The 144179-nt window shown below is 33.5% G+C and overlaps 9 protein-coding genes, 2 long non-coding RNA genes, 1 other non-coding gene and 1 pseudogene across 12 annotated transcripts; 8 read left to right on the top strand and 5 right to left on the bottom strand.

Moving 5' to 3' along the window:
- Window positions 1-1470: 1470 nt before the first annotated feature.
- LOC131627114 (adrenodoxin-like protein 2, mitochondrial) lies at window positions 1471-5870 on the top strand. Its single transcript, XM_058897944.1, has 7 exons — window positions 1471-1744; window positions 1853-1920; window positions 2850-2965; window positions 4241-4347; window positions 5112-5161; window positions 5245-5327; window positions 5422-5870. Exons 1-7 carry the CDS (start codon window positions 1681-1683, stop codon window positions 5534-5536), a joined length of 603 nt encoding a protein of 200 aa, XP_058753927.1. The 5' UTR covers window positions 1471-1680; the 3' UTR covers window positions 5537-5870.
- Window positions 5871-30641: 24771 nt separating this feature from the next.
- LOC131600088 (uncharacterized) lies at window positions 30642-31754 on the bottom strand. Its single transcript, XR_009283001.1, has 3 exons — window positions 31450-31754; window positions 31123-31181; window positions 30642-30879 (listed from the first exon to the last, which is right to left on the bottom strand). It is a non-coding gene; the product is annotated as an uncharacterized LOC131600088 (long non-coding RNA).
- Window positions 31755-31948: 194 nt separating this feature from the next.
- LOC131600081 (uncharacterized) lies at window positions 31949-33588 on the bottom strand. Its single transcript, XR_009283000.1, has 4 exons — window positions 33009-33588; window positions 32671-32843; window positions 32505-32589; window positions 31949-32345 (listed from the first exon to the last, which is right to left on the bottom strand). It is a non-coding gene; the product is annotated as an uncharacterized LOC131600081 (long non-coding RNA).
- Window positions 33589-53721: 20133 nt separating this feature from the next.
- LOC131600072 (cytochrome P450 77A1) lies at window positions 53722-55618 on the top strand. Its single transcript, XM_058872307.1, has 2 exons — window positions 53722-54663; window positions 54774-55618. The coding sequence occupies exons 1-2, from the start codon at window positions 53746-53748 to the stop codon at window positions 55485-55487; spliced, it is 1632 nt and encodes a 543-aa protein (XP_058728290.1). The 5' UTR covers window positions 53722-53745; the 3' UTR covers window positions 55488-55618.
- Window positions 55619-70053: 14435 nt separating this feature from the next.
- LOC131600063 (N6-mAMP deaminase) lies at window positions 70054-73959 on the top strand. Its single transcript, XM_058872296.1, has 11 exons — window positions 70054-70358; window positions 70447-70517; window positions 71524-71615; window positions 71707-71766; window positions 71850-72095; window positions 72364-72440; window positions 72535-72604; window positions 72686-72799; window positions 73025-73091; window positions 73200-73304; window positions 73392-73959. The coding sequence occupies exons 1-11, from the start codon at window positions 70282-70284 to the stop codon at window positions 73514-73516; spliced, it is 1104 nt and encodes a 367-aa protein (XP_058728279.1). The 5' UTR covers window positions 70054-70281; the 3' UTR covers window positions 73517-73959.
- A 5109-nt stretch (window positions 73960-79068) lies between these two features.
- Window positions 79069-88346, top strand: LOC131627104 (phospholipase A I). The gene is made up of 18 exons (XM_058897935.1): window positions 79069-79908; window positions 80476-80623; window positions 80991-81069; window positions 81149-81302; window positions 81390-81599; window positions 81688-81933; window positions 82409-82571; window positions 82657-82917; window positions 83024-83145; window positions 84600-84761; window positions 84891-85080; window positions 85191-85327; window positions 85525-85663; window positions 85863-86066; window positions 86156-86624; window positions 86717-86933; window positions 87024-87113; window positions 87797-88346. Exons 1-18 carry the CDS (start codon window positions 79348-79350, stop codon window positions 88235-88237), a joined length of 3993 nt encoding a protein of 1330 aa, XP_058753918.1. The 5' UTR covers window positions 79069-79347; the 3' UTR covers window positions 88238-88346.
- Window positions 88347-89696: 1350 nt separating this feature from the next.
- Window positions 89697-90017, top strand: LOC131653705 (uncharacterized). The gene has a single exon (XM_058924335.1). It carries the CDS (start codon window positions 89697-89699, stop codon window positions 90015-90017), a length of 321 nt encoding a protein of 106 aa, XP_058780318.1.
- Window positions 90018-90254: 237 nt separating this feature from the next.
- On the bottom strand, window positions 90255-90326 carry TRNAW-CCA (transfer RNA tryptophan (anticodon CCA)). Its single transcript has one exon. It is a non-coding gene; the product is annotated as a tRNA-Trp (tRNA).
- A 6157-nt stretch (window positions 90327-96483) lies between these two features.
- Window positions 96484-99046, bottom strand: LOC131600053 (cullin-1-like). Its single transcript, XM_058872287.1, has 6 exons — window positions 98390-99046; window positions 98110-98209; window positions 97818-97994; window positions 97653-97700; window positions 97400-97504; window positions 96484-97128 (listed from the first exon to the last, which is right to left on the bottom strand). Exons 1-6 carry the CDS (start codon window positions 98503-98505, stop codon window positions 96697-96699), a joined length of 978 nt encoding a protein of 325 aa, XP_058728270.1. The 5' UTR covers window positions 98506-99046; the 3' UTR covers window positions 96484-96696.
- A 16849-nt stretch (window positions 99047-115895) lies between these two features.
- Window positions 115896-117560, bottom strand: LOC131652944 (cullin-1-like; annotated as a pseudogene).
- Window positions 117561-117979: 419 nt separating this feature from the next.
- LOC131652154 (uncharacterized) lies at window positions 117980-119748 on the top strand. Its single transcript, XM_058922270.1, has 6 exons — window positions 117980-118020; window positions 118109-118214; window positions 118385-118567; window positions 118687-118734; window positions 118900-119004; window positions 119170-119748. Exons 1-6 carry the CDS (start codon window positions 117980-117982, stop codon window positions 119641-119643), a joined length of 957 nt encoding a protein of 318 aa, XP_058778253.1. The 3' UTR covers window positions 119644-119748.
- Window positions 119749-123269: 3521 nt separating this feature from the next.
- Window positions 123270-126285, top strand: LOC131600041 (cullin-1-like). The gene is made up of 6 exons (XM_058872277.1): window positions 123270-123542; window positions 124045-124144; window positions 124607-124792; window positions 124906-124953; window positions 125260-125364; window positions 125622-126285. Exons 1-6 carry the CDS (start codon window positions 123409-123411, stop codon window positions 126084-126086), a joined length of 1038 nt encoding a protein of 345 aa, XP_058728260.1. The 5' UTR covers window positions 123270-123408; the 3' UTR covers window positions 126087-126285.
- Window positions 126286-141056: 14771 nt separating this feature from the next.
- On the top strand, window positions 141057-143078 carry LOC131600032 (sucrose transport protein SUC8-like). The gene is made up of 4 exons (XM_058872265.1): window positions 141057-142317; window positions 142599-142662; window positions 142757-142800; window positions 142896-143078. The coding sequence occupies exons 1-4, from the start codon at window positions 141091-141093 to the stop codon at window positions 143076-143078; spliced, it is 1518 nt and encodes a 505-aa protein (XP_058728248.1). The 5' UTR covers window positions 141057-141090.
- Window positions 143079-144179: the final 1101 nt, after the last annotated feature.

The following is a 144179-nucleotide window of genomic DNA, read 5'->3' as shown; positions in this document are numbered from 1 at the left end:
AGAACAGGATCTGCAGACATACCGGAAATTTCAAGCAATTTCAAAATTTTCGGTAATATCAGAAATTTCAAAATTTTCGGTAATATCGGAAATTTCAAAATTTTCGGTAGATTTTGTGGCAAACCGAAAATTTCATATATTCTAGTAAGTTACTCTGATTTTCTTTTTCGGCACTAGAAATTTTGAAATTTCTAGTAATTCGCTACCAAAAATTTGTCAAATACAAATAATTTCCGGTACAAAAACAATATCGTGTACCGAAAATTTCAACAAAGTCCATCAAATGGAAGTCCCGAACTATCCTCGCCACCTACTCAAACATCGGTCTCTCGGGGAAGTTCTTCAACTCCGACCCGTGAGAAGTGACCTTCAGCACTGGACGATCCTGTAACAAAATAATATAATTAAAACACACTGTGTAATAAAAATTAAGCACTTAAGCAATGTTACATACCTCGCCCTGCCATATCCTATAAGCGACATGGTCAGCATATCCTGTCAAAACAGACCTTCAAAAGGTCCTCCTAGAAAACCTCCATCAATGTGTATTAATGGTTCCGTAGATGCACCTGTGGTGGTGTCCGTATCATGCACCACCCGCTACTCAGCAACCCCCTCCTCAACCACAACCACCCGCTCCTCAACTCTCGACACCTCCTCATCAACAACAGGTACCTGCTCCTCAGCAACAGCCACCGGCTCCTCAACAACAACCACCGACTCCCGAACAACAGCCTCCGCCTCAACAGCAACCTCATCCTAATGCACCTGCTCGTCCACAACAGTGAATGCTCTACCACCCCGACGACGAGGTGCATGAAACCCCATACCCGCCTGCTCATCCCTCCCTTTCCGGTTAGAACCGGTCAGAAAAACGCGTCCAGCACGTAAGACTGAGGTACCAGCCTCATCATCAGCCGCCCGAGCACGAGTATCAGCTCTATCAATGACCCGACCCGCAATAGTACCATCTCTGCCTTTAGTCATTAGTGAAAAAAATTAAAAATAGAAGAAAAATAGCATTTAAAAAAATACCGGAATTTTCAAAATTTCCGGAATGGAAAAAATACAGAAATTTCAAAATTTTCGGTATTTTTATAATTTTATAAAAATACCGGAAATTGTAAAATTTCTGGTATTTTGTACCGTAAATTTTACATTTTTTGGTAAAAAATACCAGAAATTTCATAAATCTACCGGAAACTTACTTATTTTTGTCAAATTTTTGGTATCGCCCAAAAATTTAAAAAATCCGGTGTTTCACACAAATTTCAGAAAACATGGTAATGAATTTTTGTTAAACATTTAGGTCATTTCATTTCTTTTGGGGAGTGTCACGTGTAATTTTGGGGTGACAAGTTAATTTGTCATAAAATCAATCATCTAACTGTTCCGTTTTTGGGCCCATGATATTTTTATGGGCTTTTCAATCTAGTACAATCTTGAAAGGAAAGAAAAGTTTATGACAAAAAAAAAAAAAGGAAAGAAAAAGAAAACAGCACTGAACGTAAACGCAGTGTTCTTCTTCCTCGCCTCAACTTGACGGCTTCTCACAGCAACCAGAGAACAAACATCTCATCCATTTTTTTTTGCATCTCAAACTCAATTCATCAACTTCGCATTTTCCTTTTGATCCCTTCTTTCAACCAAATTAGGGTTTATCTAGTACCTCAAACCACTATGCTAAACCTAAATTCACGACTAACTAAAGCAGCAATTTCAATTGCTAAAAGCCTCTCCACAAGTAAGTACTCTGTTCTTCCATTACTCATTTTTCTACTTAATTTTCACGCTCTCACACGGTAATTAACGAGCTTAAACTTAATTTTTCATGGTTCGTTTTGTTTGATAGGGGATTATACATCCATATGTAGAGCAGGTTATACTCGTAGCACCCGAAATTGTTGCCTCCAACCTTCGGTTAGTGCTTTATTTTTCTATTTGTCGATTAAACAGTGTTCATAATTTGGATTTTTCCTTTTGCTATATAGTATTATCGTGTTTATTTTTAATTTTACCTAAGATTCAATGGCTGTTAGGTTTAACTGTTTGAAAGAGAAAAATTCATTTTGATTCTGTTGCGGTTAGCTCAGGAATGGGAAAAATGGATCCTACTATTGAAATGTATTCGTGTTTTTTTTTCTCTCTTTGAAAATGTTTTTATCTAATATTACATGCTAACACGATACTAACACGTCGACACCGGTAATGATTTGAAAAAAAAATGAATAAATTAAACATAGTCACAACTCACAAGTGTTACGGACACACTTTTTTTCAGAAATGTCGGTGCTACAGAGGCATTGCACATGGGTTTATTGGTTTCTTATGTTGGTCTTAATGTACTAGGAGGGTTTAGTTGCCTTTGATCATTTGTTGCTAGAGATTGAATCCGCCGTGGTAAATTTAACATTTGGTAAGCTGGGGCTGTCAAATAGTAGATATTAGCATTTTAGGAATTGAGCAAATCATCATTGTGCAGTGATATGCTATTTAGTATAAAGAAGTATTGGCAAATAACGGCTGTTGTGGCGCTATAGCATAGTAGAATTTGAACAAACCAATATTTTCTACGATCCTCGATTGACAATAATGGCAAGCAAAATAATCCAGAAAATTTAAGCCTACTATTGATTTGGGTATGAATTTTATGATGGCAGAATGAAGTTACTGGGGAGAAGAGAGGAGAAATTAGAGACCTGAATATTGCAATTTTATGATGGCAGAATGTGCTTTTGGATTACTAGAGAAATAGTTTTATTAAGTTTTACTTATGATATTCATTTATGCTTATCTGTGATTCACTTGTGTATTTTTTTTTTTTTTTGTTTATGGTTCTGTTTTCACAGTTTCAACAAAATTTATTGACCAATTTATACAAGGGAGCCATGTTTGAAAAGTATAAGTTTCTGTCAACAACGGCATCTAACAACACCGCTGAGGGTGGGAGTGAAGAAAAGGAAACGTAAGTTTTCTTTTTGTTTGAAATGACAGATTATTTGGGAGTATCTTATGCTTTTGTGAATATGTCGGCATTCAAAAACACAGTATTGGTTGGGTGCATATTTTACAACTTAGAGCTTTGGATGTAGAAGTAATGTTGATCTTCTAGATCAATCACTTTTCCATTAGTTTTTTTAGGCTTCCGGCACATTGGCAAACAAGCTGTTGCATAGGTTTACAACATGGTAATTTGTTTGTTATATTTTGACACACCACTTGTGTACTTTGCCTACTTATAAACTGGCGATTTCTTATTTCTAGCTAGGCATATTTGATCATTGAACAAGAGATCGCCAATGTTACAAAGGGTACCTTTTTCTTACTGTCAACTTTTAACTTAGATAAGTGGGTTGTTGGGATTTGACAGTAGCAATGTATTATCAGCTACTACATGAGTTCTTGATCATAAGCATATTCAATAGCGAGTCTCGTAAACACGAAAGACTTAATAGCGGTGTTATGTACTTCAAATTTGATACGATTACTTTTCAAATAAATTTGAGAGCATTTAAATGCAAGGAATGTTTAGTCACACAAGTATCGGGGTCTGGCACTCTGATTTTTCATTACATGTATGTTGGCATTCTGATTTTCTAGATTTCAGGCTCTCAACCATGGGGTGATGATATCTGAGTAGGAATTAGGTTGATGCTAGCAATATAGTCAAGCACGAGATCTTAAGTAGGACCTGTCGGCTTGTGAAAGATCGTAAAACTCAGGTTGTTAGCACGTCACGTAAGATCCTACTGAGGGGAAAAATGGTGATTTCATACATATATACATACACACACATACACAAAAACATGAAAATTATAATACAAGCCCCAAAAAAAGCCCAACACGTTTTTTTTTACGATCTTGCTTCAGAAAGCTCAATCATGACCACGCCGGCGACGAAAACGGTCTTTCTCTTATCGTAGTACTCTCAACATCCTTCATGTAAGATCTTACGATCCAACACTCGATCTTGACTACACTGGATGCTAGAGTCCTCTTAACCAAAATGGCAACAATAGCAATCTTTGAACATAAGTTATTGCAGCTGTCACTTATATCAGAAATTATTTCCATTCCATTTCTCATGTCCAATGGCGAGAATCGTCATAATCAGCAAATGCTCAACTGGTTTTTACTTTTTCAATGTTTGTGACTAGTTAACGTTAACCCGGCTTACGATAAATTATGCACTTGTTGTCCCTTGCCATATACTTCTCACTCTTCAAGCAACTTTATGCAGGATATCTGTGACTTTTGTGGATAAAGATGGTGAGGAACATCTTATAAAAGTTCCTATTGGAATGTCTATGCTAGAAGCTGCTCATGAAAACGACATTGAACTTGAAGGTATGGACTTTTGATATCACCATTAAACTCTTTCGTCCCTAAGCTGATGGTCTTATTGATATGCTCTGTTTCTTTATGTATGGTTTTTGTGTTTGATAGATCATACAAAATCTTCTGTTGTTTCCCCTTGGTCTATGCTTAAGAGAAGCCTAACAAAGATTTTTTTTTCCTAGTATTTTCATTACATTTATCATTTATGGCTGAGTCTGAGGGTTTGAATGATTCTTAAGCTCCTCGCTGTGAGGAATAAAACACACATCAACTGAACTCACAGCTCTTAGACCTTCCAGAACAGCTTCAATATAAGAGTGTTTGCTCATTCGTTTGAACTCATTTTTCTGCATGAAATTATTAACGAAATGCTTTCTTCATCAAATCCATGGAAACAAGAAAATGCAAACTTACCAACCGAGATCCTTTAGTTACCTTTGGTATAGTTCTCAACTCCACAAACACAACATTTTCTGACACAAAATCTTCAACAACCTGCTTTTAGAATTTGCTAGTGTAACTGCAAAGGCAAAGAAATTCAGATTAATAAAATACTGACAGTAAGCGCTAAGCAAGCAAACATACTTCTTTGGTAATTCTTGTAACTGTGGCAGTTGTAAGAATGTGGATTACGTCAAACAGCTTGAATACAACGGGGTCATCTTTTTTGGTTAAATCTTTCATTCTTGCTACATGTTCTGTGTTACCTTTGTCATGAATCATGATAGATACATTGGTCCTCACATTAAATTTCTTACTTGATGTTATTGCAGGAGCATGTGAGGGCTCACTTGCGTGTTCAACTTGCCATGTTATAGTCATGGTACAACATGAATGATATATGGAGTGAAGTACCGTTTGAGATTAATTTAATTATTTTCCTGAAGTGCTGTTCTCAACTTGCAGGATGTAGAATATTATAATAAATTAGAAGATCCTACTGACGAGGAAAATGACATGTTGGATCTAGCTTTTGGGCTTTGTGAAACGTGGGTTTTCTTATGCATTGAACTTGAAGTTTAATTTTGATATTCTATTTATGTTCCTGCCAAATTCTTCAGACTAATTTTGACAGTTATGCAGATCTCGTCTCGGTTGCCAAGTGATTGCAACACCTGAACTTGATGGAGTTCGTTTAGCTCTTCCTGCTGCCACTCGGAATTTCGCCGTTGATGGTTACGTGCCAAAACCACACTAGTTGTCACATGAATTTTTTGGGTCCAATGCAAAGAATGCAATTATCTCAGTTTTGTAGCTTCACACCGAGTTAGATAAATGGTCATTTATTTATCTTAGGCATTTTTTGTTACTGAGTTTAGTCGTGATCAACGAGCTCCTCTGTATGCCAGACCAAAGAGACCGTGCTGGAATTTCATCAGGCTACGATTGCTTGCCAATAAAATGCTTGTACTGTATTATTTTATTGTAGTACCAGTGAATTCTGTCTTAACACTTAATATAGCTCTAAATAAATTACAAAAACACCAACCAACCCTATCCCATTAAGTGGATATGCTACTTGGATTAAATTACGCCATCGAATGCGTTAATCTTGAGATCTTTCTTAACATTTTTTTCTTAATAGGTTTTTTTAATTCTTTTTCTACTTTTAGTTGATTTTGCTTCATATATTATCTACTTACAAACAACTGATAGTTATACTTTATTATACTCATCACGTTGCAACGTGATTTTGGAGTTGAAATTCATCCAAGAAATAAGCTTCAGGAAGCTACTGTTAGCTGGATGGCATTTTTTGGGTGCTACATTTGATTTATGCCAGTCATCAGAGTTTAATTTGTCTACTGTTTATTCCATTGAACATTTGATAGAATGACCTCTAATCTATGATTGTATCCGTTTTCTACAAGTGGATGGTGTTTTTGAAGTAATAAACGGTTTTAACTTTGATGATTTGGGATAGTTAATTCATCTTCTAAAAGTCTGAAGCAGAGTAAATTGAAAGCAAAAGAAAATGCCTTCTTGGCCAAGAGTGACTAACAACAACATGATTCCATTGTAAGTAACAGCAAATAGGAGTAAACCAAGGAGGTTTTAAAACCTGTACATCAGTTTCAATGTAAAGCCTGCTAATGGGAAAATAATAAATACATCATTATTTGAGAGAATAATCAAGATTTGGGTACTATGATAAAAACTTGGAGTAAATGGTCTAATTGATTCATGTCCATGACTCTAGTAATATTTCAAATTAGTTTTTATCTATATCAAACATTTTTCAGTTAGGTTATGAAATTTGATAAATGTCAATAGTGTTGCCACGAACTTTAATGTGCATGACAAAGACTTATTTGATAATTAGTGGTTAAATATAAGGGACAAAGACTTATTTGATAATTAGTGGTTAAATATAAGGGCAACGACTTATTTGATAATTAGTGGTTAAATATAAGAACAACAACTTATTTGATAAGTTAAATATAAGGACTAATTTTTTCTGTTAATTTATGTGATTTGACATGTATTAATAATGTTGGCGTGACACGTTAACTGTCACGGGCATGACATAGATTTTTTTCACAATTAGTGATCAAATATAAAGACTAAATCGATAACTGCATTTTTTGTGGTGTTCATATTTTGGAGACTTATTCAATATGATCTGGATAAAGATATAGACTAACTTGATAGTTAGTGTGTTCAAAAACATGGAATATTTTTAATTGTTTATGTGTAGGACTATAAAAATAAGGATTAATTTGACAAGTGATAAAATACAAAGATGGAATTGACAAATTATTTAGAATTAATATTTAATTCACTTCTGTCATATAAGGCGAATATGAAAAATTCACCATCATAAAACGTAAATTTACCCCATATCGATTCTTCTATTTTAAACCTTATTTAGAATTACTCATAGTTTTTGTGATATGACATTGTCACATTAATTTTTTTAATTAATTTTCATTTATTTTTTAATGACCATGGCTCCCACTTCTTAAGTTTGTTTTTATTTTAATTAATTAAATGTAATAGTTAGAACTAAATGAAATAAAACAATTTCAAAAGTTTTAAATTGTTCCAAAAAGCACCCCCAGAATCTGAAAAAAACAATTCTTTTTTAAGTTTGTCTAAAACCCAAATCACATTATTCATTGTTGCCTAAAAACACCACAGTTACTTTTTTTTTTTTTGACGGAACCACAGTTACTTCTTCATCCACTCAAAGGTTGCAATTCGTCGTCTACAGATCAATCACATCATTCATTTCTAGATTATAGAAAATCAAGTATCCAGAATCCACATTGTTTTTGGTTCATCCTTGTTAGGTATTTTGCGTTTATTGTACCCTTTCTCTTGCATGATAGTTATTCTTCGTTTGTCACTCAAATAAAGCAGTGTTTGATTGAACATTTTCTGTTAACTATTAGATATGAGCATGTTAATGTTATTATTTACCATTGGAGAAACTTTGTCCAAGAAAGCTTCATTTTTTTAAAGAGGGATTGAAACAATCATGGAAGGGTGAGATTCCTACGTATGGTTATATATTTTGAGGCACTAGAAAAATGGAGACATGATATTACTGGATTTAGGATGTGGGAGAAGATTGAATGAGTTGATGAAGGTTTTTTTTTTCCTATATGGTTGATGATTCTCATGCTAAAGAAGTTGCAAATCACTGCAATTGAATCAAGGTTGATGGACATATCTTGGTTAACCATAATTTTAAAGACAATTTAAGGAAGGTGCTTAAATCAAATTTTGTTGATCTTAGGAAAGATAGTGTTGAAAGCAATGATGATTAAGTTAGATGTATGAAGTTAGACGATAATAAATAAGATGGCGCAAACAAAATGAATAAAGGGTTTATGATGTGTTAGACACAATGCAAGTGTCGTAGAAATTGTGCCAACAAAACCCAAAATGTAATAAGTGTAATTATCGTATCCATGAGGATTGTGTTTATCCTCACACAAGGACAAGGTGAGTGCACCTATGATGATATCACATGAATGAATACCCTCATATTAAGAAATATGAACCATCCCATAGAAGCAAGAAAAATGGGAGTAGTAAATATGACAGATGGCTAAATAGGAGGGCATGGGCCCGTAAGACCACTGTGCTTAAGGTTGAAGAACCATCTTTGGAGGAACTACCATGAGTGCAAGCACTCATGGACCGTTGACATAAACGATGTTAAACAAAGCACTTTGTGGGAGAAAACTCGTGCTTTTAGTTGCTATTGTATTTTGTAATGTTTCATTTTGCAAGTTTCTTACGTCTTAATAAGGAAGGAAAACTCAAGAGAAGAAGGCAAAAATAGGATTTATCCAATTATCTGATGTGCTTCTTTTTCCAGCTCCTCCAGGAGGTATTATGTGAGTTTTCTCTTCACCCTCTCTTCTCTAATTCTGGAACAGTGGGGACAATATTCGGTTTAACTTTGGGGGTATTTCACTTATGTTTACTTATTTGTTTGTTTGTGTTTTTAGTAGTTTTTTTTCTAATTGTATATACACTGCATTGAATATTCTTCCAAATTTTGACTCCTTATGTGCCATAGTCTCCAAATTCTAAGAAGTATTTTCCACTTAATTATATAAAAACAGTATGACATACTATAGATTCACAAGTTATACTTAGTTAGTTAAAGTAAAATGACAGTAAAAGGAAACTACACCTATTAAGTTAGGTAACCCTCATCCGGTTATTAAACTCAACGGTGGTCGAACCCCAGTGTCGAGTTCAAAAGGGCAATAACAAATAAAAACATATTTGTGTGTAAAATCATATGCAAATAATGAAACCAGTTTGCTCATGTGTTGTAAACAATAATTAAATTTTCAATTAGTTTTGTCTAGTTTATAACGATCATTCATATTTCCTTGTCTTAATTTAATTATTAAAGGAACGAAAAAGATAAGAAAATCAATAAGTGAGACTTAGGTACAAAACTATTGTCGGAACGATATCTAATGAGGGAAAAATTTTGGTCCCTGTTTACATGATTTATGTCCTTACAATGCATATGGTGTTGATTTAGTACAAGGGGATTTGATTGAAATCCAATCAAAATTCGTTTCACGTATGAGTACTATTCATTTCAATTTCATAAACTTTGCATGCTTCATTACCTTGTCCACTTTTTTCTATTTGCGAGCTGAGTTGCTTGAGGACAAGCAACGATTCAAGTTTAGGAGATTTTGATAAACGGTATTTATATTGTTTGTTGTGTGTCTTTATCAGTATTTCTTATGCTTTCATTTTTATGCATCTTTTACTACTTTTTGCTATGGTTTTATGTTTTCAGCTACTAAGGAGCGTCAAAAGTCGAAGCGGAATAAAAAGGACCGAAAATAAAAAGGAAAGGAGTCCCTTAGTACATAAAGCCCGTGGGAAACACGGTTGGGCCGTGTCAAGTGACACGAACTGTGTTGGCACCAAATCTCCCTCCCCAATGAAGAAGTCGAGCACAACACGGTCAGACTGTGTTCCATGACACGGGCCATGTTGTGCCCAGAATCATCCCCTATATTTCATCAAAGGATAACATGGGCATACCATGTTTCCTGACACTATCCGTGTTGAGCCCAACGTCAGTTACGAACTCCTGAAGGTTTGGATTTTTTATGACTTTTTTAGCCTCCAAACTGTTCCATTTTGAATACTTAATGGTCTTAAGTTTCCTTTACACGAATTCAGGGTCTTGATTGTAATTATTGGCTATAAATAAACCTAAGATCCTTGGTAGCAATCACTATGCTTTACCTTTTCACGACTCTAAGTTTATTTTTCAGCTTTGAGCTTTTGCCTTAAGTTCTTGTGAGTTTACTTTGCTGCCATTTCGATTATCTTGTCAAAGTACTCAAGTTTCTTTGAAGCTTTTTTAATTCAAGTTATTTTGTCTTCAATCAGGTTCTATTTATTTTATTACAATCATTATCATTTTTACCGTTATTTATGATTTCTTGCTTGATGTATATTTTATTTGTGATGCTTCTCACCCTTTGTGAATAATCCATTAGGAACAGCGGGTTGTGATATCTATCTCATAACGAACCTGAATTGAGTTATCCATATGAGAATAATGAGAAAAATAAGAGCAATTGTTATTTTTAGAGTCTGAATGCTTAAATATATATATATATATATATATATATATATATATATATATATATATATATATATATATATATATATATATATATATATATATATATATATATGAGGAGGGATATTCTTACTCCAGGAGTAAGTTATTAACACTTACTCCAAATCTGGATCATTGATTCTTCTCAATCTAATGGTTAAAAGTAATAAGTAATGATTTTCTCTCTCCACATTTAATTACTTAATATTTTTAACCATTAGATTGAGAAGAATCAATGATCCAGATTTGGAGTAAGTGTAAATAACTTACTCCTGGAGTAAGAATATCCCTCCTCTCTCTCTCTCTCTCTCTCTCTCTATATATATATATATATATATATATATATATATATATATATATATATATATATATATATATATATATATATGTATGTGTGTGTGTGTGTGTGTCAGTTGCAAAAGTAGAGGCAACCCAGATACCGATCGTGTATTGAAAGGTAATGATTTGGTATCTGAAAGCATATTTCAAAATAACCGAGTTCGGGGCAACGACGAAAGGGTGTCTCGCTCTCGGTTGAGAAAGCTCCATAAATGCGGTAAATAAATGTTCTCAAATGACTAATTCGGGCTAGCGAAAGCAGACAAATTATCCATATGAGAGAGTACACACATGCGAAAGTAGATGTTGTACAATTTTGACTATTTTCTATAACTTGCTATGTTTTTATCATATTCAATCTGGAGAGTCAATTGGGTATGTTACGATAGTAGTCATGTACCCCATGTCTTGCCTTTTAACTTTGATAATTTTATTCATCAGCACTAAAATCTCGATTCGACCACCTTAGCTTTACATTGCTAGAGTAAAAATCTACAATCAAACAATATCTCCCTGTGGTTTGATATCTTTTGTACTACATTGTATTGTCGTGCACTTGCAGATTCATCAAGAACTAGAGTTGCTATGTTATCGATGTATATAAAAAAAATAGAGGATTTGTGGTTCAATATCGGGAAATCCTATTTGTTAGGTTGAGAAGCTTCGATTTTGTGAGTCAAAAGATTAGTATTCAAACTTGAAAAGGGCATGAATCAAATTTTAATTCCTACAAAATGTCACTGTTTTGTTGAGGAACCAGAATTGATCGGAGATTGAAGGTTACAGTGGAGTTAAGCTTTCAATGTAGTGACAGAGGAGCTAAACTGCAATGCCTGAGTTAATATGTGACTAAGCGAATCAAATTTCGATTCCTACAAAATGTCACTGTTCTGTTGAGGAACCAAAATTGATCGGAGATTGAAGGTTACAGTGGACTTAAGCTTTCAATGTAGTGACAGAGGAGCTGAACTGCAATGCCTAAGTTAATATGTGACTAAACGAGCGAATGAAGTGTTAATTTGAATCGTACATGAAAAATAGCTATAACTGCTCGTGGATCAACAAAAGTAGGATGCAGGAGACCAATGAACATGACTTTGGATTAAATAAAGCTTCTACCCTATAAATGACTTTGAATCATGGCTTTAGACTATGGTAATCGAGTCTTTTGGCCGACCTAAAACATTTCTAATAAAAAATAAAATTGTAGCGGGCAAGTGTCACACAAAAATTATTTATGTCACAAAATTTATGAATTATGAATAATTCATAAATTTTGAATTTTTCTTTACCCACCTCCCTATGGGGGAAACCCCCAGCGAAATCCCAAAACTGCCCCTGCTTCGGAGATGCATCTCCGAAGTTATTTTTTTTAGTTCGGAAATGAACCTCCGAAAACATCAAAAATTTGATGTTTTCGGAGATTCATTTCCGAACTAAAAAAAATTCAAAATCCGTGCATATTTTCGGAAGTTCATTTCCGAAACTGTTGCTGCATATACAAATTTCCCTCCTTCACTTTTTCATCATTTTTCTCCAAAAACTTATCAAAACCCTCTCTAAACCCTATCAATCTCCATCAATTTTTTGCCCTAAAAGCAAGTTTCAAACCGTTGATCACGTTAAAGGGGGCATAGAAAGCTACAATTTCAGGTAAACATCTCTCATTTCATCCCCTATTTCACTACATTGATTCAACAAATTTATGCTGAAAACTGATATGGTTCGGAAGTTCATTTCCGAAATATATTACCTAACAAATTTCGGAAATGAACTTCCGAAATATGCCCTGGCAGTTTAAAAAAAACAGTTTTGGCCAATTTTGCTAATTTTTGCATTTGCTAGGTATGGTGCATCCGGACAACATTGTGCAAGACGATGGAGTATTAAATCCGGAAATTGTCAACGTTAATAACGATCCGGTTATTGACGCTACTCCTATGATCAATGCGGTCGATGTTAGGCAACATTTTACAAATGATCGGAGCTTCGTTAGTCGAGAACAATTGATTGATTGGGTTCGAAACGAAGCTAGTAAACTTGGATTTGGAATTGTCCTTTTAAGGTCGGACAACGGAAATAATAGGCGGAAAGCTTTCGTTGTTTTGAATTGCGAACGTGGTGGTAGTTATGTGCAATCAAACCGTGTGCTAAAACACGAGGACACGGGATCGAGAAAGTGCGGGTGTCCTTTTAAGTTGCGTGCTAATCGGAGGGTTGATGATTTGTGGCGGTTAACCGTAATTTGTGGAATGCATAATCATGCCTTGGATGTCAAGTTACACGGGCATCCAATGGCGTGTCGTTTGTCCCGCGAAGAGAGGAATGTGATATCGGACCTAACGATAGTCAAAGTGGCGCCTCGCAACATACTTGCCGATTTGAAGTGTAAGAAACCGGATAGCGTTTCAAATATCAAGCAAGTTTACAATGAACGGCACAATCTCAAGGTTTTGAATATGGGCCCTCGGTCGGAAATGCAACAACTTTTGAAACTTCTAGGCGATAACAATTACGTTTCAAGCTTCCGAACCTCCGAGGACAAAGTTACCGTGCGTGATATTTTTTGGACTCATCCCGAAAGTATCAAATTGTTCAACACATTTCCAACCGTTCTAGTCATGGATTCGACGTACAAGACAAACAAGTATAGGCTTCCTCTTCTAGAGATCGTCGGTGTGACCTCGACGGACAAGACTTATTCGGTGGGGTTTGCTTTTTTGGAGTGTGAAAAAGAAGAAAACTTTACGTGGGCCTTGGAAATTTGCAAGTCTTTGTTAGTTGATTAAGAGGTTATGCCAAACGTCGTTGTCACCGATCGGGACAATGCTTTGATGAATGCGGTCGATACCGTCTTCCCGGCATCTACCGCTTTACTTTGCCGGTATCACATAACTTGCAACGTGAGAAGCAAGTTGAAACCCGCGGTTGGGACAAAAGATAGGTTGGATGAAAATGGTAAATTTGTCAAAGCCGGTGTTGTGGTTGATAGGATAATGGCGGCATGGAGGGGAATTTTGGATGCATACTCCGAAGAGGATTATACCGAGAAATTGGTACACTTTAGGTCTTTGTGTGGTTCCATTAGGACATTTTGTCATTACGTCGAATCTACCATTCTTGACAAAGTTAGAGAAAAAGTCGCGTGCGCTTGGACAAATCGGGTTAGACATCTTGTTTGCACCACGACTAACCGAGTTGAATCCGCACATGCGGTCTTCAAGAGGTGGTTGGGTGATAGTAAGGGAGATTTGTGTCGCGGGTGGGACACCGTGAATCAAATGCTTGAAAATCAACACAATGAAATTCAAACATCGTTCGGTCGGAGCAAGACGGTCATGGAACACCTCTATAAGGGCCAAATTCTATTCTCCCAATTGATTTACAACATATCTCGAACGGGTTTGAATTTTTTGTTTCATGAAGCTAAGCGGTCGGAGACCACGGGGGCGGATAGTTCTTTATGTGGGTGCACCATTAGAACTACATACGGCCTTCCGTGTGCTTGTATAATTTCAAAAAAGAAGGAGTTGAATTCACCAATACGCATGGATGAGGTAGCCGACCATTGGAAGAAACTTCGTTTTGATGATTTTGACCCGCCGAAGGAAAATGACTCCAAAATCACCATCTCCGACGAGTTGGAAGTGATAATGGAGAAGTTTGCTAAGGCGGACGACACAACAAAATTGCACATAAAAGAACAATTGCGAAAGATCGCGTTTCCGGAGACCACCGATTTGAAACCGCCATCTCAACCGGTTAAGACGAAAGGTGCACCGAAAAAGTCAAAAATTACACAAGATGACAATTCAACAAAACGATCTCCTTCCTACTTTGAACATGTTGATTCATCGTTGCCGGAAATTCAAGAGACACCGAAGTCCACGTGTAGTGGTAACAAAGGAGCCCGTATTTCGAAGCCACCTCGCACACCGCCGATCAAAAAATCACCGATTGTCTACATTGATGAGATGCCACTTTTCATGCACAAATATATCGATAACATCGTTGATGTTGGAGGCGACGGTAATTGTGGATATCGGGCCGTTGCGGGTTTGCTCGGTAAAGGGGAAAATAATCACACTTTAGTCCGACGGGAGCTCATTGCGGAGTTGACTTCGTATCGGGATATCTACGGCCGACTATATGAAAATCAAGAAAAGTTTGCAAAAATTCATGATGCACTTGTTCCATCACTTACCGGTATCGCTCCGGTTTCGAAGTGGATGTCATTCCCCGAGATGGGTCATCTAATAGCAAGTGCATATGATATGGTGTGCGTCGATTTGACGAGGTTCGGATTATGTGAGACTTTCTTTCCACTTCATAGTCGACCGCCGTTGGACGCGTCGGGCCGCGTCATATGCATCGGGTATCTACGATCGCGGCACTTCGTTCAAGTGTTTTTGAAACCGGGTTGTCCTATACCGGCTACTTCTTGTCAATGGACGGCACATCGTTCAAATGAGGCGGAGACTTGGCCGGATCCGTTCGTTGCGAGGATGGCAGAGTTTGAAGAAATGATGAGCAAGGAGCGCGAGCAAAATAGAGAGCGTTCGAAGAACGTGCCTATTTTCGACTTAGGATCCACCGATTGGTTCGGTGAATTTTAGTTCGTTCCGGATCGTTTTTTGTTTGTAACGATCATTTTTTGTATGTATTATTGTTTATCATGTAAAATCGGACCGATTCAATACATATATAATATAAGTATGTTTTATGTCATCAATGTCTAATTTATGTCTATTTTGAATTCCTTTGGTATTGTTTACACAAAACACTAAGCAATCAACAAAATGCAAAATTTAAGTCTGTTTTCTGCATAATTCGGAAATGAACTTCCGAAATATACATGTCTGGAGCCTATTTTCGGAAGTTCATTTCCGAAATGTCCCCTGAGGTAGGATAAGGTTTGTTGGGCCATCAATGCTCCAATAAGTCTATAAATACCACACACTCTTCTTCATCCTCTTCACACCACAAAACACAAATGACACAAACCTACCCTCACCTAGCATTCGTCTACTTTGAAACCGGCTACCCGATGCCGTTCCAATTTCGCTTCTCGCGCGACACGTCGTTTGCGGAATTGATACCGTCGCTCAACACGCTTTTGCGCTATCCCGAGAATCGAAAGGTTGTCAAGCTCGAGTACCGCTCTCCATCGCTTAACGACGAGGGAGACATTAAGTTCACACCTTTTGAGATCAAGAACGACGAAGACTTAGCGGTTATGTGGACAACGTTCGACCGATTTTCTTCGAAAGGCCCGATCGAGTTGGACGCCAAACTTCAAAGATCGGCGGACGACGTTATGAAAATGTTGACTCATCCCCACCTACCCGTGTTCAACAATATGTAACTTTGATTTTCAGTAATATTATCGTTGTAATCTTCACTCGATTAAATAAAGCGAATCGTTGTTATTTTTCATTTTGCTTCTGTCCAGACATAACTTCGGAAGTGCATTTCCGAATTCCATCATGGGGGGTGCGCTCGGAGATGAACTTCCGAAACACCACATTTTCTGAAAATTTAACTTTATTTCGGAGATGCATCTCCGAAATCAATTTTTTATATTAAAAAAAACACTTTTTCGGAAATTCATTTCCGAAAACACCTTTTTTGCAAAAAAAAGTACCGTTTCGGAAATGAACTTCCGAAACAAGGGGTAGTGTGGTAAATTCACTAAGGGTGGGCAAGAAGGTTAGGAGGTGGCTAAAGAAATTCTCTAAATTTTCTATTGCTATGATTCTATCACAAATACAACATTTGCCGCAAAACCTATGAACATGAACAAACATGGATTTTTTGTTGCTTTAATACTATCACAAATATATCATACGCATTTCGTTAGTTATATATTTAATATAAATGGTGCAACATAAAATAAAATTAAATAATATGCACAATCTATTTTAGAATCACTCAAGTTTGTTTCAATCAAAAATTAAAGAACAAGCATGATCAAGTTTTTTGTGTGAAATTTTTTCTTTTTGTTATATATATTTTTTAATGATTTTAAACATACTAAAAAAACTACTCTTATATCAATATATAATTTATTATTTTTAAAAAACCCTTTGTACAATTTTTAGCTAATAAAAATAGTTATACTAATCTAAATAAAAAGTTAATTTAGGCAACGTTGTTATTATAACTAGTTATTTGAAATTGAGGATCTATAATTCTCAAAAAAATTATCTAGAGCTATCAAAATTGAATTGCTGGCTTTTTGAACGAGCTAAAAGAATTATTTTTTCTTTGGATTATAGGTCTTATAGGTTAGTCCACTTTTATATTTTATAATATATTATTATAATAATAATAATAATAATAATAATAATAATAATAATAATAATAATAATAATAATAATAATAATAATTTTTTCTTCATTCATAATAAAAAACTATTATCTTTAAATTTGTTTGTTAATAAAGTTATATCAAAACAAAAATAAATTTGTAGCAGAGACATTTTAGTTCACAACCTCACATATAAAATTTGCAATTTTGTTATTATTTTTTTAATAAATAAAAATGACAAATATTTTTATTAATAGAAAAAGGTGATAAATAATATATTCTGTTATGAACGTGATTTTGAGGCTAAGAGAAATAGAGACAAACTACACTAAAAATGCTAACAACTATAAAATTAACTTCTTCATTTATTTCATTGATTGATCATTACATTCACCAACCATCTATTTATAACATAAGCATAACCTAATTCTATTATCTAGATTATGACTCACTACTATTAATTATAATGAGTTTATAGAACTTGGGTCTAATTCATTACATATTCACATCTAAATGCCTTTCATGTTGCCAACCAAAATAACTTTTAGGACAAACTCATCATTTCATTTATTTATTTCTGTGTTTCTACAATTTTTTATTATTATTATTATTATTATTATTATTATTATTATTATTATTATTATTATTATCATTATTATTAATTAATTAATTTTGGTAGGTTTTGTTTGATTAGATTAAAATTATTTTAATTTTAAAATAATTATCAAAGTTTAAAATAATCAATATTATATTATTTAAATTAAGTAACTAGATTAACTCTCGCGGATTCAATCTATTAGTAAAAAAAATAAGTAATTGTTTTAATAGGACCGTTGAAAATTGTCCAACCTAATGGATTTATGTTTTGTCAATTAGCTTGATCCACTATTTTCTTGACAAATTATTGATTTATCAAGGAAACAATCATTATCATCACATTTAGATGACTGCAAGCTCATTTATGCAGAAGTAACGTGGTCAATTTTTATGATAATATGAAGTTGTAAGTAAATAAGTTGTCCAATGGTTAAATTTCTAGTGTTTAATTATTTAAAGTTCGGGGAAGTTTTCTATTTAACTCTTTTCTTTTTTTATTAATCTTGCCGCTATTTTATTTATTTATGTAGTATCGACATTTTAAAAAATGTGTGTTTACGTCTTTTTCCATATGTGAACATATATATTATATTTGATTTATTATTTTTTAAAATTATTATTGAATGGTGTCAGTGTCAATATCGATATTGTGTTAGAGATGTCCGTAATTAATAGATTTATATTATTGTATTTTATGCACATGTACATATACAGTTGTTTCTCCAACTTTCTAGTCTTCAATTCCTATTAAACCGAGTGGTTATAACTGAAATGAATTACTCTCTCAAAACATAAATTTTGTTGTTTGTCCAAAACTGTTGAGTAGAAAAACAAAACAATAACTATGAGCAGAAAATGAATTGAGGAACAAGAACCTTATCTCTTGTTTAGTCAACAAGTAGAAGGTGAAAGAATTTATGATACACGTCTCACCCATGTCCTTCCATACATGAATTTTGCTATTCATTATCTCTGCAATCCCAACAAATATCTCAACGCTTACCTGTCCCACATGCCAAACAACCATTACTCCTAAAAGTTAAGAAACTTAACTATTTTCATGTCAACTCTTGTTTTTTTTATTTATTATGATCTTTATGTCATCTGTTTCCATGAACAAGACAACTAGTACATGCCTATTTATTTTATGAAGTTTAATACTTCTCACAAAATTCATTTGAATTTCCACTTATAAAATAAAACACTTATTTTAAATATTGTGTTGGTGTAATTGTAATTTTGTTTTTCATTTTAGTATATGTATTTGCTTTTATGTTAGTATAAAAATCTATAATATTTATATCAACTTTTTATAATAATATTTTTTAGTTTTTAAATTATATATATATATATATATATATATATATATATATATATATATATATATATATATATATATATATATATATATATATATATATATATATATATATATATATATATATCTTGAAAATCTTGGTATTCGGCCTTGCGACCGACTAATCCAAGAGGGACCAATACCACCGTCCACGAGCGGTGGCCCCGTTTTTAAATTATATTTGGAGGAGTCAAACTAAACTAACTTCTTCGTTAGTTTAATTTCTTTTAGATTGTGAAAAAAATATTGTAAAAATGGAAACAAACCAACTATTTCTTATTGTCTTCGTTTTTTTTAAAGTTAATTGATATGTACTAATCATGTAAAATACTCATAAAATGAATGTTGGTGTATAATAATTTTAAACTATCGGTACATTTTTATTAGCCAAGATGAATCCTTATACCTCTAAATTTATGAACAATGATTAAAATAATGTCTAAATTGTACAAAATGGATAAATATATTTTTAAATTTAATGTGCAAATCAAAACGATTTATTCATTTATTTTATTGTTAGACAGTATTAGAGGATGAAAATAGGTCAGACCGACTTACCATGGCCTACCATCTATCCTATTTAGGTCAGGGTCATATCAAGTTTTTTTTTTTAAATAGAGAATGTCAAATTTTTAAATATATTTTCTGTTTATATCGGAAGTGCATTTATAATTTATATCGGAAGTATATTTTCGATTTTACATAAGTGCAACTTAAAAAGTTGCATACTGAAAATATATTTCTGATTTTTCAGGAGTATTTTTGGAAATGCATAGGATATTTATTTACAAAAATTGTCAAAACTTATGGATTGAAGAGAAATAGCAAGTATACGGGCCTTAAGACCAAAAGTATTCTTATAAAAAAATTTGTATCAAATAATTTTTAAATACATACTTTAAAAGAATTTGTATAGTTATTAAAAATAAATTTTATATTCTAGTCATTACTGCCACGTATATAAAATTGTGAGAGGACCAACAAAATTTCAAATGAAATAAAATTCAGAGACAAAAAACTGAATTTTAAAATAAAAAGACTAAAAATTTAAAAACGTATAAATAGGCAAACCAAAAATATATTTAAGCCGATCTAATTTTAACAACCTAGACACATGCTGTTATAATTCGAATCCATATTCAAACCCATCGATTAATAAATAAGAGGAATACTAATTAAACTCTTTTTCTTTCATTACACAAAACAATATATACTACTTGTTTTTCGGACATACATTAATATAATAAAATATTTAATTGTAATTTTGGTCCTTTTATTTTTGAAAAATTCTTTTCCCACCTCCCAACCTTCTAGGTCACCTCTGGTGAAAAACCACATATACCCCTGACTTCGAAAATGCATTTCCGAAATGCAAGAAAAAGGTGTTTTCGGAGATGCATCTCCGAAAGCGCCTTTTTTTTTCAAAATTTGTCTTATTTCGGAAATGCATTTCGGAAGTTCATTTCCGAAATACTGCGCGTTTTGCAGATTAAGCAAAACAGCCCCCTCCCCATTCATTTTACCCTAATCTTCTTCCAAACTCGGCCTCTCTTCAAAATTTATGCAAAAAGCAAGTGTGGAGTATCAGAGATTGCCAAAATCTTCTTCCAATCTCAACCTAAATCATCTCAAACACTAATTGGTAAGGTTATCAATTTTTTTCAATTTTTAGATCCATTATTCATATCTCTATTAGGGTGTTTAGAAATTGCAAAAACCACATTAAGATAGGTTGGTACTGATATTTAGATTGTTTAGAATGAATAAAAGTAGTTTTGATTTAGGATTTTGGGGTCTGCCATGGAAGTTGCAGAAAACTTCTTCGCAGGGGTGTTTCGGAAGTTCATTTCCGAAAACACCTTCATTCCCAGTTTCGGAAATGAACTTCCGAAGTGTATCAGAAATGCAATTTTTTTTAGTTTTTTCTGTTGTCTCGCATATTAATCGATTTCAATTGTTTTCAGGAACATGTCAGGCAACCAAGCACGCGTCAGACAGGGTAGAGAGACCCAGACTGCGTCGGCTAAACGCGAGCGGGCGGCGGCGCAGTTGGCGTCGACGCAGGGACGGGGGCAGGGCCGGGGACGACATGTGCGAGTTCCCGTGGAGATGGACGAGGGTACCTCTACATCTGGATCGATGAGTCGTCTGGATCGGGTATCTTCTTCCCGCCAGCGAGAGGAGGAGGAGGAGGCAGTGCCATACCACGAGGCGGAGGAGGTACCGGATGTTGACCCTCCACACGGGGAGGAGGATGAGCAAGAGGAGGGCTACCCGGGAGGGCCCAGTGACACTTCTCTGCTGCTTACCTACCACGAGCACGTCGCTCGGCGTATCTGGGAGGGAGAGGTATTTTTTATAATTTGCCCGACTATATTATTTAACCGTTTATAATTTAGCCGTTTATTCAATATTTTCTTAACAGTCTATTTAACATAATTTTTTATTTGTTTTTTTGTAACAGGAGAGAGAACCTTTGAAAATGGTGAACCACTCCCGGAAGGTTTTCAGTCTGTTTAAACCAACTGCTGAGTGGTTTAACGACGCGGTGAGAGCTTCAGGGCTTAGTGGGCTCTGCATGACGGGGTATACCACTGTAATACGGTGAACTGACTTTATTTGAATTGTGCGGATAGCAAGAGTCGCCACCGACTTTTATTTTATCCAATTGGAAAGGCAAAAAGAACAGGAAAGACCTTTGAAAAGAGATTGAGTTCGGGGGGTAGGTTATACAAAGGGAAGGTGTGAGGCACCCTTTGCATCCATGGTTATCCATGGGCTCTTAATTGCTTAGCTCACTTGTTTGAATGTTTGAAAAGTTTGAAGTGTCGTGTGTGATTTTAATTCGTAGGCAACAAGCTAAGGTATCCCTACGCTCAAAGGGACTTGACTATTTGATCGAAATCGAAGGCAACAGGCAACAAGAGGAGTACCCCAAAGGTGAGTGCGTGCACCAATCACGTGAGTTGGATTCGAGTATTTATCTTGCATTAGGTGAATTAAGTCCAGTTATTAGTCTTGTCACTCCCTAATTTACTAACCACGCAGTTAATATTGTGCGAAAATTAAAATGCAAAAAAAACATAAAGTCCTACGCTATTACAATAAACACCTGCGGGCGGAAAAAATAAAGGCAAGAAATAAAACCTATAACTATTACAAAAAACTTTGCATGCCTATACACATCTTCTAGAATTTAAATAGATTAAAATAAAGACAGAAAAGTAAATAAATAATTAAAATTAAAGGCAGAAATTTAAATAAATGCAAAAATTAAATAAATAATTTAAAACATGCGACAATGGAGTATGGGATGAGGAGAGAAATTCGCGGTAATGAAGAAATTTGATTAAAAAGGTATAAACCTTTGAAGGTTAAAAACCTAATGGGCAAACCTAAAGGTTAACCTAAGAGTTAAAAAAACCTACAGTGAATAGACAACTCTTACATTACTGATAATCACATGGTTTTGATTAAAGACTAAGCCTAAAATTACTAATTAATCAAACCTAAAATTATTAATTAAATCAATTAAATCATCATCTAATTATAAAAATTAATCTTAATTATTTAAATCTAAATTCTAAATTATGAGTTGATTAACCTAATTTCCCTAAACCTAACTAAAATTATTAAAAAAAACTAAGTTAAAGTTATTATAAAAACCTAAATTAAAGTTTATATATAAAAAAAGTTTTTTAAAGGTTATAATTAAAAGTAATAAAACAAGTGAATAAATGTAAAATAAAAAATAAAATAGAAAACCTGGATTTTGATTGTGTGAGGCGTGACCTATGAGGGTACACGGTGGGGGCTCATCTTCAACGCCATGGGATCTTCAACGCCATGGGATTGAGCCTTTTGAAGATCCAACGTCAGCAGAAAGAGGGCACATGACAAGGAACGGATGGCAGAGAGCACTGGATCATGGTTCAAACGCCATGGGATCTTCAACGCCATGGGATTGAGCCTTTTGAAGATCCAACGTCAGCAGAAAGAGGGCACATGACAAGGAACGGATGGCAGAGAGCACTGGATCATGGTTCAAACGAGTTGAAAAATAAATTTGTATATCCTGGGAATCGAACCCAGGTTCTTCAATTAAGGTAGATGTCTTCGCTGCCAACTCAGCCCTGTTACCAATCTGTAAATTAAACCACATGCCAGAATTAAATATACAACAAAGTATTGAATGAATAATTAAAAGAATGAGTCAAATGTGGGGTCCCTGGTTTCGCGCGTGGTCCAATGAGAGTGGGAGAGAGGTTGAGTTGACGATTTGACCAGCCATTCACGTTGAGAGAGAAAGGGGCCGCATTGACTGGCCAATGGAACTACACAAAGCTGCGTGGCCTTTCTTCTTCGTCTTCTACATGCAGATTACCTGCGGAATTCTCCATGGAACTAGCTGCGGATATACATGCAGCTTTTCCTTTGAAACCTGCAACAACTCCAAAAACCTAACAAGCGACGTTAGAACAATAGCATGAACGTCCAGTCTTACCAATTAGAGTCTTCTGAACTCATTGGTGTGGTTATTTTCCTTTGAAACCCGTCGTAACCCTGAAAACGAAAGGGAAGCTTCTCTTTGCCCTAGTAATGGCAACTCTTGTTCCACGCGTTAGATCCTTGTGCTAATGGTCCAGACCTTACTAAAATCATTCCATGGACTAAAAGGAATGGTGAGATTACATGAAAACACATTGATATGCATGAAACGAAAATTACCTATGAATGAACATGGAGAACGTGATGTGCGTGCCTGGGGTAGTATGGGACTGGGTTAGTGATGTTTTCTTACTCTTTAATACCTAAGGAGAAGATTGGAACGTTTATCTGCTCTTGAAAGAAGCTGCAACAAGGAGAACGAATTCCACACTATTCTTTGTTTTTTCTTTTTTGCGCTTGGAATCCTTCTCTTTCTCCCCCCTTGATGCTGAGTAGTCTAGGGTTTATATAGAAGAGATATTAGGTCAAGAGACTTAGGAAAGAATCAAGTGATTGGTTAGGAAATTTGATTTGCAAATTTACACATAATCTTTCTTCTTTGGTTCAATCTACATTTTCAATCTCCTTTTCACGTGTTACTATCCTTGTGAATCAATATGGATCTGATTGGATATTGGTAGAATGATTCATACAATCTTTTCACTAATTATATATGATTTATTTTAATTTAATTTGATTTTAATTGAATAAAATCAAAACAAATAAAATAAAAATCATAAAATAGTTAGAATTTGACTCATGGGCTCCTTATGGACTTAAAATCACGTGGATAGCTTAAACTTTAAGGCCCATTTGGAAAAAGAATCCTAAATTGCCCCATATTGACTTCATTCATTTTCTAAAAATCGCTCAACTTCAACGATGCGTATCTTTCTCAATTTTAACCCTATGAAGGTGTTCTTGATCATTTTAGAAAGCTTAGAGTGTCCTTTAAATGACTCTTTTGGTTTCATCTCAATTGAGTTTTCCATTCGCGAGTTATGAGCTTTGACCCAAAAGGTGTTTTTGTTGACTTTTGAAAAGGACCTATAATGTTTTGGTCCATATCTCCCAAATGAAGCATTTTTAGCCTTGGCTTGTGAGACACAAAATTGTAGAGAATAAAATTTCCTTCAAACTAAGCTTTGGATGGAAAATTTTGGATGTTCCATGTGAAAGTTATGGCTGGTCAAAGTTCAGTTGACTTTTCCTATAAAAACCCTAATTTGGAAACCTTTTGATTTGTTGATTTTTGATCTTTCCTTGATAACCCATGATCAATTCTTGATCAAATGGTGAATGATACTTCAATATGAGGATTTTTGAAAAAAATCAGGAACTTTGACTGTAATTTGACCATAGTTTGACTTTTAGGTTAACTAGTCGATTGTTGACTTTCTGAGCAATTGAGTGACCAATCCTTTGAATCGAGGCTTGAAACTTGGCAGGAGGGTACTTTGAATCATGTGAGAGACCATGGAATCCACTTGAGGTATCAGAAGTTCAGATTCCTTGATTAAATCAGAAACCCTAATTTAGAGGCTATTGTTTAAGAGAGAGATCTTTGAGCTTTGCACCTTGATATGAGTTTGAATAAGAGAAGTGGGATGGGCAAATTTTGGGGTATGACAACCACCATCAGCCACGGCATGCAGGGGGCCTTTGTGGAGCGGTGGCACAGGGAGACGTCTTATTTCCACTTACCGGTTGGGGAGATGACGATCACCTTGCATGATGTGCAGTGTCTTATCCACCTGCCGATCAGGGGGGCGCTGTTGCACCTCCCGGATCCAGAGGATCGAAGCCAGTGAGTGGATGGCGCTCTATTTGGGTATGGAGCCCGAAGTTTCTGACTATGAGGCATCACGACATCTGGGCCTCATAGCCGGTTCACCACACTGGGCACTTATTTCGAGCACCACCTGGTGGCGGCGGCCGAGGCCGAGGATGCGGGTGACGACCTATTTACACATTATCACCGTGGCTGCGCTCTCCGGTGCTGGTACATGTTCGTGGTAGGCGTTGCAATCTTTGTGGACAAGAGTGCAAGGTACGTCGACGTGACCTACCTCCGCTACTTCATGGACTTGACTACCGTTCACCAGTTGAACTGGGGGGCAGCTACTCTGGCATACCTATACCAGAAGCTGAATGAGGCCTCCAACTGGAGGACGAGGCAGTTGACCGGATCCTGCACACTACTAACGGTACGTTTCATTTTAATTGTTTCGTATTTACTTTTTATTCATTATCGTGTTTGTGTTTCAGAGCTGGATCATCTCTTACTTCTCCCGCATCCACGGCTTCCACATTGATCATGAGTACGATGACGCCATGCCCAGGGCCGCCAGATACGTTCTCCAGAGGGGGAACAATGCAATGGGACCATACCGTGGGTACCTCGACCGCACGATGCACGATAACATCACTTGGAGGCCATTCAGCGACTACACTCATGTTGTCCCCTTTGACGGCATATCTTTGTATTCTGGCTGGTTGGCATGCGGGACCAGCACCATGGTGCGGTATCTCCCTGAGCGGTGCATGCGACAGTTTGGGTATGTGCAGATGATACCCAGGTCACCTTTTGAGGCTGCTCCCGACACGGTGACCCGAGTGCAGCTCACTGGCATATTTGAGGATTGGGAGCGTCATGTGGTACCAGAGGAGTATCGTCGCATTCGGGTCACCCAGGACTGGCACAATGTGGAGGGGTATGTCACTTGGTTCTATCGGGTGTCACATCTTCTGCTGAGACCCGACGCTCCCGGCGCTCCTAGGCCAGCACACGAGGAGATCCTGGAGAACCAGCAGGCCGAGGATGACCACGCCATTTATCTCCTCCCGATCTGCCAGCGGATAGAGATGCTTGGGCGGGACGCGTTGGATCGAGGTGTCGTTCATCAAGGCGGTCTAGAGGCAGTCGCCGTGATGGAGATGATCGTCACTGATGCGGGTCGTGCGGCGGCATACAGGCGGCAGAGGAGGTCCTAGGGAGAGAGGGTTAGGCATACCCAGTAGGGGTCCGGGTTTATTTTTTTTCCGGATTGTATCTCTCGCACACTATTACTATTTGGATCGGCTTGTATATATTATTTGGATTTGATTTATCATATTAGTATTTTCTGTTTATATGTCGCTTATTTTATTTGGCGTTTTCCTTCAATTAAAAATACGAGACTGTTTCGAAAAACATAAAAAAAAACACAGTTTCTGCATAATTCGGAAGTTCATTTTCGAAACCCCCCAAAATATGAAAAAAGGTGTTTTTGGAAATGCATCTCCGAAAACACCCCCATTTGGTGTTTTCGGAGATGCACTTCCGAAGTCTGAGAAAATTTAAAAAAAAAATAACTTCGGAAATGCATTTCCGATGCAGGGATAAAGTGGGGTTTTCGCTGGGGGTGACCCCCATAGGGAGGTGGGTAAAGAAATTTTCTTATTTTTTATATTTTTAATTTTGATTATTCTATTTAAAATTTGGATTTTTAATTTCTAAAATTTATTTTTTAGGACTTAAAAATTTAATTGTCCATATAACAGATTAGATGTTTATTATTTCTGGGAACTGAGTATAGTTCAATTACAATCAAAATAGCTCAAATAACACTGCAAGTCACAAATTAAATCAATTAATCAATAATGGAACCAAATCTACTATCTACTATTCTACTATCTATCTATTATATCTACAATTAATAATAGATTGATCAATGTGACTAATATGCCCTTTGCTAAAAAACTTTTTATACATAAAAAAGGATAATTCTGTAACTAACAAAGTAACATATCACTTTTTCAACTTTTCAATAATCAAGCGTCAATTGTTGGTTTTTCATTGGTCTAACTTTTTAACTTTTCAATAACTAACTTTTTCTTCCAAACACACTTCTTCTCTCTCTTACTTAAAATTTCAAATTTCTTTCACATTTCTTTTTCGCACACTTTCATACTTTCATTTTAATTATTTTCTATTTATTCACAAAAATTATTAATAATCTATTTTTTTAATTTTAATAAAATTAAATATTTATTTATCTCACGGATCACTATCAATACAATATTTAATTATTTTAATCGATCATTACACACTTTCTCTATCTTAATTAAAATTTCAAATTTCTCTCAAATTTTCTTCCCACACTTTCTTACTTTCATTTTAATTTTTTCCCTCTATTTATTTATCATCTCTAAAAAATAATTTATTTTCCCACTATCAACACAATACTTATTTTATTTTATTCAATCATTGTTTTTATTAGAGAGATAATATCCTTATTTTTATTTTTTTTCTTTCTTCATTTCACGATTTTTTTTTATGATTATTTAATACAATTAAATTCATATGATTATTGTTCATTTTACATTCGTATTTAAATATATTTTATATTGCATCAAATAAATTTTTTTTTTCACGAGTCATTATCAACGAAGTATTTATTTTATTTTAATCAACAATTACTATAAATTGAGAGATGATTTTTATTTTTAAATGTTAAAATTTCATTTTTTTTATCTTCATCTTACAAATTCTTTTTTTATATAATTATTTAATATAATTAAATTTATATGATATTTTTCATTTATAATTAAATCATTTATTTTAAATTTTTACATATAATTTCATACAATATTAAATAAATTTACATTCGCACGGGTATCTTACTAGTTGTATACGACCGTTCAATTGTTGTGCTTTTATAGGATTCCGTGTTTCCTTTTTATTGCATCATTTTATTTAAGAAACCATGTGAATGCTAAGTTTCTTTCTTGCTATAAATTGATATGTTCATAGTTCCTTGAATTGAATTAAATTTGTGGTCCATTTGTTATGCAATATTAAAGTATAGATGTATTTCAGCATCACAATTTTTGTGTGTGGCTGTATTATTCACGTTTGTCACTTTTCTTTACCTTCAAAAAGTATCATATTGGAATAAATACAGCTTAAATCAAATAAAGAAAAACAAAACTTTATATTATATTATGGACTTATCCTCCAAGGTATAATTTTTCAGCAAGAATGAAAGTGCCCATAGAAATTAGCCTTTTATTTTGCATCACAATTCCTTGAACATAATAGGTAAGACTGGATCACCGGATGTAGGGCCAGTCCTAACTTTTTAGAGGCCCAAGACAAATAAAAAAATAGATTTCTAATAAAAAACTGAACAAGTAATCTTAAATTTTAATTATCTTTTTTTATCCTATTTTTAAATTAAAATTTAATAACTATATGTAAATATAAAAACGTGTACGAATTTGATTAGCTACCAATCGTTAGTTGTTCAGTGGTGATTGGCGCTGAACTTGGTAGGGAGGATCACGGTTCGATCTTCCGCAACTACGATCAGGAGGGGGCTGGAATCACTTATGCCAGAACTTAAGGATTAGATCAAGTTTCTGACTCTAATTCTTAACTTTTAGATATTTGTCCGACACAAAAGTTCTAACAATATCTTAAAATATTACATGATTTTATGAGATTTATTTTTTTAATATTAGAAATTATTTTAATTATTTTTTATAAATTAAAAATAATAATTTTGACATCTAATTATATAAATCTTTATATTAAAGATTATAATATAACTAAAATCAAATAGTTTTCTAAAACGATATGTCTAAACATTAATTTTTAAAAAAATACTTTTATATTTAAGTGATGTTTTAAAATTTTAAAAATAATACTATAAGTTCAATTTTAATAAATAAATAATTTTAAGTGTTTTATAAAAATCCATAGGTTAAATAGTTGTAGTTTTAAAATGAAATTAAGTTTGAAATTAAAGGCCAAATTTGTTGTGAAATTTTAAGGTTAAAATAATTGGATTGCCAAAATGTCAAAGGCAAGGATTGACCCCACGACTGAGTATTCCAAAATGCATGAACCTTAATGACAACTAGTGTGAAACCCGTGCCTCTGCACGGGTTCTGGTGTGGACCGATTTTATGTTACCTGTTAGAATATAGAATTAAAAAATAATAGAAAAAATTAAAATAAATTATAAAAAAAGGATAAAAAAGAAGTCTAAGATTAATATATAAGTTAAAATTTAAAATATTAAATGTGTTCCAATATAATATAGGAGTTTTTTATAAACCACTAATATTTAGGTTTTTGTCGGCCACCTTGAGACATTTTTATTTGAACAATAATTATTATTTTTCTGTATATAAAAATATGTTTTCCTGTATTTATTTCTCGTATGTAAATATTATTTTTGTTTTGACATTCTTTATAAAATTATTGGAATCAATAGTAAATTTATTCTCGTATATAAAAAGGGTTTGCCAAACAGAACCTTATATATTACAAAGAAATGGAAAAAAAAATATGTTCAATAAATTTATTACAATTATTTTATTTATTGATAGATTAAAAATATAATTAGTTTGATGAATGATAATATCTGATAAAGTATTTGAAATATTTATTTTACTCATAAAGTCTAATAAATAAATAAATAAATAGCAAATAATAATAAAATAAATAAAATATAACCCTAAAATAAATATGATATTCATCCATATCTAAAATAACAAAAGAAACCAAACAAAAACATGATATCATTATGTCTATTGGTATATTTGATAGTCACGAAAACAATTGGTCAAGAGAAAATCAACATTTAAATAATATTTTTTATTTAAGAAAATTCAAATCTTCTTTAAATTCAAATTTAAATTGTCCTAAGAGGCTACAGTAAGATGCATATGCATAGTAATAAATCTTATTACAAATATGGTTTATAGTTGAAAATTCTTATACTTGAACTGGTTTAATGAACTGCAACATTACTCTTAAACCCAAGAATTAATTTTTTTAAACTTTTTTATAATATTCATGTGAGAAGATTGAGGCATTCAAGTCCTTACTAAATCAGAATCGTATTCATGTGAGAAGATTGAGGCATTCAAGTCCTTCCTAAATCAGTAGCACAATTATTATCCAAAACTGAAAGAAAAAACTCATAATAATCTCTCAAATCTTCACAATTCAATTCTATCCTAAATTAACACCAAATTTAACACCAAATTAGATCCAATTTTTCCCTATTTTTGAATTACACAGAAACAAATATGCTTGAATTCTTCCCAATATAAAAACATAATCACACAGAATAAAAAAAAAAGGCACACAACAAAACCAGTACCAGCATCAATTCTCATCTTAAAAAAAACCTCCATCAATCTCTTCAGTCTTCTCCATAAGACCATCATAAACCAATTCCATATCACATTTTTCAAATTTCAAGAAATCAAAACAGCATCATTTCTAAACCAGTAGCAACTCCTCTAATTTCACCATGCACCATTTTATATAACTCTGCAGTAATGGTGACAGTACATTATTTAATATAATGCATGAATGTTTGTCTTGAATTGTGGTTATAAGAAATGTTAAATACAGTTTGTTAGGATTTATAAACCACAACATTAGAATGTAAACAGAATTTAGAAATATAGAGATGTTAATCAAATTTTTATCAATATAGGCAATGCAACAGTTTATAAAGACCGTAGTTACCCAGTACATACGGTATGGATAAGCGACACAAAAGTGTAATACCTGATTGGACTTTCATTGCTCATACCATATTGCATTGTGTTTGAAACTGGGATAGAAACCTACATGACAAAAGCATTAGATGGATTAATATTGAATTATACTTAAAACCCCTAGATGACAAATGCGGGTTACATCACGAGAACTATCGATATTTTGACACTTGATAATTTGAGGCTGATACAGAGTTAATCCATGAGGCTGATACAGAGTAAAAGATCAAAAACATGAATTTGAACCTGATAATTTGAGAATAATGTTTCAGCCTCATATCAACCATTTCAATAATCTGGTATGATAATTCAGACATCAGTAAATTAAAAAACAAACCTTAAACGCTTATCCTAAACTCCATAGTTCATCATACAACAGGTATCAGAAGCATTGATATGGTTTCTTGCCACACTGCGATTCATAAAACTTTGGCTTCATGTCGCAAAGGCCGGAGATCTTGAATTCATCACAGCTGCAGCCATAGCAAAATATGTCAAGTAGTATCAACTAAGGCTCGTGTGTTTCAATTGTCAAACATTCTAATTTACTAAATGACATTTACAAATCCACAAGTAGAATTAACCTTAATAAACCATGGACATATTTAACTAAGAGCAACTATGGATCTGGTTCAGACCTATAATTATATTTTCATAAAATAAAATGGACGAAAGACCAAGGAAAACAAACCTGCAGACAAACACTTGGACCATATTAACGACATCAGCAATATGTAAGTTCACAAAACATATATAATCTCTTGTTAATAAACCATTAACTCTTCCACAAGAACTATATTACATGAAGTCTCCTTACAACGGATTCTGTTATCGCACCACAGTTGCCACCGATTTGTCTCAAAAGCTCCACCACAACAGTCAGATCCGCTTAAATAATACTTAATCATATTTGTCTTTTCTCAAAAAGGAGTCGACATTTTACGCATATTTAAAACTTAAAAAATGTTATGGCTTTTACAATGGAAATAGCTTACAAATCTGCACAACCTTTGACACTTTGATAATCATCGCTGCCTGGTACGTTGGGATTTCTTGGATGACGGATTCGTCGACACCGTGGTTCCATGTCCTTGGAGGGAACGCTATTATTTTCCATGTCCGCAGATTCGTCGATGTCGCGCTAATCCAATAATTCAAAGAGCCAAGTGAGAAACCATGCTACCGAGAGTTGTTTTCAGACTATAACTAAGACTTCACCATGCTTTCAACAAACTGCAGCCAAAGAGTAAAATAAATAAACATCACATAATTGTTTCTTTATAAAGAGGAGTCGACATTTTAAGCATATTTACAACTTCAAAAATGTTATCTCTTGAGCTTACTTCACCTGCATTTTGGGTAATGATGTGAAGCACAAAGTTTAACTGTTACCTTATTTAATGGTGCCTGCTCTAAAATATCTTTCACAGCAGAAACCATACCATGTACAATAAGCTTTGGAATAGCCAACCTAAACCTGTAACTCATTAACAACCACATAAATTGAAAAAACTTCCAAACCAAACAGAGACGATGTTACGAAGATTACATGTTTTACCTTCAAGATCTAAAACCATTGCTTTTAGCATGTACTAAGCGACATCTTTTAGGGTTTCATTACGGATGTCGTAGTTTTGGAGAAGTTGTTGCATCTTGATACCATATAGAGGGACCCAATTTCTTCACTTTCAAACCACCAATTTCTTCCTCGAACATCCTCTCTGCAAAAACCTACGAATAACCCAGGATTCAAAATCCAAAAAGATTACATTTTTCCTAATGAATATAACAAAACAAAGAAATCCCATGATTCAAAATCTAAAAAATATTGAATTTTTCAAACAAAGATACTAAAAGAAACAAAATCCTAAAATTTTAATTTCATAACTATCAAACCTGTCATTGAATCAGCAAGTATGATTATTCAGAACTCAAATGGTGGATGTCGGTTCACAAATGCGATGAGAGCTTAAGAACTCAGAACTCAGAGTTTAACAACATCACGAACACAGAAATCAGTCACAATCCAAGAATGTTAGCACAAAATCAAAATATAATCTCAAATAATCGTTTTTCAGGAAATAACAAACTCACGTTCTTGTCGAATACCACCAGTTTAAAATGCTCCTTGGAACATACCTTCAGATGGTGGCGTATGTGAAGATGAAACAACGACGAAGAAGAACAGGAAGATTGAGCAGACGTTGTAGTTGGGAGAAGAAGTTATCGTCGTAGATCTGGAGAGATTTTGAAAAGATAACATAGTAGAAAGAGACTTGTGGAGTGTAGAGCAAGAGGGATGGGACATATCTTCTTTGGTACAGTGGAGCAGGTAATGAGCCAGACATAAGGGGAGCAAAAAGTATGGTTGTGTTGTAAATGAAAATGTGTTTGTTCGATTGCAAAGGAAATAGATGTTAGGGTTTCAAGAGCAAATGAGGAAAACAAAAACAATAACTTTTAGAAATCATTAGTTACAATTGGACCATGTCAGAATTTAGTCACAAAAAGTAATATTTGGACACAATTTAACCCTCATTCCAATAGGTGGCAAATTTAGAACAAAGGGCAAAATTGAGTTTTCGAGGTACATCTGTTTTCTTATTTTATAGATATCACCCGCTAAGACAACTTACGTTCTTTACAATTTTATTTAAATATAATATATTTAATATATCATGTTTAAATTTTCAAAGCCCATTAATTAAAATTTTGAGGCCCTATTTTTTGTGAGGCCCTGGGCTATGGGCCTGCTTGCCCTGGCCCAGGGCCGGCCCTGACCAGATGATATTATAACCTTTTTTTTATCAATGTTTAAATCCATTAAGAGAAAAAAAATCTAAATAACCATGTTTAAAAAAAATTTTACACCAAAAATCAGGTTTTCAGGAAAATTACTTGTATGACCAGGTTTAGGAGGTGGTCTCCATGTAGGAGCCACCTCCCGTGGCGCCAACTCAAAAACTCCTTTTCATATACGCCACCTGGGGTGGCGCCAACATGCATTTTCATCCTTCAAGCCACCTGGCGTGGCGCATACATGCATTCTCTTTTCTTTTTTTCTTGTTTTAACATATTTATTTTATTTGGTTTTTGATTTTTCTTAAATTATTTTAACATAATTAAAAAAACTATTAAATAAATAATTAGACAGGTAGTGTTTAATGATATAAATAGGGAAGAAACGTTACAAATACGAGAAATACAAAAAAAACATTACAAATACGGGAAGTACGGGACAAACATTACAAATACGAAAAAAAGAGAATATTTTTAAAACATAGATATTATGCTATTCATGACCCCTCGGACCACGACCCCTCGGACCATGACCCCTCTGACCGCCAGTTCCGCAATCTGGAATTGTTCGAATCCGGTTGGAAGGTTCTCGACGACCCACTTCTCCACGACCCCCCTATTCCTTGGTTGTTCTTGTTGTGTCTGGGTAGGTGGGCCTCAGATTAGCCCCTCCATGCGCTCGTTGGACATGTAGTCTTGGATCCTACTGTCAAACAGTCGGGTCCCCATGCCCTCAAAGATTGGTCTTGGCGGTGGAGTTGCGTCATATGGTCGGTAAAACCCAGCGCTTGATTGGCCTTGGAAAAAAGGCATTGTTTGTTGGGGTGTGGTGTAGCCATATTGTTGGTGTTGTGATTGTTGGGGTGTGGTGTAGCCATACTGTTGGTATTGTGACGATTGAGTGATCATTTACTCGTTTGGGTCGTATTCGTCATCTAGACCCATGTCGGGGCTGGGTTGCCTATTGGAGTTGGAGGGTCCGGCGTCGTCGTGTTGTTGGGTGAAGCCCCATGATAGTTGTTGGATGGGTTGCCTAGTGGAGGTGGAGGGGCCGGCGTCGTAGTGTTGTTAGGTGAATCCCCATGATTGTTGTTGGATGGGTAGCCTAGTGGAGGGGTCGGCGTCATGGAGTTGTTGGGTGAAGCCCCATGATTGTTGTTGGATGGGTTGACTTTGGTAGGGCGTTGGTGTTGTTTGATATTTTTCATGGTAAGGTTGTTCGGAGGTTTGGCGTTGTTGGCGTTGTTGACGTTGTTGGGGTGGTTGTTGGTTGTATTGCTGTTGGCGGGGGTCGTGTAGGTAGTAGGGGTCGGACACATACATATCGGGGGTTGTGACTGTTCTATACCAAGCAACGTAGTCCGCGGTTGGATACATGGGGAGTTGGGCAACAGGGAATTGTAGTAGACGGTGGTGACGCTGCTTCCACGTCTCACAAAGTTCAGGTGCGAATGAATGATAATCTACGTGATCCCATTGGTGATTGACTCTTCTAAGATGCCAACGACCCAGATCAGTGGGGGGATCCGGGATTGGTTGATGCATGCCAAACTGGAGTCTCACACGGTCAGATTGGTGCATCTCCACGATGTTGAACCTTTTTATAGGTGTCACTGCAGTCCAAACTTCTTGGTCACTCTCGTTGGGCTCATGGTCTAGCATCAAGTATGGTCTCCAATTAAACTGCGTAGGAGAAAAGAATAATATATTATTAAAAAAGATGATGGATTGTAATACATCTATATGATCATATAAAAGTTTAGTGGTAATACATCTTCAGCTCGGAGGTGATCCAATAGTTGTCGATACAAAACAACACTCCCCCTCGGATTCTTACTGTAATCCAATTTAGGACCACAGAACCTAAAAAAAAGAGCAAACATGTCATTTCAGATTTTTATGTAAAAGAGAGTTAGCAGTCAAGGGATAGCGTTGAAAAAGACGTACCTTGTTGCATAAGGGAACGTGTAATTGTTCCTGCCTGCAGGGGATAGCGTAGGCAGTCTCCACCAACCTCATACTTGTAGGAGGAACGCACATCCATAGAAGGTGCACTTGTCGGCAACCGCGTTCTTACAAAGCGATTGGTATAACATCGCCAAAACGACAGACCCCCAACTATATTTCATAATCTTGCTAATACTATCAAATTTACTTAAATAAAAAAAGTTGACAGTGTTACCTGTCGACTCTGGGAATAAAAGGTTACCAAACATCAGCATGATATAGACCTTAGTCATTAACCAAACATAGTCCTCGGTAGAGTTGTCGCTCAATATGAGTTCATCATAATAAGATCTAAGGGAGGTCGGACTGATACCCTGGCCTCTTGAACCTTGAGTAGGCACAACTAGATCTCTTCCCAACACTCTCTCACATAGTGAATTAGCATGTTGAACAGATCCATTAACAGCCTTGCCATCAATGGGCAGACCAAGCAACATATATACATCCTCTAGAGTAATCGTACACTCACCTATTGGAAGATGAAACGTGTGGGTTTTAGGCCTTCATCGCTCTTGTAAGGCAAGGATGAATTTTCTGTCTATGGTGTTGTTGTGCATTTTTATGACATGTCCGAAGCCACATGCTTGTAGATTCGGAATAATCCTCTCGTCAGGTTCAACATAGGCGTGAGAACGTGTACAGAATCAGTCAACAACCTAAGAACCACAAATAAATAGATTAAACTGGATATCATATAAGTATAGATGTTTAGAAATAAATAAGTATGAACTTACAAATGTCGCCAAGTTTGCTCTAGTTCCTCTGTGGGTTTCACCCATGGTAAGAAGTTGCTGAGCCATTTTCAAGAACTCTGAAACTTTTCTGCGGATTTGAACATGATAAGTGTTTGTGAAGATAACAGATGAAATGTTGATGAAAAGAGAGTATTCTATGAGAGTATTTATAGAGGGGATGCATGAGATACAGATCTCAAAGTGTTTGTGAAGATGACAACCAAGTGGGGAGCATGCAGGTGATACAGTTCTCAAAGTAATAAAGATGGGTTCACATGCATTCTGTGTTTTGGGCAGAATAGACTAGGCGTGCATGCATTGTGTTCTGTACATAATAGACTAGACGTGCCGGCATCTTGTGTTATGTGCCGAATTGACTAAGCATGCATGCATACAGTGTTATGTTGCAGGTAGATCACATGCACGCATAATAGTGGGCCAAATTAGGGTTTTGCGTGTGGGGACCAACTAAGAAAATTAGGGCAAAAAAAATAAAAAATAAAAAATACTTTACACTAATGCGCCACCTGGGGTGGCGCCATCCTGTTGAATTTTACACTAATGCGCCACCTGGGGTGGCGCCAACATGTACCTTTATTTATTTATTTATTTTTTAATATTAGGGTTTAGGGTTTATTGTTGCTGTTTCATCGCAAATAATTTGTGCACAGTATGCGCAACTCGACTGTGCACGTCTGTGACGATACATGCATTTATTTTCCATCAACTTTATTTGCATGTGATTGTACAGTATGCACAACTCAGTATGGCTGTGTCTGGTCAAGTCGACTGTGCAGCAGTGTCATGCATACCTCAAATCAACTCAGTACGTTTGTGACGATACAGGCATTCATTTTCCATCAACTTTATTCGCATGTGATTGTACAGTACGCACAACTCAATATGGCTGTGTCTGGTCAAGTCGACTGGGCAGCAGTGTCATGCATACCTCAAATCAACTCAGTACGTCTGTGACGATACAAGCATTCATTTTCCATCAACTTTATTTGCATGTGATTGTACAGTATGCACAACTCAGTATTCGCATTCATAAACCCTAATTGACTTCACCCAATGTTCGTCTACATAAAGGAAGCCTCTAATGTGAAAAATAACACAACTCATTACACATCTGACTACACACTCAATAATGGCCCCTCCACAATACATTATCAACGCTCATGTTTTTGGCGAGACAAATGACAACGAAGAAGTTGGTTTTCTGTTTAGAAACACTGAGGTTACACGATTTTGTTTAAGCAGAAAAGTAAATTTCAGTTACTTCAAAGAGAGATTAGAGACGAAGCTTGCACTGGGTGGTGTATTCCAAATTTTTTACCAATATCGATTTCTTCGTGGGGACAACCCGGTCAAGTTTATCCAAGTTGAGATCAAAGATGATGAAGACGTGCAGAATATGTTCGCCAATCATGAGTATTCTGGTTACGACTACATAGAACTGTATGTTACTCTACCAGAAGTTCAACCCACACAATTGGTTGAGTCACAAGTCATTGATGCACTTGAAGACGAGCAATAAGAGGTCGACGTTGTAGATGAAAAAGAAGAAGCACCGGAAATAGAAGTTGATAACTTGGTCAACGAGGAAAGTGAAGACGAACCGGACGTTGTTGTGCCACCAGATCAAGTGCATATGCCTCCAGCGCACATGAGGAACTTGAACTTTGATGGGGATGAACCATCGACAGATATTTTCTATGATCCATACACTCAAACAGATGCATGGCTAAAAGAAGGAGACATATTTCGTTCAAAGGAGGCATGTATCATGGCCATAAAAAGATTTCATATGGCAGACAATGTTGATTTTAAAGTTGATCGCGCCAACATTGAGAGGTACAAAATTAAGTGTAGAAACACTGATTGTGGATTCAGGTTGCATGCATCATAAAGAAAGAGAAGTGATTCATGGGTGATAGGATATATTTCCCAAGATCACACGTGTGTTAACACAAATGTTTCACAAGATCACCGTAAGCTAAGTTATGACATTATATGTCAAGAAATCTTGCCTCTAGTTGACAAAGATCCATCGTTAAAGGTGAAAACGATAATCTCTCATATCGTTGCAACTTACAATTACACTCCGTCTTATAGAAAGGCATGGCTGGCGAAGACCAAAGCGATCGAACTTGTGTATGGAAATTGGGAGGTTTTCGTACAAACGACTCCCACGTTTCTTATATGCGCTTCAAACTTATGCTCCTGGAACCGTTACTATTTTAGAGACCCTTCCGGCGCAATCTCCAGACGGAACGTGCCTTCAAGGAAATGTGATATTTCACAGGCTTTTCTGGGCTTTCCGCCCATGTGTTCAAGGATTTGCGTATTGCAAACCAATTCTTCAAATAGATGGCACTTGGTTGTACGGAAAATATAAAGGGACCTTGTTGATGGCTGTGGCACAAGACGGAAATAGTAACATTTTTCCTGTTGCGTTCGCTCTTGTGGAAGGAGAAACTGCTGGAGGTTGGGGTTTCTTTCTCAGAAATCTTCAGACACACGTTGCCCCCAACCTGGACTCTGTTTGATTTCAGACAGACATGCTTCCATCGAGAGTGCGTACAACAATCCAGCAAACGGGTGGCAAAACCCACCTTTAACGCATGTTTATTGTATTCGACACATTGCACAAAATTTCATGCGAGAGATAAAGGACAGGGCTCTTCGGAAGACTCTTGTCAATGCTGGATATGCATTGACTCAACCGACGTTCCAATATTATCGAAATGAAATTGTAGCGGCAAATCCAGATGCAGGCCGATGGGTAGACAATCTTGCTAGAGAGAAATGGACCAGATCATACGAGAACGGGAAGCGATGGGGGCACATGACTAAAAATCTCGTGGAGTCTATGAACGGAGTGTTTAAGGGCATCAGACACCTTCCGATTATTGCCTTGGTCCAAGCAACATACTATAGGATGGCTTCTCTTTTCGCACGAAGAGGTGAGCGTTGGAGTGCAGTTCTAGAATCCGGGCAAGTATTCAGCGAAACCTGCGTCAAATTCATGAAAGAGCAATTTGCCAAAGCCAACAGCCACATTGTGACGTCTTTCGACCGATTCAATCGGACCTTTAGTGTTAAAGAAACAATTGACCATAACGAGGGCCTTCCGAGACAACAATACATGGTTCTTACAGACGAATGGTGGTGCGATGGCGGAAAATTTCAAGCCTTTCGCATGCCATGCTCTCATGTAATTGCAGCATGTTCGTATGCGCATCAAGATCCGTTAGCACTTTTATCTCCCATTTACAAGGTGGATACCTTGCTCGGAGTGTACAACAATGCATTTCAAGTGATGGCAAAGGAGGATTATTGGCCTGCGTATGAAGGGGACGTGGTTTGGCATAATGACAACATGCGGAGAAAGAAAAGAGGTCGACCAAACAGCACCCAGATCAGAACCGAGATGGATCATGAGAAAATGGTACGAAAGTGTGGCATATGTCGTGAAGTCGGGCACAATAAAAATACCTGCCCTGACCGTGGATCAACCTCCACCAACAATTAGTTGTATGTCATTTGTATTTTGTATTTGCATTTGTACTTCTTAAGTATTTGTATTTGTATTTTTATTTGTATTTGTATGTGTATTTGTATTTGTATTTGTACCGCTTATGTATTTGTATTATCTCTTATTAAATCAACTAGTTATGTATTTGTCTTGTAGTGAAATTGTCTTCATGACCCATACTTTCAGCCTGTATTTTGGACAGTCAAATACACATGCTTTCGTCTAGTCCCATCAAGCCATGCATTGATCATTGTGCCTTCATTTATCATACAAGTTAGGCGTGCTTGTAAACAGTACGCAATAGTACTCCTTTTCCACCCACTACTATTATAAATTAGGGGTTCCTAGGGTTGAGTTTACACACAGAAACACAAACTCCAAACACCAAACAATTATACAAACACAACAATGTCTCGCATTCAGCCAGATGGATGTCACCGGACAACAGAGCCGCCGCCCCGGAGATCAACATGGCGTATCGAACCTGAACCGGAGTATCACAGAAGGAACAGACATGTCATATTCTTTCCCGTCAAACCTCCCATGCCGGTTATGTTTTGGAATATCTCTTCCGTCGAGCAACTCAAGAGGACTCTCATGACTTTTTTAGAGGGGGAGTACGAATCCGGCGAACAAATAAGAAGCATCAAGAGGCTTAAAACAAGGGTCGATGCTGTGACTGGGGCAACGATAAGTTTCTGGGATAACGTGGAATACGATATTGATTGCATTCAAATGATGCATGGACCCAATGACATTGTTTTAACCGTAGTAATTTCTTAGATGTTTTAGTTTTTTTCTGTTGGTTATTTTCAATGTACCTTTTAATTAATGAATGAATTAATATTTTCCATGAACGCTCGTGTTAGCTGATTCACTGATCTTATCTGCGCTAATTTAACATATATATATTTTTAAATATGTTAAAATGAAAACAATTTTAAAAATTAAAAAAAAAAAAAAAATATGTAAAAACAATTAAAAAAAAGGATCATGCATGTATGCGCCACCCCAGGTGGCTTGTGAGTTGAAGATGTAAGTTGGCGCCACCCCAGGTGGCGCTTATGTTGTGGGGATTTGTGGGTTGGCGCCACCGGAGGTGGCTCCTACGTGGAGGTCACCTCCCAAACTTGGTCATACAGGTAATTTTCCTGAAAACCTGGCTTTTGGCGTAAATTGTTTTTTAAACATGGTTATTTAGATTTTTTCCCATTAATAAACATAGCAAAGGGTTTAAAAAATTAAGTGTCCATATAATAACAACAGATTAAATGTTAAATATTTTGCTTCCTTGAAGTAGTAAATTCGCTTAGTTGGTGTGTGATAATGAGTGATGTATCCTTAAATTGGGCGCCAAGGTTTGACTTCACTATGCCAACAACTTTTGTTTTTTAATTTTAAATAGTTAATTTATATTTTTTTAAATTTTATATATTTTTTTTAAAAAAGTGCTATATAATTAAAAATTAATAAAATAATTTAAAATTAGAGTTTTATGGTTATGCACTGATAGTATAAAATAGTTTTACATGTCAACCAATAGGAATGAAATATTCAGCAATGTCATACTAGTAATTTAAAATTTGTAGTCTAATGTGACGGGATACATGGTGATGATTGGTTGACAGTGTAAAGTAATTTTACATTGTCGGTGCATATCCCATTTTCTTATAAAATTAATGCACATAGATTGCCATGTCATTAAAATCTGACCTTCAAATAAATTTAGGGACAAAAAACACGGATTTTAAAATGGAAGGATCAAAATTCAATAAAATAAAAATAAAACCAAAATTGCATTTAAACCTATAAAAATGGTAGTGGTAGTAGTTTTGTGGGATTATCAACTATATACCTGCAAGCACATAGATCTACAGTTGTTTGTACAAGCTTGAAGAAAAAGTGTTGGCCGCTATGCTGACGATGGTCATGGGGAACCTTATTTCCCCTGAGAAATTGATCTTTCTCAAAGGTAGGCATCTGTTTGGTGGTGTGGTTTCTCTTAGTGAAGTTTTAGACATCACTAAGATGTCTAAGAGATAGTCATTTGTGTTCAATGTGGATTTTGAGAATACTTACAACTAAGTGAGTTGGTCATTCCTGGAGTATATGATGTAGAAATTTGGGCTTGATGGTAGGTGGAAGGTTTATATTAGAGCTTGTGTCTTTTCGGAAAGTCTCCCTGTCTCGGTAAATGGGTGCCAAACATAAGCGATTTGTATCCAAAAGGTTCTGAAGCAAGGAGATCCTTTAGCATCTTTCCTCTTTCTTCGGGTAGTGGAGGTCCAGAGGGCCTCTTTGAAAAAGGAAGTATCAGTTGGTGTTTTTGAAGGTTTCAAAGTGGGTTCTAACGGGTTAGAGGTGTCTCATCTCCAATATGCTAATATTATACTACTGATGGGGGTTCTGTTGGTTGAGAACCTCTTGACCATTATGGAAGTTATCTAAAGTTTTGAGCTTGCCTTGGGCCTTTAAGTGAAATTTTCTAAGAATTTTTTGTTTGGTGTTAATGTTGTTAGGTATTTTATAGATAGGTTTGAGGAGTATTCCACTCTAAAATGGGCACCCCACCTTTCAAGTACTTAGGTCTTTTGATGGATGAAAACTTAAAGAAGGAAGGGATTTTGGATCCTCTTGTTAATCTAGTCTATAAGAGATTAGCTTATAGGAGAAATAAATTTATGAGTATCAGAGGTATGGTGGTCTTGCTGAACTCAATGCTCTATTCAATCCAAGTGTTTTTTTTTTTGTTTTTCATGAATATATCGATCTTGGTTTTGAAAAAGTTGGTTGGCTTGCAAATTCGTTTTCTCCAGGGAGGCTCTAAAGGAAGGGTGAAGGTTGCTTGGGTGAAGTGGGAGAATGTATGTAAAACTAAAATAGCATATGGTTTAAGGCTTAAGGATCTGAAATTTATCAATTTTACATTGCCACGAAAGTAGAGGTGGAGGATTCTTAAGAATGTTCCTAGTCTTCATCTATATATGGTTCTCATGGTTTTGGGTCCTCGTTAGGGGTAGGGAATAAGGTCTAAGGAGGCTGTCACATTGGGGGATATGGGTTTCCTTTCTTAGGTCTCAAATTGAGTATGCGACTGACTGATTTGCTTTTTCTTGTGTTAAGGTGGTTTGGCATGGATTGAAGACTAGGTTTTGACATGATATATGAGCGAGGTTAACCCCTTTGTGTATCTCTTTTGAGAGGTTATTTCTAATCTCGAAGCAAAAATCCCATGTGGTAGGAGTGTTAGGTTTTTGTGTGCGGAGTTCGAGTTTGGAGTTTTAGGTTGAGACGAGCTTTCTTTGTATGGGAGAAGGAGCTTTTTGAGGATTCACTCGTCCCCATCTTAAGTGTAGTTAAACGAGGTTGGGAATATGCTTGGGTCTAGAAACAAGATCCATCATCGGGGTTTTGATTAATTATAGGGAAGTTAAGTCAGATAGGGTGTTGTGGGGCCTTACTAAGATTTGAAAGAGTTAAGTGCTTTTTAAAGTCCTAGTGTTCTCTTGGCAGTTATTTCAAAATAATTTATTGACTAGGCATAATCTTCTGAGACAATAAACTGTGTTTGTTTCTTTTAATTCAGGGTGCGGAGTGTGCATGGGGCAATTGGGTGGGTAGCCCTAGGCCTTTGCCACATTCGATTTTAGGGTTGTTTGAGTTGTTTTAGGGTCTCGGTCAAGGAAAACAGGTGCCTTTAATCCTATTCTCGATCTACCATTTTGTGGTTTAAACAATTTGGATGCGAAATAAAATTTTTTTGTCTGGAAAGTTTGACGAGTTATCATTAGATTTATTTAATCATTATCTTGGCATGGAAGTGGCTCATGCCCAGACTCCAAGTTTTGAAGTTTCTATATTTGATTAGGAATGAGACCTACTAAGGTGTCTAGGCATCTAGGGGTGTGTTTGGTTACCACTTACCCTTTTTTGTTCTCTATAGGTGGTTGTGTCTTCGTTCCTCTAGCATGCTCTCTTCAGAGGTTTGCTGCGACTGGTTGTCTTAGTTTTTTCTTTTCTGGTTGTTTTGTCGTTTTGCTCTTCAGTTATTGTTTCGACATAATTTTTGTCTGGTTTGTTGCTCTTGTGCACTTTAGGTACTCTTTATTTCTTTATCTCTTTTGTAACTCTTGTTTGTATGTTATATTATATATATATATATATATATATATATATATATATATATATATATATATATATATATATATATATATATATATATAATTCCCGTTTTTCTATTAATTGAATCAAACTGAGTTTAACATGTTAATTCAAATAAAGGTGAATTTAATTTATTTATATAGTGAATTTTACATTTATACTTAAATTTTTTATTTAAAAATATGAAATTAGGCTAAAATATCAATTAAAATCTAATTTCAACAACCTACACATAGGGGGTGGTACAACGGGTGGAGTCTGTCAGGCCGGCCCGTTTAATCTGCCATTTTTAGCAGATCGAGCTGAAGTTTCCAGTTTGGTGTCTTAAATTGGCTCGTTTCGCCTAACTCCCTTAAAAAATAGAGAGAGTGCGGGGCGATGCAAGTTTTGCCCACCGACTTTTTGTTAAAAGTTATAAAGTTTTTTTTAGTCTAAATTGGAAGCGAAGTGAAAATAAAGTAATTAAAAGTGAAAAAAATTGCTGAAAATATATTTAAAAAAATTGAAATCAAATGGATCATTCAATCTTTTGTTTGAACTAGACTGCAAGATTTAGCTTAAAGGTAAATTAACTATATAATTATTCTGATGTGAAATTGTTCCTCAATCAACTAAATTGAAGGCCATATGTTGATATTAGTATTTGAAGCAGATCAAAATTTATAAGTGAAAATATGACTGTGTTATCTTCTCCTTATGGTTGGTTGGTTATTTCCTCTAGAGGCACAAGACTAATAGTGAAAATAGACCACGATAAAAGTTAAGCAATTAATCTTAAATTTTGATCATATAATAATTTTTAAATATTTAATTATAAAAATAAATACTATTTAAATTTTACATTAAGACATCACTGTCTCGTACAATTTGGAGGTTTGGTTGCAATTTTTAAAATTGGCCCCTAATAAATAGAATGAAATGATTAAAAATAGATATTTCATTTAAAGTGTAAATAATGTTAAAAATTAAAAAAAAATTATCTATGTTATGAATAAATATTTATGTTAGTGGATGTCCATCCATCTCCATGTTCTTCATCTTCCTATTCCATACTTAATATGTGTTTAATATGTGTGATTTTCTATCTCCCTTGAGTCCTATAAATAGAGACTCATATTACAATGTAAAGCACACTTGAAATAAGATAAGATAATATTGCTCTCTTTCTTCTCTACCTCTCTTTGATCTCTCTATTGTTTTAGTTAATTTCATAACACGTTATCAGCACGAAGCTCTACCAAACTTGGAAGAAAAAAATTTTGAAGTCCTAAGTGTTAGAGGTAATATTAGGTAATTATTTTATTATTTTTCTTTCTCATTATCCGTGTTGAATTTTGATATTATATCTTATTAGATTATCAATATTCTCTAAATGATTACAAAATAACGTGTTTGTTATATAGTTCCTGAAGAACTTAACAAATATCCATTAAAGATAGTATTAAGTTTGTTATATAGTTCTTGAAGAACATATCAAATATCCTAGAAGGATAATATTGAGTTTGATATATAATTCCTGAAAAACTACAAAATGTGATTGAGTTCATGAAGAACTATTGTGATTGAGTTCCTGAAGAACTACCCACACACAATTTTTTTTTATCACTACGAAGATCAATTGTGATATATAATTCCCGAAGAGTTAAAGTTTTAAAATAAGGATTTATCGCATCTTAAAATATTGTATCTATAATATTAGAAGAATTTCATCATGATATTATTGAATCCTAGAAGGATTGCATCTATACTAATAACATATCCCTGAAGGATTGCTCAAAGAATAATTTTTATTGACCATTGTTTATGGAAATAGTTTGTGATGTGATATTTGTAGAACTAAAGATTATTAAACTAACTCCAAATTATTGTTCAAAGATTGAGTTTAATCGAATATTGTGTTTATCAATAATTGATGAATTCCAGAAGAATTCAACGTTCAATACTTAAGATTATATATATTTTTTAGATTATTGTTTATAACAAATTATTTTTATAGTTCCTGAAGAACTTATCCATCCCTGAAGGATAGTGAATCAAATTAATTATATGACGATATAATTTTAGTGATATAATATTGTTTGATTAAATATGTTTAATTTTATAAGGGGTAACTGTTTGATAATTATATGATCATATGTTCATATGAATGTATTTGATTAAAGTGTTTAATAATGAGATACTATTATATTGGTTTTGAATTATACTGGAGGTATTGAATATCTTTGTATTACACAAATGAATTTGGACATAAAATGTATAATAGAAAAGGTATCGATTTTTCCCTCGGGCTTGTACTACACTTATATTATACAATTTAAGCACATGTTATTGTAAACCAGTAGTTTACTTAAATGTGCCGTTGGTAAAACCGGTTGGGTCATCTTGGATATAATATGATGCAAAGAATTTGTATTGAAGAACCAGAAGTTTCTTCAATCCATTAAATTTTTGTGTGTTTCTAAAGGAAAATGAAAATTTGAGAAATTGCATTTTTATGATATGAATTGTTGCATAGACTAAAATAGCATGCATATGTCTCTACTCACAACCAAAAGTTTGTGAAATTATTTTCTCAACTAATTAGACTAAGATCTTATTTTCTAGATTTTTTTAGAAATTTCTGTATCACATATATTATTAAAATTGATATTAAATATCATGTAATATATGTTCATAAAAAGAAAATGGACCCGAAGATCCATTCTTTAGACGTCTAAAGTTAATTATATGGTTGATACTTATGAGATCATCAATTCTAAATTATATATTTGAAACACCCAAAGTATGATATTAAGATATTTATTCGCATTAAGCCAACAGTATACTATATCTTAGTCCTCCCTAATTTATTCTTATACTTCTCATCTAAGTGAATATTTGGATGTGTTGTGTATCTTCCAATTGCTCCAATATAATACATTAAGATGAGTCACGAAAGAATATTGGAAAAATATAATTAATATGACTCTCAATTTTGAGGATATATTTTGAGAAAATAATCAAATACTTGATTGCAGCCCAGTAGGCTGATTATCACTTGATAAATTAATTTTCCCAATATTAGGGGGAGGGAATAAGCAGCTGAAATCATGAACAAGAAGTTCAAATGAACAACTAAAATCATGAACAAGAAGTTCAAATGAACAATTTAAATAAATTGTTGTCTTGATCCTCGTACAAATCAATATGAACCAAAAGTTCAAAATATTATTCATTTGCAAAGTTTATGAAATAAATTATCAGCTGATAATACTCCACTCAAAGTTGATTCTCCTATTGGATAATATAATATTGCAAATGAGTTGTTGATGCGCCTGAAGCGTGGTATGAAAGTCGGTTCCAATGTTAAAAGTCCTCTACTAAGAAAAGAAACTAAAAATGACCCAAGTGAGGATATGAAAATGCTAAAAGCACTTTGATCTAATTTAATTTTCAGTTCCAGAAGAACAAATCAAGTACTTGAAATATGAAATAAAGAGATCTCGATAAATTATGTCATGGATGAAATGGAATGGAACCGAAATTGAGATAACCAAATAAAGTCAATATTGACAATATCTTTGTATACAATATAGCGCTAAAAGTGATCAACGATAACGAGGATCATGAGTCAAAGTCTATTAAAAATTGTAGACTAAGTGAGAATTGGCCAAAATAAATATATTCAATTGAAGAAGAATTAAACTCACTTTACAAGTGACTCACTTTTGGACCTGTAGTCCGACCACCTCAAGGTGTGAAACTAATTGAACAAGTCTCTTTATGGGCTGAAAAAATATGGATGCATGTGATATAATCGCCTCAATGAATATTTACTAAATGATGAATATACTAATAACTCAATTTGTCCTTGTATTTTCATAAAATGATGTGGAAAAATATTTGCAATAATAGTTGTCTATGTGGATGACATAAGTATTATTGGAACTCCTGAAGAAATTCCAAAAGCTATAAATTGCTTAAATAAAGAGTTTGAGATGAAGGACCTAGAAAAGACAAAATATGTCTAGGTTTGCAAATTGAGCATGTGGACAAAAGAATATTTGTACATCAAGAAGGCTATATAGAAAAATGTTGAAATGATTATATATGGACAAATGTCACATATTGCCTACTCAAATATGCTTGTTAGATCATTAGATGTGGAGAAAGATCTTTTAAGGCCTCGAGAAAAGGATAAAAAATTGCTTGGTCCTGAAGTACCATATCTTAGTGCAATTGGAGTACTAATGCACGTTGCTAAATATACACATCATGATATATCATTTGCGGTCAATCTATTAGCAAGATAGAATTATTCACCTACACGAAGAAATTGGAAAGCGGTCAAACATATACTTCGTTATCTTAGAGATGCAGGTTACTTGTCAGATTCTCACAATGGTAGATCAGAAAGAGGTTATTTATTTACATGTGATGGTACAACCATTTCATGGAGATCTATGAAACAAATCATGGAAACAACTTCATAAAATCCTGCATAACTATTACCACTACATGAAGTCACTTCGAAGAAGACATTTTAAGCAACGACTACAAAGAATATCGTCTCACATGTAAATGTCTGCGTGAGGGGGAGAAATACATATGTTTTGCACTCTTTTTTCCTTCACCGTGGTTTTGTCCCATTGGGTTTTCCTGGTAAGGTTTTTAACGAGGCAATTCACATTCAAGGGATATTGTACTCTTTTTCCTTCACTAGAATTTTTCCCACTGGGTTTTCTCTAGTAAGGTTTTAACGAGGCATATCCTCAATGGACATCCAAGGGGGAGTGTTATGAATAAATATTATTGTGGATGTCCATATGTATTCTAATCTTTCATCTTCATATTCCCTATTAAGTGGTATAGTAAGGTTATGATTTTTCACCTTCCTAATGTCCTATAAATAAGGTCCACTTTGCAATGTAAATAATACTTCTTGAAGAAGATAATAGAACACCACTTTCTCTCTTACTTTCTCTACTTCATCTCTATATTGTTTTTGGTTAATTTTATAACAATCTATAATTATTTGAATGTTCTGATAGAAAGGCTAAACAACATACTATGCAAACATTTATTTTTTATCTACAATATTAAAATCAAAGTGTTTTAATTAATAAATATTTAAAATTAAACATGTAGAATATGAGAATACATTGCAACCATTTATATTTTTTTTTCAAATTTCACAAATCCTTAGAACAATTATAATCACATGACAAAAATTTATAAACTTTCAAAAAATTTTGAATAAATATATTCTTAAAATTATTAGACCATCACAATTTTGAGACATTGTGATAAAAAAATGCACTAAGCTAGACTAACACAAATTAAATTATTTTAAAAAAATTAAACATATTAATTTAATTTATTATTAATTTAATCATAAAAAAATTAATTAAAAATAATATTAATTTTGCTAAATTTTCAATATTATTATAGAATAAAATTAGACAATATATCTTTCTATATAAAAATAATAACAGATCAAACCACTTATACATATGTGTTATATTTTATCACAAAAATTTAATAATAGATGAAAAAAACATATAGAAAATATTTAAACATTAAAAGTAAGATATTAATATATCTGTATAAAAAATTAAATTAAATTAAATTATAAAAAATATTAAGAAATAGAATAATTAACTTCAGAATCTCGCATGAATTTTTTTTATAAATTATTACGAGATAATTGGTGTTAAGAAGTTAATTTGTAATGATGTTGAACGAATATTAATATAACTGTATTTTACTTTTGAGAAGCTTTATCATTTTCCCTATAACTGTATTTTACTTTTGACAATTTAAAAAAAAAATTCAAAAAATCTAGCGCTTTCGTTTGGACAAAACTACAATATTATATTATATCTCAACAAATTATATATATATATATATATATATATATATATATATATATATATATATATATATATATATATATATATATATATATATATATATATATATATATATATATATATATATATATATATATATATATATAATTTATCATACCATCAGGTAGGGTGGATAAATTTCAACCGATCAATTAAAACCCTTACTCATTGTAATTTTTGTGCAAACGGTTCGGATTTGATTGGGTGTTGGGTTGATGTTGCTTAATTTGGATAGTATATAGTTGATTCGGTCAAACTCAGATGATTATTTTAGATTCGTCAAAAACCGAACCCGACCGACTCAACTAGTATTTATTTTTTAAATTTTATTATTATATATTGATTTATTTTAAAAATGAATTTTAATAATGTTGTTATGATATTATCATTTTTATAATCTAATAATGACATTGTTTATTCACAATAATACAAGAAAATTCAATACAAAATTTTGATTATTATTTACTTTGTGGTTTAAAGTATGACAATGATCAAATTAATGTCAAATGATATTGAAAATATTATCACGTAATAATATTTTTTTTAATAATAAAAATATATCTTACTTTGTGTTATTCTAAAATTTTGATATTTTTTTTTAAAATTAAAAAATAAATGTTACTGAATTTTATAAGAAATCATTTTTAAGGATTTAGATTAATAAATATTAAACCGATTAAATCCACTCGATTTTTCTGATAAACTGATCTAATTGAATCCATCAAAAATAAAAAATTTATCGGTCGAAATGGAACCTTTAAAGCGAAACCGCGGTTTGCATCAGATTTAAAATTTGGACCCGATATCGACCCAAACCAACCGATTGTTCAGCCCTACCATCAAGATATCCAAAAATTAACGTAAAATGAACTTTCATATAACATTAACTTTTATATAATTCAATTACATAATAAATCCTTATAGATCTTCAGATGTAATTTAATCTCTTTTATATATATATATATATATATATATATATATATATATATATATATATATATATATATATATATATATATATATATATATATATATATATATATATGAAAGTATGTTTCAATCTAAGGTTGATTTTAAAAAATATTTATTCAAAATGAAGTTATTGAGCGGTGTAACTTGTGGTGTAACTCTTCAGATGTAATTTAATCTTTTATATATATATATATATATATATATATATATATATATATATATATATATATATATATATATATATATATATATATATATATATATATATATATATATATATATATATATATATATATATATATATATGAAAGTATGTTTCAATCTAAGGTTGATTTTAAAAAATATTTATTCAAAATGAAGTTATTGAGCGGTGTAACTTGTGGTGTAACTCTTCAGATGTAATTTAATCTCTTATATATATATATATATATATATATATATATATATATATATATATATATATATATATATATATATATATATATATGAAAGTATGTTTCAATCTAAGGTTGATTTTAAAAAATATTTATTCAAAATGAAGTTATTGAGCGGTGTAACTTGTGGTGTAACTCTTCAGATGTAATTTAATCTCTTTTATATATATATATATATATATATATATATATATATATATATATATATATATATATATATATATATATATATATATATATATATATATATATATATATATACATATATATATATACATATATATATATACATATATATATATACATATATATATACATATATATATATACATATATATATACATATATATATATATATATATATATATATATATATATATATATATATATGAAAGTATGTTTCAATCTAAGGTTGAAAATGAAGTTATTGAGCGGTGTAACTTGTGGTGTAACTCTTCAGATGTAATTTAATCTCTTTTATATATATATATATATATATATATATATATATATATATATATATATATATATATATATATATATATATATATATATATATATATATATATATATATATATATATATATATATATATATATATATATATATATATATATATATATATATGAAAGTATGTTTCAATCTAAGGTTGATTTTAAAAAATATTTATTCAAAATGAAGTTATTGAGCGGTGTAACTTGTGGTGTAACTCTTCAGATGTAATTTAATCTCTTTTATATATATATATATATATATATATATATATATATATATATATATATATATATATATATATATATATATATATTTTTGAAGCCCCATTTTTTTAAACTCTAGACTGGGAGTCTGATTACCCTGGTCCAAACCCGAAGACTCTGTCAATATTGTTGTGTGTTTGATCAAAATATTATACATGTGTGAAAATTGCTTCTCCTAAATTAAAAAGGATGTACGTTCTTTCGATTTTGTACGTGGTAGCTAATATGTTTTGCTTATGTGTTTTTTTTTTTTTTTAATTTTGATATATTTTTTGATCTTGTGCTTTACTATATTTTGTTAAGTAAATCAAATTATAAAAATATATTAAAGAAATGACAAATCGACCCGCGTACTCGTTAAAAAATAGAACAAATTTAAATTTTAAACTCTGATATCTAAGTTAATTTGCTCTCTTCCGCTCAATTTTGAATAGATTTAAATTGAAGATATCTAAATGGGGTGGACAATCCATTTTAGCACCCTTACCTAGACAAATGTTCATTTAATTCGGTGATACCAAATGTTCTAAACCATCTAGAAATGTATAAACTAAATTTAAATTAAAGATGATTTATGATTTGAGAGATATATTTATTAACTTGTAAAATTTATATTATTTAATTGGGTTTTTCTAACCTATGCAACATGCATAGGATAAGGGCAATTAATAAACTATTTCTTTTCATATAAATTATCATATTAATTATTTTTCTGTTGAAAAGTAATCTTTTATATTTTCTCTCTCCTACCCAATTAATGGATGGACATAAATAAATATAAATATGGTAATTTATATTTAAAAAAGTGGTGTATTAATTGTCTCTTATGCTATGCAAGGTTGCATAGGTTAGAAAAACCCTATTTAATTTATACTCTCAATTTCTAAAATCGATATATTAATATTTCTTCAAATTTTCTTAAATTTAATTGATATACAGTAGTTATATACTTATGGGTTAATAGTAATTCAACCCCCTGTAATGTTAGCGAATTTTGCTTTTCCTCCTCCCTGCCTTTTGGCAACGGTTTTTTCAAAATAAACGTTGCCAAAACCTGCCTTTGGTAACGGTAGGGGGTAAACCGATACACGCACTATTAACCCTATACTTATATAGTCGTTAGAGGAGTAGTAACTGGAAACCGATACTAAACTCTTTTTCTTTCTTTACATATAGCAATATCTACGGCTTGCTTTTGGTTTATGGTGCATAATTTCATATAAAAAAAATGATAGTAGCAGTTTTCAAAGTCACATGCAAATGGATGCGTTGAATATCTGTCCTGACGCGGAGCACTCCGTACTTAATAGTAACTACATCTGTTCAATTCTATTGAATGCAATTAACCACCTTACACAACCACTTTCACTCTTCACTCTTCTTTTATACCCTCTTTCTCACTACTCTTTTTTCATCAACTTTCCTTCACTCCTTCTCAACCATGGAGCTTTTAGACATTATCATGTTCTGTTTCACCCTCCTCTTCTTCCGCTGGTGGTGGTCCCGCTGGTCCAAAACCGGCGGCGGAACCAAAAACCTCCCGCCAGGACCACCGGGGTGGCCAATCGTCGGCAACCTCTTCCAAGTCATCCTCCAACGTCGTCCCTTCATGTACATCGTTCGCGATTTACGCCTCAAATACGGTCCAATCTTCACCATGCAGATGGGTCAACGCACGTTGATTATCGTCACAAAAGCTGACCTAATCCACGAAGCCCTAATCCAACGAGGCCCACAGTTTGCAAGTAGGCCTAAAGACTCTCCCATCCGTCTTATCTTCAGTATGGGAAAGTGTGCCATCAACTCCGCCGAGTACGGCCCTCTCTGGCGCTCACTCCGCCGTAACCTCGTCACAGAAATGATATCGCCACTGAGAGTAAAACAGTGCAGTTGGATTCGTAAATGGGCCATGGAAGCCCATATGAAAAGGATCCAAAAAGAAGCCCATGAAAAAGGTTTTGTTGAAGTTATGAGTAACTGCAGGCTCACCATTTGTAGCATTCTCATTTGTCTTTGTTTCGGTGCGAAAATAACAGAAGAACGAATCAGAGAAATTGAAAGTGTTCTCAAAGAAGTCATGCTTATTACTCTCCCGAAGCTTCCAGATTTTTTACCCGTCTTAACGCCGTTATTCCGTGGACATGTGAAAGAGGCGAGAAAGCTGAGAAAGAAACAGGTCGAGTTAATAGCACCGTTGATAAGAAAACGGAAAGCTTACGTGGAGAGTGACGGAAAAAATGGAGACCCTGAGATGGTAAGTGCAATTTGTAGTAACAAAAAACTATAATATAATTTATTAATAATTAATTATGTTAATCTATAATATCAATGATTAATTAACAGATTTGATTAATTAATTAATAGGTGAGTCCTGTTGGCGCTGCTTACGTGGATTCCTTGTTTGCATTGGAAGTTCCTGGAAGAGGAAGATTAGGAGAAGAGGAGTTGGTTACGCTTGTGTCGGAGATTATCAGCGCCGGTACTGATACGAGCGCGACGGCGGTGGAATGGGCGTTGCTTCATTTAGTGATGGATCAAGAGATTCAAGAGCGGTTATACAGAGAGATTGTTGACTGCGTTGGAAAATGCGGTGTTGTTATGGACAATGATGTTGAGAAAATGCCATATCTCGGTGCAATTGTGAAGGAAACATTCCGGCGACATCCACCGAGTCATTTTGTGCTATCGCACGCGGCGACGGAGGAGACGGAGCTTGGAGGTTACACTGTTCCCGCGGATGCGAGTGTTGAGTTTTACACGGCTTGGTTAACGGAGGATCCGAATATGTGGAAGGATCCGAATGAGTTTCGACCCGAGAGGTTTTTGAGCGGGGATGGAGTTGATGTGGATGTTACCGGAACTAAAGAGGTGAAGATGATGCCGTTTGGTGCTGGGAGGAGGATTTGTCCGGCGTGGACGTTGGGGACTTTGCATATAAACATGTTGATGGCGAAAATGGTGCTGGCGTTTAGGTGGTTGCCGGTTCCGAATAACCCGCCCGACCCGACTGAGACATTCGCTTTTACTGTTGTTATGAAGAATCCTCTCAAAGCTGTCATTGTTCCTAGAACCATTTAAGTTTTTACTATTATTACTATTATTTTTATTATACTTACAAATATTCTATCCTTGTCATTATTATACCTTGCAGAATGCAACTGTAATGCCAGTTATTTTATTTACTAAATTAATGACTAATATTTGAGTTTGATTGGTGTTGGCTTATTAGTAGTATTTAGTAATATACTACTAGTATCAAATTAGTAATTTTGATGTAAAAATTAAATTTCATATGTGATGCTTGAGAAAATCTCAATTACTAGCTAGCTAGGTTAATAGGCTTCTATGTTTACACTACAATCTTTTTTGTATAAGCATGGTATTTTATATATATATATATATATATATATATATATATATATATATATATATATATATATATATATATATATATATATATATATATATATATATATATATATATATAGGGAGCGTATCCGGTGAGAACTGATATTTTTATGAGAAATGAGAATTATTGATATCAGCCATCAAGATTTATTGATTTCATATTAAGAGCACCTTACTGAATTTTTATCAATTATGATCAATATTTAAAATTCCATAAATAAATTATCTTTTCAAAAGAATATTTCTACTTCTTTAATTATTAGAATATTATCAAAATAAGAGAATCCTTTTCAGAATTATTACACTTAATATTTTAATGTTATCACAATTTTTTTTTATACTAATGTGCTATTATTTGATCAAATAAGATTAGAACATCGGTGATAAATATAATTTAATCTTATGATTGAATAAATAATATTTTAATCATATTTTTCACTTTTAAGATTTATTAATTCCATACAAATAGTATATTACTGTCTTTTTATCTAGTATGCTCAGTATTTAAATTTTTCATAAAAAAATATTATTTCCAATTGTTTTTACTTGCTTTAATTATTAAAATTTTAACACAAGTATAATTTATTTTAAATGGTGATGATCGTTGAAATTTTATTAAAAAAAAAATTACCAAACTTGCAAGTTAATAATTCAACCAAATCTATATATATTTAATAATTTTACATTCTTAAAACTTTTAATCAAATTAAAATATATCTCGTAAATCAATAATGTGTTTTAATTTAAAATAGCCGCAATAATAACTTGCAAAAACAAAATATTTCGAACTTTCAAATAAATAAATCAATCAAATTTAAATATAAGTAATAATTTCATTTTCTTCAACATTTTTAATCAAATACAAATATAAATAATAGATTTTTTAAAAAATATTTAAAATGGTTAAAATAGTATAGCATGCAAAAAAAAATTAATTTAAAAATAAATAAATCATCCAAATCAAAATATCAGTAATAAATTTACATTCTTAAGTTTTTTAGTTAAAAGTGACAAATTAACAACAAGTTATATTTATAATTATGTGAAGAATAAAAGTTTATGAATTCTTAAGTATAAATTAAATTTTATATTCATAGTATTATTCAAAGTTAAATAATGAACAATTCAAAATCAATTATGAAGAATAAAATAATATATTATAAATAAAATAATTTACTTCATTCAAAATAAATTATAGATCAAATTAAAATGGAGTTAGAATTATAGTGAAAATAAAAAATATTGTGATAACATTTAAATATTAAGTGTTATAATTCCAAAAAATTCTCTTATTTTGATAATACTCTAATAATTAAAGAAATAAAAATATTCTTTTGAAAATATAATTTATTTATGGAATTTTTAAATATTGATCATAATTGATAAAAATTCAGTAAGGTGCTCTTAATATGGAATCAATAAATCTTAAACGTTAATTATATCTGATGGCTGATATCAATAGTTCTCATTTCTCATAAAAATATCAGTTCTCACCGGATACGCTCCCTATATATATATATAAAAGTGGCGGAGTATATATATATATATATATATATATATATATATATATAGTATTCTACTAAACCCATGGGTCCTACTATCCTTTTGTTTATGGTGAATAATAGGAAATAGTAGGGAATTTCATTTAGAAAATAGTTTGTATTTAGAAACAATTTTAAAAAAAAGTATTTAGACATAAATGGAGTATTAAATGAGGACAGGTTGTGGTTGTAGTCTCTATCAGAAAGATACTTCTCATTGAAGGAATTAAGGTACCCATGGATATTTCATGTCTCATCATTTAATAAAAGTTTGTAGTCTTGCACGCGACTATAACTATAACTATTACTTCTTTCCACCTAATGAATAAACCTTGCTTAACTCACACATGTTTAAAGTTAGTTATATTTGTTGAAATATTATTTCTTATATGAATAACTAAACTGCATTAAGTTGTTGGCTTGGAGATGGTCGTTTTGTGAAAAAATTACTCATTCTAATTATTTCTTTTACGAGTTTTGTAAGGAACCGTTGTACTATCTCTCGTAATGTAATTGGTTAGTAATTTTTCTTTGGCGAGGTTTTCCCGTTTCATCTCTTGTAATCGGGTTGGAGAACCCTTAGTTCTCCCTTTTAATGTTATCTTGATTTCTAAAAAAAAAAAAAATTCTCCCAATAGTATGGTTTGTGTTTCTCATGGGATACAGGAGGTTGCTGAGAACCCCGTTGTAGGTATTTTAAAATCAGTTATAATTAAGGGAGATAAACGGATATGTCCATTCTGTTTAAGTTTGTCCCCCAAAAAAAAGTAGGACATACATAAATAAGAGTGTGAACTAAAATCTTGACTCGTCTTGAGAACACTTATATATTTTAAGTCTAAAATTATAAGAATTTATGTAGATGTCTGTGTCTACAAAAGTCTGTTGTGTTATGGAGTACAAATGCAAATTGGTGTTTGATAGGCATCAAATGAGGTTAGGCCTTTGTAAGGTATCAAGCAATGCTGGAATTTTGATTGCAAGATGTTTAATTTTTCATGCTCGTGTTACAAGGCTCCATATTATGGAAATATGTCAGAGGAATGCGATGATATGTATGGCATGATGCTAGAGTGAAGCGACATGATTAATGCATGACAATGACTTATGTGAAGATTTGAATGTTTCAATAAGTGCCACTAGGGCGGGTAATGGAATGGTTACAACTTAGAAGTGTTTTTGCAACAAAGTTTTTTGTCAAAAGGTGGTAGGATGTTATGTTAGCATGATTTCTCGACACTCGTTTCAAACTCAATGGCTGATGATGTATGCCAGAGTCTGGTTGAGCAGCTTGAATATATGGAGAAGACTTGTTTGTCTGTAGCATACATTTCCCCAGTCTGTTGGATCTCTTAAAAGATTTGCCTCAAGAGGAGCTTGAAAGAAATTTTCCATAATATAGTTTTCAGGAACGACCATGTGTGGTGGCATACAAATGTCACCGCACATGGCCTTAAATATTTTTAAGACTCAAAATTATATGTTGGCTAACTAAAGTTATATTTATTTATATATTAAATATTATACATTCTGTGCAGATAATAGAAAATTGATAGGTGGCCTAGCGGGTGTGTGTGAAACTATGGGAGTTGAATAAAGACTTAATGCCATTTTAAAATCCATCATATAAGAAAACTAAAGCTTTTTCCTATCATATATGCTGCCACATCAGCAAGTCTTCTCTCAATTTTCCACATCATTCCCTAATATATGCTGCCATATTTGTGTGCTACGGCAGTTGCAAAATTTGTAACATTAAACCTCTTCTCATGTTGCAGTTACAGATTGTTTCATCTGTGTGCCCATCCACGTTCTAAACTGCTAGAACAATAATGACTTTCATATTTAAGCATCACTTTCATTCTTCATCTTTACAGTTTCCTCACCATTATCACTTTTATTTTTATACATCATTTGTAACTTTTGCGGTTATAATTCAGGGCTCTGTGAAATTGCATGATCATGGCTAGGTCTGTTGAAAAAATAGCAGACATCAACGATGAAAAAGAGCTTTGGAAGGTTGTTGTTAGGATTCATCACAGATGAAATGTCGTGTCTAACAAGGAACATTTTGAAATGATCTTTGTTGACAAATCGATAATTGGCCTGTTTATCATTTACGTATGGTTTTTCCCTATGTTGCGTACCATATAAGTTACTGTTTTTTGTATGTGTCACAGGGTGATGATATTCATGTTGTTGTATTTTTCTCACAGACTCACGGGCCACTATCAACAAAATACTTATTTTATTTTAATTAACAATTGCCTTTATTTGGGACACAAAATTTTTATTTTCAAATGTCAAAATTTATATTTCTCTCATATGTCACTATCAGCAAAATACCTATTTTATTTTCATTAACAAATGTCTTTATTTGAGACACAAAAATTATTATTTTCAAATGTCAAAATTGAATTTATATTATTATTATTTATTTTATAATTAAATAACTCATTTTAAATTTACATGTATATTTAAATAAAATTTATATCGTATTAAATAAATTTACCCGTGCGAACGCACAAATATCTTGCTAGTTTTTTCAGAAGAGAATCAAATATTAATTCATCATGGTCTTTGTTAAAATGTTAGATACTCCATGAAAGAAAGATAAAAAAAACATGTGAGAAAAATTGAAATGAAAAAAAGATTGAATTATTGAAGCATTAAATTATGTTACTGTGCTTAAAGGCAATTGATCTATTCGACCGAAAATATATACCCTCTCCATTATTTATTATAAGTAAATTTTCACTTTTTAGATTAATTGAATAATTAATAAATCTAGTTTATATGTAATTCAAATACATCATTTATTCAATAAATCTAAAAAGTTAAAATTTGTTTAAAAAAGAGAATGGATGCAGTAGCTTCTATTATAAACTTGTAACAAATTTAACAAACTCAACAAATTTTTAACTTTTTCGAAATGGAAAGTTACGATTTACTACAAAAGAAAAGTCAATTACTCTCTTTGTCCTATAATAAGTGATTTAATTGATAATTTTACACATTAAAAAATTGTATAAATATCCAAGAGCACTTAAATGAGATTTAAATGAGATGACGATTCTCTTCAGCTTAACCACATGTCTTGGGTTCAAACTTAGTATATAAATGAAAGAGAGAATAATATTTTGGGAAATGCTAATCAGTGTCTTTGGGTACTCTTTAAGTAATTAAAGTGGTACGTTTTTTTAAAAATACGTGTATTTAATGCATTGGAAATTGAAATATTGATTTTTATAAAAAAATATTTTCTTTATTTATTATGCTTAAAGAGTGCCCAAAGGACACTCGTTAGCAAGACCCTAATATTTTTACTATAATACATCTTATCAAATATTGAGAATGATGAAAGTAGTATTAATTAACCTATAAAATTGGAAAAGTGATTAATATTCATTGGAAATTGAAAATTAGTCATTGATTTTGGGACAATTTTACTCCATCCTCACTATATTATAAGCAAATTTTATTTTTTTTAGGTTCATTGAATAATTAACGAATTTTACAAATGAATGGGGCAGAGGGAGTATAAGTTAAAAACATCTTTGACCAATTCATCATTTAGAAGCTTTCATGCCTTTCATTCTTTCAACATCCTCCCTCGAGTTTTAAATGTTTTTAACAATGCCAAGATTGAAAATGTTAAACTTGGTTGAATTAAAAGGCTTGCTGATAAAATCTGTTAGTTGTATTCATTCTCTTTTATAAGCAAATTTTAATTTTTTAGATTTATTGAATAAATGATGTATTTGAATTACATATAAATTAGATTTATTAATTATTCAATGAATCTAAAAAGTGAAAATTTACTTATAATAAGAAATGAAGAGGGTATATATTTTCGGTCGAATAGATCAATTGCGTTTAAGCACAGTAACATAATTTAATGCTTCAATAATTCAATCTCTTTTTCATTTCAATTTTTCTTACATGTTTTTTTTCATCGAGTATCTAACATTTTAACAAAGACCATGATGAATTAATATTTGATTCTCTTCTAAAAAATTAACAAAATACTCGTGCATTTCGCACGGGTAAATTTATTTAATACGATATAAATCTTACTTAGATATACATATAAATTTAAAATGAGTTATTTAATTAAAAAATGAATAATAATAATAATATAAATTTAATTTTGATATTTGAAAATAATAATTTTTGTGTCTCAAATAAAGACATTTGTTAATTAAAATAAAATAAGTATTTTGTTGATAGTGACCCGTAAGTCTGTGAGAAAAAAAATACAAATTTTGACATTTGCAAATAAGAGTTTTGTATCTCAAATAAAGATAATTGTTAATTAAAATAAAATAGATATTTTCTTATAGTGACCCGTAAAAAAAATATAATTTTTGACATATGAAAATATTTTTTTTTAATAATTATGAATACGTTTTTTAATAATCATAAAATAATTATGTTTTCGGTTGAGTGAATTTTTATGTGTTCTTTATCAATTATCATTTTATTAAAAATGATTCAATTTATTATTTATTTATACTAAAAATAAAGAGAAAAAATTAAAATAAAAGTGAAAAGTATGATAAGAAGAAATGTGAGTGAAATTTAAAAAAAAGGTAAAGTAGTTATATGTCATGTTCTTCTTGATTCAGAATGAGAGTAATACATATAATAGGTTATTACTAAAAAAATCTCTAACATAATTTAAATATTAATACTAAAAAGTAATATAGGGCATTTGGTAGCATTTTTTTAATGGGTACTTGAAGTTATCAACTTTTAATAATATTGAACGTGAAAGAAATGTTTAAAAAAAAGAGATTAATACTCATTTTTAATTAATAATTATATTTTAAACTAAAAAAGAATTATATTAATTAGTATATATAATTTAGTTGAAATTTTTTTCATTTTACTATCGATGAAAATCAATTATTATTTTTAATATAATTTTTTTAATTCTTAATTTATAAATATAAATAAATTATTTACATTAATATATAAATATAAATAAATATTATTATTAATAATTAAATTTTAAATCAATAATTTAAATTTATTTAATTCAAATAGCACATATCAAGTTACACTACCACGTATAATTTTTTAATGAAATATTAATTACTTATTTGTTTTGTAAAAAATATCTTATATAGATTTTATAATGTATACGACATCAACCAATCATTATTCCATTAAATAAGGTTGATTATACGATCAAACTCTACCAGAATTACTGATGTTACTCTTTCTATTATAATTTACAAAATATTATTCTTGCATCAATCCATACATCTACATCGTATATACGGACGATACTGTTCATATATAGACGGTATTGTTTATGTACTGGCGACTATTATTCATGTACGACAGAATTGTTCATGTTACTATTCATGAACAGTACTTTATAATAGTCACCAAATTTAGTTAATGCAGTATAAAGATTTGATTAATAGAGTAATGAAGTTGGTCAATGCAACATTCAGGTATTAAAAATAATTTTTAACAGTCATCAAACTTGGTTGATACAGTGTAAAAACTTGATTAATGAAATAATAAAGTTGGTTAATGCAACATCCAAGTATTAAAAATAATTTTTAACAGTCATTAAATTTGATTAATGCAGTAATGAAGTTGGTTAATGCACGTCCAGACATCAAAAATAAACGTCCGTACATGAATAGTATTCGCTCGTACATGAACAGTGTCGTCCGTATATGAACAGTGTCGTCCGTTCATACGGTGTAGGTGTATAGTTTAGTATAAAAATAACATTTTGTATAATTTATTATAAGTCATTTTTGCCACTTTAATTTATGAATACTAAGAAAAGTATAATTTTTTAAGGAAAAACATTATGATAATTTTTTAAACTAATCTTTATTAATATTATAAGAAACATAAATCAAGATCAGAAACTAATAGGCGTAATTATAATTTTGTTATTTCTATTTTATATGGTTCAAGAAATTAATTCTCTAATTTAAATTCAAACACTTTGAAAAAATATGTGAAGATGACAAAAATTGTATAAATTAAAATATGAAGATAAATTTCATAAATACAATAAAATAGATGATCAAAATTATAAATACTTGAGAATATAAAAGAAATAATAACATAAATAATCATTAATATCGTAAAACAATTTATAATTTGATATCAAATATTTTTTGTAAACCGACATAATTAAATTGTAAATAACAGAGAAAATTATTATTAATGGTGACTAGTGAAATAATGAAATAAAATAAAAGTTAATAGATAAAAGTATAATTATGAAAAAATATATTATATTAATATTTCATATCAGAAGGACCAAGATAAATATGAAAAAATACACTATTAATACATTATAAGTGTTTTTAAAATAAAATTTTTTATTTAGAAAATATTTAATCCGGGCCTCGCACGTACTAGTTATGCTATATAATACTCATACTTTTAACTTAACGCATTTAAAATGACATTATATCATAATTACTTAAAAAACATTTATTTTTTAAACAAATTAAATATACAAATAAGACATATATTCTATAAAATGGGAGGAGTAGCTATCTAAAGATAAAAATTATAGTAATGAAAATAGGGAGTGAGAGTGTACATAAATGCTTAATTGATTGCACCCTGCAATCCCAACGAATCCATTAACTCACAGCTGACCCACAAAGTTATTGTAAAAATTTAAGAGAAGTAAATAAATGGGGGTCTCCCACTTTCATGTCATCTGACACTTCCTACCTGTTTCCAAGAGGAGGAAGGATAACCACCACAAGAGATACTCCTAAATTTATTATCCTAGTATAAACCTCAATATCATGGAATCCTTTTTCAATATACTAAGTTCCAATTATATTCAGTTTTTTTTACATATTCATACGAGTAAATATCAGAAGCACTTAACGTTACATTATCATGTCAATGAATAACCTGTATTAATTTTTTTTTTTTTTTTGGTAGTGATGGTGTATGTCCATTAAACTCCAATAATAAATTGATGATTTTTTATTGAATAAGATGGAAAATATTTTTCGTTGGTCACTTATATTATACCGTTAAAATAAAATAAAGTATAATATAATATCGTTAAAATAATATATTATACTTTAAGATAAAATATTTGTTTGTGATGAACAAGAGAGAAAATGTTTCTGTTGATCTTGTGATTTCTTTTTTCAGTTGGTCTGAATCCCTTAACTGCAGCTACCTATAAATAGAAGGAGTTGAATGTTTAGAAGTTCTCGCAGCCCTTGGCATTCAAACTTAATTACCATCACTTTTCTAAAAAAACGTCTTTGTTTCCTCTTCCCTAGGAATAATAAGCGATTTTCAATGTCTTGCTAAAAGTCTTTCTCTTTCTTTCTTTTCTCCTGCTTCATTAATCTCACACAACCAGATACCATCCTAAACTCAAGTTTTATCTTAAGTATTTTCTGTTTTTTAGTTAGGATGTGTGATAGTACGGTTGACCTAGTGAGCGATTCTGAAGGTGAAACTTCGTCTACCTCTATACTAGGGACATCCCCTGATTTTCATCTCCCTCATCCGGCTCATCAGAAGCCCTTTTATCAAACATCGGTGGAGAGGTGAATCATGTATAGGTCCATATGCCCCCTCTTATATCAACCAAGGAATAAATACAAGCAAACCAACAAAGGAAAGAACATGCTAAAAGCTTTATTCAGCTTCTCCTGAGGATCGATAACTTTGAGCCCGACGACGTTGGAGTAAAGGACTACTTGGATCGTCGAGACCGGTCAGATGCAGTGGAGTATGACAGGGTGAATGCAAAAATAATGATTACTTCATCCATTCTGAGCACATGAGCGACAATAAAAGTTGTCGGTATCGTGGTCGACAATCATATGGAATGGACGACTTTGCTAGTGAGTCTGGATAAAAGGATATGCAACTCTTTTGACGACCGTGTGGTTCCTTTCTAGGAATTTTTATTCATGAGGATGTGACTCTAGCTACCCTTCTCCATCTTCGATGTGGCTATCTTGAAGCACTTAAAAGTTGCTCATTCCCAACTTCGTATAGGGTCCTGGGCGTTTTATAAGGGTATCCAGAGGCGTGTTGAACATAAATCTTAAAAACCTTCCCTTGGGTTATTCCTTGATCATTTCTACCTGAGGCACACCTCTCAGGACAAAATTGGTGGTCAGGGCTCATTAGCTTTCATCAAGTCAATCATAGGTTTGACAACTTCACCCAGGACTGGGGTAATTTTTTAGGGCGCTTCTTGTTGGTGAGGCCCCTTACATTTGAGGCTCATTTCACTTGGGGTTACCTTCCTGGTGAGTCTTTTAACTTTTGTAGGAGTTTATTCTCAAAGTATTGGAAAAATTCACTTTAACCGAAATGTCTATTCCTATTGTACCAAGTTAGGCTTTCTTTCTCCAGAGGATGTGGCAATGAAGGAGGAAATACGATCTTGGTTCTATGGACTTGGTTATGAGGAAGGATTCGGCCCCGACGAGGTGCCTCTCACCAAAGTGAGGAAAAGGCGGATCGACACTTATGCCGTCGTGAGTGCACTCATCCAGGAGGAGATGAAAGAGATATTTGGTGAGAGTGGAGTCTTAGAGATTTTTTTTACATGTGTGATTGCGTTTGATAGATAACATGGAAAAGGTGGACAAGTTGGAGACGTTCTACGACCTTGCAAGTGCTCAAGGTATTTAGGTTGTGGTGCCTCCTTCGACGACCACTGCTCATGCTCTCAGCCCTTGCTCTAATTTTGGTTGTTGGAACTTCTACTTCTACGCCATAGGTAGATTAACTCGTAGATGTTGCGGCCTATGGAGGAGTCATCCTCGTATCCTGTTTTAACAAAGAGGGCTCAGGATGAAGATCAATGATCCCTCTAGGAAGAGGGTTCTCCAAAACGAACTTGTGTCGCCGAGGATGATGCCTCGGGGGAGGTAACTCCTTTCATACGGATGCTGGATGTCTTATCTTTCCGGTTTACTCACACTCCCGAGGAGGTTGCCACTACTGCCTCAACACTGAATTTATCCTCAAAATCTCACTGTGGGTGAGAACATGGAACTTGTCTCTGAGATTATTTGTAGTATGAATAGAGTATACTTCTCTATTCTCCCTTGTTTATGTTGGCAGGGAAGACGTCTTTGCACTGCAAGAGTAGGTTAAGGCTACCGATCCATTGCAAGAGGAGGAGAAAATCCATGACTCTCCTTCTACTCTGGTTGCTCGGGTAACTAAGCTAGAGGCTACCCTCAAAGTTGTAGAGAAGCGATATCAGGATGCTTTTGATGCTATTAGGGAGAAGACTCATCAGGAGGAGGAGCATCAGAAAACTCTTCTTCAAGAAGTCGAGGCTCATGCTGAGACCTTGAAAGCTCTTAAAGACAAGGTTGTCGGTCAGAGGTAGGTTGTGTTCGGGGTTCGTGACCAAGTTGTGGAGTAGGCGAGGAAGTTCTGTCCTACTTCCATAATTTCGGATGAGGCGTTAGATTGAGGTGGATGTCTTTAAGCTCCACCGCCTACACCCTTGGATTGGCTAGATCTAAAGGGATGCAACAACTATGTAGAAATATGTTTAGTCTGTATCATATATGTAGAAATACGTTTAGTCTGTATCATATAAGAAGTCACGCGAAGAATACATTTAATCCATATCTAATACGTAGAAATGCGTTTAGTCTGTATCAGGTACACGATCATTTGTTCCATCTTTATTACCCTTGTCTTGCGCACTCTAAATTAAAGAGAGACAATAAAGCAATAGGGAAAATTTTAACAAAATCAATATTCTCCCAACATCTAAAGCCTCCCGAATATGGATATCAATTTAAATATATGTTGTATCGTAGTCTCGAATTTCTGTTTCGTTACAACACATTCAGTAAGTTAGTCGATGAACATAAGCGACAACTTTGAAGCGTAAAAAAGGAGAATTGCATCTAATAAGTTAGATAACCTTCACCCGGTTACTTAGCCCAACAAAAGTTGAACCTAAAAAATCTAAACAACAAAAATGCATCTTTGATCAAAATCTCTAAATGCTAAAAGATGAATAAAAATGCTAATCAACTTTCCTACCATGTGTGTGAGATTTATATAGATACTTAAGTGCCTTAATGTGAATGTTTCAAATGAAATATGATGAAATAAATAAGAGAGTGAGACTAATATACAACGCCATGATTTGAATCAGTATGTATAGGAGGGAAACTTTTGTCCATAAAATATGGTTTGTGTTGTCACAATATCCTTAATGTTGATCTTAGTATCTATCGAATTAGCCTTTAGCCGATCCAATTTTGGAACCACATATGAGTATTTGTGAGGTTACTTTTTTTGAGTCCTTTTATGCTAGGTTGCTGCATTTTACATTTGCCATGTGTAAGCTAAGTTGATTAAAGACAAGCAACGATTCAAGTGTGGGGGAGTTTGATAACATGTAAAATATATCATTTAAGTAGCTTAATTCACACTTGTTTTAGATTAAATTCATGCACTTTTGTGGTTTTATGCTGGTATTATATGTGTATTTCAGGTACTTGTCAATTAAAGGCCGGTGCATTGCAAATCAAGGAAAAATGACGAAAACCGTAAAGTATTCCAAATTCTCTACTATCGTGGCGGGCTCAGCCTAGTCATGAACGACCGTCATGCAATTTAACGAAGTAGAACGTCAGCCATTTAACGTGAACGCAAAAGATGCATGTTTAAGATCTATGATGGGTAGACCGTCAGCCTAGCTGACGCCCGTCATAGTCCACGGTCAAGAACTCTTTTGAAGGAGTCATGCTGGGTAGGCAGTCAGCCTAGCTGACGCCCGTCATGAAGCTAAGGTCCAGAAAAAATCGCACCAGTATCAACATGCATTTATTCCACTTCCAGCATTACCTCCACTCACTTTCCACAAATTTTGCAGTTCCAGCTTGAATTTCAAACTACAAATTGGCCATTACTTTACAATTTTTGGCACTCAACCTTTGTAAGAGCCATAAATTTCACTTGTAAAAGCATTTATACCTCACATTAAGATGTTGTTGCGGCTACTTTATTCCTGCCAGTTTAATTGTTGTTGTTTCAATTCAAATTATGTACAAAACACAGTAAAAGCGCTTTTTAAATAAATTAATAAACTTTTAATTTTCAAAAAAGGATTTTGAACTAGTAAACTGTATCACGCGAAAGCGGGAGTTTGAGTTAAAAATCCGGTAACTACACACGAAACGATACTTTTAAATTAAATTTTCTACTAAAAATAATTTTTTCATCTAAATAAATTATTTCAATTTACATGAGTAACAACGTTAGGTGGAAATCATATTTCGGTCTCTCGTTATTAAAATTGGATTAAATCACAAAATTTTAATTATGCACAAACAAACTGATCGCGTCCCCTTAGATAAACCCAATAATAATAGATATTGATAGTTATCGACTGGTCTATGTGGGATTTGACAATCTTTTATACTAAACCGATAAAGCTGTGCACTTGGGGGCATATCAATGAGGCAGGGTTAAGATGTGTCGATAATCTAGTCGACAAAACAAGATATGTATCCCGCATTCGAGAATTTTCCACCAAGGAAAAGGCGACCAAAAGATACAACCTCAAAAGTGGTTTGAAGGGAAATGCAGAAGGGCGAGCTGGTGTTAAGACGAGTTGTCGTGCTTCGCCAGTAGGGGAAACTATAACCCAATTAAGAAGGACCATATCACATATACTAGAAACTACCTCACATAGAACTCAAGGAGTTAGTTGGATAACTCATTCCCAAAATTTGAAACTCAGTCAATCTAAGATATTGTTATAGTTGATTGTTAGAAATGTGAGTCGCCTACCAATGTATGAATCTCTTTGAAAAACCTTAATTAATTGTAACAAGTTTACTTGGCTTTGATATTCATATAAATGTTGGACTTTCACAAGGGACTAAAGCGAATCTCGCTTACATTGCAGGGGTTGTGTTGTACATTTAACCCTAAAGAAAAATATAACAACTTTTAAAAAACATAAAGCCCGACTTAGAGATGATGACTTGGGTCAATAGGTTGACGTGGATTGTAGAGAGACCTTTAACCCAGTTCTTAAGTCGACAACCATTTGAATCCTGCTTATTCTCGCCTCTCTAAAGTATGGTCGATTCATCAATTGGATGTTAAAAATGCTTTCTTACATGGTAAACTTAAATAAACAATCTACATGTATCAATCGTTGGTGTTCAAGGATCCGACTCGTCCATATTATGTTTTTCTTTTGCGCAAATCACTATATATTTCCTGAAGCAAATCCATAGAGTTTGGTGCAAACGAGTTGAAGATTATGTTTCATCTATTGGTTTCTTTCAAAACATGTTTGAGAGCTCTTTTTCCATATACTTAAAAGACTTTCATATGGACATCTTATGGACGACATCATTCTCACCACGTCTACTGATGATCTTTTTAAATTTATCATATCACTCCTAAACTTTGAATTTTTTATAAAAGACTTAAAATCACAAAGTTATATTTTGACATTTCTGTGACTCGACAAACTGGTGGTTTATTTTTCTCATAAAAGTATGCAAATTTGTCCTCATGTAATCCATACTTTACTTTACCCTAGTTGATACAAAACCAAAACTTAATACCAAAATCAACACTCCATATTGTTTGTCTTCATTCATATATATATATATGTTAGTTAGAATTAGTCAATGGTCAATGGCATTATGAACATTGATGAACCATCATTAATAAGATCTATTTTCATTCCTTAAGTTCATCAATAATAATCCTCACATGTATTTCTTATTATACAAAAAATATAAATCACATATATATAAAAAAAATTCCATCTTGTATGAAACCCATTTTAGTGGCGGGACTGAAAGAATCCCTTAAATCAAACAAAGGGAGAGTTGGGGCCAAAATTCAACCAAAAAATAGTCGTCTCCCTATTCGGAAAGAGAGAAATGGAGTGGTGTATGTCAATGCCAAAGGTAGAACTCCATGCTCACCTCAATGGATCCATTAGAGACTCCACCCTTCTGTAAGCTTTTTTCTTCTTCTTCTTCTTCTTCTTCCTATTATGCTTTTTCAATCTCATTCTCAACTTCTTTGTCTTTGTCGTTTTGCAGAGAACTTGCTAAAGGTTTGGGTGACAAGGGTCTCATAGATTTCTCCCAAGTAGAGCATGTTATCCTCAAAAGTATGCCTATTTTCACCTCTTTATGTTTTTTTTTTCTTCTTTTCAATGCCAAATGTTACTCTACTAATTCTTGCTAGAAGAAATGTATTCGTTGTAATGTAAGTTTTTGCAATTTCAGTACATTAAGGGCCTATAGTTACACCGTTTCATACATTTAGCAAATTTTCTTATTGTTAGTATTATGCTAGGAGTGGAGTTTGAATCCTCAACATTCTTATCACTGTGCTTTTAAAATTAGAATCGATATTACATAATATTAGAACACACTTACTTGTTGAAGTCATGATAATCAATTCTTTAGAATAATTGAAGTATTAGACTCAGTCTTCCTTTGCCTGTTCATGTGCTTTAATATTTAGGGTTCTTAATGGGGCTTAACCTCAAACAGATGTATTTCAGTATGACGGCAAAGATTACCTAGCTTATCTATTTATAAGATAAAAACCCTAGTACCACCTATCATGGACCCTAGAGGTCGGACCTACACTTTGTATTACACAAATCAGAATTAATGTTCAAAGTCCATTATTAATGTTCACGTTTATCAGGCTTAAGCATCTTCGAATGATTCACATTTACAACATCAATCCGTTTTGTAAAATCAGAACTTAAGTTATAATTGATTAAATCCCACAAAAATATTTCTAACATCTGCTACTTAACTCCCCTGCCCTAGCTACCAGACCAACCTTATATCCCTTTCTATCAGTGCACTTAATACATGTTAGATTGTAACGGTGTTGACTCATCATCCAAGTAACCGATGGCCCTAAAGGAAAGACTCAATTGCTTTTGTTTGAATAGTAGTTTTGTTCTGTCCGGTAGAGCTTGAAGAATTCCAAACGGACCAATGTATTTAGGTTCAGGTCTAATACGTTGTTGTACCCCTGCAGATATTTTCTTTGTAACCATACAATTGCTAGTACACTTACTGTGATTCCCAGCACAAGAATCAAAATTCGATTTAAGTATCCATATAACACTTATTATGGCTTTGTAAATTTAGATGACCGTTCATTATCCGAGGTATTCAAGCTGTTTGATGTAATCCACATTCTTACAACTGATCATGCCACTGTTACAAGAATTACCAAAGAAGTATGTTTGCTTGCTTAGCACTTACTGTCAGTATTTTGTTAATCTGGATATTTTTTGCCTTTGCATTTATGCTAGCAACTTCTAAATGCAGGTTGTTGAAGATTTTGCGTCAGAAAATGTTGTTTATGTGGAGTTGAGAACTACTCCAAAGGTAACTAAAGGATCTCGGTTGGTAATTTTATGTTTTCTTGTTTCCAGGGATTTGTTAAAAAATATTTGATTAATTTCATGCAGAAAAATGAGGCCAAAAGAATGAGCAAACGATCTTATATTGAAGCTGTTCTGGAAGGTCTAAGAGCTGTCAGTTCAGTTGATGTGTGTTTTATTCCTCATAGTGAGGAGTTACAAATTCATTCAAACCCTATACTTTCCGTCTCAGCTACAAATGATAAAATTAATGAAAATACTAGGAAAAAAATCTTTGTTAGGCTTCTCTTAAGCATTGACCGTAGGGAGACAACAGAAGCAGCAATGGAAACTGTAAGTGTAATACACAAATAATTTGGGCAAACTTAAGGCTGTTTATTACTTCCTTTTTTATTTTTTAAAGGTGATTAAGTGGGATGTCGCCGGTTTGAACCCGCGCCCATGCATCTAATGTCCATACACAACTACCAACTGAGCTGGTCTAACGGGACTCAAATTTGGCGGGAAGGATTCAAACCCTCTCCCTTTGGATGAAGAAGTAGCAATCATTCTACCAATTGGACTGCACACTTTCTTTGAATAATTCACTTCTTTGCTGCAGGTTATGCTTGCGCTGGAAATGAGGCATTTTGGAGTCGTTGGAATTGACCTCTCTGGGAATCCAGCTGTTGGTGAATGGTATATCAGTTTGATCTAGGATTCCAGTGTAGTACTTTATTTCAAGTATTATAAACGGATGTTTGAGCTCAAAATCCATTGTTATCATTTGCAGGGTTACATATTTGCCAGCGCTAAAATTTGCTCGAGAACAAGGTCTTTATGTAACTCTTCACTGTGGAGAGGTAATTTTCTTTTTCCCTGTACCTGTTACTAGTGTTGTTTCCCTGGCTGGTTTATTTTTATGACTTATAATCTTTTTTTAGGTACCTAATTCGAGAGAGATACATGATATGCTTGACTTTCTTCCAGGGAGGATTGGACATGCATGTTTCTTTGAGGAGGAACACTGGAAAAAGCTGAAGTCCACTAAAATTCCGGTAGGATTTGCAAACTCTATCTTTTTTGTTAAATTCGAAGTTTTATTTGATCTGGCAAAGTGGAAGTGAAAACCAATGATGTCTCCCTTCTATTGATCATTCCTCTAGGGCTTCAGATTGTGGCTATGTTTGAATTTGAATGCTTCATATGATATTGTCTCTTCCCAACTTATTAGCCGACAAGTTTCATACATTCTAAATCTATATCATTTTCATCATTTTCAGGTTGAACTTTGCTTGACATCGAACATTAGGACATTATCCGTTCCTTCAATAGATGCTCATCATTTTGGTAGGTTATTTTGTTTACTTTTCAAATTGAAAATCATAAAGATAGAATTAATAAAAGAGCCTCATTGCATTGTCAGTGTCCTTTAATGCCGTGCTTTTGTTGATGCAGTGGACTTGTATAAAGCAAAACATCCTGTAGTACTGTGTACTGATGACTCAGGTGTGTTCTCTACCAGTCTCTCGAACGAATACAAAATCGCCGCTTCTACATTCGGTAAGTTTCACTTTACTCTTGAACTAGATAGAATGTAAACTAATGCCTAGTAAACGTTGCTAACTAGTTGATTTGGATGTTATCTAGGCCTTGGAAGGAAGGAGATGTTTGAGCTATCAAAGAATGCTGTTGAGTTTATATTTGCAGACAATACGGTAAAGGAGAATTTAAGAAATACTTTTAGTTTAGCGGCAAAGAATCTAGAGCTCTAGGTACAATTCCGCAGATGGGGTTGTGCGGACGTGTAGGGGTTTACAGCGAGCTACACAACTTACTGCTGCTATGTTACTAGACAATGAGTTAGTTTAACAAGGTTGGATGGTGCTGGTACTTTAGAATAGATTGGAAGTGGTTCTTGGTAAAAAATTGTTTCTAAACCAGGCAGTCAAGTGGTTATTCTAGGAGGTTTTCAGTGGCTTGTAAATTTGGTATTATGTATGTATATATTGTTGATTAAGTTGCTGCTATTAGCCTCTGTTGTATATGACCAATAGAGATGAGTGGCTATGAACTTGCCCATATTATGCCATGCAACACAACAAGATATTTTTTTCTTCTTCTTGGGGATGGACGATTGCAATTAAGCCAAAGTATGCCTAGGTACATAGTTTCATTGTCTGTTAAGTTTTATTTTCTTGAAAGATCATTTATTTAAGTCGGACCTCAACTAGAAATAGAAATGGTAGAAATGTTGTATTTATAAAAGTGATGACACATATATTTGGAAAAATTTACTTTGTACCCCTACAATTAGACCCGTACCCCTACACGAAAATTTTTTGGACCGAAATACCCTTTTATAAATAATACATATTTTAATTTTTTTTCATTTTTTCCTCATATTTTCAAAAAAAATTTAAAACACCCAAAACTATATAAACCGAAACACTTTTTCAAAATTTTCCGGTTCAAAAATATCACACCGGAACACTTATAAAAAGAGTTCCGGTAGCTTAAAAGTGGGATTTAAATATGCATACCGGAACACTTACCAAAACTGTTCCGGAGGTTTAATTTTTTAAAAAGATTCTAAACTTTACGCAACGGTTTTAAACCGTTGCAAAAAGGTGTTGGCCAACAGATTAAAACCGTTGCCTATGCTAATTGCTTAATCTTGCTTCAAACCACACTTTAGGCAACGTTTTTTTAATTTATCTTTCACTTTAGGCAACGCTTTAAAACTGTTGCGTAAAGTCTAAAATTTTATAAAAAAATAAACTACCGGAACACTTTTAATAAGTGTTCCGGTATGCAACTTTAAACAACTGAAAATTACCGGAACTCTTTTTCTAAGTGTTCCGGTGTAGTTTTTCGGAACACTTAGAAAAAGAGTTCCGGTTTATATATTTTTGGGTGTTTCGAAAATTTTTCTGAAATGTGAGGAAAAAATGAATTTTTTTAAAATATGTACTATTTATACAAGGGTATTTCGGTCCAATTTTTTGTTATGTAGGGGTATAGGTATAATTGTAGGGGTATAAAGTAAAATTTTCATATATTTGATGTATTATGGTTTTGGGTGGATAAATTGGGTCAATGTCTCTTTGGATCCTGAATATTTAGCCCATTAACACTTTAGGTGTTTCCCGGACTTTTCAACAAATAGTATCAGAGCCATGGTTAGGCTCGATGGGGGAGTGGAAATGGGGTTGAGTATGGATCAAGGCTATTTAATTATACTTACTAGTATTAATTATCTATTTAAACATGTTAGTATATTTAGTCAGGAGTTAAAATCCTTAAAATATGAAATTGTGACATAGCCATGAAATATCACAAGTCACGAGTTGAATTTTATGTTGTCCAAATTTCTAAAAACAAATCCAAATTTAAACATAAAAAAGTTTGAATCAGATTAGATTTTTTTAATCCACCATTCAAAACCATTTTAAACTCCACTGCCAATAAATTTATATTTCAATCGAATAATACAAACATACCTCAACGCTTTCTCCCTCATAAGTGGAATATATTACATAAGAATTGTCAAAGTCAATGAAAGTTTCTCAAGAAAATACGGAAATAGATTTCATATTTAAAGTTTGAATAATGACAAAAGGTTCTGCATGAAATTATTATTGTTTAAAACTCTGAATGATCAAACTTGGCAGTTGGCATGGCTTAGAATACTATTATCCAATACTCTTAAGAATCAAATTCAAAGATAGCACAATAAATGTGACTGAAATTTGGCATGATACATAGCTAATGCATCTCCCTTATCAACTATCTAACAATTAATAAAACATACCACCAAATTTCCTAAAGTGCCCTTTTTTATTTTTAAATTTACAAAGCACAAAGGTCAAAATGGTCTATTCATAATCAACCTATTTTTCCAACCATCCCATTATTTCTCATGTTGCCACATGTAATAAACCAATAGACAATCCAATAATTCTCACAACATATATTTTCTTTTCACTAAAACCATCTTACACCACTCTCTCATTTCAACACACTTTCACTTCATTTCTAAATAACTTTTATCTCTCCATTGAAACCATTGTGGTTTGAATTTCATAATGAATTTTTTTTTTCAAACACTAAAATTTCTCTTTTTCTTCTTTATCTTACGAATTCTTTATTATTTATTTTACAATTAAATAATTTATTTTAAATTTATATTTATATTTAAATAGATTTTAAACTATATAAAATCATTTCTATTTATTTACTATTATTAAAAATATTAATTAATATATTTTTAAAATTTAGACGAAATTTTTATATTAAAATATTAAAATTTCTCTTTTCTCACGAACAATTGTCAATTAAATTTCTCTTTTTCGTACACCTATTTTATTTTAATTAACATTTGTCTTTATTTGAGACACAAAATTTATATTTTTAAAAATGTCAAATTATTTTCTTTTTTAAATGTCAAAATTTTTATTTTTTTTCACGGGACATTATCAGCAAAATATCTTTTTTTAATTAATAATTGCCTCACGAAATTTTTATTTCAATTTAGAACTAAACATACATAAACATAACTCTCAATTTACAATATAATTTTACACTACTAAATAATTTTTAACTCAATATATTACTAGTTATAACTTCAAGAATAGGCAAAATCTATCTTGTGATTATTGAAGTTGTTTTTTTTTAATTCATTTGCCTATTGAAGTTGTTTTTTTAACTCATTTGACTGTTGAAGTTGATGAATAAGAAAATGATGTAATTTTTTAAGCAACATAAATGATACTAATACATCAATATTGCTTACAATTAATATGCTTTGCTGTCAAATTTATCAATGATGTGATAATATATTATTAAAACTATAATATGGAGCCCATTGTTAAATTAATATTTGTCAAAAAAAACCTAAAAAATATGCTTTTCAGAGAACAAGCTAGTAATTAGCCAACAAGAATTGTCAATAAAATCAAATAGAAAAAGTTAAACTTACCAAATCCAAATATAAAATTCAGTCGGCCATGGGTGCTTCAGGTAAGTTCGAATAGAGTGGAAGGCCGGAGGCAATTAGCCAACAAAATGACACTATCCTGGCTAAAAGAGTTCTACATTATTTGTGAATCATTTATATATAACAATTATATTTATCAATTTAATAGTGTCTTTTTTTAAAGAATAAAGTTGTGATGGTTCTCATATTCAAAACTGATAAGGAGTATTTCATAATCACAATAACATATATTTAAAATCGATCAAAACATTAATATTAAAAAGAAAAATTGGAATCACATATTTACATCATGTCCGACCCTTAGGGTGTGTTTGGTTCGGGGTAGATGAAAGGGAGGGGAGGGGAGGGGAGAAAATATTTTTAATTAAATATGTTTGGTTCAAATTTTATGAGGGGAGGGGAGGGAAGGGGAGAAGAGCAAAACCCCTCCAAAACACACTTTTTGCGTTCCTCCAAATCGGAGGGATTTGGAGGGGAGGGGAGGGAATCTCAACTTTAATATTTTAAAAATTATTATAATTACTATAGTATCCTCAGTTTAATTTTAATATTTTAAAATTATTCATTTTCTTTTGTATTATTGCTCTCTTCTGTGTGATTTTTCTCGATTACTTCTATCATCTTATTATAATTATTCTCCACCTTCAAATTATTTTGAAATTTTGTCCTTAATATAAATCATAATCATTTCATTTTTTTTATGTTTTTATAACTCTTTTATGTTTATTTGTGTTTTTTTTTTTAATTTTGTTATGCATCTTATCATATTTTCTTTTATATCAAATTTTAAAATTTTCATTTTAATTAATTAATTTATTTTATTAAAAAATTTAAACCATTTATATTTAACAATAAATTATTTTACGTATTTTATGTATTAAATAATTCATTACGGTTTCAAAGTTGTTATCAACTTATAGTTTAATTTTTTTTTAACATTTTATTCGAATTAAGTGAACTCAATTTTTTAACATTATGGAATAAATTATAACTTTTTAGTCACTCAATATTAGAAATTATACTAACAAAAAATATGTTTAGATTTTTCACATTTGAATATCATATTGTATCACTTATATAAGATAATAAGGATAAAAATGTAAATTATTAATAAAATCCCTCCCCTCCTGAACCAAACATATTTTTAATTAAAATCTCTCCCTTCCCCTCCCCTCCCCTCGTTTAACCAAACATTCATCTGATTAAAAAAAATCCCCTCCCCTTCTCTCCCCTCCATTAAAATCCCTTCCCTCCCCTCCCCTCATTTGAATCAAACACACCCTTATCTCGATTGAAAATTATAGTTTCAACTAAATGATAGAAAAAGATTCTTCTAATAATTTTTTGAAGATTTAATTATTATTTAATGATAATGGAGACCTCTTATTTGAAATTAATTTGATTTTTTTCCCATAAAATACATATTAGTAAAAAAATAAAAATAAAAAGAACGAAATGTAAAAGAATTAAAAACATATGTTTTATTATATTATAACAATATATAAAGGCAAAATATGGTTTTGGTGTAGCCTATTTTTCTTCCAATTATATCATTTTTAGTTTTTTTAATTTCAACTTCTCTTTATCTATTGTTATATTGATAGTTTTTATTTCTTTTTTATTCTATATTTTTATTATTTTATAAACTTTTATTAGTTTGCAAACCGAAAAAAGCGGACAGCTAGTATTTAATAAATACAATTCATTTGATAATTATAAAAACATTTAGGGTCTGTAGTTAGCTGATGGCTTATAGCTTATGACTGATGGCTTATAGCTTATAGTGGATGATTGAGACTGATAGCTTATAAACTAATTGAAGTGTTTGGTAAAATTAGCGGTTCAATTAACTTATAAATGTAAAATGACATAAAAGATATTTAATATATAATTATTTTATTTTAAATTAAAATAAATGATAAGGGTTAAAAATGAATATCAATTAAAATAATAAGGATAAAAAAGGAAGAAAAGTAATAAGATATAAGACATAAGCTAAAATGCTATTTGAAATAGCGTCTGGAAAATAAGCTATAAGCTAGTAAAATAAGTTATAAACTCGTTATGAAAAGACCGTTACCAAACGGTTCTAAATTAACATATGAGCTTATAAGACATAAGACATAAGCTCGAAAAATGTTTACCAAACAGAACCTCAGTGTACTGAAGTTAAAATTTAAAAATGAGATATTTTTTTATTATAATATTAAAACAAATCCATTTTTTCTCATTGAGATAAAAACTAAATAAAAGAAACAAATAAAATAAAAATGCATATAAAGTCATAGACAAAAATGAATAAGGACACTGATTCAGAAATTGATAGGATTTTATGTTAATTAATGAACTAATTAATTAATTAATTACAACTGGTAAACATTTCAGACATTGCTTCGGTTCCTTCTCTTCTTTTCTGTCCGAGCAATAGACACCATCACCGTTCTCTGCATAATTCTCACTCCGCGAAATCTCCATTCTCCGATTCATCATTTCTTGAATCAGTAATCAACATTCATCAACGATCGGATTCACCTCAATCTCCAACCAAATTCAGTTTCACCGACTCCATGGTGTAACTGATTCTCACATCTCGATCCCAATTTCACAATGTCTTGGGGCTTAGGTTGGAAGAGACCCTCCGAAATCTTCCACCTTACTCTCAGCTACGGCAATGACGATCCACCGGAGAGTCTCGCCCGGACTTCAACCTCCTCCCGTTCCTCATCAGCATCTTCCTCCTCCTCTTCATCTTCTTCTTCATCAATCGTATCTCAGGATCAGGACCTAGGATTTCGAATCGAATTGGATTGGTCATCATCGGATGACGAAGATCAGGTTGCGTTGAAACTTCAGTCGCAACTCATGGTGGCTTTGCCGATGCCGCAGGATACGGTGGTTATTGAGTTGATGCCGATGCCTCGTGACGATGAGGAGGATTATGTGGATTTGAGTATGAAGGTGGTTAAGAGAAGGGATCCGCTTAGGGGTATTACAATGGCTAAGGCTGTGAACTCTGGTTTGCAGAGTGATGGTACTGGTGTTTTGACGAGGCTGTTGCGGTCTGAGATGGTTTCAACGACGCCGGAGGTTGACGAGAGTGTTCCCCGTGGTGGTGGTCACCATTGGACGAGTCTTGCTGTGCTTAGTATTTGTGGTTGTGGCTTGTCGGTGAGCTTTGCTTTGTTGTTATTCAATGCGAGTCCAGTTTTTATGGATTTATTGTTGCTTTGATTAGAGTAGTTTCTTCTGATATGATTTTATGCAGTTAATGAGTTTCAACCTGTGTGAGTTTCAATATTTAGCATATGTATAGATTTTACCCTTGCGATTCATATGTATGATTTTGATAATCTGACGGCTGTTGATTGATATGTATAGTTTCCAAAATTGAAAGAATTAGCCTATGTTTGGAAACTTTGGCTCTAGCGGTGAAAAATCATATTGAATAGAAGCTACATTCACTAGCTTTTCAAAATCATGGTGAAAACTACTTTGAACGCACGGTAGCGGTGTTTCACTTCGGTACCAAACATAGGCTTAGTTAGTCTGATTTTGTTGATATTCTGATTTTTTGCTAAGTACCATGAAATATTGATGTTGTATTGTTTCTGTTCTGTATGCCTGTTATCTCTTCTTTGATTCTCTGGAAGGGCATTTAATTTCATAATTTGGGTGCGGAAGCCGAACATGATTGAGTTGGATATGGGATGTTTTTAACACTATATTTGTATACAGGTATTTCCTGTAGAGCTTACGCAATTGCCGCACATAGAAAAACTTTATCTAAATAACAACAAACTGACCGTTTTGCCACCCGAGCTTGGTGAGCTAAGAAGCTTAAGAGTGCTTAGAGTTGACAACAACATGCTTGTCTCTGTACCTGGTAAGCGTCTCGTTGTCCGGATTACTATTATGCAAGGATTGTAGTAGATCAGTTGTTTTCATACAGGCCTAGTAGATATAGAAATATTTTTCATGTCTACTTGTATGTGCACTGAGTAAACATGAGTCAACAACACTATCTGAAAGTAATGAGCAGTTTAGGATACGTGAAACTACCGACTGAAAACAAACATCGAAACCTTATTGAACTGGGTAACAGAAGTTATGGACCCCACTTAATGCAGAGATGCATTAAAATGACCTTGTGGATTCCAAGTATTCACTATTAAGATATTTCCTAAAGTGTTTTCGAGGTTTTAAGATTAGTGTTTCTTGCCTTTATCTGATTTTTTTTCCTCTTTGAGCAGTGGAACTGAGACAATGTGTGGAATTGGTGGAGTTGTCATTGGAACACAACAGGCTTGTTCGGCCTCTTCTTGACTTCAGGTTTTTGGGTTAGATGGTTTTTGTGAATTTGTTTGGACTTCATATATTCTTCTGGTCTTACTGTTACCATGTATGATAGGGCTATGGCTGAACTACGTGTTCTTAGGCTATTCGGAAATCCTCTTGAGTTCCTTCCGGAAATTTTGCCCCTACACAAACTTCGTCACCTTTCTCTTGCAAACATTAGGATTGTCGCAGATGAAAATTTGAGATCAGTAAACGTGCAAATAGAGGTGGCAATTTGCAAACTAACTGGACTACTTTTTGAGAATAAAACATATTACATATTCAATTACACATACTTTTTTTGGTCATTGCAGATGGAAAACAGTTCTTATTTTGGTGCATCTAAGCATAAACTTAGTGCCGCCTTCTCTCTTATATTCCGTTTTTCTTCCTGTCATCACCCATTACTAGCATCTGCTCTAGGAAAGATTATGCAAGACCAAGGAAATAGAGCATTTGTAGGTAAAGATGAGAATGCAGTGCGGCAGCTCATAAGTATGATAAGCAGTGACAATTGTCATGTGGTATGTTTTAATGGGTGTAGAGATCACCAGTTATTTATATACCCTGCTGTTATATTTGATCATCAAGATTATTCTTAATATTTTACAGGTTGAACAAGCTTGCTCTGCTCTTTCAGCCCTTGCCTCTGATGATTCTGTCGCACTGCAGCTGATGAAGGCAGACATCATGCAACCAATTGGAATAGTTCTGAAATCTGCAGGCCGGGAAGAGGTTATATCTGTATTGCATGTTGTGGTTAAGTTGGCTTTTACATCTGATACTGTTGCTGAGAAGATGTTGACCAAGGATGTTTTGAAATCATTGAAAATCTTATGTGCATATAAAGATCCAGAGGCAAGTTAGTTTCATTTCGTTATAATGATTTAATTAATTCCATATGAGTTTTGATAAAACATTTTTTTATCATTTTGTTTTCACTTTTAATTAGAGAACTGCCATATTTCACTGTCTTTTGTTTATGTGTATAGGAAACTGAAAAAAAAAATCTCTTTTTTGTTTTTAGGGTAATGCTAACTTGTGCCCTTGGAGCACAAATTAAGAGATAAATATAGTAAATTTTTTTTAGAAATTGTGTATTGAATTTAATGCAAATTTATAATTAATTATTTTATTGTTTTTTCAATACAAAATTTCTATCTGTGGGTATTTTAACTTGTGCCCCAAATGCATAAGTTAGCATTACCCTTTGTTTTTACTGTTTCGTGTACGAATCTTGGACAACAAGTAACAAAGCCAAGACTAAACAATTTCTGAAATCAAACAAATCTTTATATTGTATAATCTTTTAATTTAAAGGTTTACTCCACAGGTGCAAAGACTAGCTTTGTTAGCTGTTGGGAATTTGGCCTTTTGTCTGGAGAATCGTCGTGTCCTTGTTACTTCTGAAAGTTTGCGAGAACTTCTCTTACGCATGGCTGTTGCAACTGAACCACGTGTTTATAAAGCTGCAGCTCGTGCTTTGGCAATTCTTGGTTTGCCTCTGGAGATTACTTTAGCTGTGTTTTCAGCATGTTTTATTCCGTTTATTAAATTAATTCATTCTTGCATGTGCTGTAGGGGAGAATGAAAACCTGAGGCGTGCAATAAGAGGGAAACAAGTGGCAAAGCAAGGGCTTCGCATACTCTCGATGGATGGAGGTGGGATGAAAGGTCTAGCAACCGTGCAAATGTTAAAGGAAATTGAAAAGGGAACCGGAAAACGAATACATGAGTTGTTTGATTTAATATGTGGTACATCAACGGGTGGCATGCTAGCTGTTTCCCTTGGGATGAAGTTAATGACTTTAGAGGAATGTGAAGATATATACAAGAATCTTGGTGAGGATGTTGTTTTAAAATGGCACAGATTATGCTTTTAAATTTTATGGATCTATTTATATACCCTGCCTGCCATTCTTTCTAAGCTGATTTAATTTTTAACCAGGGAAACTTGTTTTTGCTGAGCCTGTTCCCAAGGATAACGAAGCTGCAACTTGGAGAGACAAGTTAGATCAGCTTTATAAGAGTTCATCCCAAAGTTTTAGAGTTGTTGTTCACGGATCAAAAGTATGCACTTCTTTTCTTTTTGTTTTTTGTACTGTCAATTTTTTTATCACCTCCCTTTTACATACATATGAACATGCTCTTACGATAGCAATTAATCTTGACCAACTACCATAAATATTAATTCTAAAGCAAAACCAGATTAGCTCCTCAATTCTCTCACGCTCGCTTGATACGCTACTTGTTTATATGATATTTGGAGCATGTCCTTTAGAAATGAGGTGGAAATGAGACAGTTTGCTGTGTAATTTATTTTACATTAAAGACAGTGCATTAGAAGTTAAGCAAAAGTGAAAATGAATTAAATTGATAGTTTGAGAGAAAATTCTCTAAACCGTGTCTGAATTTTATGCATGTGAATTAGTAACAACAATCAGTTGAAATTAGTTAAATTCTCCTAACTGGTAATTGTGTCGCTTTATTAGAACTAACTGACTATAAGAGTATAAGTCTATAACAGAGTTTAAAAGGGCTGAATATAGCAACTAGAAGTTACTGCATGAGCATAAATGCATAATAACTCTGTTACTATATTTCCACCTCAAACTCAAGGAAGTTGATCAAGTGCTAACTTATCAAACACCACGAGTCGTAGTAAACTGTAGTGAGGAGAGGGGCTTGGTGAGAACGTCTACATTTGGATCAGCAGCAGGGATATGATGGACCATGGCATTCTTATCAAGTACTTTCTCGTCATAACATGAAATCAAGGAGACATTTATTGATTTCAAGGAACTGATATAACAGAAACTAATGACTGTATGCCAGCTGGCACAGGCACAAGCTGCCATGGCTAATTAGATTTATCTCTAACAAACATAATTCTTTAGTATGTAATCTCTGAATCTCTGATGACACCTTCATCTGTTTCTTCTGTGGGAGAAAAATTTCTCATCAAGTTTGATAGTGACTTGGCTTCAAAATGGTATGGAATCTTAGTTAATAATTCGATACTTTAAGGAAGCAATAGGATTGATGGTGAAAGTCACTGGTGTTGGATCAAAAGGAAGCTTCATTACCATATTATAAGTTAAGCAGAAGAGAAAATGAAGGAAACTATTGGAAGGTGAAGGAATATTTTTGTTTTCTGAATCTGAAGCCGTATCTAAATTGCATGTATGTGAATGAGTTACAAAAGTTCTACTTATAGAAGACTAGTCAGTTTGAATGTTCAACTCCCTCCACCAACAAAAGAACAACTAATATTTGTCATTACAAAAAACCCTAAACTAACTGATAGTTTACCAGTTTGTTTGAACAAACTGACTAATAACAGAATTCAACTATAACAATGACTATTATAAACATAACTAGGAGCTGCGGCATGAGCTTGATATGTTTTAGAGAAGTGAATAATGCATTCTTTTTTCTGCCACTATTAGATATCTGGACAGCTTTATCTATTATCTATGTAGTTCTATGTCCTAAAAGGAGTATTTTGACTCATTGTCTTGCAGCACAGTGCAGAACAGTTTGAGAGGCTATTGAAGGAGCTGTGTGTTGATGAGGATGGGGATTTATTAATAGACTCTGCTGTAAAAAATGTGCCCAAAGTTTTTGTAGTCTCAACATTAGTGAACATGGTGCCAGCACAACCCTTCATATTTCGCAATTATCAGGTGCGAACCTAATTTTTTTTAATGTACATACGGGCTTCTAATTTACACATGTCCGTGGTTGTTGATATATTGGTTCTTTATTTTTCATTTTCCCACTGACCCTTTCTGCCTTTCCATTTACAACTGTAGTACCCTGCTGGAACACCAGAGGTGGCTCTTGCAGCATCAGATAGTTCAGGGGTTGCCGTGTTAACATCACCTATGAATGCACAAGTTGGCTATAAACGCAGTGCATTCATCGGAAGTTGTAAGCATCAAGTGTGGCAGGCTATCAGAGCATCCTCTGCAGCTCCATATTATCTTGATGATTTCTCTGATGGTACTGATGGCTCTGCTGTTGTTTATATCAAGTTGCATGTATTTAAGTTTGTGATTTCCTCTTCTGTATTGTTTTTGACATGTGTCTCTTCATCCTGCAATGGTCCTAAGATGTCAACCGCTGGCAAGATGGAGCAATAGTGGCAAATAATCCTACAATTTTTGCGATAAGAGAAGCACAACTTCTGTGGCCTGACACAAAAATTGATACCCTGGTTTCAATAGGATCCGGCTCTGTTCCAACTAAGGTGACTAATCTTTGTTTCAAATCTGTAATAATATTCTGCATTTGGTAGTTATTCCAGTGTCACATTTGCTTCTACACTTCCTTTGACATGAAAGTTAGGAAGAATTTGATTAGTACATTTTATGTTAAGAGACTTGTCATTGGCTATTGAAGTTCTTGAGCTACAAATTTTATGATTGTATATTCATATTGTTTTAGGTACGAAAAGGTGGTTGGCGGTATATGGATACTGGACAGGTGTTGGTTGAAAGTGCATGCTCTGTTGATAGGGTAGAGGAAGCTTTAAGTACATTGCTACCTATGCTTCCCGAGATACACTATTATCGTTTCAATCCAGGTATCCTGCTTCCGATTTTGAGTGGGGAAATGGAATAACCTCCTTCCAATTCTATTTGAATCAATTTTGAATTTTTTAGTTCTCTTTCAATTTTAACTTCATTTTTTCCCGTTGTTTAATGAAGAAGTGTCGTTAAACAGCTTCTATTATTCCAAAGAGCTTTATTCTCAGCAAGTGTTCTATGTGTTTTGCCTCACAGTTGATGAACGCTGTGACATGGAACTTGATGAGACAGATCCAACTATCTGGCTTAAGTTGGAATCTGCAGTTGAAGAATATATACAGCAGAATCATCTGGCATTTGAAAATGCCTGTGAGAGATTGCTTCTTCCTTTCCAGCATGAGGATAAGTGGTCAGAGAATCTGAGAACTAAATTTCCTAAGACAAAGGAGTCAATTGAGGGTATTGTGGATCATATGTTTTCGATGTAAAGTTTCACTTTACTTGGTCCCCGCTTAAATATTGAAATAGTTTTTATCGTGTTTTATCAGGTGTGAATGGCCCCACTTTAGGGTGGAGGCGTAATGTACTACTTGTTGAGGCTTCACATAATCCAGATTCCGGAAGATTGATCCACCATGCCCGGGCACTTGAGTCATTTTGTGCTCGTAATGGCATACGACTATCCCTCATGCAAGGTTTGGCTGGGATTGTAAAGAACGTGCCATCGTCTAGATTCCCAACTCCATTTGCGTCTCCTATGTTTACAGGAAGCTTCCCTTCAAGTCCACTTGTGTATAGTCCTGATTTTGGTCAAAGGATTGGACGAATTGATCTAGTCCCCCCTTTAAGTTTAGATGGTCAACAGGGAAGAACAATCGCATCACCTCCAATTTCTCCTCGAGGACTTAGACAGCTCTCTTTGCCTGTCAAAGCATTGCATGAAAAATTGCAGAATTCCCCACAAGTGGGTGTTATCCATTTGGCACTTCAAGCTGACTCAGATGGCTTAGTTATAAGGTATTTGCTACTATGTTTTATGAATTTCTGTTATAAACAGTTCTTTTTTCTACATACGGACGGAATGTTGATAATGCTACCCTTTTATTTAGTTGGCACAATGATGTATTTGTCGTGGCTGAACCTGGAGATCTTGCTGAGAAGTTTCTACAAAGTGTAAAATTCAGTTTGCTATCAACAATGAGGAGCCATCGCAGAAAGGGCGCATCTCTCCTGGCCAATATCTCGACTATTTCTGATTTAGTTGCCTTTAAACCTTATTTCCAAATTGGAGGCATTGTTCACCGATATCTAGGCCGTCAAACCCTGGTATATCTACGTCCTTTATGCTTTATAAGGTTTTGAAATAAAATTAATAATATACATATTAGAAGTTTGAGTTGGATATCTCTTATGCAGGTAATGGAGGATAATCAAGAAATTGGTTCGTATATGTTTCGTAGGACTGTCCCTTCTATGCAGTTATCAGCTGACGATATAAGATGGATGGTATGTGCTCTGCTCCCACTTTAATTTTCTAATTGTCCCATTAGATGTACATTTTGACAGAGTTTCACATAAACTAATAGGGGCACTCTGATACATCGTTCTCTTTCAGCATTCTGATCTTGAGGTTTATGGTATAGAATGATGGTTGAATGTTAGTCCTTTGATTACCCCTGGCCTTTCATGGGTGAACATAACACACTCCTTTTTTTCAACAGAATTTTACAGCCATCTCTCTGTATGGATTATCATTTTATTGTGACAATAGCTTAGGCAAATTTTTAAAGCATTACTCTGCGTGATTATTGTAGGCCTGTAAAGAAATTGGTTCGTATATGTTTCATTATCTTAATTGCGTGCTTTGTTAGTCAAATATTTTTCGGCGTACTTTTCTAGGAACAATCTTAGTTTTGAAGAAGAATGACCTAATCACAATAATAACTTGACATAGCTTCTTAATATCAAGGAGAACCATGCTTTCCTTTTTTTATATTTCAATTTAAGACGTACCGGAGTTTATGGTGTATGCCGTCTCTGGTCTCCCGTACAGCACCATTTTGCTGATGTAGGAGGTATAGGGGGAAGAAACTGCTAGTCATTTGGAGCTTTAGATCCTCTGTCATATACGTGAAAATGTTCTGACTTATTTCTATTTTATTCTCTTATTGGTATCTTGAATAATCTAGGTTGGAGCTTGGAGAGACAGGATAATTATATGCACAGGGACATATGGACCTACTCTTGCACTTATCAAGGCCTTTCTGGACTCTGGGGCCAAAGCTGTTATATGTCCTTCAACTGAACCCCCAGAGTCTCAGTTGACGACCTTGGATGGTACCAACGAGTTGAATGTGATGGAAAATGGTAAGTTTGAAATTGGAGAGGATGAAGCAGATGACGAGAATATACCTGCCAGTCCAGTAAGTGATTGGGAAGATAGTGACGCTGAGAAAAATGGAGACTGCGCGTCTTTTTGGGACGATGATGAAGAGGAGCTGTCACAATTTGTTTGTATTTTGTATGAATCATTATATAAGGAGGGTGCTAGTGTTAATGTTGCATTGCAACATGCCCTCGCCTCTTATAGAAGAATGGGGTATGTGTGCCATCTCCCCGGCATACAATAATTTGTCCTCCCAATCTTACAAAATAATTTAAAAAAACGAAAACAAAGAATGAGAGTCTCTATTTAAGAGCATATATACATGTATAGAGCGATAACCAATTTTGAGGCTTCCAGATATGTGCATTGTCATTTGTTTACTATATCCCTTTGTGTGTTTGTTTCTTCCCTTGTAATACATTTTTATTAACTACCTTATAAAAAATATTTCTTCAAAGTAGCTTTTTCCTAATGTAAAAGTCAGTGACATCATTAAAAAGAGGAATATTTGGAGTTTTTATTTTTTATTTTTAAACTTGGTTTAAACGTTCCCATTATAATATTCTCCGCCATTTGTTTTCACTATAAAATAGCCCGATCTTCATATTTTTACGGCAGCACACCCGAAGTTCATCAACTCTGTAAACCTTCTAAACTCGAATTTGAAAGAGCAGCATTATTTTGTTAACTAAATTCACTAATCCTTAATTCACCTTTCCCTAATATATCTTGCAAGTAAAAATTCAAAAACCTGTTTAGCAAGGTTTTCATTAAGATCGGTAGTCCACTGTTAGTAACTTAATGATCTGTAGACAAGCAATTACTGAAATTTGTAATGACTTGACAGTTCTTTCTAAATTCTAATGCTGAAATCAAGGAGAAAAAGTAAGAAAAACTGGACCAATGAATCCTTGTTGAAAGATAAAGATTATGCTGCTTTTCTACAGGTTGCTGCATGAGTACATGCATGCACAATGGTTGATTTTGGAACAATCAGTGACACATTCACACAGACAGTACAGTATTGTGATTTCATAGTATCCTATTACATTACCAGCTGATAATTTTATCTCACTAAATGCGCACAGTCTTTTTTTGTCTTTCCAGTGCATCATTTCATTTCAAACATACTCAATAATCATCTATTATGTTTAAAGTCAAAGAGAATCTTCTTACAAAAGAATTATCAGCAAGACAACAAATTAATAGGCCCCCCTTCCTACAAAAAGCACAAAACTAAGACAATGAAAGTTCAACCTCTTTTCTTTGGCCACGGCATGAAAGGTGGAAATCAACTTTAAATCAACATGAAAAATAAAAACTAAAATAGTGAACCTCTAAGCTATAGTCGAGCGCCCTAAAACTTTGACAAGTAGCGTGCTAGTGTCTGATACTTGTATGACACATATTGGATAATTTAATCAGATGTTTAAAAATATTTGCTCCCACACTCTTTAGATCGATCTCCGCCACCCGCTGACATTTGTACGAACCGTGTAGGACAGCTAGACATGTAATTCAAAATATTTTTTTCTTTCAATTAGGCTGCTTTTCATAAAGCATGTAACAATTTAGAAGATGGTCCAAATTGAAAATCAAATATAGGACAATAATGACCTCAATTATCTTTATGCAAAAGGAGCTATAAAATCAGTGCCACTGCCACTCCCACCCAGCCATTAAAACCAAAGTTTTCAAATAGAATGAGAATGAGTGCTCCTGCTCCAGTTGCTATAGGCACAAGAGGTACAATTGGATCTCTAGTGAGGAAGGAAATTGAATACTTCACCAAAATCGAGTTAGACAAATTAGGGGATTCAAAAAAGTCTCACCCACATTTTGTAAACATGGTTTCTAGCAAAACCAAGACAAGTTTCTGGATGTTGTTAAAGATGAAGAAGCAAAGAGCTCCAAATGAATATCTACCGAAAACATGTTCTGTTAGACAAGTAACAGAAAACAGTAATTTCAATAGGATTCCTGGTTACAACTACAGAATCCTCAAAGACAAAGACATCTACTGAATCTCTAATGTTGTTGCATGTTCATGTTATTTTTCACTGTGTTGACAATTTTATTTAAGTCATTCTCAATGTATATATTCAGATCTTTGATTCCTTTGTACTCGTATGATTAAAAATTACTTGAAATCCTTTTGTGTTCATTTGTTTCAAAATCTAAAAGATAAACCTATGGATGTTGAATCAATAAAATGGCTGTGTTAAGATGAACCAAAAAAATGTTTTAGGATCACAGGGAATTGAACCCGACGTGAATCGAACACGCAACCTTCTGATCTGGAGTCAGACGCGCTACCATTGCGCCACGGATCCTGTTGTGAAATCATCTCGATGTTATAGTAAAACAACTATACTATTAATTTGTCTATTGCAGCAATATTTAGCATATGCAATACACCGTTAATATACTTTTTTCTCTTTTTATACCTTCAAATTTTAAGGTTAAAGTTTTTTATTTTTTTTATTTCCATCAAATTTAAGTTTTCACAATATTTTTTAGTTTCTTAGTTTCACAATATGCTACGTACCAAGTTTCGCATAGTTTCTGTAAAATCAAAGTAAATAATTTTTTTATCATATCATTCTACCAAATTTAGCAAAGTTTTTTTATAAAACAAATAAATAAAAGTTGAGTTTAATGGAGATGCACTGACAGTGTAAAAAAAATTTACACTGTCATCCAAATGAGAATATATTATTCTGCCATATCATCTAAGTAATTTAAAAATAACAGTATGACTTAATAGGATGCATAGTCGTGATTGGTTGACAGTGTAAAACTTTTTTACCCTATCACTGCATCAACCATTTTCTCATAAAAGTTTTGTCATATCATGCTATCAAATTTTGTAGACAGCCACCCAACCTATTTAAGTCTGACTTGTATATTAAACAAATATGTTAAATTAAAAAAAATTATTTAATCAAATAACTTAGTCTTAAACTATAAAAAAAAAAACTTTTAAATTTGGTAAGATGACCTGACCTACGCATGTATAACTACTTGAAATTTAAATATTTTGCTAAGCTCAATTATAATAGTAATATTATTTTTACATTTTAAATTTAATAAAGAAAAATAGGTATTCTAGAACCTAATATACTTACAAAAAAAAATTAAGAATATTAGCGAATTTTGCTTTTTCCCCTCCCTACCTTTTGGCAATGGCTTTTTCAAAAAAACTATTGCCAAAACTTGCCTTTGGCAACGGTGGGGATAAACCGAAACACACTCATATTAAAGGGGGGTCTAGACATATACTAATTGTAATTTAAAACATGTTAAAAATATTTTTAAAACATACATTAACAATTCACTCATAGAATTATTATTTAAAAATTATAAATAAACAAAACAAAGCTTAACATACCACAAGATTTTGATCTACACATTTTTAAAAACTTCATAAAAACAATATTTTTTATTGAATTTCATATGTTGTTATCTTCATCCATAATGAGCATTTTTAATTTTTTATTGTTACTTGATAATATAAAATACTAGATCTGTTTGATAGCTTAATAATTTTTACTCATATCCCATATAGAAATCAAGAATAAAATTTTAAACTAATTTCTATGAGTTAAACATGTCATCGACTCACCTAAAGGCTAAAGACTCATCTAAATAAGTGAGAGAGACATTACATATTCATCCAAAATTTTAAGGTGATAGATGTATGAGTTCTCTCACTTATAAAATGTTTAACCTTCACTTTTTTAAGCATTGTGAAACTTACAACTCACACTTGTTTCTCCGCACAACTCACACTTGTTTCTCAATAATCCCCCCTCAAGTATGAGTCCATCTACTATGCCCCCTTAAGCGGAAGCTCTTTCATCCACATATTCCTACTTTCCCGTTCAAAAGTAATTTGTTGAGAGAATTTGCAATTTTTCTTTTCGGAAGATCAACTAACTCTCAAGTACTATTTTTCTCAATCGATTCCAACTCCTCTTCATAGCACAAATTCACTTTGGGTCACTTAAGACCTCTTCTATCTTGACGAATTCAGATTCGACCATAAGCGCAAAATGGACAAAATCACCATCATCATTGATTTCGTTGTCGCAAAACATCTCACAATCTTGGAGTCTTTGAGGAAAACCTCTTTGTCTAGTTGATTTTTTTTATACTTTCATCAGTTAAGGCTTTGACGCATGGCGCTTCTGCAGTTTCAACTTCTCTAGAATTTGAAAATTCGTACCTGTAACGAGTTAACAGTTTCTAGTAATCGGTTAACGCTTGCATGTAACCAGTTAACAACTGGATGTAACCGGTTACAGACTGTTCCTTTTGCTTCAATTTATCGATTACAAGTCCTTGCTGATTACGATCCTCCTGTTTTCAACATCAAACATCTTCTAACCTCCAAGAGTGATACCCTATAAGTATCATCATCTCCCCTTTGTCATCTAACTTCTTTCTAAGTTGGCCTGAAACACGTCGACACGCCATAGAGCTGAAACCTCTCAAATGATTCAGATTCAGTTTGAATCCAGGGCATGCCTCTTCTGGTGTTATCTTCTCAAGCTTCTTTGTAGGACACATATTGAACAAATAGGCGGTTGTAGATACCACTTCTCTCCACTACTATTTTGGCAAGTTCTTCCCTTTTAACATGCTTCTCACCATGTTCATAATCATTCAATTCTTTCTTTTGACAACACCGTTTTGTTGCGGTGTATAGGGTGTACTACCTCATGCACTATCCCCTTTTCATCACAAAACTTCACAAAGTCATTTGAGACATATTAGCCTCCACCAACCGTTTTGAAAACATTGAGTTTGTGACCGCTTTGCCGCTCATCGGTGGACTTGAACTTCTTAAACACTTCAAATTCCTTATTTTTCTCTCTTGATTAGGTATGTCCATAGTTTTATACTATAATCGTCGATAAAAGTGACAGTATATATTGCCACCAAACGAATCAACTTGCATCGGCCTACACACATCGGAATACACCACCTCAAGGTGATGCTTGGTTCTACAACCTACATCCTTGCTGATTTTACCCTTATGTTTCTTTGCTTGCAAACACTCTTCACAAATTTCATCCGGTATGTTGATGGATGGAAACTCGGTTACCTTCCATTATTTTGCAATGCATTGACATCTCGAAAATTGAGATGCCCAAGACGGTAGTGCCACAACCACTCTTCTCGACTTGCCAGTGTAGCAAGACACCTATGATCTATAACCTTCAACTAAATCTTAAAAGTTCTATTGGCATCCATAGAAGGTTAAATTTGATTCCTAGAATGTATAATACATCTTTGATCAAGAAATGTCCACCATCCCTCTTCATGATCAAAACATCACTGATTCTATCTGCCGCTAAACTGGCGTCATCCAGGATTTTCACTTTATTATTCATGGCTTGATTTATTTTTACAAACCAATCCTTCCTCCTCATCATATGCGTAGAAAAACCAGAATCCGAGTACCATTTTCGCTGCACTGGACTCCTTCTCTCACAGTCATCATAACGTTTTCTTCTACATACTTTTCTGCAGCGTTTCAAGAACTGCAACTTCCATGATCATGACGAAGAGTTTATTCTCTTTGTCAACCTCTTGTCTTTCAACCTTGGCTTCATCTTCTTGAGATTCCCTTTGTTTCACGTTGCATTCTCTTGCGAAATGACTGAACTTTTGACAATTGAAGCATTATGTCTTGCTTATGTCAAACTTTCCTCTTCAGCCTCTAAAGTTTCCTTGACCACCATTTTGTTGCATCTGCTCTCACCCTTTTGACAAGTAGAACTCTTTGTATTTTGAGACTCTTTTCCACCCAATTCTGACTTCTCGTTCTTCTCATTGAACCGAGCTTGCAAAGCGATCTCCACCTTTGCCTTGTCGTTACTCCTCTCCTCCATCCTTTGCTCATGAGCCTCAAAAGATATTTGAAGCTCCTCTTTGCTCAATTTCACAAGATCCTTTGATTCCTCTATCTCCACCACAATATTGTTAAATCTTATCGTCAAAGAACGAAAGATCTTTGACACATTATTCTGCTAAAAAGTAATTTCTCCACACACCTTGAATTGGTTCACCATTCAAGTAATTCACGTCACATAATCATTGGTTGTCTCATTTTCCTTCATTTTAATTAATTCAAGTTGACTTTTGTAAGTTTGTAACTTCACCACCTTTTCTTTATCAACTCCAGCACATGTCCAATATTTCCCAGGCTTGCTCGACGATTCGTAATCACCAACCTTTTCGAAGTTGTCACTATCCACACATTGATGGATCAAGAACAATGCTTTGAATTTTTTCCCCTTCTCTTTCTTATGTGTTGCTCGCTGTGCATCCGTTACACCTTCGACAAGGGAATTCACCCCATTATTGATCACATCAAGAACATCTTGGTACTCAACTAACACCTTAATTTACTTACACCATTTGTCGTAATTTTTCGCATCAAGTGTTTATAGGTTTGTAGGAGCTCTATCATTGGAGACATAATTCATATTGCACACTAGATATTTGTGGATCAGAATCAGGCTCTTGATGCCAAAATGTTGGGACATTCAATCACAAGATTGGTAAAAAATGGACTATGTGGAGAAAAATATAGTGAGAGAGAACATAATTAGAGAGAGAGAGAATCGATGGTGAGAATGATAATTTTTCATTACTAATGATGAGGATGCCTCCAAGGCGTTTATACAAGTGTTACAAAGTAATTGGGACACAAAACACAGAATTAAAAAGCAAGAAAAAATAAAAATCGGGATATAACCAGTTAACCGGTTACAGCAAATAAAAAGAAAAAACTAACTATCGAGTGTAACCGATTAACACGAATGCGTAACCGATTACGCCTACTCCAAAAGTGCTTTTCACCAAGCTGTAATCGACTACACCCCCGTGTTAACCGGTTACAACACTTGAATTACTTAACTTTCTCTTAACAAAGTCGTTACATCCTAATTATAAAAAGCTCTTCAAAGAAGAATACCCTAATCCAAAAAGTATCTCGCCTCTACGTGACTCATACTTAAGACTATATGTAAATTTCCGACCTCAGAAAAGCATATCACCTCTATGTGACTCGTGCTTGGGGTATGTGTAAATGTATGACCTAATGACCCACATCAAAAAAATCTCGCCTCTACGCGACTCATCCTTAGAAGTGGTGTAAATATCCGACCTAATTACTATCCTCAGAAAAGCATATCAGCTCTACGCATATCTTGCTTGGAGTGTGTGCAAATACCCGACCTAATTATTGACCTCAGAAAAGAATTCTGCCTCTACGTGTCTCATGATTGGGAATTTGTGTACATTTCTGATCTATTTCGGGTCGTGGACTTGATAACCAAGAAGGAGCCTACCTCTCAGATTGTGTCGGGCTATAGGACGAAGACCAAATAACACACCCTATATTGGTAACTCGCCTATTATAATAAGGTCAGGTTAATTCCGTTTGGTGGACCAGATCAGTCATTTCGACCCAAACCTTTTGTGAGAGGAATTTTCAACTTAAATGCATAGATGGTGCATTTATGGCTTATTGATAAACATTATGACAAAATATCTGACAATAAGATCTGACTTCAATAACCATTAAAATGTCACATTTAATCAGGGACAGTTGCCTTAATAGTCCTTACCGAGCCTTAAGTGATGAGAACACCAGAGATGCTATTTTAAATGCTCTTAGCACTACCGTTCGCCACAACGAAGTGATAATGTGGTCTACCTGCATATAATGAGTTGAGATCCTCTCCATTTCTTCAAAGAAATGGAGAGTGTCATTACTAAAGTTTTTATGTATAAAAATCTAAATATATAAAATATGTCACATTTTTCAATAATATAAATGTTTTATACTCCCAAATTTTAGTAATGACACTCTCAATGGAGAGGATCTCAACTCGCATATAATGGAACTTAGTGTTGGTGAGATGAGGCTTCAACTCATGAGATCATGATACTTGTTTTCGTAATATTTTTAAGAAATAAAAAGAGTTTAAAGAGAAAACTTGTGCTTATGTTACGAAATTAGTTTTAATTTATATGGTTTGTTTATTTTTAACTTTGATTTTTATATTTGTGTGTTTATATGGTTTGTTTATTTTTAACTTTGGTTTTTATATTTGTGTGTTTATGTTTCTCCTTCCTGTTCACTTGGTATCCTATGTTTTAACTGAATCTATGTGACTCACTCCTTTTTTTTTTTTTTTTTTTTCAGATTCACAAGGTGCAGAATAAACCTTTTATGATAATGGCCATTACTTTGTTACTTCAATATGATGCAACTATTTTTTGGTCAGAAGTTATTTGGTTGAGTAGATGATAGCCTACGCGTCTGTCATGTCTTTAGAGAGGATTGTGATGTTTATTATCAACAATTAAGGACTATTTCTATGAACTCTCCAATAGGAATGGCTAAAGAGTACTGATGCTAAATAGGTAAAACACTCTCCTTTGGATTGGAGATGCTCTAAATTTCTAATAATAACCTCTATTCAGTACTCATAGATTTAACTTTTAAGACTATAAACCACACCACTAACAATCTCAAAATATAGTAACAATACCAAATCTTATTATCTAAACCATCAATTATTCATTTAAGCCTTCTACGATTGCATAAGGATTTATTTACAAACATTCTGTCAACTCTAAATTGATTAGATCAATGTACTAATTCAATGGTAAACTAAACATCTACATCTCCAAAGACTCCATTTTCTGTACGTTCTCTTCTAATAACTTGGAGTTTGAGTCATCTGCATCTCCAAAGATCTGAGCAATTTCCTCTGGTGTCTTTCCTTTTATCAACTCAGATACTTTGCTCCATGCCAGCTTCTCCAGGCTCTCGATTTTCATGTAGCATGCAGATGTTGTAAGATCAAGCAGAGTTCTAGGGTCAGCATCGACAAACTTAACATCCCCTTCCTTGCAGTAATCAACAATCATTGTCAATATTTTGCTACTCACTTTATGAATACAAATGGCATCAACGTCATCACCAGCAGATATGGTCTCAGTAATGTCCTCAAATCTTTTTGACATAAGTGCTACACCATAGTCAATTTCAAACACAGTCCCATCAGAGCTTATCAAGTTGATTTTCTTCGACCGGTTCATTCTTTGTACCTGCAATTATTACTAACATCTTAGTCTAGTTTAAAAAATTGGATGCATTGCTTAGTAATTGGGATACAAAAAACAGAACTCCTGAAATGTTCCTAGCATGATTTATTTTGTCCCAACAAAATCTAAATTTTGAGCCAAAGTATGATTAAATAAGTGCACAAAACATTAAGAATTTGAAGTAAATGAAACTTTCCTAAAGACTCACAAGGCTGACCACACCATGTTTCAGAAGGAAGATAATGCAATAAGAACTAAGTTTTACAGAAATCACCTCTGCCACCTTCTTTTTTGTGCATTTGTAAAAATTTAGGTAGAAATCCAATGTGTTAATAACAAATGTTTGATCACTCATCTCTCCTGCAACTTTCCGATCAATCTGGATACCAACAAATTAAGACAAAAGAGATATTATTACAGGAATAATCAAATGACTAATTTGGATTGAATATAGCAGCATTATGGAAGTTGATTAAATATAAATTTAGTGAGAAACATATACAAATGGAAAATAGAGAATACCATACCACAGAAAATATAGCATCCATTATTTCTTTAGTCATCTTTTCATATACCTGACACAATTAAAATGAAGTAAAACCAGAATTAAAAAAAGGGGGGAAAAGGGAAATGCAAAATAAATAAATTAGAAAATCATCTATGCAACTTTTCTAGAGAATCCAATCACTAACCCCTTTGTTAAAGGCTGAGAAGTTGACTGCTTCAACAGAAATACCCTCTAAACTTCGAATAAACTGAGCATTAGAAAAAAATGAGAGGCGGCTGGTTATAGCTTTGTAATCTGACCATCTTTTGAACAGTTCTCTCAACAAAAGGTCATCTTTCTTTTCTTGCAAAGATGGCAAAACCTATTAATAAGAAAATTGCATTAATTTTAAAAATGTTAACATAATACATACACTATCGGGTTTTGATCTTCCATGTTTAGCAAAATTCATAAAGGAAAATGACATTGTGACTCACTTTTGATATGATGTAGTCTTCTAATATCTCCTTGTACTTGCCAGATACTTCTCGGGAAGAGATAGGCATAATGTCTTTGTTGCACATATTGTAGACGATCCTGCATTACAATTCAAGTTCAAGGAGTGTCAAGATTGAGCAAAGAAGTCATGAATCCAGCAAGAAGTTGCAATAATAAGCAACCCAGATAGTTAAAAGTGATGAAAAGTAAGAAAATAGATTGAGAAGCATCCAAGTTAGAAAAAAAGCATAATTCTTGAACATGATCATGATTACATACGTGTATAGTTTTATGTATTCTTGAGAAGTGAAGTTAGGCTCCTTCCCTTCTACAATGTTGAAGACTTTGGTGATACCTTTCTGCAAAGGCTCCCATTCTTTGCTGGTGAAGGTCATTGATGTGTTGTTGACAAGTTTCTTTCTGGTTGGAATTGGAATGGTTTGGATGAGAGAGAGAGATATGAAACTTTAACTCAAAACTAACAGGTTTACTAGTTTTATAGAATGAGTTAGTTATAGAAGTTAGTTATGGCAGTTGATCATGTTCTCCTATAAGAATATGACACGTGGATTACTGGTTTCATCTCATACTACGCCGTTATGTGATTTTCTCAAACAGTTGGCGGGCATTCGGCGAGGTGCTGAAAATAGATTGGAAAACACGAAGAGCTTTTGCATGGCGTTGAAGACTTGTTTTGCAAAGCTCGATATTTGGTTAGGGCATTTTCTCAAACAGTTGGTGGGTGTAATGGATGATTTGCTGGAGTCAAGGGGAAGCGGTAACCACAGTTTAACCATGGAAGCGGCAAACATGCAACTATGGTGGTTTTTCTGGAGTGATCGTAGCCATTAACGCCTACAATTCCAACAACAAAAAACCCTACAATTCCAACAAAATACCAAATTTATCCATTTTATTCTTTTTACTTTGACATTATATTTTTGGTCTGTAAATTTTTTTTAAAAAAAGAATTATAAATCCGATTTTTTTTTTAAAACAATTTAGAAATATATTTATCAAGGGATCTTCTAGAAATACTAATATTAAGGGACGAGGACTCGAAGTAAAAGAGATTAAATCAATGTCGTTATTATTAGGGGAGTCACTATCTAACCATCAATAATGTATTGATTAATTTGAGAAGAGATCCACAAGAGGGGATGCATAGACTGACATGCACTGCTTTGATTTTGGCAAAGTATGATGCGAATGTGAGCATTAAATGCAATCCTATCTTTAAACGTTTCACTGTTTTTCTTTGACGTTTGACCTGAAAAGGTATGAGGCGACGTGACACAACTTTCTGTGTACTTAAGTACACTTGAGTTTAGTAGTTGTCTTCCCCAGATGAAATATGATCGTTGATTTGCCCTTATTTCCTGCATTTGGTCTTATTCACTCGATTGCCTTTGCACATATAAAGAAGGAGAGATTTCGTGGAAAAACATTTCAGCCCTCTCGTAGACTAAGGGTGTGTTTGGTTCGAGGTAGATGGAGGGGAGGGGGGGTGACGCAGTCGGAAGCCGCCCAAAGGAATAACAAGCGCTAGACCTTGAATGAAAAGAGGGTTGCAAGCGTAAACCCTATAGATAAGCTCCGGAGTCCACCAGGAATAAAGAAAACTTTGGATTCTATTATAATAAAAGAGATAATCCTTATGGCCATGCTAAAGGTCTTTAAATACAGAAAACAAATAAACCCTATTGGGCCTTATGGGCCTTTAATCCAAAACAAAATTAAATAAAACAAATAAAATAGAAATTACTTAAATATTAAAACTAAAATTGCTTAAATATTGCTTAAATATTAAAATGCTTTTCGACGCGCGATTTCTTCTTTGATACGCACAATCCTCCTACATCAGTCTCCTTCACTTCTGAAGAACTCGACCCCGAGTTCTCTTCTTGATAAAGAACTTCATCTGGCAGCTTGCTGTAATTGTAAGTACCAACTGAAAACCTCTCCTTACGCCGAAATGCCATCACATCTTCTCCCACATTGAAAACTTTAACTTCCATGTGTTTATCTCGCATAGGAGGCAAATCGTTTGCCAGCTCATCTGCGGTCAACTACTTGAAATCCTTTAGGATCCCTAGCAGTTCTTCTGGAATTGTTTCCTCCTTTACAACATTCATCAACCCTTTGATCACCACTGGACAGAAACATTCAGTTTCTTTTACAGCCTCATTAAGCTCCTTTTCACTTTGCGTCATCATCAAGAATCTAGGATTCTTTCCTCCTGGATTCTTATCAAAGTGCAAAACAGGAGCCATAGCAATTTTATGTGTGCCCCATGTAAACATCATCACGTTATCCCGTCCTCGATAAGTGATATCATTATCAAACTGCCAAGGCCTACCAAGGAAAATATGACAAACATCCATATCAAGAACATCACAAAGTACCTCTTCTCTATAATGTTTTCCGATGGAGATAGGAACTCTGCAGGTTAGTGTTACTCGAACTTGGGAGCCCTTACTTACCCAACCGAGGTTGTACGGCTTCTCATGTGGTTTTGTGGACAACTTCAAATAATCTACCAATTTTTTCGACACCAGATTCTCCATGTTGCCACTATCCACAATTAGATTACACACTTTGTTCTTGATAGAACAATGTGTCTTGAACAAATTCTTGCGCTGCCCTTCGTCTTTGGATGCTAGTAACATTCGCTGCAACACAAAATTTACCCTCTCATCAGATTCTTCCACCGCAAACTCAACATCGGCATACTCATCGTTCTTTACTGTAGAATCTTGTCTTTCCTCATCTTCCTCCCTTTCTTCCACAAGAGCAGCGACTCTTCTTGTTGGACAAACATTTGATTAGTGGCCTCTTCCGTTACAACGATAACATGTGTCTATAGCGGGTCTAGCATATGGATTATTTGGCCTTTGAATTGGTGTTTTACCCTGCTGCACACTGCTAGAGCTGCTAACCCCCTTATTCTCAAGATTGGAATCCCGGGGTGTTGCATTCTTTTCCGTGTCACCTACTGATTCACAGTTACTTTGGGGTGAATACCTTTCAATAGACGAGAAATTTCGAGGGGATTTCTCCATCAATTCTGCCTTCAAAGCCAAACTGGATGCTTCAACTACGGTCCATACAGTCTGTAAACCCATCTTCTCCTGCAAGGATCCCTTTAGGCCACTGATGTATCGAGCCACTTTTTGGCTTTCTGATTCTCCCAATTCAGTGCGCTCAGAAAACCGCAGGAACTCAGCTGTGTATTCAGTCACGGTTCTCTTGCCCTGAACACACTCGATGTACATCTTATAAATAATCTTCTCATAATCCTCCGGTAAAAACCGCTCTAGCATCAATTGTTTCATTCTTCTCCAAGTTCTGACTGGCCCCTTTCTTTGTCTCTGCCTTTGAACAACAAGTTTATCCCACCAGACAGCGGCAATACTTTTAAGCCTGATCGCAACCATCTTGACTTGCTTGTTCTCAGGGACACCCATAACGTCTAAGAACCTGTCGACGTCGATCTGCCAATCAAGAAACTCCTCCACTCCCATAGTTCCGTAGAACAATGGAATATCATCCTTCACTCGATAGTCATGGTTGTTCTGTAGATTTCCACGATTATCTTCTTTATTGTAAGGTTCTTCTTCATCAGAACTCGAATCTTCGACACAGTTTCCACCCCGTAGAACCCTAATCGGTTCCCCTCTCCTGTCTCTTCGCCGATTCCCATTGTTGGCGTTGTTTGCCTGATTCGCTAAATTCGCCATCTGTTCAGTCAAAGCAGTTAGAGCCGCGGTAAAAGCCGTGGCAATTCCCTCAAGATCTGCTTTGGTCACCGGTTGGTCCGCCATAGTGTCAAGCTACGGAAAGAACAGGAGAAAACCTGCTCTGATGCCAACTGACGCAGTCGGAAGCCGCCCAAAGGAATAACAAGCGCTAAACCTTGAATGAAAATAGGGTTGCAAGCGCAAACCCTATAGATAAGCTCTGGAGTCCACCAGGAATAAAGAAAACTTTGGATTCTATTATAATAAAAGAGATAATCCTTATGGCCATGCCAAAGGTCTTTAAATACAGAAAACAAATAAACCCTATTGGGCCTTATGGGCCTTTAATCCAAAACAAAATTAAATAAACAAATAAAATAGAAATTACTTAAATATTAAAACTAAAATTGCTTAAATATTGCTTAAATATTAAAATGCTTTCCGACGCGCGATTTCTTCTTTGATACGCACAATCCTCCTACATCAGGGGGGGAGGGAATATTTTTAATTAAATGTGTTTGGTTCAAATTTTATGAGGGGAGGGGAGGGAAGGGAAGGGGAGGGGAGCAAAACCCCTCAAAAACACACTTTTTGCGTTCCTCCAAATCGGAGGGATTTGGAGGGGAGGGGAGGGAATCTCAACTTTAATATTTTAAAAATTATTATAGTTACTATAATATCCTCAGTTTAATTTTAATATTTTAAAATTATTTATTTTCTTTTGTATTATTGCTCTCTTCTGTGTGATTTTTCTCGATTGCTTCTATCTATTTATTATAATTATTCTCCACCTTCAAATTATTTTGAAATTTTTGTCCTTAATATAAATCATAATCATTTCACTTTTTTGATTTTTTTTATAACTCTTTTATGTTTATTTATGTTTTTTTTTTCAAATTTTGTTATGTATCCTATTATATTTTCTTTTATATCAAATTTTAAAATTTTCATTTTAATTAATTAATTTATTTTATTAAAAAATTTAAAACATTTATATTTAATAATAAATTATTTTATGTATTTTATGTGTTAAATAATTCATTACGATTTCAAAGTTGTTATCAACATATAGTTTAATTTGTTTTTGAACATTTTATTTGAATTAAGGGAACTCAATTTTTTAACGTTATGCAGTAAATTATAACTTTTTAGTCACTCAATATTAGAAATTTTACTAACAAAAAAATATGTATAGATTTTTCACATTTGAATATCATATTGTATCACTTATATAAGATAATAAGGATAAAAATGTAAATTATTAATAAAACCCCTCCCCTCCCCTCCTGAACCAAACATACTTTTAATTAAAATCCCTCCCTTCCCCTCCCCTCCCCTCGTTTGAACCAAACATCCATCTGATTAAAAAAATTCCCTCACCTCCCCTCCCCTTCTCTCCCCTCCCCCTCATTTGAACCAAACACACCCTAAGTTTCACTTGTCTCTTTGAGTTCTTTCTCTCTTTATAAAAGAACACTTTCCTTTTAGAGTAACAGTCATCGTACGTTCACAATCTTAAACATTACAACTTTAATTTTGCAGCTTCCTTCCTTATTTTAGCGCATTTATACTACTTCAAGGTACCTTCTCTTCCCCTCATCTCTTACTCAAGTTTTTATGGCATTTTCTTTATGATGAGTGGTAACCCTATTATCGTCGAAAGTGACTTGGAGGGTATTGTTTCTTCATCTTCGAAAAGGGGGATGGAGTCTGAATCACATTCATTCCCCTCTGTCAGTGGGGTTTTGAATCATGAATCATCATTTTGAGTGATGATTTGCAGATGGAAGAGTCATTTGGAGAATCTCTGTCAGATGAAGCTCTCTCTATGAATACTTATGAATCTCTGTTTCTTGTTAAATCCAACAAGGTGAAAACCTTGTCTAGGGACTGACGCCTCTTCCTTTCTTGACCGAGGTAGAAATGGAGGCTGCCCGTAAATGGAGGGAATGTGTCGGCCGCTTTGTCATAAAATATCGGGAGTCAATTAGTCATGACCCTAATGACTCTGAAATTGCTCGTCATATGGAGTTCCAAAGGTGGAATAATGTCTTGTCTTGGGTCAATCCAGTTGATCATCATAGAGCTGACGCATTGGCCCGTAAGGGTATTTGATTAACAGAGCCGACCAATGCGAATATATATCGTTGGATGGCTGCTGAAATAATCGGGATTCCTTTTGTCTAGGACACCGTCAAAGACATAACCCAGACTAACATCAAAATAGATAATTCCTCGGATTAGGAAATTCTGCCAGTAGGTTCAAATGAGAGGGTATGCAACTCTTTCGAGGGTTGCTCGGTTCCCATGTACGAGTGTCTCTTCACCATGTTGGGAGTACATCTCCCATTCTCTGACTTTGAGGTGGTCATGATGAACCATCTAAAACTTTCCCCCTTAAACTTCATCTTGGAGCTTGGGCCTTCTTGGCTGTGTTCCAGCTTTTTGTCAGGTACAAGTCTTGGAAACCTTCATTGGGGCTCGACTTCGACCTCTTCTCTATAGCTCCTACTTTGCTGGATGATGCTTGAGATCATGGATTAATCTCCCTTCGTACCTAAGTATCTTAGTTCAACTCTTTCACTTCTAACTGGGGTGATTTTCTAGAGCGTTTCATACTAGTAAAAAACCCATCACTTTTGAGGTGCATATGGCCTTCTGCTCGTCTTTGGTTTTGGTGGAGATCACCCGTTCTAGCAGAGGTGGTTTTTGGAAATATTGGTCCAGAGTTCATTTCTACCGGTTTATCCTTTCTTTTCATTCCGGACAATATTTTCTATCTTCTAACTAAGTGAGGTGCTTAGCTGCGACTGACATGAAGAGCCTTTTTTTGCAAATGCTTCCTATAATTTGTTTAGAGTTGGGTCCCTTCTTTCTATTGTAGTTGTATTCCAGTACGAAGTTCTAGGCTCTGGCGAGTCTCTTAGCTTGGGGCGAGTGTTTATTTCTATGAGAATGTCACATTGTGGTCTAGATGGTTCAGGGATATACCCAATATCATTTTGATGAGACTCATAAGTAAAATTTTCTTTTATCTTTAAGAATCATAAGTAAATTTTCATAAATGATAAATAATTTTTAAGATATATTTTTAATGTAATAAATTCACGTATAACGTTGCCCACACTACTTAAAAGTTATGGATACATCCTTATACACACTTGAGGGGAAGATTGTTGAAATACAAGTATGAGTTAGAAGTCACACATTAGTTAGAAAAGTGGAGATTGAGCACTTTATAAGTGAGATGACCTATATACTTAATGCGTTAAGATTTTGGATGAATATGTGGTATCTCTCTCACTTTTTTGAGTGAGTGTTTGACTCAATGTTGATGTTTCCTTTCATAGTGACATGTCATATTATCCTACTTATGTCTTTATTTCTACAACACAATCCTAATTGATCTGTTCATTATTTTTCCACATTAGTACCTTGCTCATAACTCACAACCTTAACCATCTCCTCCCGACTCAAAGTCTTACGGAAACTTGTCTTGCATTCCTGTTGTGATAGTACTCATCATAGTTGTCACTTCTACACATAAAAAACAAAGTAAAAACTAAAATAAAGAACACCTGGAATGCTCATTACTAAAGGTGATAATTTACTAGAAAATATAGTTAAATAACCCTAAACACTTAAAACTTAAGTGAATAATCAAACTATTTAAACGTTAAATATCTCACATGAAATGAGTTGTCAATAGGTAAATGGTGATGAAGGTTGCAAGTTAATCGAGACGATATTTGGTTTAAGGTACAAGTTGTGAAATATGGAGTTAAAGGTGGAAGAATCAAGGATGGAGGTAGTAGGGTGTATGGGTCGTGGAGGGAATTGTCTAGAGTTAGTGAAGGGAATGAGGTGAGTCGATGACAGTAGTTAGACCATAGTCACACAATTCACAACTCATTTCAGTACGTGGTACGAATTTGGGTACGCGATATACAACTCTTAAAAAATTAGGTACGCGAGGGGTATACATAGTCAGTACGCTATTTGGATACTGTAATACGGTGAACTGACTTTTTATTGATCGAAATGTCGCGGTTAAGCATGAGTCGCCACCGACTTTTATTTTATCCAAACAAATTCGGAAAGGCTAAAAGAAACAGAAAAAACCTTTTAAGAAATCTAAGTTCGGGGGGTAATTTATGCAAAGGGAAGGTGTAAGGCACCCTTTGCATCCATGGTTTTCCATGGGCTCTTAATTGCTTTGCTTGCTCGTTTGTTTAGAAAATGTAGATGAAAGAGATAGGGACTTTAGCTTGTGAATAAGCGTTGCCCTTTTGAAAAATTATGAGAAAGAATATAATAAAAAGGTTTGAGCATTGCAAGGCAATTAGGGGCAATTACCTTAAACTCAGATGATAGGTCTCTTTTTGCCTTTCAGAATGAAAGGGTCTATCCTTGCCATAAGAGGGCAGGAAGCCTTTCGTTTGGAGGTTGAAGGGTCATCGAAGCATCCTTTGCCATAAGACTATCCCATGCCATAGAAGGGCAGGTAGTCTAAGGCAAGGATCAGAATAAGCCATTTTCGTAGGCAGCCGGAAGATACCTCAGCCTTTCTTCGTAGGCAACTTCCGAGGGTCGAGGTCATTTTTGTGTATCGAAGGCAGCATCATTTAGGGTCGTGACCTTTTTATCGAGGCAACATGGCTGAGGTATCCTCGTATTCGAGGGACGTGGCTTATTCTGCAAAGAACACAAAGGCAACAGGCAACAGGCAACAAGGCAACAGGCAACAAGGCAACAGAGAGGTTACCCCAAAAGAGTGCGTGTGTGCAACAATCACGTGGTTAATTCAGTTATGTTATCTTGTAAATTAGTGACTCTAATCTAGTTTAAATTTGTACTCCCTAAATTACTAACCAAGCAGTATATAAAGCAATAAAGGGAAGGGGGAAAATGAAACCAGCGGAGGAGGGGGGAATTGTAACCAGCGGATCCCTTAATAGGGTTTGGCACAAGTAATAATGATAATAGGCATAAAATAAAAATAAGGTTTAGGGTTACCAACAACGTAGCTTTGGCATTCGACGAACCCTAAAAAAGAAAAGAATAGGCAGAAAACACGATGTGAGTGCATTATCAGGTTCGAGGGCAAACTTCATTGACCACAAAGAAAGTAGAATAATAAATTAAAAATAGAATAGAGAGAAGGTACTTAGCTTGGCATTTGCCTGACAGGATTGAGGGCAAGGTTTGCCTGAAGCATTGACTCCGAACATTGAGAACTGAAAGAAGAAACAACGAGGCGTGAGTGTATAGGCAGTTCATTGATATTTAAATTTAACCCTAATTTGATAAGAAAACAAAATGAAATAAAACGATTATTTAAACTAAATACGAAATAGTACTTAGCTTTCGAATTTGATCTGATATGGTTAGCGGTCGGAGGTTGCCTCGGAGGTAAACCCTGAAACAAGGGCAAAGGCAAAATAATGGATGGAATGAATGTATGCACAGTTCAGAAAATATAAGGGCAAACCCTAAAATCACAAAAGGAAACAAAATAGACTTTGAATAAATAAAATAAATAGGATACTTAGCTTTTGTGTTTTGACGTGGTGCGTAATCGGAAGGCACTTGAAAAGTAACCCTGAAAATGCATGGCAAAAGAATTCTCAGTGTAGAATAAATCCTGGTTCAAATTCAAATAGAATATAATGATAAATCGATTTAATTAATTATTGGTCTCGCGACCTAATTAATTAAATCGACATCAAAAAATTAAATCGAGAGTAAAAATAATTTTTATGCAATTTTTGGAATTAAATACTATATATATAAAATTTTGAAAATATTTAAATAATTAAATATAAATTAAAATTAGAAGAAATAAATATATAATTAAATAAATATGTAATTAAAATAAATCAAAATAACATATAAATATATAATTTAAAAAAATAAAATTAATATAAATAATATATAATAAATATAAAGAAAAAAAAAGTATATACAATTAATAAATAAATAGATAAATAGATAAATATATTATTGATATATATATATAAAAAAACTTTTATAATTCATTTATTATTATTAAGGTAAGAAAATATTAAAACAAACAATATATATATATATATATATATATATATATTAAAAACAAAAAATAAGGATTTATGCAATTAAAAGGAAAAAAATTTGAAAACTTAGCGTTATGATCTGGTGTGGCGCATCTATGGTGGTCCATGGTAGATGCGCAGATTTGGATACATTGGATTGATCTGGGATTGTAGTCAATGGCTGAGATAGTGAGGGAGTACGATACGCGCGTGCGTCTTAACGCACAGGAACGGCCTGGCTTTTGAAACCAAAACGCGCGCAGCCTCGACCAGTAGGGAGATGACACGCCACCCTTCTTCAACCTCTGTCCGTCGTCTTAGGTGTTCATACCTTTAGCGACGGTTCTTCCATCGTTGCCATAGCCCCTGCAAAATAGCGAATACCACCAAAACCACACAAAAACTTTTCGCGATCCCATGAAAAGGATCGTTTAGACCTTGCGAACACGTTAGCACTCATAGTTAAGCCTAATTTTACCTGAAATTTAAAACCCCAATTGGAACCTTGAAACCCTAATAATGGTATCCCTAGTAAACGTGCACAGAAATTCGATTAACCTTCCAGAAACAACAAACACATCACGTTGAACACGAATATACCAATAGAATTTCATTATGATGCATGATTTAATGGATTCGACTTAGAATAGGAATCGGTTTAAAACGACTTACAGCACTTGATTCTGGATGAATTGGGACTCGAAAGTGGTGGAGAATTGTTCAGTGATCTTCAGGGAACCTTTTAGAAGCAATAGCACTCCTTGAATCGGCCTGTGTTGCAACTTTGATCTTGAGATTTTCTTGCTTTTTTGAACTCGGGATTGATGGTTTTTGAGGCAAAATTTCTGAACCCTTGCATTTGGCTGGCTCATGTACTTATAGAGAAAGATTTTAGGGCAACAAAACTTGATCAAATCTTTTTTTAAATCAATCCATGGAAATTTGATTTGGAGCTTGATTGAGATATTTCTATTTATGGCCAAACTCAATATTTTTTCACCATTTAACTCTTGCACGAATTTTGTATCAATTAATGAATATTTTGACGATTAATGATGATTGAAATTTGAGAGAAAACCAAATCTTCCATTATTTTTATATTTTATATAATTAAATCATGATTTAAATGAATAAAAATCATAAATAATTAATAAAAATTATAAAAATAAGAAGTCCTTGTCTTTATCTCGTGGATGGGCTTATGATAAGTCTTGGATGAAAATAATATGGGCTCATTTGAAAATTTTGAAGTTTTGGACCTTTTTCTTTCACATTTTTTCCCAAAAATAGTCCAACTTTGACAAGGTGTATCTCCCTCAATTTTTGAGGTATGGAGGTGTTCTAGGACTTTTTAGAAACCTTGGAGAGTCCTCTAACCAATGTCTTTGGTCTCATATCAAAATCGTTTTCTATTCTTATTTTATGTCCTTTTGAAAAAGTGTCTTTTTGTTGGCTTTTGAAAAGGACCTATAATGTATGAAGCCATATCTCTTAAACCATTGACCTATGAGCTTCGATTCTTGGACCATTGGATAGAGGAATGAATTCCCTTTAAAATGAGCTTTTGTGGGAATTTTTCTGATGAAGTATGAATATTTGGTGAATTTTCAAAGTTTGGTTGACTTTTTCAGTTCATGCCCAAAATAGTAACTTTTGACTTTTGACTTTTCTGATCTTTCCTTGCATCATCATGATCAACCCTTGATCAAATGATGATTTTAGGGTTATGAGGATGTTGTTGACCAAATATCTTGAACTTTGACTGTACATTGACTTGAAATGACCATTTTGCCCTTGAGAGTCGACTATTGACCTAATCAAGGTTTGAGGGACTCAACTTGCTCTGATTGGCTTGAAACCTTGCATGGAGATTCTTTGGGATGTTTGTGACCCTATGGAACCACCTTGAGCCATTGATTCAGTGATTTTCTTTTGAGTGAACCAAACCCTAGTTCAGAGCCTTGTATAGGAGTGTATGTCTAGGAGCTTTATGTACTGATTTATATTGGAATGAAGAAAAAATGTATGGGCAAATTTTGGGCTATGACAGATACGCGGTACGTTTAAATATAATAATCTGTACGCTATAATTAAAATATTTTAATTTTTTAAGATGAAAATAATAGTTGAGTGTTAGAATAGTGAGAGATAACATGATAGTCAAACATATACAAAGACAATACCTCTGAGTCCCACATCGAATATGTCTTTAACTTTAAGAATTAATATATCTATAAATAAAAGACACAGCTTTCATGAATAATTCACCGAAGTCTACTTGCGTTTGTATACATGCTCATAGTGACTAAACGGTGATAGTTTAATTTTTTTTTATTTTATTTTGAGGTGTTTTGAGAGTTAGTGGGGCATGCCTACTGCAACAACATAACTCCAAAATGAATTAGGTTAATTTTTTTTACCTTGTAGCAGTGGTACGTTGGTTATTTTGTTTTGGCGAATTTTAGGAGAATTCAAGTGAATCGGTTCACAAAAGTACCACGAACTGGTTCGCTTGAACCAATTTGCGATTCTCTATATAACCTGGCGAATTATGTGACTGTGAGTTAGACAACCAATTCTCAAGATGGTCCTTTTGGCATGAGCTTTGGTTGAGGGGAGACATTATTAGATTCTGTCGTCTTTACGAGTTATCCATTGACATAAATATCGTTGTTGTAGAGATGAGTAGGTTGTGAGTCAATATGGTCTAGTTTGGAGATGGTGGATGAAGCTTTTCTCATGGGAGAAGGAGCAAGTGGAACATGGTCATTCTTTGTTGGATAACATTGTTTTGTGAAATAATCTTACTGACAATTTGGAGTGGACCTCTAATCATGACAATGACTATTCGATGGAACAATATGAATTGGACCTAAAATAACACGAGAAATCATTTAGAACAATATTACGTTGCTAAAAGTTTATATTTTCGCGTGAAAGCTGATCAACAATAAGATTCCTACAATGAAGAATTTGGTGAGACAAGAAATAATTTTGTTAAGCTTGAAAGGATGTTCATGTGGATGTAAAAAAGAGGATATCTCTCAACATCTTTTCATTGAGTGTGGTTTCTTTGGTCAAATTTGGAGTTGTATACAATAGCTCTGGAGAAAAAAATAAAATCATTCCAAGATTTTTAAATCTTCCCTACCACAAAGTATGAAATCATGATCAAACCAAGTCTAATGCTAGTCCTAACCCTGAGAACGTAAATAATTGAAACAAGGAATAAAGCTCCATGGAAAATACCAAATCCCACCCTAAGCGTCTAAATATTTTGTACCCCAAGCTAGATTCCCCTTATAAGTGACGAAAATGACTAGTTGATTCCAAATAGGAGTGATAGAAGACATATGCCATATTAGCCAGTTCCTCAATCATACATCATCTAAACAAATTATCCTTCATAGGGATCTTGTCTTGAAGAAACTTCTAAGAAAAGACCGCAACCTTAGAAGAAATCATACATTTCCAAACCAGGGGAGGAAACTATTAGAGACTTCACTCTGTGGTCGACTATCCAAAAGGACGAGGTAAGCCAACTTGACTGAGAACAAACTATGGCTCCACCTCCAAGAATTTGTCTCTTAGAAGAGAATATATGTCTTAGCAACTAAGGAAAGAGCACTCACAAACTCAAATTTCTAGAACATTTTGCCTCCATCTAAACTCTAAAACCCAATAACCATCCTCTCAAGAGCCCATATTATACACATAGTTGAAAACATATACCAGAAAAGGGAATTTCTTTTCCCACACTTCATACCTCTTCCATAACCAAAAACCCTTAAAAAAATTATTTTCAATCAACTTTTTGACTCCAAATCATTACTCTTGTGTTTTATTACATCAAACGGAGTAAAAGAAGCTATAATTTAAGATAAAGTTCATTCATTTTATACCTCATTGCTTGCATAATCTTGTTCATGAGCTAAAAAAATGAACATTGATTACGGAGATGCATCTCTGAATTCACATGTTATATGTTTCGGAGATGCATCTCTGAATTTTCCAATTAATATGATTTTTAACTGTTTTTTATTTAGGTTTTTATTAGATATGGTGCACCCGGATATGTATCCCAAAGCTGGTGTAAGTAATGATGTAAAACCGGATGAAGTGAAGGATGATGTTAAACTGGATGAGGTGAAGGATGATGTTAAACCAGGTGCTAGATCGGTTGATGTCGAGATAGATGTTGGTCAACAATTTAGAAATGAACAACTCTTTACTACTCGTTTACATATGCCTTAATGGGTCTACAATATTTAGACCAAGAAATAAGGGTTTGACATTGTAATCAAAAGGTCAGACAATAGTACTAATATAAGGAAAACATTTGTAACCATGAGATGCGAGAGAAGTGGCACATATGTTCCACCAATTCATAAGTTGAAATGTGATGACACGAGATCAAGAAAATGTGAGTGTCTTTTTAAATTGCATGGATACTATAAGGTGAATGATGCATGGAAATTTAATGTGATTTCTGGTTTACATAATCATGCCTTGCAAACCGAGTTAGCCTGTCATCCCATTGTATGTCGCCTGAAACCAAAGGAGAAGAAAATGGTTTCGAACATGTCTTTAATCAGCGTGGTGCCAAGAAAAATACTTCCAAAATTAAAACGGAAAAAACATGAAAGTGTTTCAAAAATCAAACAACTTTACAATGCGCATTATTGAAACAACATGGCCATAAGAGGCCCGAGATCTGAAATGCAACAACTTTTAAAGCTTTTGGATGATAACCACTATGTTTATATGTACAAAGTTTGTGATGATAAAGTCACTATTTGTGACATATTTTGGACTCATCCCGAAAGTATTAAGACTAACAAGTATAGACTTTTGCTTCTGGAAATTATTGGTGTTACTTCTACGGAGAAGAGTTTTCATTGGGATTTGCATTTTTGGAATCTGAAAAAGAGGTTAACGTTACACGGGCCTTAAAAATGTGCAAGACTTTGCTGAAGGACCAAGTGAACATGATGAATGTAATATTCCCCGATCGAGACACCACATTAATGAATTCGTTTGCAAAGGTGTTTCTTACACCGTATGCATTACTTTGTCGATATCACATAACAAAAAATGTGAGAAGTCGGCTCAAACCCATGGTAGGCACCAAAGAAATCAAGGGTGAAGACGGAAAAATGGTCAAACCTTGTGGTTGTTGGAAATTTAATGAATGCATGTGATGATTTATTAAATTCATCCACAGAAGACTAGTACGTTGCCTCTGTACTGCATTTTAGGAGTCTGTGTCAGATATCCAGATTTCCTAAAATACTTCAAGAGTAATATTCTAGACCAAGTGAAGGAGAAGATTGTTTGTGCTTGGACCAACCAGGTTAGACACCTTGGCAATACAACAACTAACAAAGTCGAATATGCATATTCGACACTGAAGATATGGTTGAGTGATAGTAAGGGTGATTTTTGTAGAGAGTGGGACGCCGTGAACCAATTGATTCAAAACCAACATAATGAAATAAAAACAAATTTTGGTCCGAGCTTTACTATGTTATAACACCGTTTCAAAGACAGCACCCACTATTCGCAGTTGGTTGGCAGTGTATCTCGGGCGGGATTGAATTTCATTTTTCACGAAGCGAAGCGAGCAGAGAAGACAGGTACAGATAGTTCAAAGTGTGGATGTACTTTTAGGAAGGTTTATGGTCTTCCTTATGCTTGTCTCATTTAAAAAAAGATAAAGCTTGATTCCCTAATATGTATGAATGAAGTCTACAGTCACTGGAAAAGGCTCCAGTTTGATGACATGGTGTGATTAAGGATGATAAAGTAGGTATAACTATCATGACTGAGTGGGAAATAATCCAAGATATATTTTCTAAAGTAGATGACATCGTGAAATTTCATATCAAAGAGTAGTTGGAAAATATTGTCTATCCAGAAACCACATATTTGAAACCTCCTTCGGAATCAGTTAAAACCAAAGATTCCCCAAAAAAGGTCAAAGCGACACAAAATAATAATTCAACGAAGCAGTCTCCTTCATACTTTGAACATGTTGATTGACATTTCCCGGATTCTCCAACTCTAAAATCTCAAAAAATTGTCTACAAGGATGCTCGAATTAGCAAACCATCTTCTTCACCGTCGATGCCAAAAATAATCTTCATTGAATAAATATCGGTGTTTATGCACAAACACATTGAGCGGATTGTAAATGTTAAGGAGGATGGTAATTGCGGTAATCGGGTAGTATCCGAGTTGCTCAGTAGTGGAGAGGAGTTCCACCTTCTTGTCTGCCAATAATTTTTGAAAGATTAGATGGTGCATAAGAAATTCTACACATTGTTATACGGAAAAAAAGAACATTTTGATGCAATTCATGATGCTCTTACTCGTTGTGCTAGCGGTCCCGCATCATTTTCAAAATGAATGCGCTTCCCTAAAATGGATCATTTATAGCAAGTGCATATTACACAGTGTGTATCGATCTGACAAGATATGGTTTCTTAGAGACATTTTTCACTCCAGAGTGGCCCATTCAAGATCCTTCTGGACACATCATGTGTATTGGGTGGCTTTCAAAATTGTTACATTTTGTTGAGGTTTATTTGAAAGCGGGTGTCCTATTCCAAGTACATTGTTGGAGTGGACGACACATTCCACAAAAAGAGGCAGAAATTTGGTCAGATCAATTTTTGTAAAGGATGGAAGAGTTCACCATATTGAACGAGCTTGAAAGAAAATCAAATAAGGAAAAGTCGAAGGAGGAACCTATCATAGACTTATGCAGTGATGCATCTTTTGATGCATTTTAGAGTGTAATCGATATACTTTGTAAATGTTTCGTCATCAATGTAATCTTGATACAATTTAATACATAAGTAATATATATTCAACAATGATGGTGTAAATGCCGATTGTTTATGTTTACAAATTTTATGGTTTAAAACATCTGTTTATGTTTACAAAGTTTATGGTTTGTTTTTGGTTCAAGGGTGATTCCGGATGTGCATATTTGGATAAATCCCATACTAATTAAAAAAACACAACAAGACACTTTTCGGAAATGCATATTCGAAAATACTTTTTTGGTAAAAAAATATGATTTATCCGGATATGCATCTCCGAAAAGTACCCTGTTGATAAGATAATGTTTCTAAGGTCCAAAGTGATCCAAGACTTATCTCATCCCATATTTTATACAAAACACACCACAATCAAAAAATAAATACATATCTTCACCTTGCATTTGTGTATTTCAATGGTGAGAAGCCGTCACTTTAATTTAGGGTCATCGATGACACACCTCTTGCCGCTCTAATACTTTCTTGGGAAATTTAGAAGATTGAAGAATTGTCAAGCTCGAGTATCGTTCACCCTCGTTTGACAGCGAAGGGGAGATACAATTCACCAGGTTCGAATAGAAGATGGATGAAGATTTAGAGGTTATGTGGAGTATTTTTCGCTGTAATGCAACAAAGGGTTCGATTGAAGTGAATATGAAGGTGGCAAGATCCGTCGAAAATATTATCAATATGTTGCAACGTCCTAAACTATCTGTTTATAACGATATGTAATGTTAAATTTATGTTAACAATTATTTATGTAATGTTTAGTGTTTTAATCTTAAATGTACATTACTGTTTCTCTTATATCATTATTTGGGACATATACAATTGGGTACTTAGTCTCTAATCTTAGACACAAATCTAACAATGGGTCTTAATAGTAATTTTGTTAAATACAATAAAACCCTAGTCAAAAATAGTCTTGCCCATGATTTTATAATTCCTCTGCATTCATTTTGTATGTTTGTTAGTGTAGCATTTCGTTTTGTATATTATTAGTGTTTCATCATTTTATAGATAAGCTCTAGTAGTACTCAATGTTCAATAAAAACTTGTAATAATTATTTATAGGTTTTTAAAGGATCTTTATTCCAAACAAGTGCCATTTAGTAAACCAAACATGAATGAGCTCAAACTGTAATTTTAACTACAATTCTAAAGCCTTCACTCCTTGTACATTCTCTTCAACTAGTTTTTCAATTAATTTGGAGTTTGAGTCCTCTCCAAAGATCACTGCAATCTCTTCTGGTGTCTTTCTTTTTATCAACTCATCTACTTTGCTCCATGTCAGCTTCTCCAGGCTCTCGATTTTCATGTAGCACGCACATGTTGTAAGATCAAGCAGCGTTTTAGGGTCAACTTCGACAAATTTATCATCCGATTCCATCCTATTCTTATAGAATCCATGTTGTTCATAATAGTTTACATGCTTCTGGCAGTATTCAACAATCATTGTCAACATTTTGCTATTCACTTTATCAACAGAAATGACATCAACGTAATCACCAACAGAAATGGTCTTAGTGATGTCCTCAAATCTCTTTGACATAAGCGCCACGCTATCGTCAGTTTCAAACACTTCCCCATCAGAGCTCATCAACTTGACTTTATTCGATAAAACATCTGATCCGCGCTTCCTTTCCCCTCCCTGCATTCGATAAAAATTTGAATGCAAATATAATGAATGGTTAGGACTCACAAGGCTGACCGCAACATGTTTCAATTACTAAGTTTCACCGAAATCACCTCAGCCTCTTGATTTGTTGAGCATTTGTAAAACTTTATGTAGAAATCCAACGCGTTAATAACAAAAGTTTGATCAATCATCTCTTCTGCAAGTTTCCGATCAATCTGGATACCAACAAGTTAAGATAAAAAAGAGTGTTCTTAGCATTTTTCTTACAGGAAAAATATCAACCGACTAATTTTAATTCAATAGAGAATACCATACCACAGAAAATATAGCATCCATTATTTCTTTATTCATCTTTTCATATACCTAAGACAATTAAAATGAAGTAAACCTAGTGTTAAAAAAAGGACGAAAAGGAAAATGCAAGATAAATAAATTAGAAAATTAACGATTCAACTAACCAGTTGGTTAAAACATAAGAAGTTGGTTTCTTCAAGAGAAGGGAGCGGAAATTTTTGAACGCCTGATCTGTCAATATATTGAAAAATAACTTTGAGGCGCCCGGTCATAACTTTGTAATTTGACCATCTTTTGAGCAGTTCTCTCAACAAAATGTCATCTTTCTTTTCTTGCAAAAATGGCAGAACCTATAAATAAAGAAAATTGTATGAATTTCAATCATGTTACGAAAGGATAGCCAACAATAACTTTGTTACTCACTTTTAATTCGATGTAGTCTTCGCATGTTTCGCGGTACTTGTCGTAGAATTCTCGGGCAAAGTTAAGAGATTGACCAGGCTGAGGCTTTTGGGTGCACATTGTGTACATGGTCCTGCATTACAAATTAACATCATCATAGTGAAACTAATGCAGAAATGATGAAAAGCATAACTCTTGAATACAGTTTCTTGATAGGTACGTATATAGGTTGATGAGTTCTTCGGTAGAGAAGTTAGGCTCCAATCCTTCTATAGATTTGTAGAGCCTGGTGATAGCTTTCTGAAAAGTCTCCCATCCTTCTTCAAAGGTTATGAAATTCTGATTGCTCATTGATGGATTTGATGAGATGGTTTCAATGGCAGGCCTAATATATGCCTGGTGGGAGTGGAGGGGAATATGTAACAACAGATGAACTTGGTCATTGAAAGTGTGATGAATTGGGAAGAGAAGACTATTCATTCTTAACAACCAATAATGACATGTTTAATTCAAAATATATCTTTCTTAATTAATAAAGAAAAAATAAAATCAATTTTTTTTCATAAAGTTCTTACTATTTTTTTTTTTTACAAAAATCTCATAAATTAAATATATATGTTCAAATCTTTCTACTAAAGTGGAAAATGAATCGAGTCAAATAAATTTGATTTAATTCAATTTGAATCGATGAATATCAACATATGGAAAATAATTAACCGAAGAGGGTGAGCTGTCACACCTAAGTCTTATCATCTATGAAGCACGAACTATAACACAGACACCGGGTGTTTTGAATATAATGATGTTCAAGAATTATGCTTTTTTCTAACATGGATGGTGTGGTTAATCTATTTTGTTTGTTTTCTAGCATTTAGTTGGTGGTAAGTGTATCTGGGATTATGGATTGTGATGTTACTTTTCATTACTTTTATTATCGCAAGTTTACTCAATCTTGACACTCCTTGTGTTTGGCTTGGTTTGTGTTAAATTATTATCTGAATTATTCTTCCGGTTAAATTGTAATGCAGGACCGTCTACGAATTGTGCAACCAAGAGTACACCGTATCTCGTCGTGACTATTCCCAAGAACTATATGACAAGTACAGGGAAACATGTGAGGAGTACATATCAAAAGTGAGTAACAATGTCATTTTGGCTATCATATCATATTCATCAACCATACTCTTAAGTGCTTAACTAAATTTGGAACTATATATTACATACTGTTACATGAAAGGTCAAGAACCAACAGTGTATGTATTACATGAACATGATTAAAATTAATGCAATTTTCTTGTTTTAAGGTTCTGCCATCTTTGCGAGAAAAGAATGGTGACATTTTGTTGACAGAACTACTCAGAAGATGGTCAAATTACAAAGTGATGACCGGAGACCTCTCATATATTTTTGACTATCTTAACCAGTATATTTGGAGACATGGGCTTGCTTCTCTTGAAGAGATCAACTTTTCATCCTTTAACCAAGGGGTTTGTGATCAGATTTCTTAGAAAAATTGCATCAATAATTTTCATAATTTATTTATCTTGCATTTTCCCTTTCCCCCATTTCTTTTAACTCTGGGTTTATTTTACTTTAACTATCTCAGGTATATGAAAAGATGAATACAGAAATAATGGATGCTATATTTTCTGTGGTATGGTATTCTCTATTTTCCATTTGTATATATTTCTCACTATAATCCAAAACATTCTTTTTACACTTGCATTGGGAAAAATGGTTTCACTATCTTCAATCCAAATTAGTCATTTGAATTGTTCATGTAATTATAACTCTTCTGTCTAAATTTCTTGATATCCAGATTGAACAGAAACTTGCAGGAGAGAAGATTGATCATACATTTGTTATTAGTACATTGGATTTCTACATAAAGTTTTACAAATGCACAAAAAAGGACAAGGCAGAGGTGATTTCGGTAAAACTTAGTTCATATTGGAGATAAACTTAAAATTGCATTTTATCGAAGGCTTATATAGGACTATTTCAGGCATTCTGTTATTTTTTGTATTCCAATTTTTAAGCAATGCATCCAATTTTTTAAACTAGACTGAGATGTTAGTAATAATTGCAGGGAGAAAAAATGAAGCGCAGCTCAGGCGCTTTGTCGAAGAAAATCAACTTGATGAGCTCTGATGGGACTGTGTTTGAAACTGACTATGGTGTGGCACTTATGTCAAAAAGATTTGAGGACATTACTGAGACTATTTCTGTTGGTGATGATGTTGATACCATTTCTGTTGATAAAGTGAATAGCAAAATGTTGACAATTATTGTTGAATACTGCAAGAAGCACAGAAGCTATTATGAACCAATGGAAGGGGATGCTAAATTTGTCGAAGTTGATCCTAGAATGCTGCTTGATCTTACAACATGTGCATGCTACATGAAAATCGAGAGCCTGGAGAAGCTGACATGGAGCAAAGTATCTGAGTTGATAAAAGGAAAGTCACCAGAGGAAATTGCTCAGATCTTTGGAGATGTAGATGACTTAAACTCCAAGTTATTAGAAGATAACATACAAAAAGTAGAGTCTTTGGAGATTTAGATGTTTAGTTTACTATTGAATTAGTACATTGGATCTAATCCAATTAGAGTTGACAGAATGTTTGTAAATAAATCCTTATGCAATCATAGAAGGCTTAAATGAGTAATTGATGGTTTACATCATAAGACATGGCATTCTTACTATATTTTGAGGTTGTTAGTGGTGTGGTTTATAGTCTTATATATATGAATACTTAATAGAGGTTATAAATAGAATCTTAAAAGCATCTTCAATCCAATAGAAACTTAGGCATAGGTGTTCTGTGTTCATTAGCCATTTTCATTAAATACTCTTTCTCTCTTTCACACGTGCAGGTCCCACAAGCATTTTTTATAATAAAAAAAATAATAATATTATGAGTTATGGGTAGAAAATACAAATTGTTCCATCCAAAGATGAAATTCACATATTATGTTTTATCCAATATCACTCATTCAAACATAACTTTAAATTAAATTTAAAGGCAACTAGAATAATATGTATAAGAGAAATACGACTAACTCTTAGGCTTTGTGGAGGAGAAAGGAGGGAAGAACTTTGGAAAATAGGTGGAATTTGATGAAAAGAATAAAAAGATGTTGGGAAGGAGGATTTTGGAGAGTTTGATTTTATTCATAACATCAAAAATTTCATAAAATAGAGAAACTCAAAAGTTGTATTGAAGGAGGGTTTTAGATGATTTTAGAGGGTTTACATAAATTTTTCAAATATCTTTTACGTTGGTATAGTATTCTGAAAATTAAAAAAATAGTAATGATAAGGACTCTTTTATCATTCTAAACTGAATCATTTTTTAAAAAAAAATGTCAAATATTTTCCTATATTATTTTAAAATTTTGTTTTCGGAAGCCTTCCCCTTTCCTTCAAACTCGCAAACAAAACCTTAGGTTGTAAACTATAATTGAATATCCTCATAGGTAAAAAAAACTCAAATAAAGGCTTCATAAAAAAATTTAAAAATAAAAAAAATCTGATAAAGTGAAAAGAGTTACCCATAAATAACACATCATACTACCAAACAAAAAAGAAAATGATAAGAACTCCGACAAGGTATGACAGACTAGACATTTAGATCTCAATCGAGCGAAACCACCATCATCAGAAAAGCTACCTTTAGAGATACCACCAAGAACTCACAACCACAAGGCGAGAGTTGTTTCCCCCTCTCAAAGCTCTGGCAGAAAGTATGATTCTCCAACCAAGCAGAGAAAGCACAAAAGTTTCATGCATGCCTACTAAGATACCATTTTTCAGCTAGGAATATATTTTTATCTTCCACATCCTTCACTCTGATCAAAGAGCCTACAAATTTCAACATCATTTTGGGATTTTTTAAATTGACCAAACCACTGAATGCCAAATCATAAGTAGGTCAACCCTCACCCTAGACCCACCTCATAACGATCTTGTTGTGAAATTTGTAAGGTTCAATTCACATCAAGAAATTTAATGTGTGAGGACAAAGAACAATATCAACCAAAATAAATGGCCTTCAGCAATAATAACCAAAAACATAAATATAACAGTAGAAAATAAGACGAGAAAGAAGAAATATATGTTTATCCAGTTCGATCAAAAGATCTTCGTCTAGAGGAGAGAGTAACTCTCCAATTCACTATACTCAAATTTTTTTTACAAGAGATTACAAATGAGTAACAAGAAAATAGCTTTCCCCTTCAGAGTTCTAAAAAACATATCCATATTATCTACCAAGTGTTTTCAAACATCTCCAACTCAATATATAAATCACTCAAATCCAAAGTATCAGGAAGTATTTCATAATTTACTTAAATAACTCCAAAGGTTTCTAAAAAAATATTGCATTTCTAAGTTATCCCTTGAAATTTCCAAGTTATCCCTTGCATTTCTAAAAAAAACAATTGGTCACATTATGCATCTTACTTTCTTCAATATAATAAACATAATGCATAATAATTTTGTATGTTGGTTATTTTCTTGTTTGAAGTAATGATGTGTAAAATGTATGTCGTTTTGGTACTATTTTTGTTTTAATGTAATGCATATTTTTGGTTCATAATAATTGTCAATTTAGTTTTAATGTATTGTTGTGATGTTTTTGATTCACAAAAATACAGGTTATGTTAATGAGAATTTGTACAATAGAAAAATATATATTAAAAAAACAAAATATTTTACCATAGTTGTTTCTGCCAACTGTGGAAATATGTAGAACGTTATCCAGTCTAAAAAAACACCAAAAATGGTGTTACTAAGTATCAAAACAATTACCTTTCACTTTTCACTACACTTGGTTCTAATCGTCGTGAAAAGTAGTGCGCTTTTCAATTTATTACGATGACCAGTAGCCCATGGTGGTAAGTAGCTCACTTACTACCACACTCTTCGTTACCACATACGATCACTCATGGATAAATGTTTCTTCTGACCATTGTGAAACATACTTTTTGTAGTAATGTCATTTTTAAGTTGTGTTATAATCAAAGACCTTCAAGTGAAGATGAAACATTTCATATGAAGCATGTTCAGTATACATCTGTTGTGGATAGTTTGATGTATACAATAATGTGTACAAGATCAGATATAACACATGTTGGTACAATTAGTAGATTTTTTTTTGTCAAATCCAGGTAGAGAATCTTGAAATGTAGTAAAGTGAGTTTTAAGGTATCTTCACGGTACTACTTGTATGAGGCTTTACTTTGTAGGATATAAGTCTTCTCTAGAGGGGTTCTTTAACTAAGATATGATTAGAGACATTGATTCTAGGATGTCCACTTCGGACTATATGATTAAATTTGCATGGGGAGTTGTGCCTTGACAGTCCATATTGCAAAAGTGTGTAACATTGTCTACTACAAAGGCAGAGTTCATTGTCATTACTGAAGCATGCAAAGAGTTATATGGTTGAAGTAATTTTTGTAGGAGTTTGAGTTTGTTAAAGACAAACTCGTGGTAGACTTTGATAGTCAAAGTGTTATTCATCTTGGTAAGAGTCTGACCTTTCATAATAGGTCCAAACACAATGATGTGAGGTATCATTTGATACATGATACTTTGAGTGCTAAGTTGTTAGAGTTAGCGAAAGTTCATAAAGATGATAATGGTTTTAATATGATGACTAAAGCGTTACTAAGAGAGAAGTTTGAAGCTTGTTGTGATATCGTGGATTTGACAATTTCCTCCACATAGTTGTGAGTTCGGAAATACCATAGTGGTTGGGTTGTCTTTTTCTGACAGTTTACAACACCTATGTCTACCTTTTGAATGTTTAGATCTTCAAAACGAAGTATGAGCGGAGAGATATTGCCTTCGCACTTAAGCTGCAATTTTGGATATTTTCCAGTTTTTAATATTTTATTTGTAAGTTAGTTTGCTTTAAAGTTTGTTTGTTGTTAGCACTAATTTGTATATCACATTAAGACTCTCTTATGTTTTTATTTGGTTATAACAAAAATATTTCTTTATTATGGACGACATGTGATTTTTCACTCTCCTATTGATGGTTTCCACGTTAAAACAATTTCTAATCTCTACCGTCGATTTTAATCTAAGGTGAGTTTTATCATTTTCATTTTCATATGGATCAAAATTGAAAAAGGACTAAACAAAAAAAAATTGAAAAAGGAAACTTGAGTAACACGGTTTTTGTTTTTGGAAACAAAGAGAACCAAATCAAGTATAGGTTTTCACCTTTACCCTTCGAAAACCGTTTCTCGTTAGGGTTTTCTGCTCTCTCCAATTCCACGCAGTTTCCAACTCTGGTTCAACTTCCAAAGCTCCTCAATGAGTACCCCAAAGTTTATCAGCTTAGAAGAAGGATGCGATTATTTGCAGGAGGGTATCACCAAGCTCCTCAACATTCTTGAAGGTTTACCTGAACCTAATTTCACCCCTGAGCACCACATCATGCTCTATACGTACGTATAAATCCCTTGGAATAACAATGTCATTTTGTTTTTGTTGTTTTCTTTTTCTGTCACTGGTAGTGTTTCTTGAATTAGGGTTTTGGATTGGTTTTCAGTGATTATTAGGTTTTTGTTATTTTTTGTTCTTGGTGGATTTGAACCAGTTTTTGGCGCTCTTTGTTCATGGGTTCGTGCTGTTAATTAATTTTGCCATATCGAAGATCAAATATGAAAAAAATTGATTTTGAGTGAATTTATTTTAGTTAAAGATGAGTTGAATGAAAAGTGATTTATGTTTGGATAACTTTATGTAAAATTGAGTTTAACGGTACATTTCAATGTAAAAATCACATTTAAACTCAAAAGCTACAAATTCTAGTTTCAAGTTAGAAGAACTAAACACTTCAAAATCATTCCAAAATCAATTCTACTGTTTTTGGCTCTTTCAAAAGTTAAACAAAACATACACTAAATATTAATCTATTTTAGTTTTTCCACTTATTTTATAATGCAGAACTGTCTACAATATGTGCCGCCAAAGGGCTCCTCAGGACTATGCCCGAAAACTATATGACATGTACAAGGAAACATGTGAAGAATACATTATATCAAAAGTGAGTAACATTTTCATTTGGTTATAATATCATATTCAACGTCAGCCTTTATTTTTCGTCCTCCATAACTTTATAAGCTCTCTGTAAACTTGTAAACTGCTATGACCATAAAACTTTGAGTAAACAAATGCAATCACATGTGTACGTGTCCTATCTGGTGTTTGACAATAGGCACGCCTTCAATATGAAGTATTAGTGCTACATAGGTAACTTGCATTGTGAATCTAAATCATTTGATCTGCCAAAAAATTCACTTTCACATACGATTTTATATTGTTTTAAAGTGGGTATCTAGACCTGTTTATGAATTGTGTACAACAAACGAAATTGAAAAGCTACTATGTGTCCAATATTATTATACTTTGAAGAATAATTCCACTTTAAGTCTAATTTCTAATACTAAACCTTAGATGTTTGCTTACAAAAATGTATTAGAATTAATACAATTTTTCTTATTAATAGGTTCTTCCATCTATGCGAGAAAAGAAAGATGACCTTTTGTTAAGGGAACTGCTCAGAAGATGGTCAAATTACATAGCTATGACCAGGCGCCTCTCTAAATTTTTTTGCCCACTTGAAAAACTTGATATTCCAAGATTAAAACTTCCTTCTCTTGAAGAAACCAGCTTCTTATCCTTTTATCATCTGGTTGGTACTTATAAATTTGCAGTTACGAAAAGTTGCAGCAATGATTTACTATTACAATTTATTTTTCATTTCCCCTTTTTAACCATGAGTTTACTTCATTTTAATTGTCTCAGGTATATGAAGGAATGAATAAAGAAATAATGAATGCTGTATTTGCTATGGTATTATCTAATTCCCATTCCTACATGTTTGTTACTTATAAATTTATAAGCAGCTAATGCATTTCTTAGTTCAGTTTTATAACAGATATAAATATAATTGTTTTTAGAAACGGAGTACAAGGGCTACTCCAAATGAAATAAAGTGTATAACACATTAGAAACAACATAAACTAAAAGGCACTTGGGCCAATGGCCCATATCCTACCCCCTATAGATACAAATTATTCATTTCTTCTAACCTTTATTATATGCTTTTGAATTTTGCATGTAATAATTTTTTTTTTGTCTTCGTTTCTTGGTATTCAGGTTGATCGGAAACGGGCAGGAGAGCATATTGATCAAACATTTGCTCTTAAGACATTGGATTTATACTTAGAGATAAAGGAATGTACAAGAAAAGTCAAGGAAAAGGTTATTTCAGTAAAATTTAGTTCTTAATTGAAGATAACTTTAAAATTGCATTTTCTAGCACAAGTTCCTTTTCAAACATGTTTTGGTCGCCCTTGTCTGTCTTTAGGAAAATAATATTCATGTCGAATTCTGGAAATTTTTTACGCTTTCATAACAATTATATATTACTCTAGTGTAATGTTGGTTTCGCGTACAGAAAATAATGTATCCAATTAAAAAAAAAAAAAACTAGACTAAGATATTATTAGTAATTGCAGGAAGAGAAAATGATGCATCGCAGTCCAGATGCTTTATCAAAGAAAATTAACTTGGTAAGCTCTGACGGGGTTGTGTTTGAAGTTGATTTTGGTGTGGCACTTATGTCAGAAAGATTTGAGGAAATTATAGAGACGACTCCTGTTGGTGACGTTGATACCGTTTCTGTTCATGAAGTGAGTAGCAAAATGTTGACAACGGTTATTGAATACTGCAAGAAGCACAACACCAGGCAGAAGTATGTTAATAATTTCAAGGACTGGGATGCTAAATTTATCGATGTTGACACTAAAACTCTGCTTGATCTTCAAACATATGCAAGCTACTTAAAAATCGATAGTCTGCGCATGCTGACATGGGATAAAAAATTTGACTTGATAAAAGGCATGACACGTGAGGAAATGGCCGAGTTCTATGCAGCTCAAGAAGAACTATTAGTGTCTTCAGATTTAGAAACATACTATTAACAGTCTAGGTAAATGCAAAGTTCTTACTTTTCTTATATGATCCTGTTTTGGATGAACTCGATTATCGTACCAAAGTTTAATTGATGCATATCATTAGAGATATAAGATGTTAATTACTAGTTAGTTAGTGCCTATAAATAGGTTTAAGGTAGTTAACTTGTAACCAAAGGTAGTAACAGTTAACGTTTTTCATGTTTTGTAGTTTGACTCATGTTAACATTAATGATATCTGTTAATCTTCTTTGAAATCTACTATCTAGTGTCTGTTGCTAAATCTTTGAAATCAACTATTTAGTGTCTGTTGCTAAATCTTTGAAATCAACTATCTAGTGTCTGTTGCTAAATCTTGTTGTTTTTCTTACATTTGAAAAAGAAATTACTTATTTGAAGTAACTTGCATCCACTTACCTTTTTCCTTGAAGCAAAATCTTAAATAGTCATGAATATTTTCAATATTTAATATTTTTATAGAAAATTGACTTATAGTTGAAGATAAAATCTGTCACTAGATGTTAAATGTGCATAGGTAAAAATGTAGATTACCTTCATCAATATATTTTTGACTTCTACTTGCAATCATATTTTTAAGATAAAACTAAATAAATATAATTACGATATTTGACTTTGATCATCACTTGCATTCCCCGCTTCAATCTAGATAAATCCAAAAAATTCTCCCAACTTTTAAATGTGCTCAACCTGTCTCTCATCTCATATTTTTCAATCAAATTAAACCGATAACACAATCAATATACGATAGCATTTTATCATAATTTCGCAAAATTTCTCTCATCTCATATTTTTCAATCAAATTAAACCGATAACACAATCAATATACGATAGCATTTTATCATAATTTCGCAAAATTTTTAACAAAGTCAATCAAAGTCAGGTTGTAATGGAGCTTATGGTAAGGTAGAATATTTTTGGAATAATAGACTTAAACTTTAGATTTAAGTGTCTAGTTTTTCTTATGTTACCATGTTTCTTTTTAGGGTTAAATATGTTTTTGGTCTCTACAAATATCTCAATTTTGGCTTTTAGTCCCTATAAAAAATAATTTTATAAGGACTAAAAGACAATATTTTTTTATAGGGATTAAAAGTCATTTTGGATAATTTTATAGGGACTAAAAATATATTTAACCCTTCTTTTTATAACCATATTTTCCTGATCAATCAGTACTAAAGAATATAATTTATTGGTCTTTTTCATTCATTTTTTTTTTGAATAAGTCATTTTAACTTCTTTATTTCCTATATCTATATTTTTTCTCTTTATATTAACCATTTTTTCTGGTACCCTAACCCCAAACTTAAACTTTGCTAACTTTTAAGAGCAATGTCTAACTTATTCTTTTGCATCAAAAACTAAGTTTTAAAGAAAGTGGAAAGATTAATATTTCAAGTCAAATGGACTACATATGAGGCTATATCACCAGATAAAGGGCTTAAGTTCAATGGGTTTAAACAGCCAATATAAACATTTCATACAGGTTGGCTTGACAAGGTTCAGAGTTTTCACATACAAGTGTCTTAGTGTGTAATTATCAGACCATTAGACTAAATCAAAAAGAATGCAAATTCTAGAAAATAACAATTGTATGGATACTCTCATAAAAAAAATAAACAATGGAACTTTTTGCTGAAATCTTACTTTTTGAGGTATCTATAGATCAAGTACAATTCAATTGGTTATCCCTTTTCTTCATTACTCTATGTATATTTGAAACTGATGTAATGATCAATTATTTTCTTTCATTCTTTTGGTGACTTGTTTCATATTACTTTTTAAATTTTCACTGGTAAGGTGGCATATCATTAACTGAAAGAAGCAACAACCACAAACTCATTCATTAGTAAAGCAGATAAAGTAGTTTAAAAGGGAAGACATTTATTAGGCTAACTAATACTCTTGATCAAATGGAATTACAAAAAAGGAAATAAACTAAAAATAAAAATGAGATTTTTTTTGTTGAACTCCTAAATCACATGTTGTTAGGGTGCATGTAATCGCGCACTTGCTCCATAGTATCCTCAAAAGCCTGACTTTGTCTAACCCGTGTTGTTTTCATCGGTCTCTCTTTTAAGCCAATACTTAATCTTGTTCTCTAAAGTATGCTTTAATGTCTTCCTGAGTCAAGAATCGCTCTCTCAAATTCAAATGAGGCATATGATCTCTATGCTCATTAAAGAATTCTTGAAAGTTTGTCAAAGAATTCTTAACATGGTATCCAGAGCCTCGTTTAAGATCCGGTGGGCCACCTTCTATGATTTCCGCTATCGGGTCACCCACCATTTATTTCCACGTTCCACTTGTCTAGTCCTGGGCGTGAGGGGGTGTGTAAAGAGTCTCACATCAGACAATATATAGCCTGAACATGTCTTTATAAGTGGGGGCAATCGTCACCCTACTAGCCGGTTTTGTAGGGTTGAGTTAGGCCTAACCACTCTTCTTAACAAAGTTTGGTCTCAATCGTGATGTTTCAACATACAAGCTAGGCGAAATATCAGTGGCCTAACTTTCCATCCTAAGAGGGTTCTCTTAAAGTCTTTGCAAACTATCAAGAGCTTGTTGTTGATGAGGATGTGCTTATTCTTGTTGGATGATAAAATTGATCTTGACCTTCATCTTGTGCTTCAGCTTGCCCACCTCCTTCAACAGGACCTTCTGGTATCCTTATGTTATTAGACACCCATTATTTATAGGCTCATGGTTCAAAATAGCCATTAGGAACATAACTCTCTTCACTTTGAACTCTGAACTAATAGAAGCTGCCTTTAGAGTTTGAACAAAAATTGAGACAAATTCTTTTGGAATTGGGCGCATTTGTGCTGTGATGAGCCTTAGTGGAACACCCTGCATAATAACTCATTCTGCTCCTGGTCAAAAAAAAACTATTAATCATAGTTTTATTTCAAATTCTACATAGACCCGAGGGACGCAAATCAAGTTAAGTGTTAATGGCATTGGGAATATAATCTATATGATGTGAAATATTGTCTTTCGTGATTAAAGGCGTTAGCATAAAATTCGAAGCCAAATTGATTTGCTGGCCTCTTGAATCAAATTGTTGAGCTTTATCCAGCGTCTCTCTTAAACTTTGAATCCCTTCGATTGAAAAGATCAAATACTCTCTCGGAAACTACCTTGTAATTCTTCACTTTGAGTTTGTTGTAGTGCAGCTGAGGAAGATAAATCAGATACATACACGACTTCACTTTAGGGTAATTTCAACTAAAACACAAAGAAAATTGGAGTGTGCACAACTTTAAAATTATAATATATTTATTGCATGCGGGTCAATAATGATAGTGAGCAAGCGAGTCCAACTGTAGTCAGTGTGAGTTAAGAAAAAAAGTCTCACAAAAAAGTCAGTGTGAGTTAAGAACATTGAAAAGTTTAGAGTCAGAGAATCCACACACCTATCATCTTAAAGTTTTGAGTGGGTGTGTGGTGTGACTCTTACAAAAGTTTGTTGTTCATAAAGAAAGACTCCAACTTAAATGCTCCATCGTGTTGATTCTAAATTGATGACCCAATAGTAATATCATGAGCCTTTGGTTTTGATAGTGGTATCATGAGCCTTTGAGATCAACACAGTGGAGCATTTACCTAGCAGTCTTTCTTTATGAACACCCTCAAATTTATGACCCAACATTTATCTTATTTATATCATATTTGTTCTTAAACAATTTTATATCATATTTGTTCATGAAAATATAATATATCATTAATATACTGTTATTAATAATTCAGCAATTGTTAATAGTGATGAAATTAAAATAATTAACAAGTAACAATAATATGTTTTAGAGACAAATTAAACTATAGGTAGAGTTTAAATATTTTATTGAATTCTTAATTACATGCAAGAATATAGAGAAATTGTCTCGTCACCTCCAAAATATAAACTGGCACCTTACATAAGTAATGCTTTTATTTTTATTGTTATATGTCCTTACATAATAATTTTAAAATTTTAGAAAGTACCGTTAAGTATCAAATTTTTTTACAAAGGATGAAGAAATATTAGATATTGCAAAAAAAAAATATGGAATATTCTGAGATTATTTTAAGAAATACAAAAAATTAATGTCCGATAAAAAATATTGTTTTCTGGTAATTGTATGAATAAATACCAATTTTTTAATATTTCCGGTTCATGTATACCAAATGCTTTAAAACATCTGGTAACCTATAATGCATATCGGAATTTTTAAAAAATTTAATATATATAAAAAATTTTGAATATTTAAAAAAATTCAATGAACAGTGATGAGTTTTGAAACATCCTTAAGTTTTTGACATTTTTAACAAAATACTTAGATAATTAACTCGAGAAAATATATACATATAATGCAAAATGTGCTACAATAACAATACAGAATAAATTATGTTGACGGTTGACTTTCAATTGATTTTATACATGATCTCTTCAAAGTTTGACTTTCATGCGAGTCCTCAACATACTCCCTTTGTGAAGGATCACGATGTTCATCACTCTATTGACCCTTTTTACTCTTTTTAATTATGCTATTTGGCTTGTACTTCACTGATGGTGGACACATGAAAGTTGTGGATGTGTTAGTTCCTGAAAATAAATTTCATCACCCTTTAGCCAACAATATTCAATATATTGAAATACCTCTTCAACTCTTCATACTCTTTTTAAATCCAACTGTGTTCAACTATCTTCTTCGGTGACTTGATGCTCCTCAGTGTATAATTTCTTCCAAAACACACGAATCGATTCTAATGGAACATGCTCACCTAGTATTTGAAGACTAGAAAATTGACATGCACAAGGTAACCCACGCACTCTTCTAATGAAGCAACCACATGCATCTTTGTCAAGACCAATGAATTTTACCTTTTCCAGCTCCTTTACAGCGTGTTGTATTCACTGTCTTGAAACAAAGTCGTGCAATCAGGAGAAAATGAAGTGTTTTACCGATGTTCAATATTGGTCATATCTTTTGAAATGATACTCAAATTGAACATAGTTGCATCTTTAACATGGTGTTCACAACATCCCAACTTCTGCATAAGTCTCACCGACAGATAGTTTGCATGTTTTTTAGTCTCCAGTGAGAAGACTCGCCCTAAAAAACATAAATAAAAAGGGTCTCATTATTTGATAATTAGTAATGTAATCTATTCAAAATCATATCGATGTACCTTTTCATTGTCGTGTTCCCTAAATGAGTGACTCTATTAGTCCATGTTGTTAGTTCCATGGTTTTTGTATTGGCATAATTTTGCTAAGACATGGTTCTTATTTAATGTTGAACAAGATGTTGTAACATCCTCTTCTGCTGTCATAACAAGTTTTGTTGTTATGTGTGTGGACAGATGTTCAGTCAGATGTTGTGACATTTTACACCAGAACATCCTCACAGTTCAGACTGTTTTTAAACCTTAAAAGATTTGTTTCAAATTATCAGAAGATTTGACGTACGTTTGAAGATTTAATTCTCAAACGATTTAATTCAGGTTTGGAGATTTGATTTTTTTTTGAAGATTTGTTTCAAGTCAGAAATATCTGAAGATTTTGTTCTCAAAATATAATATCATAACATTATTAATGAGAATATTATTTTGTGCATTAGAAAATTTGATTTGATTTGATATGCAGATGATTTGTTTTAGCCAGATTGATTATCCAAGCTCAAACATTTTTATGGCTATATATAGAAGCTTTCTAACCCTAAAGGATTCACGAAACACAGAGATAAAAAATGTACATCATTAGGGTTTCTTTTGTTTATCATTTTTGTGGGCCACTCATGTATTTCCTTAATACTTGAGTTGGACTGTTAGTTTAGTTGTAATTGTTCTCTCTTTAAGCTTTTAAGCATAGAGTTGAGTATTGTTCTTAGTTAGGGTGCTTGTTGAAAGTATTTTAGGGTAAATATTTTCTAATATATCGTATCCACAGAGACTGGGTAATATTACTGCCGTTCTATAGTTAATTTATAATGAGTTATGAAAAGTAGTGATTTTGATTGTTTGTTCTTGAATTGCATATAACAGAATAATAATTGACTGATAAAAAGCTTAAAGACGAATAACAATGGTGAATGAATATGTTGAGTTTTAGGGTTCATCGACCTATTCATATGCAATAATCAAGTAATCCACCTGTGAACATTATCCAAGTTATTTCCGGTTCATGTCTAATGATCAATCTAGAACCACCTCTACCAATATGATATTCGATCTCTCAGAATAACTATAAAGATAAAGGGAATGAATAACAATGATTTATGAAAACTTCTTCAAAACCTCATCTCTGAGTATTAATCAACAAGTCAATGTAAAAACCTAGGGCGAAAGTATAAACCCTATCTCTCGATTGATAGTTCAACAATGATATAAAATAAAGGCAGGGTTTTTCATTGATAATAAAACTTAAACAATTGTTCACAGGAATTAATCAAAGTAATTGCATCTTCATAGGTTAAATACTACCTTAAACTCAACACAATGGGGTTTAGCTCTCCATAGCCATGAAGAACACACAAGATTTCATGGAAGGATTCATCTTCATCAAGGGAATGTCTTCAATTGATGTTAAATTTTCCGTCGAAAGTTGTTGTTTGCTCTGGAATAGGATTGCTCTCTGAATTTCGTTCACCAAAGATCTCTCACTTATGAGGATTAGGGCTTCTATTTATAACAATTTATCTTTGTAACGCAGTTGTCGCGGCTCGGCAAGTATTGGCGCGGCGCGAACCCAAGTCAGAGGGTTTGGCGCGTCTCGCCCATGATTGGCGCGGCTCGGCCTTTGCTTTATCCCACTTCTTTGTGATTTCTCTTCTTCTGAGCCTCTATGCTTGCGTGTTTCTTCATCTTTGCTTCTTAACTTAAATATCTGCACAAATAACACCCAAAGTGACGCAAGTTGCTCTACAATTAGCATCGAACCTCTAAAGTTCAATTCTGACTATAAAATCCTTAAAAAGCACGAAATATGTTCACTTCTAGCTTAAAAGGTAGTTAATTTGACACATGAAAACACTACTAACTTACTCCTAACAGTGCTTAACTAAGTATTTTGTTTATTGGAAAGTGTAATATTTCAACTTGGGTTCCCTTAATCACGGGGTGTGTGACTAATCTATCACTGCGGTGATTGGAAGTGGGGTGGCGGTTTCTCAGGTTTAGATGTCGACTTCTAGGAAGAAGTAGCGTTGGGTGGCGATTATGCGAGAAGTTGTAAACGGGGGGGTTTAGCTTTGAACTAATCCTCCTAATAGTAGACTTGCTTCCTGGCTTGGTAGCCCTCATATTATGTGTCGTTTGCACAGAACTAGGTTAACAATTTATTGTATTATTTACCATTCTGCAATTTATTTTCAGTTCTGATAAGTTTGCTGTAAGTCAGCATATGTTATAACATTTGTTTTTGTATTTTGTGTTCTTGAGACATCTGTTGCAAGTGGCAGAATTTCACATGCAATAACAAACCTTTCTTTATAGGGTGTCAACCATGCTTTTCCTGGAACAAAATTGGTTTATACCATTAGGTTTTAATGATAAGTATTTAAAGAACAATTGGATAGACTATGTGTATTCGACTGTGCATGTTCAACGATTAATGTACTGATTGAAAGTTAGTTTTGAAATTGTAGTGAACATTGAGAGAGAAGCTCTTAAGAGGAAAATTCTGAAATTCAAACTCTAAAGAATCAACATCTGATCAAGTCATCTTCTGATGATCAGAACCTGAAGTCTCTAGACTCTGATCAAGTTAGCTTTTGAAGATTAAGCCAACCTCTGAAGAGTCAGAATATGAAGGATTATAAGCTAAGACTCAAACTCTGAAGATCAGAACTTGAACCCACTCAAAGCTAAAAAATTGAGGATTTTCTAACAGGTCGCTATCAGACTCTGAGGCTAATTTATCATGTTTTGGTCACGTGAAGACTTAGCAGAAAGTTGCAGAAGCCTAAAGTTTTACAACTGTTAATTATTTTTATAGAAAAGCAGTTTCAAATGATTTTGCAACAACATTATCCATTTCAGGAACCTTTGCAACAGATCTGTTGATGCTACTTTTCAAAGACTCTATTGTTCTTGAAGTTCTCTCAAACAAAACTTTGACGGAACTCTATAAAAGAAGTTTAAGATTTGGAGAATGATACAACACTGCGCCTTGACAAGAAAAAGAGAAGTTACTCTATATAAATAAAGAGCACAAGCTAACTTAGAACTTCTTACCAATTGTACATTCTTAGAAGTTCTTAAGTCTTAGAGTTTTATATGTTGTAATTCTATTTACACCTTTGATTCTATATCAAGTATAATTTTCACTCTGTCACTATCATTTATCTGTTAGATAGATTTTTAGAAGTATCTTGCCTACATGCTTGAGTAGTTGGAAGTCTCTTCCTTGTGTGCTTGAGCAATCAAAAGTCTCTTGCTTGTGTGCTTGAGCAATCAGAAGTCTCTTGTTTGTATGCTTGAGCAAACAGAAGTCGCTTGCTTGTGTGCTTGAGCATTAAAGTCTCTTACTTGTGTGTTTGAGCATCGGAAATCTATTACTTGTGAGCTTGGGTAACTTGTAATCATATTTAGTTATCGTGGAAATCTCTTGGAAGTGCAAGGGAACTGGACTACTTCTGATTTGTAGGAGGAACCATGATAATTACTTGTAAGTGTGTGATCAACAATACCACAATAGAAACATATAGGAACAAAATTACTTCTTTCTATATCTAGGGACATAATATTTCTTTTTAGGAAATATCTTCGTAGGATGATGATGAACCTTTTGTGCTTTATTCACTTTCTCTCTATTGGATTAATCACTTGCCTTAATAAAGATAGTTTTGCTAGTACTTGATTTATCGAATTTAGAATAACCAAGTCTACTTTTATCATTTGAGTATATTTGTTGACTAATAACATTGTCCAATCCAATTTCTCCTTTTTCATATCTTTCAAGAACTCTTTTCAATGGGAGAATTTAAAAAGAAAGTGAGTCACGCTATTTACATGTAAAGTTTTATTTTTCTTTGTCAACATATTGTTATTTTTCAACTTCAGAATCTTTTTGCATGATGTCAATCTTTTCTTCAAGAGATTTGATTTGTTTCTCTTGTGTTGACACTTTTTTATACAAAACTTTACATTCATTAAGTAATTCATCTATAGCACCTTGAATATCATTATCAATTAATGGAAGTTCACTACTAACCTCTTCAAATTCATCATTAGAATGTTGTGATGCCATCAATGCAATATTTACATATTCTTAGCTTTCCGAATCTGATGATGAACTTGTTTCATTGTCATCCCATGCAATGTAGCTTCTTTTAGGTTTTGACTCCTTTCTTACTTTGAAATTTTTCTTTGCAAGTTTTGGATAATTCGGCTTTATGTGTCCTTGTTTCCCACATTCATAGCAAGTCACATCTTGTGTTAAAGTGGAGGCTTCTTTCTTGTTAAAGAACTTCTTATTTTTCACAAAGTTAGAATTATTATTATTGTTATTACCAAAAAAAATATCTGACCTTTTTACAAGAAGCATGAAGTTCTCATTTTCTTCCGGATTATCTTCATATTCAACTTCCTTTGAATCAACCTTTAGTGCAATGCTTTCGGATTTCTTCTCTTGATTCTCATGATTTTTTAGTCTTCCAAGTTCCGTATCATATTCTTGAAGTTTTCCAAACAACTTGCGGAAATCATTTTGGATAGACTTTTCTTTTCAAATATTGTCGTCACTTTTGGTTTCCATTCCCTGGATAAAGATCTAAGCACTTTAAGATTAAGTCAATCACTAGTAAGAGTTTTACCAAGTGCTTTCAAGTGATTTTTCAAATGCACGAATCTTTTCTACAAGTAAAGAGTTCTCTGGGTAACACTCTAAATAGTTCGCACTCTTGACTTAATGTGTTCAATCTGGATCTTTTAACTTCAGCGATTCCTTCATGAGTTTCTACCAATGTATCACATATTTCCTTTGTCATTGTGCATTGTGAAATACGAAAGAATTCATTCATGCTAAGTACACCTTGAAGAAGATTTATTGTTTTCTTGTCGTAGAGGACTTTCTTCTCATCATGTTTATCCCATATGCACTTTCGGGCTTAGGGGTGCCAACACCATTAACAACATTAGTAGGAACAAAGGGGTCATTTTCAAATGCTTTCCATACTTTTTTTTTCTCGAGATTCTAAATGTGCCTTCATGCGAATCATCCGAAAATCAAAGTATTCACCACAAAATAGTGGAAGCTTGTTATTCTACCACCGTCTTTGAAAACCAGATTTGTATTTGCGGAAGCCATTCTAGATCGTTTGGAACGTGTTACTTATAACCTGCTTTGATGCTAAATGTAAGCGCGAAGTGCGTCTAAGAGGAGGGCGAATTAGGATTTTAAGAACTTTATGTGGTTTTAAGAAAATTGGTTCTAACTTTTCTACCAATCTCTTATATATCATATTTCAATCTAGTGTTTGATGACACAATTGGTTATGATAAGTTAATCTTGAAACTTACCTTATCTTATCTTAATAGTTCAAATTTTTATCCTGAATATGAGTTAGGTTAGAATCCGACAAGATAGAATAAGAAAATAATTTACTAATTTATCCCATAAAATATAATTTAAAATAAAAAATTAAATATGACAAAATATAAATAAAGATTAATTTGATATTAAATTAAAAATTATTAATAAATAATTTTTAAAAAATATGTATGATTGTCATAAGAGTAATTTTAAAATATATTATTAAAAAATCTAATAAATAGGATAAGTCTTATCCTGTCTATATCATATCATATTTTTCATCCTGCTTTATTTTCTATCAAAAAAGACTCTAAGAGTACAAATTGGAAATATATAGAGTATTAATGACGTGTGTTTTTTAAAGAAAAATATAAAGAATTGTGAGGGATAAAAGTCACCTAGAAAATTTATGATTGTTGGTGGAGTGATTTTCACCTTGCAATTTTTGCATAATTAAAAGTGTTTCAGAGCAATGCATGGAAATTCGTGATTTTCAACTGAGCGAATTCCTAATTTCGTTTGGTTAACCTGTCATGACGGTTTATCAACAAACTGGAGGAAACATCGCATGGGAATTGGAAGTGCAATGTGCAGGTTTTGTACTGATGTGGAGGAAGATGCGCTGCATGTGCTAAGGGACTGTCCCAAAACTATGCTCCTTTGGATGGCCATGGTCAATACAAATGCAAGGAATAGCTTTTTTACTGGGGATCTTGGGCAATGGATAAGTCAAAACCTTAGTAATAACTTCTGATGGAATGAAGAGGAGGATTGGAAGGTGTTGTGTGTAGCACCTGTATTTATTATTTCGTATTTTATTTTATTTTATTATATGTGAATTATGTGGATTAAGTGTGTTTATATGTGCTTATGTGGCTTTATGTTATTTATTGAGTTTTACTAGTAAATGGCATAAGTGGTGATTAGACTAGTATTGGGCCTATGATAAGATTAGAATTAGAGAGGTGTTAATTAGGGCTCATTAGCAATTAGAAGATAGTAAGGGTTTAACAAAACACGGGTTTTAGAGGAAAATAGAATTAGAAGCTCATTTGGGGATTTTGGTGAAAGAAGAGAAGAGAGAAGACAAAGAGAGATTGAAGATTAGAGTTGGCTTCAATACAAATCCCAAGGTAAGGATGGGGTTCTTTCATGCTAAAAGGATGTATGATGATGTTTAGGGTGGGGTTTATGATTATGTGTTGTATCCATGAGTTTGTGTATAGAATGTTAGGGTTTATGATGAAAATGCGTGAATCATTGATTGGAAATGTGTTTTAATTGATGTTTGATGATAGATGATGATAGATTTCGTGATTATATGTGTCTAATCGCTATTTAGAATGCGTTTTGGATGATGAATGTGTGATTTCGCAGTTTTGGGTCTGTTGTTATTTTTCTACATAATCGCACGTCCGCTAAGCAGACACTGTTTGTTTTTAAAAAATTAAAAGAGCTCGCTGAATAGAGCTGGTCCGCTAAGCGGAGCTTAGAATTTGTTCGCTACTGTTGTAGTCCGCTTGAAGCGGGATTGTTGATTTTTGCAATTGCATAAGCGCGCTTGAGGGTCGCTAAGCGGACCCTGCTGTGCAAAGTTTATTCAAACTTTGACATAATGTATCTTTTGATCCGTAATTCCTTTTTAAGTACCGTTTGAACCTCCGTGAAGCTTAAATTGATGTCTTTCTAATGAATATGATTTGAAAACCTTTAGAGACCTTTTAAAGCTTTACCTAAACTAAATGGTTTGATGTTTGTGGATGTTTGTTGTAACATGATGAATTGTGACGTATTGTGAAGAGAAGTGATGCATTCTTATGAATGATGATGATTTTGTTGTTGTTAAAGTTTGACATTATATTGATAATGTTCGATGGTGATTTAGACGATGTTGTGACATATTGTTGTGATGTATGTTGCGTTTGTATGGATGTTGCATTCATTGAGTCGCATCCATTGCATAAACAGACATGGTCTTAATGGAAAAAGAGATGTGGCCTTAATGGCAAATAACAACGTGTTCCCAATGGAAAATTTTGAGACGTGGGAGTTTCACTCCAAATGGTACCACATGCATTTGCATATGTCGAGTCACATATGAGTTGCATTTGAGTCTTATTTAATTGTGATGTGGTGACTTGATGAAGATATGTTTGTTGTGATGTGATGACTTGATGATGAGATGTTTGTCGTGATGTGTTGGAATCTTACTTGTTAATTGCATATATTGTCATGGTTGATTGTTGACATTGTTGCCGTTTCATAAGTTGATTATGTGATGTGAATTATTGTATTGTGTGTTGTGATGGTAAGTGGTGACCAATGTATGATCTTTTCTCTTGCTTTGAATATTATCATACGTTTCTTTATAATGAATGATATCCCACCTCTTCTGTTTGAATGTTACCCTTTGTTGGTAACGTGCAGGTAACGACTTGGAGTAGCCGTTTACCTATTAGCTCGATTCGGTGTGTCTATGCTCTGATATGTGACACTCGGGGGACGTCTAGCTTGTTTTGATTATGACATGTTGTTTTTTCGTTTTGTTGCTATATTTGGATATTGTTATCTCTCAGTGGATTATGTTGTTATGTCCTACGAAGATATGTTGAATATTTTAGTTGCCCAGGTTTGACATGTATGACTTGAATATTATTGTCGACGTTGTTCGTTACGATATTATGCACTGTTTGGTTTGGAAGTTTAATGAAGCGTGATTCCTCCATTTGTATGTGTTATGTATCTATGATTATGAGTATGATTTGTGATTTGTTAAGTTGATAATTTGTGACGCCTCAAATGTGATGTATGTTTTGAGATTTTGCACTCTGATTTTCGTGTAAATTGCGGGGTAGATTAGGGGTGTTACATCGTGGGCTATTGCGTGTCATAGTTTGTGGAGATGGCACAATATGGAGATTCATGATGATAGCTTTGTGAGGTCGTTTTGTCCAGAAAGGCATATTAAGAGCATGGTGCATGATTACAAACAAGCTAAGTTAGCTTCTTATATTGCAATGTATAGGCCTAGAGACATTCAGCTTATCAAGTGGAATTGTCCTGCACCCAGGTGGGTCAAAGTGAATACTGATGGTGCAAAAAATGGGCAGAGCAGAGCTGGTTGTGAAGGTATTATTCGAGGCAACGAAGGGGAGTGGCTTGAGGATTTCTCCAAGAAAATCGAAATTTGCAACGAGTTTGTAGCGAAGCTATAGGGAGTTTATGAAAGAATTAAGTTGGCTATTTAGTTGGGCTTAAAGGCTATTGAGATAAACACTGAGTCTATGTTAGTCGTCCAAGCTTGGAATAGCAAGGAGGAGGTTTGTAGTGGAATTGGAAAGAATCTCATTTTAAAAATCAAATATTTCCTAAGCCATGATAAAGATATTGTGATTAAGCACAGGTATATAGAAGCAACCCAATGTGCGGATGCTTTAGCCAATAATGGTATTGCTCTTCAGGAAGATTTTTATTTCCTCAATGTTTGTCCCCACTTTGTAACTACTTTCTTTGAAAGTGATCTTTTGGGAATTTCTTGCCCCCGGTTAATTCCGGTGTAATTCTGGTGGTTTTTTACACATGATGAATTACCTGGTCAAAATTCTCTCATTTTTCAAAAATATGTTGTAGGGGTGTTTTTTACTCTGCAACCTGATTTTTATTTATTTTTTTAAAATTCTTCCTCATTAATTATGAGGTGCATTTTTTTTTAATTTTGAATTATTGGATGAAAATTACCAGGCAAACGACTATTTTTGTAGAGTGATAAATATCACCATAATCACTTTGCAAGACGTGGATTTTTTTAGTGGATAGACATATCAAAATAATATTAAGTTTATTATTTTTAATATTCTTATTTATCTTTTTTCTATAACATTTGAATTATTTACTATTTTAGATTATTTGTTAGAATAAATAATTAAAATTGGTAGTATACTAGTAACCTAAAGATAGATAGAGTTTTTTAAAATTGTATTGTGTCTATCTTAAGTAATACTAATAATAGACAAAAATGAAAAAGTAATACTATCAATTACTTAAAATTAAGTGGAATACCAAAATTTAAAAAATAAAATAAAATAAAAATAAACAGATATTGAGAAACAGAAAAAATATGATGAATAAATGTAAAATTAAAATGGTCAATATACAAACAAAAAATCATTATTACATTTGCATTAACATTTAATACCTCTCAAAACCAATTGGTACAATAATAAATTAAATTCAAATAGCCATTTTAGGTATGACAGTCATCCTTATCAACTAGGATAACCGTAGTCAGACTTACCATAATACTAGTCATTAATACCCAAGACCGAATCGCTATAAACATTGAACCCTAACTTTTCTCCCAAACGACACTTCTTTTCATCCCACTATTCTCGCTTTATAAATAACTTCACCGAGAGCATTCTTAACTCACACATTACTCCTTTTCTTTCTCTTTCACTGTATTCATTTCAACTTTCATCAATGGAGTCAAATATTGCCCCCGACAGGGTTTACGTCCTTCACGTTGAAGCCCAACCCAAACCAAGCCCCCTCCGTAAAATGGTAGCAGTCGCCTCCATCGCTGCCGGGATACAATTCGGCTGGGCTCTCCAGCTCTCCTTACTCACACCCTACATCCAGCTCCTCGGAGTCCCTCACAAGTGGGCAGCCAACATCTGGCTCTGCGGTCCCATCTCCGGCTTGATAGTCCAGCCTATCGTGGGATACTACAGCGACAGATGCCGTTCCCGCTTCGGTCGCCGTCGTCCTTTCATATTCTTCGGTGCATTAGCAGTCGCTATTGCCATCATCCTCATCGGCTTCGCGGCGGATTTCGGCCGCAATTTAGGCGACGATATAAGTAAGAAAACCCGTCCGCGTGCTGTTGTTATCTTTGTGATAGGGTTTTGGATACTCGATGTTGCTAATAACATGCTTCAAGGACCTTGCCGTGCTTTCCTCGGTGACCTAGCTAACGGTGATCACCGTCGAATGAGAACCGGTAATGCGTTGTTTTCATTCTTCATGGCCGTTGGTAACGTTCTAGGTTACGCTGCTGGCTCTTACAGTAAACTCCATAATATTTTCCCTTTCGCCGAAACCAAAGCTTGTGACGTTTTTTGTGCGAATCTCAAAACCTGTTTCTTCTTCTCTATTATCCTCCTCGTCGGAGTTTCTGCATTTGCTCTTATCTACGTAAAAGACACTCCAATAGAATCAACGCAAACCAAATCACAATCAGAGTCCGAAGATGATAAAACCGATTCTTGCTTTGGCGAATTAGTAGGTGCTTTCAGTGGCCTTGAGAAGAAGATGTGGATGTTAATGTTGGTAACCGCTATAAACTGGGTTGCATGGTTCCCTTTCTTCTTGTTCAACACCGATTGGATGGGCCGTGAAGTGTACGGTGGCGAGAGCGGTGAAAAAGCTTTCGACACCGGTGTGCGTGCCGGTGCGTTGGGACTCATGATTAATGCGGTTGTGTTGGCTGCAATGTCTTTGGCGGTTGAACCGTTGAGCCGTTTGGTTGGTGGTGCTAAGAGGTTATGGGGAATCGTTAATATTATTCTCGCTCTTGGGATGGTTATGACGGTTATTATTAGCAAAGCGGCGGAGCATGAACGCCGTGTCAGTAGCGGAGACACGCCGTCTGCCGGTATTAAAGCTGCCGCATTTGTTTTCTACGCCCTCCTTGGAATCCCTATGGCGGTAATTTTGATTTTCTTATTTTTTTATTATTAATTAATTATTTTTTCTATTTTTGTTTTTTATTTTTATTTTCATTTTGACTATTTTTGCATATACACATATATTTGGAAAACGTTTAAATATTTTTACTATTATTGAATGAAAATTTTTCAATAACTATGGTATATACAGATCAGAAGATCTTATCTTATTATAATTAACATTTATAAGAGTTTAATAGACAATATATATATTATTACAGCATATTTTATATTAAAATTATTTTTTTACTGGCTATGCAGATTAATTTTAGTGTCCCGTTTGCTTTAGCATCTATTTACTCAACCTCATCAGGAGCAGGGCAAGGTATTTATCAGATCAATATGACAATATCATACTCATTTTTATTAATATTATTATTAAAAAAATTTTTTACTAATGTTTTCAATTTAATTTTCAGGTTTATCTCTTGGAGTTCTCAATATTTCAATTGTGATTCCACAGGTTAAATTCAGTTTATTTCTTAGGTTTAATTTCAATTTTTGTAACTTTAAATATTTGGTATTCATGTATGTGTATGTATACACATTTTTTTTCAGATGATAGTGGCACCGTTAAGTGGACCATGGGATTCTTTGTTTGGCGGCGGAAACTTGCCATCATTTATTGTCAGTGCAGTTGCGGCGGTCATCAGTAGTATTTTGGCAGTTGTCCTTCTACCTACACCAAAACCAGCGGATGTTGCCAAGGCTTCAAGCGCCACACCCGGTGGTTTTCATTAATTAACATGATGTGTATTTTTCATTATTGAACATGATGTGTATTAGGCATGCATAATGTCCATTTTATTTTAATTTGATGGGTCTACGTACCCTTTTGTGGCTCTTATTTTGAAAGATTATGTTTTATGAGATAAAGAATACTTTTTATATTTTAATTTCTGGATAATTTAAATTGTTTTATTGAAGAACTAGTATAAATAATAAATAAATATATAAAGATAGTTAATAAATATATACAAAAATACACAAATTAAAAAGAAAAAAATTTGAAATTATAATTGTTTATAAATATTAATTTAATTTAGTTAAAAATATATACTTTAGTAGAAAAAAATAAATGAAATAATTAAGCAGTTATCTACGCGTGCGAACGCACGGGTCGCGCAAATGTAATTATGAATAATAAATAAATGAGAAAATGAGTCATGCATTGACAATGTAAAATATCACCACCATTAAAAATTTTACTGTCAGTGCACTACCTTTTAACTCTAAATAAATATAATATATGATTAAATGACAGTGTAAAACTATTTTACACTGTCAGTGCACTATCTTTTAACTCTAAATAAATATAATATATAAATATAATATATGATTAATAAAAGTATATAAAATATATATAATTAAGTAGTCATCTACCCATGCATTTATACGGATCGCGCAATTTAAGAAAGTATATAAAAGATATATAAATTAAGTAATCTCGACCCGTAAAAAAATGTATAGTTTAGTTTGAAAATAAATAAAATAATTAATTAGTCATCTACACGTGTGTTCGTACAGGTCGCACAATATTGTCAGAAATATTAAATAAATATAGTGCTTTGATGGTTAAAAAAATATAATATTTGAAATTCTGAATGTCATATAAACATAACATTAATTTTAAAGTGTTTAAAAAAATTTCACTTTGATTTCATATTCTTGTATTTTATTTTATAAGTTAGTTGTTTTAAAAATTTTGATTTTTAATTATAAACAAATTGAGTTAAATGTTTCAAAAAATTCAAAAAAATTAATAAGTAAATATTTTGTCGGCCCGTTAGAAAAATAGGTTCGGCACGTCGGACATGCCTATAATTTTTAAGTTTTTCTAAA

Source organism: Vicia villosa, linkage group LG1 (assembly GCF_029867415.1).
Source record: "Vicia villosa cultivar HV-30 ecotype Madison, WI linkage group LG1, Vvil1.0, whole genome shotgun sequence".
Classification (NCBI taxonomy): Eukaryota; Viridiplantae; Streptophyta; class Magnoliopsida; order Fabales; family Fabaceae; genus Vicia; species Vicia villosa.
This window is presented reverse-complemented; position numbering and strand designations above follow the sequence as displayed.

Bases quoted from the DNA above. Each gene is read 5' to 3' on its own strand.
- LOC131627114 (XM_058897944.1), top strand. From the start codon at position 1,681: ATGCTAAACCTAAATTCACGACTAACTAAAGCAGCAATTTCAATTGCT. The intron at 1,745-1,852 runs GTAAGTACTCTG...TTTGTTTGATAG, and splicing joins TGCTAAAAGCCTCTCCACAA to GGGATTATACATCCATATGT. The intron at 5,162-5,244 runs GTACAACATGAA...CTCAACTTGCAG, and splicing joins CTTGCCATGTTATAGTCATG to GATGTAGAATATTATAATAA.
- LOC131600032 (XM_058872265.1), top strand. From the start codon at position 141,091: ATGGAGTCAAATATTGCCCCCGACAGGGTTTACGTCCTTCACGTTGAA. The intron at 142,663-142,756 runs GTATTTATCAGA...TTTAATTTTCAG, and splicing joins CTCATCAGGAGCAGGGCAAG to GTTTATCTCTTGGAGTTCTC. The intron at 142,801-142,895 runs GTTAAATTCAGT...ATTTTTTTTCAG, and splicing joins TTTCAATTGTGATTCCACAG to ATGATAGTGGCACCGTTAAG.
- LOC131627104 (XM_058897935.1), top strand. From the start codon at position 79,348: ATGTCTTGGGGCTTAGGTTGGAAGAGACCCTCCGAAATCTTCCACCTT. The intron at 80,624-80,990 runs GTAAGCGTCTCG...CTCTTTGAGCAG, and splicing joins CATGCTTGTCTCTGTACCTG to TGGAACTGAGACAATGTGTG. The intron at 82,918-83,023 runs GTGAGGATGTTG...ATTTTTAACCAG, and splicing joins AGATATATACAAGAATCTTG to GGAAACTTGTTTTTGCTGAG.
- LOC131600072 (XM_058872307.1), top strand. From the start codon at position 53,746: ATGCAATTAACCACCTTACACAACCACTTTCACTCTTCACTCTTCTTT. The intron at 54,664-54,773 runs GTAAGTGCAATT...ATTAATTAATAG, and splicing joins AAAATGGAGACCCTGAGATG to GTGAGTCCTGTTGGCGCTGC.
- LOC131652154 (XM_058922270.1), top strand. From the start codon at position 117,980: ATGGATTGTGATGTTACTTTTCATTACTTTTATTATCGCAA. The intron at 118,021-118,108 runs GTTTACTCAATC...ATTGTAATGCAG, and splicing joins CATTACTTTTATTATCGCAA to GACCGTCTACGAATTGTGCA. The intron at 118,215-118,384 runs GTGAGTAACAAT...TCTTGTTTTAAG, and splicing joins GTGAGGAGTACATATCAAAA to GTTCTGCCATCTTTGCGAGA.
- LOC131600041 (XM_058872277.1), top strand. From the start codon at position 123,409: ATGAGTACCCCAAAGTTTATCAGCTTAGAAGAAGGATGCGATTATTTG. The intron at 123,543-124,044 runs GTACGTATAAAT...TTTATAATGCAG, and splicing joins CACCACATCATGCTCTATAC to AACTGTCTACAATATGTGCC. The intron at 124,793-124,905 runs GTTGGTACTTAT...TAATTGTCTCAG, and splicing joins TCTTATCCTTTTATCATCTG to GTATATGAAGGAATGAATAA.
- LOC131653705 (XM_058924335.1), top strand. From the start codon at position 89,697: ATGAGAATGAGTGCTCCTGCTCCAGTTGCTATAGGCACAAGAGGTACA.
- LOC131600063 (XM_058872296.1), top strand. From the start codon at position 70,282: ATGGAGTGGTGTATGTCAATGCCAAAGGTAGAACTCCATGCTCACCTC. The intron at 71,767-71,849 runs GTAACTAAAGGA...AATTTCATGCAG, and splicing joins AGTTGAGAACTACTCCAAAG to AAAAATGAGGCCAAAAGAAT. The intron at 73,092-73,199 runs GTAGGTTATTTT...TTGTTGATGCAG, and splicing joins AATAGATGCTCATCATTTTG to TGGACTTGTATAAAGCAAAA.
- LOC131600053 (XM_058872287.1), bottom strand. From the start codon at position 98,505: ATGACCTTCACCAGCAAAGAATGGGAGCCTTTGCAGAAAGGTATCACC. The intron at 97,995-98,109 runs GTGAGTCACAAT...TCTTATTAATAG, and splicing joins AAGACTACATCATATCAAAA to GTTTTGCCATCTTTGCAAGA. The intron at 97,505-97,652 runs GTATGGTATTCT...GTTGGTATCCAG, and splicing joins TGGATGCTATATTTTCTGTG to ATTGATCGGAAAGTTGCAGG.